A 144,179-nucleotide genomic window follows, 5' to 3' on the forward strand; every position below is an offset into this window, starting at 1 on the left:
GAGCCAAGATCGTGCCATTGCTCTCCAGCCTGGGCAATAAGAGCAAAACTCCTTCTCAAAAAAAAAAAAAATTAATTTAATAATAATAATAAAAATAAACAAAGGCAGACCAGGCTTGGTGGCTCCTGCCTAAAATCCTACCACTTCGGGAGGCCAAGGCAGGCGGATCACCTGAATTCAGGAGTTCAAGACCACTGGATAATACGGTGAAACCCCGTCTCTACTAAAAATACAAAAATTAGCTGGGCATGGTGGCACACACCTGTAATCCCAGCAACTCGGGAGGCTGAGGCAGGAGAATCGCTTGAACCCAGGAGGTGGAGGTTGCAGTGAGCTGAGATCAGGCCACTGAACTCCAGCCTTGGGCGATAGAGTGAGACTCTGCCTCAAAAAAGAAAAAAAATAATTAATTAACCAAAGGCTCCTTCTCTTATATAGAAAAAAGTCAAAATTACTTCTAATAGCATAAAGATCTGTTAAGACCAGGAGTCTCACCCACTCTGTTTTACCTTCCTATCTTTTATCCCCATCCATGTTGTAAGCTATTACTGATTGTGTCTCTCCTGTGTTCTTTCTCTCTGGATTCAACCTCTTATTGCTGTTCTCTCTTCCAAATTTTTCCATTGTATGTTATTGGAATCTTAATTTCCTGGGCCATTACGAAGGGAAGACTCAAGAGTGGAACTTTTTTGAGCCAATGATCAGCATTAATTCAGCATAAAGATCTGGTGCGGTGGCTGATGCCTGTAATCCCAGCACTTTGGGAGGCAGAAGTGGGTGGATCACTTGAGGTTGGGAGTTCAAGACCAGCCTGATCAACATGGAGAAACCCCATCTCTACTAAATATACAAAATTAGCCAGGTGTGGTGGCACATGCCTATAGTCCTAGCTACTCGGGAGGCTGAGGCAGGAGAATCATTTGAACCTGGGAGGCGGAGGTTGCAGTGAGCTGAGATCACGCCATTGTACTCCAGTCTGGGCAACAAGAGTGAAACTTTGTCTCAGATAAATAAATAAATATTCAGCATAAAGGTCTCTCAGCAGAAAAAAAAAAAAAATCTCTCAGCAGATTCCAACATTGACTCCCAGGTGACATGAAACCCTAGCCTTCCCTGAATTATTAGCATACATAAGTTATCCATCTCCAAATAAGACAACTGGAGGCAAAGGGGAAACCTCCTAAATTGACTGAGGTTAATGCTAGATAGGGCTTATTGTGAAAATTTCACTGAGTTTCATTTCTTGCCAACTTGAGTTTGTGGTTTGAGATTCATACTACGTGTCTCCATAGATACAGAAAAAAAAAAGGTGTTTTTTCTGTTTTCTCACTCAACATTGACTAAAAACTTCTGTGACCTCTGATTATCAAGAAGTGTGTGGGGATTTCTCCCTACCAACAACCAATCAGTTCTGTGGTGGAAACTTCAGGGGACACCAGCATCCTTCAATTCAATTCGGATGCTATCTACCTGGTTGTTTTATCTGTGCTTCTGACCTCCTGGCTGGCTATTAATCTGAGTCTCCATGGCTCTCTCCTTGATTAATTTGCCAGAGTGGTTCACAGAACTCAGGGAAACACTTATGTTTACTGGTTTATTATAAAGGATATTACATGGGAATCAGTAACGGGGAAGAAGCTTCAGGGTCCTCTTTGTACATACCACCCTCCAGGAGCCTCTACATGTTAAGCTGTCCAGAAGCTTTTCCAAACTTGTCCTTTTGGATAAAACAAATAAAAACAGACAAACAAACAACCAAAAAAAACCCTTGTCTTTTGGGTTTTTATGGAGGCCTCACTACACAGGCAACAATTAAATCATTGACTTTCGGGCCAGGTGCAGTGGCTCACGCCTGTAATGCCAGCACTTTGGAAGGTCGAGGCGGACAGATCATCTGAGGTTGGGAGTTCAAGACCAGTCTGACCAATGTAAAAAGTAAAGTGGAGGTTCCTCTTCAAAGTCTTTCCTCCCCATCTAATTAGGAATAAATAGTAACTTCTCTTAGAAGAAAAATTTATTCAAAGACCTGTGCTAACATTCTTAGATATGTGCTAACTGTAATAAAGAAATCAATGTACTTTATGTTCTTAGCTCCCACAATTTAGCCTAAATATTTGCCCCGGCATGCTTATACTGGTCCAAGCAAGCATTAGGTCATAGCCTATTTCTCTTCCTTATTGGAAGGTGTTTTTACCTTTCTCAGCATTCCACAAGTTACTTCCTCCTTCCTTTGTTCTCCTCTGCCTTTGCTCTTTTAAAAAGTTCTTGGTGGCGGGCGCCTGTAGTTCCAACTACTCGGGAGGCTGAGGCAGGAGAATGGCGTGAACCCGGAAGGCGGAGCTTGCAGTGAGGCAAGATCGCGCCACTGCACTCCAGCCTGGGTGACAGAGCGAGACTCCATCTCGGGAAAAAAAAAGAAAAAAAAAAAAGTTCTAAATTGCTAGCCAATCAGGACAAATACAGAATGTAAGGTCCCGTTCCAGCCAATGGAAACTGGACACAGCAGTAGGGTGAACACATCAGGTTATAAATGACTCTGTCTCCTTTGTTGGATGTACTCTTGTGGCAAAACTGCTGGAGAGTGTACCCTTTCCGCAGAAAGTGAAAAATGGCCTTGCTGAGGAAATTATATTTATGTTCAAGTGCTATTTCTTTACGGCACCAGGGAACAAGCATTTCTAACACCAACATGGAGAAACCCCATCTCTACTAAAAATACAAAATTAGCCAGGCGTGGTAGTGCACGCCTGTAATCCCAGTTACTTGGGAGGCTGAGGCAGGGGAATTGCTTGAATTCACCAGGTGGAGGTTGTGGTAAGCCGAGATCAGGCCATTGCACTCCAGCCTGGGCAACAAGAGCGAAACTCCGTCTCACTGCTTTGGTGATCAACTTGACCTCTAGCCTCCCTGGAGGTTGGTGGGTGAGGCTGGAAAATCTCAACCTGGAGGTTGGTGGGTAAGGCTGGAAAATCACAACCTTCTAATCACAAGATTGGTTCTCCAGGCAACCAACCCTATCCTAAGGCTATCCAGGAATCCCCAGCCATCAGTCAATTTACTAGCGTACAAAAAGACATTTATCAGTTTAGAGATGTCAAGGATTTTAAGAGTTGCATGCCAGGAAGCTGGGACAAGACCAAATATGTATTTCATAATATCACAAGGTCCCAACCTGAACTCATGATTTCCATCTTCCATCTAACTTGTTTTTGGGCCTCAGTTAACTCAGGGAATGCCATTAACAGCCACTCAAGTGCCTAAATTAGAAACTGGGTGTCATCGCTGACTTTGTTTTCTGCCTTGTCTTCACAAACATTGAAACATCACATTTTCTGAGTTTTATATCCTATTCTTGAATCTGTTTATGTTGCTCCACCACTCTCTGTTCATTCATTTATTCACTCATTCAATTCCCCATGAAACTTAGAGTGCAGTGGGTGAGGCAGATATTGAATAATCTTATTTTTTAATTTTTTTTTTTTTTTTTTTTTTTTGCGGCGGAGCTTCCTCTTGTTGCCCAGGCTGGAGTGTAATGGCTCAATCCGCCTCCCAGGTTCAAGCAATTCTCCTGCCTCAGTCTCCTGAGTAGCTGGGATTACAGGTACCCACAACCACACCCAGCTATATTTTGTATTTTTAGTAGAGACAGGGTTTCATCATGTTGGCCAGGCTGGTCTCTACTGGCCTCCAGTTATCTGCCCGCCTCGGCCTCCCAAAGTGCGGGGATTACAGGCGTGAGCCACTGCGCTAGGCGAAAAAAAATTTTTTTTTTTTGAAACAGGGTCTCGCTATGTTGAGCAAGCTGGTCTCTACTCCTGGCCTCGAGCAATCCTCCCGCCATGACCTCCCAAAGTGCCGGGTTACAGGCGTGAACCACCATGCCCAGCTAAATAAACTTATAAATTATTACTACCTTTAATTTATAATTATTAATACCTTTAAATTATAATTAATTTTTAATTTAATTTAAATAATTATTTATAATTAAAAATTATAATTATGCAATAAGGGAGAGTAGGGAAACTAGGTAGGTAGTCAGTGCAGCTGTCTATAAAAGTAACATTTAGGCTGAGACTTAAAAGCTTGTAAGAGCTGGTAACAGAAAGTGAGAGAGCACACGTGTTCCAGGCAGAAGAAACAGTTTGCGTAATGATTTTCATCAGGGAGAATCATGGTGTGTGGGAGAAACCGAAAGGAGGCCAGCGGAGTCCCAGCCACCATCATCTTTCTCCTATTTTACCGCAATAGGTTCATAGCTTCTTTATCTTCCTGTAGCCTCATTTCCTTATCTCTTTTTCACGGGATCACAAGAAGGCTCTTTTGAAAGCATGAATCCAATCATGCCTCTCTCCTGCTTAAAAGACTTTCCAAAGCCTCCAGGATAAACATCTAATCTTCCTAGCACAGTGCTGAGGCCCTTGTGATGCAATCTCAACCCTCTCTGGGTTCCCAGCAGCCTGGGTGGTAACAGTCATTTCTCTTTGCATCTTTGGAAATGCCTTGATGTGACTTTTTTTTTTTTTTTGACAGAGTCTCATTCTGTCGCCCAGGCTGGAGTGCAGTGGCATGATCTTGGCTCACTGTAACCTCCACCTCCTGGGTTCAAGTGATTCTCCTGACTCAGCCTCCAGAGTAGCTGGACTTACAGGAGTACGTCACCATGCCCAGCTAATTTTTGTATTTTTAGTGGAGATGGGGTTTTACCATGTTGGCCAGGTTGGTCTCCAACTCCTGACCTCAGGTGATCTGCCTGCCTCGGCCTCCCAAAGTGCTTGCATTTCAGGTGTAAGCCACCGCGCCTGGCCCCTTTATGGCTTATTTTCATCCTTGTGCTTTTCTAGTTGTGCAACAGCATCTACCTGGAAGGCCCCTGCCTCCTGGAATTCTGTCCAATTTGCCAGACTCAGCTTTTAAAGCTTTTTCTTGAAAAGCCATCCCTCAGCACCCTGTACATGCTTCTAACATAGCACCCAGCAAAACGTTTTGAAATGTTTTCACTTGACAAATATTTATTGAATGGCTACTAATTGCTAGGTACTGTAGGGTAGAGCAGTAAGTGTAGATATTACGTCAGTTTTATCCCTCAGATGGTAGGAATTTGGAGGCAGGAACTATATCCTAATCATTTCTGTATCTGCAACAGATAGCACAGCAACAGCACCTAATATGAAATAAATCTGAATTGAGCTAGGATTCAAGCCTAGGTCTGTCTAACTCCAAAGTCCATGCTCTTTCCACTGCTATGTGAAAACCAGATGAATCTAAGTCTATTAAAGTGAAAATAGTAGCATTCTTAAGACAAACGGTAGGGTAGCATGGATCATATCTAATTTATTAAGCGGTGGGTCGCTTGAGCCCAGGAGTTTGAGACCAGCCTGGGGAACACGGTGAAACCCAGTCTTTACAAAAAAATACAAAAATCACTCACAGCCTGGGCAAGAGTGAGACCCTGTCTCAAAATAATAATAATAATAATAAAGTTTAATTTTGAAGTAGAGTAGGACCTTACTTCTAACATATACTTTTGCTTGCATTTTTTTTTTTTTTTTTTGAGACAGGGTCTTGCTTTGTCACCCAAGCCGGAGTGCAGAGGCATGATTTCCACTCACTGCAGCTTCCTTGACCTCCAAAAGTTCAAGCAATCCTGCCTCTGTCCCCCAAGTAGCTGGGACTACAGGCATAGGCCACCACGCCATGTTAATTTTTGTATTTTGTGTAAAGACAGGGTTTCATCATGTTGCCCAGGCTGGTCTCGAACTCCTGAGCTGAAGCCATCCGCCAGCCTCGGCCTCCCAAAGTGCTGGGATTACAGGCCTGAGCCACCACTCCTGGACTGGAGTTTTTAAAAAGCTGATTAGTGTGAAAACAGGTCCTAATTTCACTAAAGCTGAAGTGATCTATGACTACTCTAGTTGTGAAATTTAAAAGCTCAATACTAGACACCAAAATGAGAAGTCTTTTTAAAAAAATGTTTCTTAGAATAGAGATGGTATCTTATTATGTTGCCCAGGCTGGTCTCAAACTCCTAGGCTCAAGGGATTCTCCTGCCTCAGCCTCCCAAAGTGCTGGGATTATAGGTGTGAGCCACCCAGCCCAGCCCAAATGAGAAATCTTTAGTTTTACTTCTATCTCCATTTCCTTTGATTGGCTTTTGACCATGTCATTTAGCTTATCTGCATCCCTATATGCTCATTAGACAATTAGACTCAGTGTTATGAGAAATATTAATTCATTCAAGTAGAGTGTTTGGGAGGGTTGCCACTTAGTTACACTGGGAAACTACAGATTCAATCAAGTTTCGGAAAAATGTGATGGATTTCCTTTCCTAAAATGGGTAACCAGAGTTAAAAGTGGAGGATGCTATGCAAAAATGAACTTGGAAACAAACCTAAGAGGATAAATAATAGGGAAATTCCACGACCTGTGTTTGCCCTTCTCTTCGACCATTCATTGGCCATACTTAATTCCTTTCACTCCAGAGCATATTAGACAGGAACAGGAAGTTGGGTTTGCAGCATGTTACCATATCTAGAGGACATAACAAACAGAATACTCCTAACCACGGTCCCATCTGTTCATTGTACATAGAATCAGGAAGGAGCAAAGTAGCCCAGCGCTGGACTGGGTTCTTTCTTGTGTCACCCAGTCTTTGACAAGGTTGCAGAGAGTTGTAGTTGCAGGGAGTCAACTACACCTCCAGGGTTCCCTATATTCTTTTCCATTTCTAGAGACACAGGATACAACCTATTGAAACAGATCACTCTTTTGAAACACTACAAAATACATTCTTCACCTTACCTACAAGAATTTACATGTTTACATTCTTGCTGTAGGTTTAAAATAATAAATGCCATTTATAGAGGCAGCATTTTGAAAGTCACTTATTAGAAAGAAAAATTTAAAAATTTTGCTGTTAATTGTGATCATGTTGTATGTTCTTGCATACCTCCTAGTACAGAGGGAGAGGCAGAGAGGTGGAAGTGCCAATTAGGGAAACTGGGCCACCCATAACTGGAGCAGGGAGGAATATTTGTCAACCCATGCATCTCTTTGGATTAAGAAGCATGTAGTAAGTCTGGGTGTGGTGAGTCACACTGTTAATCCTAGGATTTTGGGAGGCTGAGGCAGGAGGATTACTTGAGCTCAGGAGTTTGAGACCAGTCTGGGCAACAAGACCCTGTCTCTACAAAAATAAATAAATAAATAAATAAATAAATAAATAAATAAAATTAAAGGAAGCATGTAGTAAATTCTCCAGCAGTTAATATAAAAACTCCTAAAGGGATGGATGCAGTGGCTCACACCTATTATCCAAGCCCTTTGGGAGGCCAAGGCAGGAGGACAGCATGAGGCCAGGAGTTCCAGACCAGCCTGGCTAACAGAGAGAGACCTACATCTCTAAAAGAAAGAAAGAATTTGGCCAGACATGGGTGGCTCATGACTGTAATTCCAGCACTTTGGGAGGCTGAGGTGGGTGGATTGCTTGAGCTCAGGAGTTTGAGACCAGCATGGGAAATATGGAAAAACTCATCTCTACCAAAAATACAAAAAAAAATTTGCTGAGTGTGGTGGCATGTGCCTGTAGGCCCAGATAATCAGGAGACTGAGATAGGACGATCCCTTGAGCCTGGGAGGTGATGATTGCAGTGAGCTGAGATCACAACACTGCACTCCAGCCTGGGCAACAGAGTAAGACCCTATCTCAAAATAATAAATAAATAAAAATAAAAAGTAAGATAAAAATTTCAAAACTAAGCAGAATATGGTGACATCAACCCCTCAGTTCCCACCTGTTTTTGTTTGTTTGTTTTTTGTGTATTTTTAGACAAAGTCTCCCTCTGTAACCCAGACTGGAGTGCAGTGGCATGATCTCGGTTCCCTGAAACCTCCGCCTCCTGGGTTCGAGAGATTCTCCTGCCTCAGCCTGAGTAGCTGGGATTACAGGTGCACGCCACCATGCCCAGCTAATTTTTGTATTTTTATTAGAGACTGAGTTTCACCATGTTGGTCAGGCTGGTCTCGAATTCCTGACTTTGTGATCTGCTGACCTCAGGCTCCCAAAGTGCTGGGATTACAGGCATGAGCCACCATGCCCTGCCGTAGCTTTTTTTCTTAAAATTTTTCTTAAAATTTTTTTTAAGTCCCCTCAGAGTGGGCACAGATGTAGCTTTTTTTTTTCTTTTATAATTAGAAAAGTAGGCCGGGCACGGTGGCTCACGCCTGTAATCCCAGCACTTTGATAGGACGTGGTGGGTGGATCACCTGAGGTCAGGAGTTCAAGACCAGCCTGGCCAACACGGTGAAACCCGGTCTTTACCAAAAATACAAAAATTAGCCGGGCGTGGTGGTAGATGCCTGTAATCCCCGCTACTCAGGAGTCTGAGGCAGGAGAATCACTTGAATCCAGGAGGCAGAGGTTGCAGTGAGCTGAGATCCTGCCCCTGCACTCCAGCCTGGGTGATAGAAAGACTCCATCTCAAAGAAAAGTAATATATGCTCTTAGCAAGTATGAAGAATTAAGATCCTCTATTTGTCTGCCACATAGAAATAAACATTGTTAACATTTTGTTTCTAGTCTGTCAAAACTTTTCATTTGATTATACTTTTTTATTTGACAAAAATGGGATATTACATATATATTTTTGTAATCTGCCTCTCATTTTCCTTTTCTTTTTTCGAGACTGAGTCTCACTCTGTCACCCAGGCCGGAGTGCAGTGGCTCAATCTTGGCTCACTGCAACCTCTGCCTCCTGGGTTTAAGCTATTCTCCTCCCTCAGCCTCCTGAGTAGCTGGTATTACAGGTGCACACCACCACACCTGGTTAATTTTTGTATTTTCAGTAGAGATGGAGGTTCACTATATTGGTTAGGCTGGTCTCGAACTCCTGACCTTGTGATCCGCCTGCCTTGGCCTCCCAAAGTGCCGGGATTACAGGCATGAGCCACGGCGCCCAGCCCATTTTTCTTAACAGTATGCTGTGAGCATCTTTTCATGTGACCATCTTTTAATAAATATCATTGTTAATGGTTTCATATTCCACTCTATGATTGTAATATAATTTACTTTGTCAATTTCTTTATTGTAGACATTTAGGTTGTTTCTCTTTTTTGTGTGTGGTTTTCTTCTTTTTCTTTTTCTTTTTTTTTTTTTAAGGCTAGTCAAGTGAAGCACTGGGGGTGGAGAAAGAACAAATAAATCTGTAACCAGTTGTCATCAATTAGTTGAAAACATCACTGCATTTGGACCACCCTATTTTTTTTTTTTTTTTTTTTTTTTTTGACGGAGTCTCGCTCTGTCTCCCAGACTGGAGTGCAGTGGCATGATCTTGGCTCACTGCAACCTCCTCCTCCCAGGTTCACGCCATTCTCCTGCCTCAACCTCCCGAGTAGCTGGGACTACAAGCGCCCGCCACCATGCCCAGCTAATTTTTTATATTTTCAGTAGAGACGGGGTTTCACCGTGTTAGCCAGGATGGTCTTGATCTCCTGACCTCGTGATCCGCCCGCCTCGACCTCCCAAAGTGCTGGGATTACAGTCGTCAGTCACCATGCCCGGCCTTTTGGGCCAGCCTATTTTTTTGTGGGGGATTTTAAACAAGTTATCAATGAACAGCTTCATAAATTGTTGGATGCCTCTCCTATTATTATTATTTAAACACGCCACTGCACTCGGACCAACCTATTTTTTGTGCGGAGTTTTAAACAAGTTATCAATGAACAGCTTCATAAATTGTTGGACACCTTTCCTATTATTATTATTATCTATTTTTCTTTGAGATGGAGACTTGCTCTGTCGCCCAGGCTGGAGTGCAGTGGCGTGATATCGACTTACTGCAACCTCTGCTGCCTGGGTTCAAGCGATTTGATTCACCTGCCTCAGCCTCCCAAGTAGCTGGGATTACAAGCGCCCACCACCACGCCTGGTTAATTTTTGTAGTTTATTTTTATGTTGTTTGTTTATTTATGTTTGTTTGTTTTTTGAGACAGCGTCTTGCTCTTGTTGCCCAGGCTGGAGTGCAATGGCTTGATCTTGGCTCACTGCAACCTCCACCTCCAGGGTTCAAGCGATTCTCCTGCCTCAGCCTCCCGAGCAGCTGGGATGACAGGTGCCCACCACCACACCCGGCTAATTTTTTGTATTTTTAGTAGAGACGGGGTTTCACCATGTTGGCCAAGCTGGTCTTGAACTCCTGACCTAAGGTGATCCACCTGGCTCGGCCTCCCAAAGTGCTGGTATTACAGGCGTGAGCCACCACCCCCGCGCTAATTTTTGTGGTTTTAGTAGAGATAGGGTTTCACCATCTTGGTCAGGCTGGTCTCCAACTCCCGACCTCGTGATCCACCCATCTTGGCCTCCCAAAGTGCTGGGATCACAGGCGTGAGCCACTGCTCCTGGCCTCCTATTATTTTATTAAAATAAATTCTAAGACATAAAATAACTGCTTAAAGGGTATCTTAAAGGCTTTTACATTTTTATGAAAGCCAAACTATCTTCCAGAAAGGCTTGCACATATCAAGAGTTTCATTCTTGATATGGTTAATGCAAATAAATGCCTATTCCTTATATCCTTTTTCTTTTTCTTTTTTTTTTTTTTTTGAGTCAGCGTTTCACTCCTGTTGCCCAGGCTAGAGTGCAGCGGCCCAGTCTCGGCTCACTGCAACCTTCGCCTCCTGGGTTCAAGCGATTCTCCTGCCTCAACCTCCGGAGTAGCTAGGATTACAGGCACCCACCACCACGCCTGGCTAATTTTGTATTTTCAGTAGAGATGGGGTTTCACCATGCTGGTCAGGCTGGTCTCCAACTTCTGTCCTCAAATGATTCACTCACCTCGGCCTCCCCAAAGTGTTGGGATTACAGGTGTGAGCCACTACACCTGGCCGATTCCTTATATCCTCATCTAGGTTTTTGGTCTTTTTAAAATCTTTGTCAGTCTGCTATGTGAAACTGGTATATCACTGTTAATTTTATTTTCAGTTTTTCCGATTTCTAGTGAGGTGGGACATTTTTTCATAAAATTATTAAATCCCCCCATACGTTACGTATGTATACACACACACACGACTAGCTTGTCCATGCTCTCGACTTTTATTTATTTATTTATTTTATTTGAGACAGAGTCTTGCTCTGCTGCCCAGGCTGGAGTGCAGTGACGCGATCTCGGCTCACTGCAACCTTCACCTTTGCTTCTCAGGTTCAAGCACTTCTCCTGCCTCAGCCTCCCAAATATCTGGGATTACAGGCACCCACCTCCATGCCCAGCTAATTTTTTGTATTTCTTTTTTTTTCCTCTGTCACCCAGGCTGGAGTGCAATTCCAGGATGGAGTACAATGGCGTGATTTCAGCTCACTGCAACCTTCATCTTCTGGGTTCAAGTGATTCTCCTGCGTCAGCCTCCCAAGTAGCTGGGATTATAGGCGCTCACCACCAAGCCTGGTAAATTTTGTATTTTTAGTAGAGACAGGGTTTCGCCAATGTTATGCAGGCTGGTCTCGAACTCCTGACCTCAGGTGATCCATCTGCCTAGGCCTCTCAAAGTGCTGGGATTACAGGCATGAGCCACCGCATCTGACCTAATTTTCTGTATTTTTAGTAGAGCCGGGGTTTCACCATGTTGGCCAGGCTGGTCTCAAACTCCTGACCTCAAGTGATCCGCCCGCCTCAGTCTCCCAAAGTGCTGGGATTACAGGCGTACACCACCAAGCCCAGCTATTTTTTGTATTTTTAGTAGCAATGGGGTTTCACCATGTTGGTCAAGCTGGTTTTGAACTCCTCACTTCAGGTGATGTGCCCGCCTCGGCCTCCCAAAGTGGTGGGACTAGAGGCCTGAGCCAGAGCCACCGCACCCGGCCTTATTTATTTGAAATGGAGTTTCTGTCGCCCAGGCTGGAGTGCAGTGGCACGATCTCGGCTCACGGCAAGCTCCGCCTCCCGGGTTCACGCCTTTCTCCCACCTCAGCCTCTCCAGTAGCTGGGACCACAGACCCCGCCACCACGCCTCGCTAATTTTTTTTGGATTTTTAGTAGGGACGGGGTTTCACCGTGTTAAACAGGATGGTCTCGATCTCCTGACCTCATGATCCGCCCGCCTCGGCCTCCCAAAGTGCTGGGATTACAGGTGTGAGCCACCGCACCCCGGTGATTAATTTTTTTGAGACAGGGTCTCACGCTGTCGCCCAGGCTTGAGTGCAGTGGCGCGATCTTGGCTCGCTGCAACTTCTCCCTCCTGGGTTCAAGCGATTCTCATACCTCACCCTCCCTAGTAGCTGGTACTAGGGATGCCCGCCACCATGCCCAGCTAATATTTGTATTTTTAGTAGAGAGGGGGTTTCCGCTGTGTTCATCCGACATCAGGTGATCCTCCAGCCTCAGCCTCCTGAAGTGTTGGGATTACAAGCATGAGTCACCACAGTCGGTCCGCCCTTAACTTTTTAAAAGAGTGGGTGTTATCGTTTTCTTAATAATTTGTAAAGCTCTTTATATTTTATTATGCAAATAAAACATACGCTAAAGATAGTAACCGAATATATATAAATATCAACTTGCTTGTAATTTATTACAATTGTTTCTCTGTTTCACTACTAGTTCTTCAACTTTACAGTGTCTTCTGTCACATGAAAGGCCCACATTGTGTTTCCAAGTTATCAGTTTTATCTTTTTTTGTTTCCTTTACTTTTTCTTGGTTTGATATCATGCTTACAAATAAAAGCACGAGCACGTCCTCTCCCAATACATAAGTCGCTTATACGGAAACAACGTGGTGTAGAGAAAACAAAGTGCGTCAAGCCCCTAATAGACTTGTTTAAATGTGGTACAGCCAAGTCGTGGTGCCCAACTTCCATATTCCGTACTGTTAAACACATCAATCTCAACCTGTTTCCTTATCTGCAAAATGAGCAAAATAGTACCCACCTCAGAGGGTGATACAAGCATTAAAATGCCTGGCAAGGGCAAGGCATCCAGCAAGTGTTAATTCCCTTTCCTTTGCCCCGCAGAGGGGCATTATTAATTGCTCAAAGTGGCCAATTCCCGATAAAGATAAAAACAAAAGGTTGGCGACGGTAAATTTTGGTGAGTTTACACTCCACCCGTTTTTCAGGTATCTTTTAGAAACATTCCATTAAACTAAAAACCCAGTAATGCATATACAAGTACCATAAAGTTTCTACGTTATGAAGTCCTTGTGGCTTAGGGGAGGGCGAAAAGCTAAATATTTTTATTTTCCAGACTTTCCCTTTTTGAGACAACCTCCCCCCACCCTCCCTCTAAACAAATGTGACTTTTTCCCCTGGAATGCCAACCTCCCAGGTGTTAAAAAGTGAGGCTACGATTATAAGGCGAAAAGGTGTCACAATTAGATAAACGACTGTGAACACCATAATACTGATTTTTAAAAATCTCGAATGGGCTCTGTGGTTCTGATACTCTGACTGTTGGAATAATTCACCTACTGCAAATTTAGTAGAAAGAAAAATAATTAGCACAATTATATCTAGTAGCCATTTCTACCCTCCGAGAGTCTGGGCTTGGCTCCCAGCACGTCTGCTTTCCTCCGCCGTAGGGCTCCCGTGTGCTCCTCTCACGCCCGACACAGTCCGCGTTCGCACGCCAAGGTGGAGCATCCCCTCAGTCCACCCTATCGCTCCGGCGCCGGCTCGGCAGACATTCCGCCTGCGCAGGGCTGGGCATAGGCGCCGTGTGAGCGCCACTTCACCCAGGCCCGAGCGCGAAGCCCGAGCGGGGTACCCGGCGAAAGGCGCGCGCCGCGGCGTCTTCCGCAGCTTGAAGCTCGGAGAAGCTGCGGCGCGGCTTCGGGAGCTTAGAACTGGAGAAGACGCCGCGCCGCGCGCCACTCGAGCCTGCGCGGCCGCCTCCGGGCGCAGCACTCCTCTCTCGCCCTCCCCGCGGCCCCAACAGCCCGGACTCCGAAGCAGCCCAGGGCGGGGGGGAGTGTGGGAGGAGGGGCGCCTCACAGAGCGGCGGGGAATTCCCCCTTCCACCGAACGTTCCCGATTGTTCACCGTCCTCACGTCAGCAGCAGGGGGTAATCCCCGACTCCAGCTGCTCCTGACGTCACCGCGTGGAGCCACCGCCCCCCGCGCGCCCCTGCTCCGGGGCCTCCTCAAAGCCCCGCCCCCAGGCTTAGCCACGCCTTCTTCCCCCTCCCCCCAGGCGCCCGACGTAGAGGGCGGAGCTTTTTTGACCGCGGCGTGAGCGGTTGCTTGGGCCAGAAGGTTCTCTGGTGGAGGCGCTCTTCCTGGTGTCCCGCCCAGTAGGTTCGTTCGCACCGTTTCTACCACACCCTTTCTCCCTCCTTCTCCTCGCCCCGCCTTCCCCTCTTCTCAACCCCTCTAGTTCCTTCCCCGCCTCGCCACTGTCCACGATCTCGCGAGACTTGGCCCAGAACATTGCGGATCGGGTCGGCGCCATTTTGGGACTGAGACTGGTTGTGGGGGAGGGAAAAGCGGCAAAAGGGGATTATTCAAAGTACCGAAAACCTTCTCCCGGGATCAGGCGCGTCGACACCCCCAGGCCAGGGGCACCTCTGGTGGGGCAGAAGGTAACACCGTCCTCTAGGCTCCACGCTGGAGTCCGGGGGAGAAGGGGAGTGCCCGTGTCCGTGTTGGGGTTTGAGGGGTCGGGAGCGGCGTTGGCGGCGCGAGGTGAGAGGCTGCCCGCGGACGGAGGGGCGGCGGGGAGCAAGGAGTGAGAGGGGAGGGAGGCGCGGATAGGCCCCTGTAGCTATTGACTCGGCCCGGGTGGAGCGGAGGTGGCGGTTGTGAGGAGGGGGTGGGTGGTTTAGCCCCGGCAGCTTGGTTGGGGGGTGTTTGCCGTTTGGCGGAGGCTGGGAGCGGGTCCGACGCCTTCCGTGCTCGGCCTTCCCCCGGCCTCTCGCACACGCCCGCCTGCTTTTGCACCACTACCCCTCTCAGGGCTGAGGGAGTCGAGGCCGATTTGTGGCCTTCGGCGGTTTCTTCAGTAGCGCCTTAGCTTTCCCCGCCTCTCCCAGGTCCGTGGCACTTGCCGTGGACTGGGGCGAAGGCTACTTTGTTCCTCCGAGTCTTGTGGGGTCTGAGGGGACATGTGCTTTTTTGGGAGAGAACCATTCTTCCTGTGGTTTACGAAAAGGGCCCTGTACCTTCCACCCCCTCAGTTTTGGGAGAAAGCTGTTTTCTTAATTCGAGGAAGTGGAAACCTACACCTTCTAGCCCTCTGCTCCCTCAGAAGTGGGGAAGTCTCCTCGGGAGAATTTAAGGAGCAGGTTTGCCCTACTTCTAGTTCACCTTTCTGGCCTTACTGGGGGAATATGCCTCCTCTGGTAGACGTTCTAATTTGGAGGGAGCCTCCTTTTCTTTACATTTGTTATTCTCTGAGTTACATTTGCTAATGCTCCGTGGCAACACACCTGTCTTCGTTTTCCTTGGTACATCGAAGAGGGTTGGAGAAGATCTTTTGTAAGATTAAGTGACAGTTTCATAGTTTCAAATGTATTCAAGAAGTATAAGAAGGTTTGCTTATATAATTCCCCAATATTGGATCTGCACCCCTTCCCAGGTGAAATCTGCCCTTGCCCTCCATAATACCGTCACCTACCGTTTTTACCTCCCTCTACTCCGATGTCTTTTTCATTCAGTAGACTTTTATCGGGTGCTTGCTTGGGTAAAGCCATTTTCCAGGCTCCTGTAAGGTTATACAGAAGTGATTTTCTCTCCAGAGGTTGACTTTTTAAGTTGGGGATTGATTTTTTTAGCTCAAAATCAAAACTCAGTATATAATTTTTTTTTTTTCATAACTTTTACAGGTGAATGAATTACTCAGATACGAAGATCATCTTCTAGGTTTTGTGTAGAAGGCCCCGGATATTTTAAGTGGCCATTTTGGATTTACAATGTTTTTGGATAATTTTGCCCCAGAAGTTTATTAAAATTGGCAAGAATCGTCTATGAAGTGAATTGATAGTAGTGAACAATTCAGCAAGCTACTTAAAAAGAGACCCAGGCAGCATTTCTTCAGTATTTTGGTTCAAACGGATTATATAACTGGTTACAGTATTTCAGCTGGTGGTAATTTTTGCCTTCCCCCTCCCCCACCCCGTTGTTGGGGTTCTTCAGCCGAAACTGAGAGACGTTGATTTGTGTACTGAGTAGTTTCAGCAGTTTCAAATGACTGAGTATTGCTGAAGTTTCATGGCAGGTTATTTTTACCTTTATTGAAAGTTTTAGGAATTTTTGACTTCAGCTCTTCGTGTTACAATGGGACACTTTTTCTAAATGAAGACATTGAAAGAATACCGAATTTTTTTCCTTTTATCTTTTATTTACGTAGAAATTTAAGATGTTGCAGTTTCCCGGCAGCATGGTAGTGTTGAGATAGCTATGTGTGTCTCTGTATATGCTGATATTTAGGAATGCTCTTCAGATGTGAAATTTTCTTTTTGTTTTTGCTTTTTGGCTCGTAAATTGGATATTTCATCTGGAGTGGACAAGTACAACAGTGGCAAGTACATGGAATAATAAAGAAGACTTTGATCTTAAATCTAAAGAACTTGGCTAATTCGGGAGATAGCCATATGAAAACTTTAAAACAGAAGTATGGGTAGCTGACTTGAAGTAACTCTATGTCAAATAGTCATAGGTTAAGTATCTTCAAAGAACTTCGATATTATTTCAGAGGATACAAAATAAAAATACAAACTGGAAAACAAAGATTACAAAGAAAAAACCAACACCTTCCTGTGCAGTCCTGTTGGAATTTGTAAGTACTTTTATGGTGAGCAAATCAAATGTTCATTTGTAAACTGTAATGGGAGTCGAGTTTATCCTATGTTATTCTTGGAAGCCTTTCAGTTTCTTGCAGTAATAGTGCTTGGTTTCAGTTTCCTTGACAGTCCCAAAACAGCTATTAACCATTGTCTGAGTAAACTGAAATTCAGAAAAAACCTTTTTAAAGCTTAGGAATTTTTCAGATTCAAACAGTCCTAAGCTACAGGTTTTTGTGCTTTTTAAGTAAAAAGCTAAATTCGTCTGGTCAGTATGTATTGCTTTAGGCTTTAAGGATTCATTCATAGTGGTAGAAAGGTAGGAAAAAATGCAACAAATAATTCACCACGTGCCTTCTTAGCCAGTTTGCATTCTAAATGCATGTGCCTTGATAGCCAGTTTACTTTTCAAATGTGAGTTTAGACTGCATTCGAACTACAGTTTAGTGTTGCATTTGGGGTTACATAGTTTGGTTATATTACAGGTAGTAGTTTTTAATGTATTTCATGAACTAGCTGGTTTTAAGGCATAACTGTTCCTAACATATTAATCCGTTATAGAAATTAAGTTTTTGAAATAGTTTTGTTGAAATGGTTTTGTATTTCAGATTATTTCTTAATTAAAACTTTACTTTGAAAAAAGGAGGGTATTACCAGGACCAGCAGCTCAGAGGAACTGAGCAAGCTGAATTAAGAACCTTTAAGTAACTTAAGAAAATATGAGTATACATTTTTTTTCACTTGATGTTATGCTGGGCTAAGTTTATAAATAAAGCTTTTTTTAAAAAAAATGTTGTGAATATTAATTGCTATAATAGAAATTGTTTTGACAGATAGGAGAGTTATCTTTTAATGTTTGTATTTTTCAGGATTAAATGGTGTTTTTAGTTACTATTAGTTACTATGTTTAATTTTTCAGTGAATCACAGGCATTTAGTGTTTTTTAAAGAGATACACTAAAATTTAATTTTTTTTCTCTTTGACTACTGACAAAATTTAATTTTTAGGCAATTAATATTAGTGAACACATGAGTATAACTCAGAGGGTTATTTCAATTGTCTTTCTGAGACGAAAGACTGTAATTTTTTTTTTTTTTTTTTTTGAGACCGAGTTTTGCTCTTGTTGCCAAGGATGGAGTGCAATGGCATGGTCTTGGCTCACCGCAGCCTCCGCCTCCCGGGTTCAAGCGATTCTCCTGCCTCAGCCTCCCAAGTAGCTGGGATTATTCTGACACTACTGCTTAGGGATAACAATATCAGTAACGGCAATTTAGAAGCCCGCCACCAGGCTCGACTAATTTTTTGTTTTTGTTTTTGTTTTTGTTTTAATAGAGACGGGTTTTCACCATGTTGGTCAGGCTGGCCTCGAACCCCTGACCTCAGGTGATCCTTGTGCCTTGGCCTCCCAAAGTGCTGGGATTACAGGCCTGAGCCCATGTGCCAGGCCGAAATTGTAATTTTTGAACCCTTTACCAGAATGGCCTAACCTAATAACTTGTCAGTTGCTTATTTTGAACGAATTTTTTTTTTTTTGCTTAAACTGTTGAATCCTGCTAGTCCCCATGGAGCAAAAGTGGTAGTAAAAAATACACGGTTTTTTTTTTCCCTGAAATTGATGTTAGAGAGTTCAGTAATTCCCTTTGTCATAGTAGATTATGTTATATGTGTTGTCGGTCAGACCTGTGTGTAGTAGTTCTAATTGTCTACCTTGATTTATAAAATTGGTGAGAACATTCCACACCTTTTCACTTGGGAGAGCCTGTATTTTGTTCATTCCTCAATTCAGTGACTTCTCAAGTTACCTAAGAATATACATCTTTTTTTTTTTTTTTTTTTTTGAGACGGAGTCTCGCTCTGTTGCCCAGGCTGGAAGTGCAGTGGCCGGATCTCAGCTCACTGCAAGCTCCGCCTCCCAGGTCTACGCCATTCTCCTGCCTCAGCCTCCCCAGTAGCTGGGACTACAGGCGCCCGCCACCTCGCCCGGCTAGTTTTTTGTATTTTTTTAGTAGAGACGGGGTTTCACCGTGTTAGCCAGGCTAGTCTCGATCTCCTGACCTCGTGATCCGCCCGTCTCGGCCTCCCAAAGTGCTGGGATTACAGGCTTGAGCCACCGCGCCTGGCCAGAATATACATCTTAAATATGATTAAGAAGTTGAGCTGGAGTCAGACGATCATTATTCCTAGAAAACTGTATAATATTTATTCGGGTTTTTTTTTTTTTTTTTTTTTTTTTGAGACAGTCTTGCTCTGTCGTGTGCCCAGGCTGGAGTGCAGTGGCACAATCTCAGCTCTCTGCAACCTCCGCTCCTGGGTTCAAGCGATTCTGCCTCAGCCTCCCAAGTAGCTTGGAATACAGGCGCCCACCACCACGCCCGGCTAATTTTTTGTATTTTTAGTAGGGACAGGATTTCACCATGTTGGTCAGGCTGGCCTTGAACTCCTGCTGGAATTACAGGCATGAACCACTGCGTCCAGCCTTGTTTTCTTCTAAATTGCCGTTATTGGTATTGTTACCCCTAAGCAGTAGTGTCAGAATAAAGATTACTCCAGAGATCAGAGTTTTTAACAATTAACTTTAATCTGTGAATAGTCTAACATTTGTGAACTTAGCTTACAGCAGTTCTTCAAGGACAGATTTACTTGAACATTTTGACAGATATTTTCAGTATTTTATTTTCTGGAGATTGAAATAAGTAATTCCACCCGTTGGTAATTGGAACTATTGCTGGACTGCTGATTTTCCCCAGAAGTTACACCACTTTTCCTTTTCTTTCCTACTCTTTATATTTTCCTTTTTTCTCCCTTTGTAAACTGTAGTTCTAAGAATAATAATCATAGTGGCTAACATTTATAGATGATGATGGTGTCATATGTTTTGCTGTGTAATTTATGTGACATATTTTAGTTAATTCTTAATCCCGTAAGGAAAGTACTATTATAGTCACTGTGGTACTGATGAGAAAATTAGGATTTAAGGAGGCTGAGACTGGGAGAAAGTTACTTTGTTAGAATTGTAATCTTGACCAAATAAATGTTCAAGCAGTCTGACTCCAGAGCACATACTCAGCACTATGCCATACTTACACTGCTTTCTTGGGGATTTTACTTTGCTAATTCATTTATTTGAGCATTATCTTTGATATTTTTGTTTTTCTTTTCATGTACTGCTTCTCTGGTTGATGTCGATTACAGACTACTAATGGAGTTTGGTAATAAACTAAGAGATACTACTGTGTTGCTATTTGCTAGTAACTATTTGGGTGATATCTTTGGTTAGCTAAAATTAAATTGTGTGTGTGTGTGTGTGTGAGAGACAGGGTCTTGCTCTCTCACCCAGATTGGAGTGTAATGGCGGGATTGTAGCTCAGGCAACCTCGAACTCCTGGGGTCAAGGGTTCCTCCTGTCTTGGCCTCCCAAAGTGCTGGGATTATAGGCGTGAGCCACAAGTGCCTGACCTTGTATTTTTCTTTCACCCGTAACCTCTTTCCACAGGCATGGAGCTAAATGCATAGCTTTGTTTTACCTAGTCTCCTTTTGTTTTTGTTTTTTGGGTATTTTTGAGACAGAGTTTTGTACTTGTTGCCCAGGCTGGAGTGCGATGGCATGAACTCGGCTCACTGCAACCTCTGCCTCCCCAGTTCAAGCGATTCTCCTGCCTCAGCCTCCTGAGTAGCTGGGATAACAGGCATGTGCCACCAGGCCTGGCTGATATTGTATTTTTAGAAGACAGAATTTCACCATGTTGGTCAGACTGTTCTCGAACTCCTGACCTCAGATGTCTGCTCGCCTCCCCATCCCAAAGTGCTAGGATTATGGGTGTGAGCCACTGGGCCCAGCCCCTTGTCTTTGTTTTTGAATTAAAATAGTTACATGAATTTTTATGGTAGAAGCTGCTGATACATTAAAATTGAGTAAGGGAGAAGAGTAATGGAGAAAGAACAGGAAGAGTGAACAGAAAAAAAAATGGGGAGAGTTTCAAGAAAGGGATAATTGAGGAGGACTTCTAATCTGAAAGTAAAATAAGCAAGTGAGGATAGATCTTAAAACCAGACCAGATTATTTAACTTCTTTTTTTTTGAGAGAGAGTCTTGCTGTCACCCAGGCTGGAATGCAGTGGCACAATCTCCGCTCACTGTGACATCCGCATCCCAGGTTCAAGTGATTCTTATGCCTCAGCCTCCCGAGTAACTGGGATTACAGGTCCCCACCGCAACCTCCAGCTAATTTTTTGTATTTTTAGTAGAGATGGGGTTTTGTCATGTTGGCCAGTCTGGTCTCGAACTCCTGACCTCAGGTGATCACCTGCCTCAGCCTTGGGAAGTGCTGGGATTATAGGCGTGAGCCACTGCACCTGGTCAGATTATTTAACTTTGTTTAACCAAACCATCTTTTTTGTTTCTTTTTTCATAAAAATGTTTAGATAACAGTATTTAGATCTATCAATGTTTAGGTAACAGTTTAGATCCAGGTAAGGTGGTGATGTAGAAAAAGGGTCATGGCTGAGACTGGAAGGGAACTTGGTTTAGGTTATGGAATATCTAGAAAAATGCCTGTGTGACTGTATGTTCACCTAACTTTTTTTGGCCATAGTTTCTTCTTTAAACTGATGGAAATGTGTACGGAGGGTTTTTGTAAACTGTGAAGTGTAATACAGATGTAAAGATTTTTTTTTTTTTTTGAGACAATCTCGCTCTGTCGCTCATGCTGGAATGCAATGGTGCAGTCTCAGCTCACTGCAATCTCCGCTTCCTGGGTCCAAGCGATTCTCCTGCCTCAGCCTCTCAAGTAGCTGGGATTACAGGTGCCCACCACCATGCCCAGCTAATTTTTGTGTTTTTATTGGAGATGGGGTTTCCCCATGTTGGTTAGTGTGGTCTGCAAGGCTCCTGACCTCAGGTGATCCACCTACCTCGACAGAAATTTAAATATGGCTTTAAAGTATAATTTGAAAACTGAATTAAGAATTAAAGGGGGCAAGGCGCAGTGTCTCATGCCTGTAATCCCAACAGTTTGGGAGGCCAAGGCAGGAGGAACGTTTGAGACTAGGAGTTCGAGACTAGCCTGGGAAACGTAACAAGACTCTCTCTACAAAACATAAAAAAAATTAGCCAAGCATGGTGACATGTGCCTGTAGTCCCAGCTACTTGGGAGGCTGAGGCGGGAGGACTGCTTGAGCCCAGGAGGTCGAGACGCCAAAGAGCCGTGATTACACCACTGCACTCCAGCCTGGGTGGCAGAGTGACACCCTGTCTCTTAAATGAATAAGAATTAAAGGAAAGAGGCCAGGCACCTCGGTGTTTTTCCTCGCCACTGCACTCCAGCCCGGGGCGACAGAACAAGACTATCTCAAAAAAACAAAAACTAAAACAAAAACAAAACCTCTGACATATAAAATACTGTTTAAAAAAGGGGTGAGGGGGCAGGGCATGGTAGCTCATGCTTGTTATCCTAACACTTTGGGAGCCTGAGGCACAAGGCTCGCTGGAGCCCAGGATTTTGAAACCAGCCTAGGGAACATAAAGAAAAAAAAAAAAAAAAGTTGGGGGCTGGGGGGCCAGGGAATACATCTCTTTTCAAAATCCTGACCTCAGGTGATCCACCCACCTTGGCCTCCCAAAGTGCTGGAATTACAGATGTGAGCCACCATGCCAGGCTGAGACGGTGGTTTCTGAGAATTCTCCGAAATTGATACTTTTGTGGGCATTTCAGTGCATTTTTCTGGAAAGTAGGTCCATTACCTTCAACAGAAATGTTGAAAAACAAGATGTTCATAGTTACTGGTAAACTGTTTTGTGGTTGTGACTCTATATTTCAGTTTTACCTGCTTGCTTTTCCCATTTTGTCAGCTGTCCCACCCATCAGAATAGTTAACAGATTTGCTGTATAACCCTGCAAATAATTGCTAGTTTCTGCATCTTTCTATGTACAAGATATGTCATTTAGTTTCTTGTTCTTTAGTTATTCTTTTGTTCACAGCTTGGTGGGTGCAGTGTTTTTGGTCTTTCCATTTTCTTCCCTTTAATTATTTTATTTTTTGAAATGGAGTCTCCCTCTTGCCCAGGCTGGAGTGCAGTGGCATGATATCGGCTCACTGCAACCTCTGCCTCCCAAGTTCAAGCGCTGCTTCTGCCTCAGCCTCCCTAGTAGCTGAGATTAGAGGCAACTGCCATCAGGCCTGGCCAAGTTTTGTATTTTTGTAGAGATGGGGTTTTACCATGTTGGCCAGGCTGGTCTTGAACTCCTGACCTGAAGCTGTCTGCCTGCCTCAGCCTCCCAAAGTGCTGGGATTACAGCCATGAGCCTCTGTGTCTGGCCCTTTTTTTTTTTTTTTTTTTTTTTGGTGAGATGGAGTCTCACACGGTTGCCCAGGCTGGGGTGCAGTGGCTCGATCTCGGCTCACTGCAACCTCCAACTCCCAGGTTCGAGTGATTCTTCTGCCTCAGCCTTCCGAGTAGGTGGAATTACAGGTGCCCGGCACCATACCCAGCTGATTTTTGTATTTTTAGTAGAGATGAGGTTTTACCATGTTGGCCAGGCTGGTCTCAAACCCCTGACCTTGTGATCCACCCTCCATGGCCTCCCAAAGTGCTGGGATTACAGGCATGAGCCACCGCATCCGGCTTCTTCTTTTTAATTCTTATTTTTGATACGGGGTGTGTGGACTTAAGTTTTAATTTCTCATATGAAAATCTCTAGCAGAACTGCCCGGGTCATGTGAATTGTGTGCCTTCCCACTAGCAATGGATGTTGTTATCACCAGCACTCTTTAAAATTTGTTTTGGCAACCATCTTTGGTCTTTTTTTTTTTTTTTTTAATGACAAGAGTTTTGCTCTTGTTACGCAGGCTGGAATGCAATGGCACGATCTCGGCTCACCGCAGCCTCCACCTACCGGGTTCAAGTGATTCTTCTGTCTCAGCGTCTGAGTAGCTCAGATTACAGGCACATGCCACCATGCCTGGCTAATTTTTGTATTTTTAGTAGAAACGGAGTTTCATCATATTGGTCAGGCTGGTCTGGGACTCCTGACCTCAGGTGATCCGCCCACCTCAGCCTCCCAAAGTGTTTAAATTACAGGCATGAGCCACTACGCCCGGCTGGTTATGTCTTTTAAATTTTAACCATTGTGTATAGTTGGAATTAGTATTGTGTCTTTAATTTGCATTTCCCTAATAATGATAGCATCTTTTCGTGTGTTTTGGTGAAGTGTCTGTTCAAATATTTTGCCTGTTTAAACAAAAACTGGGGCTGAAGCGCGGTCCTCATGCCTGTAATGCCAGCACTTTGGGAGGCCAAGGTGGGTCAATCGCTTGAGCCCAGGGATTTGAGACCAGCTTGGGCAACATGGTGGCACTACAAAAAGTGTTTCCAAAATCATAGAAGTAATATACTATAAAAAGTATAAAAGTAAGCCTGGCACAGTGGCATGCCCCCTGCAGTCCCAGCTACTCTGGAGGCTTGAGCCCAGGAGGTAGAGGTTGCAGTGAGTGGAGATGAAGCCATTACACTCCAGCCTGGGCAATGAGAGTGAACCTTGTCTTAAAAAAAAAAGAAAAAAATTGGGTTGTTTTAATGAATTGTAAGAATTCTTTATGTATTTTGGATCCATGTTTTGCAAATAATTTCTCTCAGACTGTGGTTTTCATTTTCTTAATACAGTGTCTTCTGAAGAGCAAAAATTTTAAATACTGAAATAAAATGCCTGGTAGCTCATGCCTTTAGTCTCAGTACTTTAGGAGGCTGAGACTGGAGAATCCTTTTATGCTGGAAGTTCAAGACCAGCCTGGGCAACATACTAAGATGCTTATTCTCCAAACAATTTAAATCAAGTGGGCATGGTGGCATACCTCAGCTACTTGAGAGACCGAGGTGGCAGGTTTGCTTGAGCCCAGGAGTTCAAGGCTGTAGTGAGCTATGATTGCGGCATTGTACCCTGGTCTGGGTGACAGAGCGGGACCTTGCCTCTTAAAAAAAAAAAAAAAATTTTTTTTTTTTTTCTTTCATGGTTTGTGCTTTTGTGTCCTAAGAAATCATTGCCTAACCCAAGGTCATAGGGTTTTCTCCTATTTTGTAGAAGTTTTGTAATTTCATTCTTAACGTTTTAGGTCTTTCATTCATTTTGAATTTTTTGCATGTGGTGTGATAAAAAAATGTCCAATTTTTGGGGGGTGGGGTACACAGGATCTTGCTCTGTCACCCAGGCTGGAGTGCAGTGGCATAATTACAGCTCCCTGCAACCTTGACTTCCTGGACTGGAACAATCCTCCTGCCTCAACCTCCTGAGTAGTTGAGACTACAGGTGTGTGCCACCACACCTGGCTAATTTTTAAATTTTTTTGTGGAAACGGAGTCGCACTGTGTTGCCCAGACTGGTCTCAAATTCCTGGACTCATGGGATCTTCCTGCATTGGCCTCCCGAAGTATTGGGATTACAGGCGAGAGCTACGGTGACCACCCCCCATTTTTTTTCCATATAAATGTCCAGTTGTGCAAGTTTCATTTGTTGAAAAGAGTTTGTTCCCCATTGAATCACCTTGAAATTTCTATGATGAAAATAAAATTATGTGTGTCTATTTCTGGACTCATTGAGAGGGAGATGTGTGCGTGTGTGTGTGTGTGTATGTATTATGCTAATTCCATGGAATACTAGTCCATAAATAAAATAGTATTTGATTTTTCTTTCTGCTTTAACATTGGATGTCTTACATTTTTAAAAATCTTTTATAGGAAATTTAGAGTAATAAGGAAATTGTTTTTGTGGGTGTGTGAAGTAAAACCTGTTGCAAAATAATGACATCTTGAATTCGTGTATCAATCTTTTAAGTGACCTGAAATGTTAGGTATCTAATTCATACTTGAGCATACTTAGAAAATGACAACATTTCTATACTGGAAATAAGAAAGTAGGATGTAAAAGTATCAACTTACTTACTATAATATATTATCTCAACAGTGGATTTGAGACTCTTCTCTCTTGAGTGCTAATTATGTGCTGGAGATTTCCTTTGCCTCAGGAAATGTTTGAATGCCTATGGTATCATTGGTGCTGGGATTTTCTAGTGAACAAGGCAAAAATGTAAGATTCCTCTGTCCATGTAGTTTGCTGTGAAGTTCTGTGAATACAGGATAAAAAGAGTCCTTGAATTTGAATTATGGTTTCGTGCCATCTGTTACATTATATAATAGCTATGTGATATTGACCAACATAGTCTTTATGACTTAATTCTTGCTGTATAAAATAGTGCCTCACAGAGTTGTTGCTATTAAAGTCAAGTGAAAAAATGAATGCTAAATGCTTTGAAATTGTAAAATATAGACAATGGGGGTGTGGCTGGTCACAGGTGGTAGTGGTTGAAGACCGTATGATCAACCAGGAGGGAGAGATTGTGAATTGGAGGACATAGGTAAGTATTCATTGAAGGGACGGAAGAAGCAGAAATGAGATACACGTATATATACACACAACAAAGATATATATATCTATGTACATATAATGTATTTGTGTGTATGTAATACATATGTGTATATATGACATTTAAAATTATTGAGGCTGGGCTCGGTGGCTCACGCCTGTAATCTCAGCACTTTGGGAGGCTGAGGCGGCTGGATCACTTGAGGTCAGGAGTTTGAAACCAGCCTGGTCAACATAGTGAAACCCCGTCTCTACCAAAAAGTACAAAAATTAGCCGGGCATGATTGTGCATGCTTGTAGTCCCAGCTACTCAGGAGGCTAAGGTGTGAGAGTCGCATGAACTCAGGAAGTGGACGTTGCAGTGAGTTGAGATTGCACCACTGTTCCAGCCTGGGCCACAGAGCGAGACTGTGTCTCAAAAAAAAAAAAAAAAAAAAAAAAATTGTTGAAGCACATGCATTCCACTCTCGGGATAATATTTGTGTAATTTGTGATACGATATCATAGCTTTAAAAGGTATATTTATGCAAATGATCCCAAGTTTAAATTTCCAGTTCAGATCTTCTCCCCGTATTCTAGGCTTATAACTTAACTGCCACCTTGACTTCTCTACTTGTCAAGTTTAACGTTCAGAGCTACACTCAGGCTGGACATGGAGGCACATGCCTGTAATCCAAGCACTTTGGAAATCTGAGACAGGTGGATGGCTTGAGTGTTTGAGACCAGCCTGGGCAGCATGGCAAAATTCTGTCTCTACTAAAAGAAATACAGAAATTAGCCGGGCATGGTGGTAGGTGCTTGTAATCCCAGCTACTCAGGAGGCTGAGGCATGAGAATCGCTTAAACACGGCAGGCGGAGGTTGTAGTGAGCCAAGATTGTGGCACTGCACTCCAACCTGGGCAACAGAGCGAGACTCCATCTCAAAAAATAAAAGGCAAACTGCAGTCTTACTTCCTAGCCTCATACTCTTATTTCTCATTTCAGTATGGCTCCACCAGCTACCTATTTATTCAAGCTAAAATAATTTGTTATATGAGATTTTTGTCCACTAGATTCAAGACTGGCTTTGGATTTGCTATTAGCCTTTTTTTTCCCGTGAGACAAGGTCTTGCTCTGTCACCCAGGCTAGAGTGTGGTCCGTGATTACAGCTCACTGCAGCCTTGACCTCCTGGGCTCAAGCAGTCTTCCTGCTTCAGCCTTCCGAGTAGCTGGGACTACAGGTGCGTACCCCATCTCTGGCTAATTTTTGTATTTTTTTGGTAGAGACAGGGTTTTGCCATGTTGCCTAGACTGGTCTCGAACTCTGGGGTTCAAGTGATCTGCCCGCCTTGGCCTCCCCAAGTGCTGGGGTTACAGGTGTGAGCCATTGTGCCTGGCTGGTCTTAGCTGTTTTTTCTTTTTTTCTTTTCTTTTCTTTCTTTCTTTTTTTTTTTGTGGCATTCTCACTTCGTCACCCAGGCTGGAGTGCAATGGCACGACCTTGGCTTACTGCAACCACTGCCTTCTTGGTTCAAGTGATTCTTGTACCTCAACCTCCCAAGTAGCTGGAATTACAGGCACTTGCTGTCGTGACCAGCTAATTCAGCTAATTTTTGTATTTTTAGTAGAGGTGGGTTTCGCCATGTTGGCCAGGCTGGTCTCGAACTCTAGACCTCAAGTGGTCTGCCTGCTTCTGCTGTCCAAAGTGCTTAAATTACACGTGTGAGCCGCCGCGCCCAGCCTTGCTCTTAGCTTTTTGAAGGGACTGCCTCATCTCATCAAGATTTGTTTACTATGACCCTTGCCTTTAAAAATTTCCCCAATTATGAACTGTTGAGTCAGAAGGCTTGAAACCTAGGTTATTTTTGCTCTCAGGTTCAAAGAAACAAAATACATTTATCTTTAGGGGTTTATTTGTTTGAGACCGAGTGTCTCTCTGTCACCAGCCTGGAGTGCAGTAGTGTGATCTCGGCTCACTGCATCCTCCGGCTCCTGGGTTCAAGCGATTGAGCAGGCGCACACCACCACACCCAGCTAATTTTTGTATTTTTAGTAGAGATGGGGTTTCACCGTGTTGGCCAGGATGGTCTCAATCTCTTGACCTCGCGAGCCATCCGCCTCTGCCTCCCAAAGTGCTGGGATTACAGACGTGAGCCACCACACCAGCCTATCTAGGATTTAAGGAGTGGCTTTGAAATTTATCAGCAGAATTTAAGACTTCTCATTTTCAGCAATCAGGCCATGATAGTTCATTTTTAGTGTCTTTATTTGAGGAGGAAACTAATGCAGATAAATATCCACAGAACTTGAATTATTTTTGTCGTTACAAAGTTTACCTGTGTGATCTTGTCTTCGTTCTATGTAAGAAAAGCATGTTATAGATCCCTTGCAAGGACCTTGTTTACTAAAGCTTTTAGAAGGATGCTAAACTTGAGGCTGTTACAGGTGAGTATCCTCAGGAGAGTGATGAAATTGTTTCGAAACACTGGCTTGAAAACTACTTGAAAAATGCACTCACCTGAGCAGGGTTCCTTAATTTTTTTCTTTTAACTTGACTGGTGGTTTCACATTTTTTACATGAATTCTTGTGTCTCTGGTTGAAATGAGTTCCTTTTGTAAGGACAAATGGAAATGGTGAAAAGTGAATGAAAATGTTTTCACTTTGGTTCTTCCTGTTCAGTACTTCGAGTACTTAATTTGCTGAGAGGACAGTAGTCTGGGGATAGCGCTAGATTGCAGTGATAGCTCAAACTGCTCATCTTTTACTTGTCTATGTGATCGAGATCTGTATTTTGTACTTTTTGACATAGCAGTAGTAAGACAGTGCCTGAGTAAAACTTAAAATTTAGGAGTTGGCTGGGCATGGTGGCTCACGCCTGTAATCCCAGCACTTCGGGAGGTTGAGGTAGGTGGATCACCTAAGGTCGGGAGTTCAAGACCAGCTTGACCACCATGGGAAAGCTCCATCTCTGCTAAAAATACAAAATTAGCCCAGCGTGATGGTGAATGCCTGTAAGTCCAGCTACTCAGGAGGCTGAGGCAGGAGAATCGCTTGAACCCGGGAGGCAGAGGTTGCGGTGAGCTGAGATCATGCCATAGCACTCCAGTCTGGGCAACAAGAGCGAAACTCTGTCTCAAAAAAAAAAAAAAAGGAGTTACTTACATCTATTGTGAAGGCTAATGTTTTGTATTAGGTAAGATCTCTGCTTGATGTATCCTATGTTACTTATGGTATGTATGCGTATCAAGAGTGGTTAATTCAGCTACTACTGTCTAGTACTATGACCTTGGGAACTTTAAAATGGACTTCTCATCTATCTATAAACACTTATTTTTCTTATTTTGAAAAGAAGGTAACACCAGCCTTCTGGGGATGGGATGAGGACTAAATGAGATGAAATCTAAAGAAACTGCTGGCCAGGCACGGTGTCTCATGGCCTGTAATCCCAGCACTTTGGGAGGTTAAAGCGGGTGGATCACCTAAGGTCAGGAGTTCAAGACCAGCCTGGCCAACATGGTGAAACCCTGTCTCGACTAAAAATACAAAAATTAGCTGGGCTTGGTGACGGGTGCCTGTAATCCCAGATACTCAGGAGGCTGAGGCAGGAGAATTGCTTGAACTGGGAGGCTGAGGTTGCAGTGAGCTGATATCAAGCCATTGTGCTCTAGCCTGGGTGACAAGGGTGAAACTCCGCCTCAAAAAGAAACAGCCTGGGCCGAGTGCCATGGCTCACTCTGTAATCCAGCATTTTGGGAGCTCGAGGTAGGAGATCACTTGAGTTCAGGAATTTGAGACCAGCTTGGGCAACATGGTGAAACCCCATCTCCACAAAAAAATAGAAAAACTGCCTGGGCATGGTGGCTTGCACCTGTAGTTCCACCTATTTGGGGGACTGAGGTGGGAAGATCGCTTGAGCCCAGGAGGTAGAGGTTGCAGTGAGCCAAGATCATGCCACTGCACTCAAGCCTGGGCAATAAGAGTTGAGACCCTGTCTCGAAAAATATATATATATGGAAAGTATTCTTTGTTAGTGCTATCTGGTTCATAGGTTGGGCTCATTTAAAAAATTAATTTGTTGGAACTTGTTTCCTGTGCTTGGGATGATTGGTCTTCAGCCTAACTCAGTTTCAGAAAAAAAAAAAAAATGGATTAAGAGTTTAAGGATTTTTTTAAAAAAAAGTTTATTCAGGAAACAGTAAAATTGAGTCAGACTAAAAAAGATTTAAAATTGTTTTGAATTTATGCACACAAATTACAAAAGGTGTGTACCACAAGAGGTTTAGAGGAAAGTCACCCCTTTAATCCTGTTTCTCAGCAGTTCCCCTCTCGGGAAACCGCTGTTAGTTTCTTATGTATTTTAGAGATGTGTATAAAACCACATTCTTTTGCTTGCTAATACAAGGAGTAGCATCATGTCTACCCTGCTGTGCAGTCTTTTTTTACTTAATGAACTTAGAACATTATTGCATGTTAATATGTGTAAAGTTACCTCATTCTTTTTATTGGCTGCATGGTAGTATAACTAGACCTCTATTAATGTACATTAGGCTGTTTCTTGTTTTTGTTTCTTTTTTGCTATTATGAGTAGCACTAGTGAATAGTTCTCGTAAATATAAGGCAAATTGCTGTAAGTGAATTTCTGAGTGTAATTTGGGATAATGCCTAGTTGTTCTCCATATAGGTGTACCAATGTAAATTTCTAGTGTTAATGAGGTGTATCAGACTTTTTTCTTGGGCATTTTTGCCTTGTGTAAAAAAAATATATATTTCTGCTTATGGATACATAATAGTTACACTTATTTAAGGAGGTCATGATATTTTGGTACATACAGTGTGTAATGATCAAATCAGGGTAGTGGGAATATCACTTCAAGCATTTGTAATTTTTTGTCTTAGGAACATTCCAACTCCATTTTAGTTACTTTGAAATATATAATTATTGTTAACTGTGGTTGTGGTTGCCCTATTGTGCTACCAAATACTGGATTTTACTCATCCAATTTTTGTACCCACTAACTATCCGCTCTTTATCTCCCCAACCTTCCCACTCCCCAGCCTCTAGTAACCATCATTCTCCTTTATCTCTGTGAGTTCATTTTAACCTCCCACACAAGAGAATGTGGCAGTATTTATTTTTCTGTTATTTCATTTAACATACTGTCCTCCGGTTCCATCCTTGTTGCAAACGACGGGATTTTGTTCTTTTTTTATGGCTGAATAATATTCCATAGCCATGTACATACCATGTTTTCTATATCCATTCATCCATTGATTGACAGTAAGGTTGATTCCGTATCTTGGCTGTTGTGAATATTACTGCAGTAAACATACGAATACAGATATCTTTTCCATATAGTGATTTCCTTTCTTTTGGATACATCCCCAGCAGTGGGCTTGCTGAATCATATGGTAGTTCTGGTTTTAGGTTTTTGAGGATGGGGTTTTGTTTTTTGTTTTTTGTTTTTTTTTTTCAATGAGAATAAAAAATTTTGCACGTATAAGATTAGTTTCTTTGAACTTTGTTTATATCCTTTGCTGATTTTTCTATTGAGTTCTTTTTTGTTTTTGAGACAGAGTTTATTGCCCAGGCTAGAGTGCAGTGGCACAATCACAGCTCACTGCAGCTTTGACCTCCCGAGCCCAAGTGATCCTCCCATGTCAGCCTCTTAAGTAGCTGGGACTACAGGCACATGCCACCATGCCTGTATATTTTGTGGAGATGGGGCCTTCCTGTGTTGCCCAGGCTGGTCTCCAACTTGGGCGTAAATGGTCTTTCTGCCTTGACTTCCCAAAGTGTACCACGTCTGACCTAGAAATTTTATTCTTAACATTTTGTTTAATTATTTACTTTCTAATTCTAGGAAGTTGATTAGCCTGAAACATGCAAATTGTAAAGCCTATTTTGTTGTAGTTACCGAAGTTACAGTTTTGAAACTGAATTCTGTACCATAATGTAGATGAAAAAACATTGGAGTAAGATGTCTTTGCTTGTATTTGAAGCTCATTAGGAGCTAGCTGTGATGACTTAGGGACAACCTTTTTAAGCCCAAAGGTTTTTTATTTGTGAAAGGAATATTAAAATAAGTTTTTCGGTTGGCTACAGTGGCTCATGAGGACCTGTAATCCCAACACTTGGGGAGGCCGAGGCGGGCGAATCACCTGAGGTCAGGAGTTCGTGACCCTCCTGGCCAATGTGGTGAAACCCCATCTGTACTAAAAATACAAAAATTAGCTGGGTATGGTGGCGTGCACCTGTAGTCCCAGCTACTTGGGAAGCTGAGGCAGAAGAGTCTCTTGAACCGGAGAGGTGGAGGTTGTAGTGAGCTGAGATTGCGCCAGTGCACTCCAGCCTGGGTGACAGAGCGAAACTCTATCTCAAAAAAAAAAAATTTTTTTTTTTTTTGCAGTGGTTAAGATATGTAAAAGTCAGTATGATATCTGCACATAGTCTCTCAGTATTTCCTTTTCCTTCTATATGATGGTTACTTTTTGTCAGCGTTTTCTATCTCTGCCTAGTTACTTTCAGTTTTTATTTTTATTTTTATTTTTATTTATTTATTTTTTTTGAGACGGAGTCTCGCTCTGTCGCCCAGGCTGGGGTGCAGTGGCCGGATCTCAGCTCACTGCAAGCTCCGCCTCCCGGGTTTACGCCATTCTCCTGCCTCAGCCTCCCGAGTAGCTGGGACTACAGGCGCCCGCCACCTCGCCCGGCTATTTTTTTGCACTTTTTAGTAGAGACGGCGTTTCACCATGTTAGCCAGGATGGTCTTGATCTCCTGACCTCGTGATCCGCCCGTCTCGGCCTCCCAAAGTGCTGGGATTACAGGCTTGAGCCACCGCGCCCGGCCTACTTTCAGTTTTTAAAGTCAAGATTTATTTTTTTATTTTCTTAATATTTTGTAGAGCCAAGGACTAGATTCTATTTGCCCAGGCTGGTCTGGAACTCCTGGCCTCAAGTGATCCTCCCATCTTGAGTTCCCCAAAAGTGTTGAGATTACAGGTGTAAGCCACCATGTGTGGCCTCAGAGTCAAGACTTCTTCTGACTGTTCTTTACTGATGTGGAGTTTCAACACAAAGTAACCAGATATGAAATTAATTTGTTATCAAATTAATAGAGAAATTTAGTCTGGTGGATTTCACATTTGGTAATTTCAGGATAAGCATTACCTTAGTGCACCTTTGTTTTCCACCTATTTTGTGTTGTATAGCATCAGATGCTATAAATGGCAAATAACCACTGAACAAATTTGCTTTCATGGTGCTAGAAGAACTAGGATTTAAATGCAATTGTCATAATCTTTTTATTTATTTATTTTTATTTTTGGAGACAAGGTCTTGCTCTGTTGCCCAGGCTGGAGTGGTACAGTGGAACAATCAGGACTCACTGCAACCTCGACTTGCTGGGCTCAAGCCATTGTCCTGCCTCAGCCCCCGCCCCGCCCCCCCCGCCCCCCCGCCCCGCCCCGGCAAGTAGCCGGGACCATAGGCATGTGCCACCAAGCCTGGCTAATTGTTTTGAATTTTATTTTATTATTTTATATATTTTTTTGAGACGGAATCTTGCTGTGTTGCCCATGCTGGAGTGCAGTGGCACGACATTGGCTCACTGCAACCTCTGCCTCCTGGGTTCATCCAGTTCTCCTGCCTCAGCTTCCCAAGTAGCTGGGATTACAGGTGTGCGCCACCACACCTGGCTAATTTTTTTTATTTTTAGTGGAGATAGGATTTCACCACGTTGGCTAGGCTAGTCTGGAACTCCTGGCCTCAAGTGATTCACCTGCCTCAGCCTCCCACAGTGCTGGGATATAGGCGTGAACCACCACGTCTGGCCTGTTTTGAATTTCAGTAGAGACGGGGTTTCTCTATGTTACCCGGGCTGATCTTAAATTCCTGACCTCAAGTGATCCTCCTGCCTGGCCATCACGCCTAGCCGGTTTTTTTTTTTTTTTTTTTTAAAGTAATTTATATAGTAGTTTACAGTTTACAAGACTTTCTTACATATTCTCCTCCTCCATTTGAGGAGAAGAATTGTTATAGAATCTTTATTTCCATGCTCAGAGCAGGAACTCTCCTGAAGCAGTCCCTAGGCTTCCCAGAATTGTAAAAGAAAATCTTTTGCTTCTTTTTTTTTTTTGACAGAGTCTTGCTCTGTCGCTCATGCTGGAGTGCAGTGGCATGACTCAGCTCACTGCAACCTCCACCTCCTGGTTTAAGCAATTCTCCTGCCTCAGCCTCCCAAGTAACTGGGATTACAGTCGCCCACCACCATGCCCAGCTAAGTTTTTGTATTTTTAGTAGAGATGGGGTTGCCATGTTGGCCAGGCTGGTCTAGAACTCCTGACCTCAGGTGATCCACCCATGTCAGCCTCTCAAAGTGCTGGGATTACAGGCGTGAGCCATCACGCCCGGCCTGCTTCAGTTTTTTTTGCTTTAAAAATTTTTTTGCTTAATGTCTCATTTTTTTCTTCATTTGCAGGCAGGTATTGTTTTCCTTCTAGAAGTTGTTGTTTTTCCTTGGTTCTGAAAAATTCATTTATCTTGCTAGTTATTTCTTAAATTCTTTGTTTCCTTTTTGTTGATAGTTTTTTAAATGATCTCTTTCACTTTCTACTTTGCTTAAAATGTTTGATGATTATTAGTTCATATTTAAGAATGAGGCAATAAAAAGTTGTTTGAGAGTTAATGTGTATGTTAGCAGTGCTTATTGAACAGCTGTCAATGTTGTAGGACCCTGAAAAGCCAAATATCTTTTGGTGCCAGAACCCATATTAGCTCCTTATTTGCGTTTGAGAGAATCTACCTTTCCTTTTTGTTTCGGTGTCATCGTTATGTTATTGTATTTGCTTATATTCATGTAGACAATTGTGCATTCAGGTTTTTCAGCTACTTCTTTTCAGTCCCATTTCCCGCTCTGCCCTCCTTTGTATCTGCAGTTTTGTAATCCTAAATCATTTCAGCATTCTGGGGAGCAGATCAGCTTCCCACTGTATTCTACCTTCCACATGTCTTCTAGGCCTTGGCTTTCGTTGTCTTGTTTTATCAGTTATTACGTTTGCATTTATGTCATTCCAAAAATTTCATGAAGTGGCTCATGGCCTTTTCATTATCACAGTTTTATTCCTTTATTGTTCTTTAATTCCTTTGTTCTTTTTTGCCTTTTAAATAGGATCTTTGAAGTCACGATGCCATCATGAATTTGAAATCCTGTTGTATTTGTAATGGGTACTAATGAACAGAATAAACAAGTTCAGTATCTTTTGTAAATTGAGTATTTTTATATTTCTGTTATGGTAGTGATTATCATAGTTTCTTAGTTTTCTATTGTTCTTTATAAATATTTATTAGGCCGGCCGTGGTCACGCCTGTATTCTCAGCACTTTGGGAGGCTGAGACAGGCAGATTGCTTGAGGTCAGGAGTTCGAGACCAGCCTGGCCAACATGGTACAACCTTGTCTCTATTAAAAATACTAACCAGGTATGGTGGCACATGCCTGTAATCCAGCTACTCGAGAGGCTGAGGCAGGAGAATTGCTTGAACCTGGGAGGCGGAGGTTGCAGCCTGGGTGACAGAGTGAGACTATCTCTAAATAAATGTTTATTAGTAATTATTTAACTTTTTGGTACTCCAAATGTCATTTGCTTCACATTTTGTTTTTTTCCAGTTATGAATATATTGTTTGGCTTTGCAGTTGCAATAATTTTATGCTTAAAATTATTTGTTTCTTTAGGTAATAGGTATCTGTTAAACAGGAAAAATCTTACTATATCTCATGATAAAGTGGGATTTAATATGAATTAATCATGATTTGGACTCCAATAAATATTTCTCAAACAAAATCAAAGAGTACATTTACAATGGCAGGGTACGCTTAGTACAGTTCTTTTCTGTGTTCTTTCAGAATACTATATCAATTCCACAATATTTATGTTCTTTTAACATACAAAATACTTGTATGTAATCATACTCCTGTGAAGTAAAACTAGTGATATTCCTGTTTGGTAGATACAACAAAAGTCAGCAGTGTCATAGTATTTAGTTTCTGACTATTTTTTTATAGTTTTTAACTTTCAGTTTTATATTACTAATATTAGAAGTAGGGCTAGACATTGGGATATATGAACATTAGGGATGGGTGGAACCTGATGAGACTGAGGAGGAGTAGCCATAGGAATACAGGGGAAACCAGTAATGTGGTGTACTGGGTTAGCCCTGGAAAGGAAGGTGGCTGAAGGAGATAAGAATTGAAAGGTGACTCTTCCCCTTCCTTTTACACGTTGCTACGAGATTTATTTTCTGAAAGCATACTTCCAGACGTGTAATTGTCACTTTAAAACTTGCTTTTAATACTTCCCTTACCTGCTGGATTAAGTGCCGATTTCTCATACTACTGTGTGCTGTTCAAGACCTCCTACTGTCCCCATACTACTTGAATTTAGGTGTACCTGGAATATATTAAGTGGTGTTTGGTCGACTAGACCTGGTGGTTCCAGATGTATTTGTAACAATTTTTTTTTTTTTCTTTCTTTTGGAACTCTTGACTTCAAGTGATCTACCCACCGCAAAGTGCTGGGATTACAGGAGTGAGCCACTGCTCCCAGCCCTTACTTGAAATTCTTAAAGTGACTTTGTTGCCTTGCCTCCCCCTCACCCCACTTCCTTCCCTTTTCTTCCTCTCCTTCCTTTTCTTTCTTTCGTTTTAAGAGTTATGCTGCTGGCCAAGGCATGGATGCAGGCAGGGAGAAACTGATAAATTCCATGTTCTTTCTATGTTAGTGCTTGAGAAGGTAATTTCATTTTCTACGTAATTAAAATATAAAGCATTGTAGTGTTTGTGTCTTGAGTAAATAAGTTTTGTTTTGTTTTTTAAAGACAGAGTATCATACTGTCTCCCAGACTGGAGTGCAGTGGCACAATCTGTGCTCACTGCCACCTCTGCCTCCTGGGTTCAAGTGATTCTCCTGCCTCAGCCTCCCGAGTAGCTGGGATTACAGGCATGCGCCACCATGACTGGCTAATTTTTTGTATCTTTAGTAGAGACGGGGTTTCACCAAGTTGGCCAGGCTGGCCTTGAACTCCTGACCTTGTGATTCGCCCACCTCGGCCTCCCAAAGTACTGAGATTACAGGCGTGAGCCACTGCTCCTGGCCTGAAAACTTTAAATAACAAAACCTACCTTTGTATTTTAAGGTATGGTACATTAGCAGCTCCTTGATAATTATTGATTCTAGTGTATGAAGCCTGTTTTTTGTTTTGTGTTTTTGAGACAGAGTCTCACTCTTATTGCCCAACTGGAGTGCAGTGGCGTGATCTCGGCTCACTGCAGTCTCCACCCCCTGGGCTCAGGCTGTTCTCAACTTCCTGAGTAGCTGGGATTATAGGTGGCCACCACCGTTCCTGGCTAAGTTTTGTATTTTTAGTAGAGACAGGGTTTCACCATCTTGGTCAGGCTGGTCTCGAACTCCTGATCTCGGGTAATCTTCCCTCCTTGGCTTCCCAAAGTGCTGGGATTACAGGCATGAGCCACTGCGCTTGGCCATGAACCTTATTTTTTTTTTTTTTTTGAGACGGAGTCTAGCTCTGTCGCCCGGGCTGCAGTGCAGCGGCCGGATCTCAGCTCACTGCAAGCTCCGCCTCCCGGGGTTACGCCATTCTCCTGCCTCAGCCTCCTGAGTAGCTGGGACTACAGGCGCCCGCCACCTCGCCCGGCTAGCTTTTTGTATTTTTTAGTAGAGACGGGGTTTCACCGTGTTAGCCAGGATGGTCTCGATCTCCTGACCTCGTGATCCGCCCGTCTCGGCCTCCCAAAGTGCTGGGATTACAGGCTTGAGCCTCCGCGCCCGGCCGAACCTTATTTTTTAAAAAGTTAAATTCTGTATCATATGAGGTAATTGTCAGGTATTTCTCTCCTTTTTTGAGTCAGGGCCTTGTTCTGTTGCTCAGGCTCGCGATCCTTCTGCCTCAGCCCCCTGAGAAACTGGGACTACAAGTGTGTGCTACCATGTGCAGCTAATTTTTTCCCAGTAAAGAAAGACTTTAATTGATGCATTGCTGCCCATGCCACGTGGGAGATGGAGTTATTACTCAAATCGATCTCCTAATTTAAAAAAATTTTTAGTAGAGATGATGTTTCACTGTGTCACCCAGGCTGGTCTTGAACTCCTAAGTGCTGGGATTACAGGCGTGAACCACTGCATCTGGCCAGATAGTTCTTTTTGATATTACCGTAGTCATGTAGCCTTGTTTTTGTTCATGTTGGACTAAGCCATCTCTAGGATTTTACATAGTTCAGCAGTGTTTTTTAATATAAATTGCTTAAGAAACACCTAGGGTAGCCGACACCTAAGGTAGCCGCTTGCTGTAAGGTTATTTTACTTGACAGTAAACATTCTTTTTTATATTAAAACACATGGATATTGTAGTGCAATGCAGACATTTCATTAACTTGTTAAACAGGTCTTGAAGACAGGTTATTTGGTTACTTTCTAAAAAATGTCTTAGGAGAATGGGTTTGTTAACATTCAATAATTGCTGTGGGAAAGTTAGCGATACTGTAGTGAAAGAGTGGGCTTTTGAGGCAGGGGGACCTGGGTTCACATTGCTTAGTTTCTGTCATTTATTGGCTCTTGTAGCCTAGGGGCAAATTACTTAAATCTTTTATAATTCTGCCTTTTTTTTCATGTAAGATAATCTGGCCTTTTTTTTTTTTTTTGAGATGGAGTCTCACTTGGTTGCTTAGACTAGGGTGTAGTGGAGCGATCATTGCTCACTGTAGCCTTGACTTCCCAGGCTCAGGTGATCTTGCCACCTCAGCCTCCCTAGTAGCTGGGACTACTGGTGCATGCCACTACACTTGGCTAGTTTTTGTAGAGGCGAGGTTTCACCATGTTGACCAGGCTGATCTCAAACTTCTGGGCCTAAGCAGTCGATCTGCCTTGGCCTCCCAAAGGGCGTGAACCACTGGGCCTGGCTCCAGCGTTGTTTTTGTTTTTGTTTTTGTTTTTTGAGTTGGAGTTTCACTCTTGTCACCAGGCTGGAGTGCAAATGGCCTGATCTTGGCTCACTGCAACCTTCACCTCCCAGGTTGAAGTGATTCACCTGCCTCAGTGTCCTGAGTATAGCTGGGATTATAGGCGCATGCCACCACGCTTGGCTAATTTTTATATTTTTAGTAGAGATGGGGTTTCACCATGTTGGCCAGGCTGGTCTCGAACTCCTGACCTGCAGTGATCAGCCTCCTCGGCCTCCCAAAGTGCTGAGATTGCAGGCGTGAGCCACCATGCCCAGCAGCATATTTTTTTTAAAAAAGCTTATCTATCATTTGAACACTCGAAGTGATAACACTTTTTGGTAAATATTTCAGAGAAAAAATTGCTTGTGTCTACACTTCTAAGAGGATTTGAGGCAGCAGCCTTGTATTACAGTTATTTGTTAATGCTATTAGATTGTAAGCTGTTAGAGGCAGGACTGCCCTCTCTTATGCCTCATATCTTCCAGTGCTTAGGCCATATTGCTCATATTATTAATAGTTGTTCAATAAATGAGTTGATTTAAATTAAATTTTATCCCAATGAGTTCATACTGTTCGCAATATATTTATAAATTAAAACTTGCCAATCTTTAAAACAAAAAAGGATTCCATAGGCTGTTAGAATAAATTTCAGTGATTACTCAGTTGGTTTCAGTTTGTGAGGAAAGAGAAGCTCAGTAAGTAGAAATCTGTTTACCTTATGGAGAGTAAAGCTTATTTTCTTGTGGTAGTGAAGTTTATATAAAAGTTCTTTGTAAGTTTTCAAGTTCAATTATATTTTGTGTGTTGCGTCTTTAATATGTCTCAAAAATTGAGAATTAAAAGCATCTTGTTTCCAGAATATAATGCTTTTTTCACCTTATTTGTTTTTAGGAGGCTGAACGCACCATATTTATGTATATGTATGTACTTAAATACATGTATAGCAATTTTCATATGGAATAATTTAACAAATATAATTTTTATAACTTCCTGTTTTGATTTTTATGATAAAAATGCAAGTAAAGCATAGAAAGGGTCTGGCGCTGTGGCTCCCACCTGTACTCCTCGTACTTTGGGAGGCTGAGGCGGGCAGATCACTTGAGGGCAGAAGTTTGAGACCAGCCTGGGCAACATGGCAAAACCCTGTCTTTACTAAAAATACAAAAAAAAAAAAAAAAAAAATTATCCAGGCCCACGTGGTGGTACACACCTGTAATCCCAGCTACTTGGGAGGCTGAGACATGAGAACTGCTTGAACCCAGGAGGGGGATGTTGCAGTGACCCAGGATTGTACCACTGTACTCCAGCCTAGGTGACAGAGCAAGATTCTGTCTCAACAACAACAAAAAAGAAAAAGCATAGAAAGGTGCTGACAGCTTAAGAAGTAAACCGAAGAGGATGGAGTCTAACAAATTTCAGATAAGAGGAACATTAAAATGGAAGTTTTCAAATGTTGGGACTTTCTAATAACCCAGATTTCTTAAAAATTTATGAATGCAGTTTCATGTTTCAGATCATCTGATCTGATCTGTAAACAGCTTGATAACAGATAAGACATTGGATACTTCTTTCGGGACCAAACATCTAAAAAATAGGGAAGCGGCAATTTTTGCTACCTGTAGAGGCCATGTTCCTTAGGTGTTTTCTTCTTTGAGTAGTAGGGCATTTACCATCCTTATCTGATGACCCGTAACTCTTAGTATTTATTTAAAAGAGTTCTGTGCAATGCTTAAGTACCACTGAATGAGAATCAACAAGGGAAGTCTGTAGATGACTGTGCTTGCAGTAGATGTCTACTAAATATTAATAAAGTTTCGTTATGTTAAAACCGAAGCAAACAGTTCAGTGGAATAAAAATGTCATAGTTTTTTAAAGTTAAAACCATGACTCAAAAATAGAATAAACATGTTTTACACCTTTTTTTTTTTTATTATTTTTTTGGTCAGTCTGGCTCTGTCGCCCAGGCTGAAGTACAGTGGTTGAATCTTGAATCTTGGCTCACTGCAACTTCCACTTCCCAGGCCCAAACCATCCTCCCGCCTCAGCCTCCTGAGTAGCTGGGACAACAGGCCTGCACCACCACACCTGGCTAATTTTTGTATTTTTTTTGGTAGAGATTGGATTTTGCCACGTTGACCAGGCTGGTCTCACACTCCTGAGCTCAGGCGATCCCCTGACCTGGGCCTCCCAAAGTGCTGGGATTGTAGGCATGAGCCACTTTGCCTGACTTGATTGGTTTTTAAAAATTATTTTCCTTGAATTTAAACCTGACACTTTTGAAAATTTGGGGGCAGTTTTATTAGTATGTCTCTCAGGTTTGGCTTTTCTTATGTTTAGATTCAGGTTATTTGGTCTAGAATATTACAGAAGTAGGTGGCACTTGTTCAGGCACACAATATCAGTTTGTTCTGTCACTGATGTTGATGTGTCAATTAAGGGCACATTTGCCAGGCTATTTCACTGCAAAGCTGCAGTTAATTTTTTGGGGGGATGAGGTACTTAGAAATTATAGAATAACCTGTTTCTTAAATTTACATACGTTTATTTGTATTTATCTGGACTTACGATTTTTTAATTTATTCAAGAGATTATAATATAGTACTCTACTTATTTTTATTAAAGTAAAAATAACATCACATAAAGTTAATCATTTAAAGTATACAATTCATTGGCATTTAGTACATTCATAGTGTTTTCAAACCTTCACCTCTGTCAAGTTCTGGAATGTTTTCATCAACCCAAAAGAGAACTGTCTCTAAGCAGTCACCCCCATTTAACCCTCCCAACAGTCTCTGGTAACACTAATCTGCTTTTTGCCTCTATGAATTTACCTGTTATGGATACTTCTTATAACTTGAGGCATACAACGTGATCTTTTGTGTCTGGCTTCTCTTTGTTTTTGATGTTTATACTCAGCATGTATTAGTAATTCATTTTTATCGTTACGATTTCATCGTATATGCCACATTTTGTTCATTTTCTATTGATGGACGTTTGGGGTGTTTCTTCCTTTTGGCTACTGTGAATAGTGCTGTTTTGAACACTGGTGTACAAGAATTTGAGCACCCTTTTTCAGTTCTTCTGTATATATACCTAGTAATGGTATTGCTGAGTCATGTGGTAATCGTGTGTTTGACTTTTTAAGGAATTGCCAAACTTTTACAGTTGTTGAACCCTTTTACCTTTACGCCAACAATATACAGGGGTTCTAGTTTTTCCATGTCTTTGGTAACATTTATTTTCTGTTTTTTTCTTTTTTTGAGTATAGCCATTCTAGTGGGAGCAAAGTAGTATTTCATTGTGGTTTTGGTTTGCATTTCCCTAATGATACTCAGTATATTTTATGTGCTTTTTGGTCATTTGTTTATCTTGGGAAAATATTCAAGTACTTTGCCCATTTTTATTTTGTTATTTATTTTATTTATTTATTTTTGAGACAGGATCTTGTTCTGCTCCCCAGGCTATAGTGCACTGGCACTATCAAGGCTCACTGTAGTCCTCACCTCCTGGTCACAGGCGGTCCTCCCACCTCAGCCTCTTGAGTGGCTGGGAATACAGGTGTGCCCCACCACACCTGGCTAAGTTTTAAAAAATTTTTTGTAGAGATGAGGACTCTGTTGCCCAGGTTAGTCTGAAACTCCTGGGTCAAGTGATCCTCCTGCCTTGGCCTCCCAAAGTGCTGGGATTACAGGCACAAGCCACTGCATTTGGTCCTTTGTACATTTTAAAATTGAGTTGTCTTTTTGTTGTTGAGTTGGAAGAATTCTTTATATATTCTGGATACTAGACCTTATTAGATATGAGGTGCATATATTTTCTTCTATTCTGTCAGTTGTCTTTTTACTTTATAGATAATATTCTTTGCAGGTGTTTTAAATTTTCATGAAGTTTTTTTTTTTTTTTTTTTTTTTAATTGTTACTCTTGGTTTTGGTGTCATTTTTAAGAATTCATTGCTAAATCCAAGGTCAAGAAGCTTTATCTCCCTGTTCTAAGAGTTTTATAGTTTTTGCTTTTATATTTAGGTATTTGATTTATTTTGAGTTTATTTTATTTATTTTTGAGACAGAGTCTTGCTCTGTTGCCCAGGCTGGAGTGTAGTGGTGCGATCCCAGCTCATTGCAACCTCCGCCTCCTGGGTTCAAGCTATTGTCCTGCCTCAGCCTCCCAAGGAGCTGGGATTACAGGCACCTACCACCGTGCCATGTTGGATTTTGCTGTGTTGGCCAGGCTGGTCTTGAACTCCTGACCTCAAGCGATCCACTTGCTTTGGCCTCCCAAAGTGCTGAGATTACAGACGTGAGCTACTGCACCCAGCTGAGTTTATTTTTGTATGTGGTTTGGGTAGGGGGGGGTCCAGTGTCTATTTAGTTGTCCCAGTCTGTTTTTTGAAAAGACAGTTCCGTATTGAATGATCTTAGCACTCTTGTTGAAAATAACTTGGGTATAGATGTGTGGACTTATTTTTGGTTTATATGTCTGTTCTTAGGCCGTAGTACACTGCTTTGATCACTGTGGCCGAGGTGGGAGGATTGTTTGATTCCAGGAGTTGGATACCAACCTGGGCAACATAGTGAGACCCCATCTCTATGAAAAATATTTTTAAAATTAGTTGGGTGTGTTGGGGCATGCCTATATTCCGAGCCACTTGGGAGGCTGAGGTGGTAGGGTTGTTTGCACCCAGGCGGTGGAGGCTGCATTGAGTCATGGTAGTGCCACTGTACTCCAGCCTGGGTGATAGAGTGAGACTTCGTCTCAAAAAATAAATAATCAAAATGGGCAAAGGACTTGAGTATTTTTCCTAAGAAGATCTACAAATGGCCAGCTCACTATTACTTTGCAGTAAGTTTCGATATAGGGAAGTGTGAGTTCTGTAACTTTATTCTTTTTCTGCATTGGTTTTGGATGTTTAGGGCCCCTTGCACTTCCAAAGGAAGTTGAGAATGGCCTTTTCTATTTCTGCACGAAAGAGTGTGTTGGATTTTTTTCTTTTTTGAAATAGTGAAACTTATGAAAAAGTTCTCTTATCCCCCTTGCAGGGCGTGTGATGGGGGTGTGGCTTGCTTCTTTGGCACCCCGCTGCTCAAATCTCTATGCAGAGCATGCAGACAGGGCAGGCTGTGGGACTCCGACCCCACTACAGCACCTGGGGTGAATGTTTACAGTTCCTGAAGCCTCAGTGGGTATGTGTTACAGGGCGCCCTTTCAGTCTAGCCATCCGTAGGCGGCTTGTATTAGCTCAGTTAGATGCCCTGCTTTATCGCAAGGACAGAGGGCTTTCTTGCCTTGCTGTATGGGAAGAATCGAATCACACTTGGGCTTGGAGAATGAGTGCAAGGTTTTATTGAGTGGAAGTTTTCAGCAGATGGATGGGAAGCCAGGAGGGAGATGGAGTGGGAGGGTGGTTTTCCCCTGGAGTCCTGCAGCTCAGCGACCTGGGCTCTCCTCTGACCGCACCTGCCAAACTCAGTGAAACTTCGAGCCCTTCCACTGGTCGATGGCCTGCCAGCCTGCTCTCTGTCAGTGTGGTCTTCCACCGGCATGTGGTCTTCCACCGACGTGTGGTCTTCCACTGGCATGCTCCCCTCGACGTCCAGCTGTTTGTGTGTTCTTTTGCCGATATGTCTCTCTTAATGATGTCCAGCCACTTGTATGTCTGCCTACTAGTCTCGGAGGGTTTTATAGGCACACGTTGGGGGTGTGACTGGCAGAGTGGTCTTGGGAAATGCAGCATTTGGGCAGGAAAACAGAAATGCCGTGGGCACAGACCCGGGGATGGAGCCCTAGCAAGGGACCATGCCCTTCCCTTTCCAGCACTTGTCTGCCCACTTCCGTATCAATGTGGTCTTACTCTTTCTCAGGGGGGTGAAGCCCTAGCCAGGGATCTCATGGAGGTGGAGCCCTAGCCAGGGATCATGCCCTTTTCTTCCCAGCACTTCCTTTCCTCCTTCCGTACCAATAGGGTCTCACTTTGTCGCTCAGGCTGGAGTGCAGTGGTGTGATCTTGGCTCACTGCATCCTCTGCTTCCGGGCTCAAGCGATCCTTCCGCCTCATTGTCCGAAGTAGCTGGGACCACAGGTACGACCCACCATGCCTGGCTAATTTTTTTATTTTTGGTAGAGACGAGGTTCGCCATGTTGCCCAGACTGGTTCTGAGCCACTGAGCTCAAGCAGTCTCCTCCCCTCGTCCTCCCAAAGTGCTGGGATTATAGGCGTGAACCACTGTGCCTCCTGAGTGTTGGAATTTTAATAGAGATTGCGTTGAATCTGTAGATGATGATTGGGTAGTATTGCTGTCTTAACAATGTTAAGTTTCCCATTCCTCAGGGCTGTCTGTCTTGGCTTTTTCTTTTTCTTTTTTTTTTTTTTTGAGACGCAGAGTCTCGCCCTGTCTCCCAGGCTGGAGTGCAATGGCGTGATCTCGGCTCACTGCAACCGCCGCCTCCTGGGTTCTAGTGATTCTCCTACCTCAGCCTTCCAAGTAGCTGGGATTACAGGCGCCTGCATCCACACCCAGCTAATTTTTTTGTTTGTTTGTTTTTTTAGTAGAGATGGGGTTTCACCATGTTGGTCAGCCTTGTCTCAAACTCCTGATCTCACGTGACCCACCTGCCTCAGCCTCCCAAAGTGCTGGGATTACAGGCTTGAGCCACTGTGCCTGGCCAGGAATGTCTTTCTGTTTAGGTCTTTTAACATTTCTTTCAGCATTGTCTTAATAGTTCTTGGTGTACAAGTGTTACATTTTCTTCATTATGTTTATTATAGGTATTTTATGCTTTTGGATTTTACTGCAAATTGAGTTTTCTTAATTTCTTTTTTGGATTGTTAATAGTGTATATACACACAGCTGTTTTTGTGTGTTGGTCTTGTATCTTGCAGGTTTTCTGAATTTAATTAGCTCTAATACATATTTTTTTGGACTCTTTAGAATTTGTATAAGATCATGTAATGTGTGAATAGGAATAATTTTACTTCTTCCTTCCAATTTGGATGCTTTTAAAAAAATTTGCACTGTCTCACTATGTTCCCCAGGCTGCAGTGTAGTGCTTTTCACAGGTGCTGTTATAGCACTCTACAGCCTCGAACTGCGGGGCTCTAGCACTTCTCCCGTCCCAGGCTCCCACGTATCTGGGACTAAAGGTGCTTTGCACTGTGCTGGCTCAGGATGGCTTTCATTTCTCTTCTTGCCTAGTTACTATGGTTAGAACATCTACTGCAGTGTTGAATAGAGCTCGTGAAAGCAGGGCATTCTTGTCTTGTTCCTGATCTTAAGGGGAAAGCTTTCAGTCTTTCACAGTTGAGGATGCTTTGCTGTGGGTTTTTTTTTAATAGATGCTGTTTTTCAGGTTGAGCAAGTTTCCTTCTTGTTTCTAGTTTGTTGAGTATTTTTATAATTAAAGGGTGCTAGATTTTGTCAAATGCTTTTTCTGCATCAATTAAGATGATCATTTGGTATTTTTCTTTCATGTTATTAGTGTGGTGTATTTTTGATTGATTTTTGTATGTTGAGTCACTCTTGCATTCCTGGAAAAATACTACTTTGTATGGTGTTTGATCCTTTTTATATGCTGCTAGATTTGGTTTACTGGTATTTTGTTGAGGATTTTTACTCTACTCTGGTTGTAGTTAGAATTCCTTAGCTATTGGTTGATTTTGGGTGTTTTTGATGGTCTTTGTGATTTTAAAGCTTAAAGTTTTCTGAAATCATTTTGAAGACTAAGTTTGTTATTCTGACGGAATCAATTTGAGTAAGTTTTTCTTTGAAAACAGCACAAATTTGGTAGGGTCAGAAATAAAACATAACAAAAAAGAGAGAAAATTTCATCTATTTGTGTATTTTTTGCCAAAGTGTATTATTTTTCAGTCTGAAGAATAATCTTTTTTAAAAAATTAAAGTCAGGCATGTGCACTTAAAGATGTACACTTAGCTTTTATTTTTTTCAGAACCAGCTTTCTCCTGGGGAAATTTGTATTCTACATGGATGTCGTGAATAAGTTGTAAATTTGGTGACAGAAAAAAAAATTAGGGTTTTCATACTAGCAGTGTTTGTGTGTCTTTTTTTTTTTTTTTTTGAGACGAAGTCTTGCTCTATAGCCCCGCTCTGTAGCCCAGGCTGGAGTGCAGTGGCGCAATCTCGGTTCACTGCAAGCTCCGCCTCCCAGGTTCACTCCATTCTCCTGCCTTGGCCACTGGAGTAGCTGGGACTACAGGCGCTCACCACCACGCCCGGCTAATTTTTTTGTATTTTTAGTAGAGATGGGGTTTTACCATGTTAGCCAGGATGGTCTTGATCTCCTGACCTCATGATCTGCCCGTCTCGGCCTCCCAAAGTGCTGGTATTACAGGCGGGATCTACCGTGCCAGACCTGTTTGTGTATCTTAAACTCTTTATGTCCACATGGGACCTTCACATATAACAGAATCCAGTAGATTTCTTAAAAAATAGTTTTTTCTTAATCCAGTCAAATTTACCAGTGGGGGGCCAGTGGAAGATTTCTAATGAGTTGTGGAATGCTGACTCCTGGATTGTTAGTAGGACTGTTGATTTGCCTTTTTTGGGGGGGAGGGTAGTTGTCTTCTGTATGTACTTGGTTGTTGTGTATGTGTAAAGGAAATAATACATAAACATTTTAGTTGGTCTATTTCTAAAGTTGTTTGTATTAGTTTACTACGGCTGCCATTAGTTTACTAGGGCATACCGCAGACTGGGTGGCTTAAACAACAGAAAATTATTTTCTCAGTTTTGGGAGTTCTAAGTTCAGGATAGAGGCATCAGCAGAGGGTTGATTGCTTCTGAGACCTCTCTCCTTGGTTTGCAAATGACTGTCTGCTTGCTGCGTCTTCACATGGTCCTTTTATCTGTGCATGTGTCCAAATTTCTTATAGGGGCACAGTCTGGTAGGAATAGAACCCACTCTAATTGCCTCATTTGCAGTTAGTCACTTCTTTAAAGACCTTATCTTCAAATATTGCTACATTTGAGGTATTGGGGGCTATGACTTCAACATACGTCTTGTTGGTTGGGGGGGACACAGTTCAACCTATAACATACACAGGGAAAGGAAGATGAGACAAAATCAGATGGCACAATGCAGTTAAGATGAGTGGTGTGGAACTTGTGAAACTTTAATTAACCTTTATATACTTGTGTAACTGCCATAACAATACTGCTTTTTTTTTTTTTTTTTTAAACCTTTTTTCAGAACATGAGTTAACTTCTTTTTTTAAAGATAGGATCTTCTCTGTCACCTGGGCTGAAGTACAGTGGCATGATCATAGCTCACTGCAGCCTCACACTTCTGGTCTCAAGCAATCCTCTTCCCTCAGGCTCCCTAGTAGCTGAAACTACAGGCATAGACCACCACACTCAGCTATTTTTAAAATTTTTTTGTAGAGACGGGAGTCTTACCATGTTGCCCAGGCTGGCGTCAAACTCCTGGGCTCAAGGAATCCTCCCACTTCACCTCCCAGAGTGCTCGGATTACAGGCGTGAGCCTCCACACCAGGCCCATACTTTAAGAACTAGATTTAAATTAAAGTTAATATAAAGACATTGCAGAAATGAATAGGTGATTTTAGTGGTTTGCCTCTTGGGATTTTTTTTTTTTTTTTTTTTTTTTTGGTGACGGAGTTTTCTCCTTGCCCAGGCTGGAGTGGTGCAGTGGCGTAATTTCAGCTCATTGCAACCTCCACCTCCTGGGTTCAAGCAGTTCTCCTGCCTCAGCCTCTCGAGTAGCTGGGACTACAGGCATGCACCACCATGCCCGGCTAATTTTGTATTTTTAGTAGAGACGAGGTTTCTCCGTATTGGTCAGGCTGGTCTCAAACTCCCAACCTCAGGTGATCTGCCCACCTCGGCCTCCCAAAGTGCTGGGATTACAGGCGTGAGCCATCGTGCTCGGCCGTTACATAACTTTTTACCATTTTGTATGGATATGCCTTTTTGAAAAATTATCAATTTTAATTTTTTTTTTTTTTTTTGGGATAGTCTTGCTCTGTCATCCAGGCTGGAGGGCAGTGGTGCGATCTCAGCTCTCTGCAACCTCTGCCTGCCAGGTTCAAGTGATTTTCCTGCCTCTGCCTCCTGAGAAGCTGGAATTACAGGTGCCCACCACCGTGCCCTGCTAATTTTTGTTTTTTTAGTAGAGACGAGGTTTCACCATTTTGACCAGGCTAGTCTCGAACTCCTGACCTTGTGATTCATGCACCTCAGCCTCCCAAAGTGTTGGGATTGTAGGCGTGAGCCCTGCCAGTTTTTGGTTCAGTTCTCTGAAGTTTCTTACGAATTTTTATTTGGTACAAGCTTTTCATTCCCACTGAGTTACTGTAACTACAATTTTAAGAGTTTTCCCAGAGTTGTTGGAAAAGTGTGTATCACAAAGCACCATTTAGCATTTAACTTCGTGTTAAAAGATAAAAATCTTTTATAAATTTTAAAACACGTTAGTTTTCATTGTTATTCCACAAGACTTTGAAATTTAATGCAAATAGAAATAAATAGGACTCTGAATACCTGGATTTTTGTGATGTGCAGTATATTTTGGTTAGACGTAGTCTCAAAACCTGTATTTTGTTTCGTGAGTGTTTCATTGGAATTCCTCTTAAGGTTTTCAAGTTGTATCAGAGTTTTTCTCCCTCAGCCAATATGAGCATTTAAACATTTTCACTTACATTGTCAGTTTTAACTAGTTGTATTTGCTTTTTATATCTGGTTACTCTTAACCTTTCTTTTCTTTTCTTTTTTGAGACAGTTTTGCTTTTGTTGCACAGGCTGGAGTGCAGTGACTGTCTCGGCTCACTGCAATCTCTATCTCCCGTGCCAGGTTCAAGCAATTCTCTTGCCTCAGCCTCCTGAGCAGCTGGGATTACAGGCGCATGCCACCACACCTGGCTAATTTTTTTTTGTATTTTTGGTAGAGACAGGTTTCTCTATGCTGGCCAGGCTGGTCTTGAACTCCTGACCTCAAGTGATCCACCTGTCCACCTCAGCACCACAAAGTGATGGGATTATAGACGTGAGCCACTGTGCCAGGCCCATTCCCTGGTTTGAAAACAGTCCAGATGTATCATCAATTTAGTTGTAAAGATTTGAGTATATGTCTTTTTTATTTATTATTATTTTGAGAGGGAGCCTTGCTCTGTTGCCCAGGCTGGAGTGCAGTGGCGTGATCTCAGCTCACTGCAACCTCTGCCTCCCAGGTTCAAGTGATTTTCCCGCCTCAGCCTCTCAAGTAGCTGGGATTACAGGCACCCGCCATCATGCCCAGCTAATTTTTTATTTTAGTAGAGATGGGATTTCACCGTGTTGTCTAGGCTGGTTCCGAACTCCTGACTTCAGGTGATCTCCCACCTTGGCTTCCCAGTGTGCTGGGATGACAGGCATGAGCCACTGCGCCTGGCCTGTCTTCCTTCTAAAACATAACCACCATACCATTATCACATCTAAAGTGATTATTCCTTAGTGCCATTTAATAATATCCAGCTTGTGTTCAAAGTTTTGATTGTTTCATAATTTTCTTTCTTTCTTTTTTTTTAAGGTTGATTTGTTCACATAAAGGATTCTTAGTTCATCTGCCCATTAAAAGCCACTGTTTGTTGTAGAAACCAGCTCATTTATCCTTTAAATTATCCCATGATCTGGATTTGACTTATTACTTCCCCCAGATGTCCTTTAACTTGTTCTCCATCTTGAATGTCCTGCTAATTGGTAGTTAAATCAGATTTCTAATTTTATTTTAGGTGGGCACAAGACTATGTCATAGATGGTACTCCATATTTCATTTTGGGTTATGTCAGGAAACACTTGATGTCTAGTTATCTATTTGATTTTTTTAAAAAAGCTATACTGAGGTATACTTTATGAAAAAATCAGTTTTAAGTTTATAATTTGAGGTTTGACAAATGTGTACTGTAGTAATAACCACCGTAATCAAGATAATACTCAGTTACCCAGAAAATTCCCTCTTGTTTCTTGCAGTCATCCCCCTTCCAAGTTGATCTATTTTCTATCACCATAGTTTTGTCTTTTCTGGATTTTCATTGTAAATAGAATCCTATAGTAGTAAGTAGTAAGATCATTGTAATATAAAGGCGATAAATTTTGGCCAGGAGCTGCAGGTCTAATTCCTTCCATTTTTATATGACAGGGACTTGCCATGAGGTGTTGAAGCCTTGTTTCACTGAGTTGGAGAGACTGGACCTAAATGGCGCAGCATGACTTTGCTCCAGCCTGGCTTAATTTCCCTACTCCACCATCATCAACAAAGGTATTCTTTCTGCATCTCTCTTTCTGTCTGCTTCTCTTGCATTCGTTTTTTACACAAATGTAATTAAGTCATGGAGAAGTAATAATATCTTTGCAGAGAAGTACATTTGTGGCCGGGCATGGTGGCTCACCCCTTGTAATCTCAGCACTTTGGGAGGCCGAGGTGGGTGGATCACCTGAGGTCGGGAGTTCGAGACCAGCCTGACCAACATGGAGAAACCCTGTCTCTACTGAAAATACAAAATTAGCTAGGTGTGGTAGTGCATGCCTGTAATCCCATTTACTCAAGAGACTGTGGCAGGAGAATTGCTTGAACCCAGGAGGTGGAGGTTGTGGTGAGCCAAGATCGCACCATTGCATTCCAGCCTGGGCAACAAGAGCAAAACTGTCTCAAAACAAAACAAAAAACAAAAACCCAAAACATTTATATTACCATCTAAGTTATTTAATTTGTTGGCTGTATTAATTTTTTTTTTTTTTTTTTGAGATGGAGCGTTGCTCTGTCACCCAGGCTGGATTGCAGTGGCATGATCTTGGCTTATTGTAGCCTACGCTTCCTGGGTTCAAGCGATTCTTCTGCCTCAGCCTCCTGAGTATTTGGGATTACAGGGGTGGGTCACTATGCCTGACTAATTTCTATTTTTTTATTAATAGTAGAGGTGAGGTTTTTGCCATGTTGGCTAGGATGGTCTCTAATGCCTGACGTCAAGTGATCTGCCTGCCCCGGTCTCCCAAATTGCTGGGATTACAGGCATGCGCCACCATGCCCTGCCTGTTCTATTAGTTAACAAGTCAGTTTTTATTATACCATCAGCGCACTAAGCCATTTATTTCAAAGTTGTCTTTTGTAGTAATCAGTTTCAAAAATTTTAATTCTTACTAGTCAGATATGTTGAACAGAGCATCTTTTTCTATACTGTTTTTTACTGTTACATAGGTTGACTTGTTCATAATGATACCCACCAGACATGGTGTACTTCAGTTTGCAAAGTGCTTTGCTGAACATTATGTAATTTGTTCATAATTCCATGAATGTGGTGATTTAGAATTATTCTTAGTCCCTGCTGTACTCATTTTAAATATTGATCTCCTTTTTCTATGAGGGAAAGTAAAATCATTGAGGTGCAGAGAAAAGCGTTTGTGCACAGTCACTTTGGGATGAGGACGATTTATCTGAGTTCTCTGTGTCTTTCCCCATCTTTCTGTAAAACTGTTTGTCTCATTTGGTATCAAACCCATCTGTCAGGCTCCATTAATTCCCAGCTAATTGCTCTATTGTTTTCATTAATGCCTGTGGGGGCCTACATTATGATCCATGCTCTGATCCAATTTAGTTATGGCAGGTGTAGTTTTGAGGCCCAGCCTCCTGAGGTTGGTTCTGACCGTAGTAGGGCTCTCCTTAACGTATCTCTTTCTCAGATTCATTCAGAACTAACTGGCCTGTGATTCAGCTTATTGCTCTTCATGGAGAGGAGCTACCAGCCTCTTATTACTACCAGTATCTCCATTGTTTCTGAGAGGGCTGTTAGTGTTGAATAAAGTTAGTTCCTTTGAGAGATTGCTTCTTACCCTTGGCAAAATCTTTGAGTCATTACTCCTCATGCTAGGTGGAGCAATAGCCTGAATCTTCTCAATTTGTTTTTCCGGAGTGAAACTACTGCCCTGTTAGATAGCTGGAGCAAGAGCAATTAGGGCTCAGTTTTCTTGGGCTGATGAACCTGGGTTAGAGCCTTCATTCTGTGAGTGGGGGTTGGGTGGAATAAAGGAGCCTCAGATTTCTTGACTGGAGTTATCAGGAATTTAACTTTTTCAATTCGAGTTGGAGCGGGTGAGAAATGTTGGCAGTCTGCCTCTCCCAGTAAGGTGTACCCCTTGTTTAGGAGATGAGACAGGGGAAGAAACCTGTCTTCTCTTGATTATAGCTGCCCAGATTGGATGCAGGAGGGGTAGTTGGTTGTAGCTCAAGTGCTGCGGACTCTTAAATAATTGAGTTTTAGTTTGAACAAGTATAACTGGGAAAAACAATTAAAAAACAAAACACTGTGGCTGGGTGTGGTGGCTCACACCTGTAATCCCAGCACTTTGGGAGGCACAGGCGGGCAGATCACTTGAGGTCAAGAATTCAAGACCAGCCTAGCCAACATGGCCAAACCCCGTCTCTACTAAAAATACAAAAATTAGCCAGGTGTGGTGGCATGAGGTTGCAGGGAGCTGAGATCGCGCCACTGCAGTCCAGCCTGGGTGAAGGAGCGAGACTCTGTCTTAAAAACAAAACAAAACAAAACAAAACACTGAAAGTGTGAAAATTATTCTAAGGGCACATAGCAAATGAAGAAACATTTATTCAAGAAAATCTGAAAACTTTGTGTTTCTGTACTATTCTTCTGATAACCTGCTTTTTCCTTATAAACATTTTTTCAAAGCCTTTTCTTATATCTGGAACTCTTTTTTTTCCCCACATAAATACGACTTTCGAATGGCTCATGACTAAAATTTCAGGAATAATGTGAACTTTGCAATATCATTATACATTAGGACTCACTAAGGAATGTTCATTTAACTTATATAAATAAAAATAGAATAGTTTTTTACAGATACATTTACAGACATTCAAGGAGATTGCAAATTATTAAAATTGTTTTTAAGATGTGCTAAGAGTAAATTTTTGAAGCAGATGCTAGAAATGGGCTTTTTTGATAGATTATGTAAAAAAAAGATAGTGATTTAATAGTCTGCAAAGTGGAAAATAGCGGCGTATTCTGACAAAAAGTCATAATACAATTTTTTTGGTCAAGTTATTTTGTTAGGGGAGCTTTTTGATGGGCCTTTCTTCCAGCACGATCTAGTGTGTAGACATAAAACAACTACGGCCCGGGTGCAGTGGCTCACGCCTACAATCCCAGCACTTTGGGAGGCTGAGGCAGGTGGATCACCTGAGGTCAGGAGTTTGAGAGCAATCTGACCAACATGGAGAAACCCCGTCTTTACTAAAAATACAAAATTAGCAGGGTTTGGTGTTGCATGCCTTAATCCAGGCTGAGAATCGCTTGAACTGGGAGACGGAGGTTGTGCCGTTGCACTCCAGCCTGGGCAAGAAGAGTGAAATGCTGTCTCAAAACAAACACACACACACAAAAAAAACTGTAAGTGGTCAAAGATCCACCTGTAACTGTCTAAATACTTGCCTCTAAATAATGAGACAATGCAAATGCACAGAGCTGGTATAATTAAGAATATAACCATTTTCAGAAAAAGCATGTTGATTATCTTGGGCCAGACGTGGTGGCTCACACCTGTAATCCCAGCACTATGGGGGCGCTGAGGCTGGAGAATCTCTTGAGGCCAGGAGTTTGAGAGCAGCCTGGGCACCATGGTGAAACCCTGCTTCTCTACAAAAGTAAATAAATTAAATACATGAAAATTTTCACACAGATTAAGAGTTTATTTAAAAATATCTTTCTCATGAATACTAGTTAATTTCTTATCACTTATGAAATTTTTTATAGTAATGTATACTTTTGGTTCAGCCAAGTTGTGTTCATTTTGATGGAAAGTAATTCCTTTAGGTGTTATGGCTTTTCTAGACTATAAGATCTGTGTAAAAGAAAACAAAACAAAACAAAACAAAAAACTATTTTTCCTTTCTACTCTCAACACAGAACACTTCTATAACCACATATTTTGGATTCTCCCCCTCAAAGCAGTTTTCTAGCAGACACTACCTGGGTATCCTGTAATGCATTTCAGTTCTGACACTGTCTGCTTGGGATAGTGTCAGATCCCACAGGTTGAGTGTTCAGTCCCACAAGACTGCCTTCACTTCAGATGCCAATAGCCAGTCCCAGTCACCAGTACTTCTCACTGGTTACAAAGCAGGGTTTCTGCAACCACCCCCGTCGGGTCTGAACCATTTCCTAGGATGGCTCAAAGAATTCAGGGGAACACATTTGCTGATTTATTATAAAGGATACAGGTGAATAGATTGATAATGGTGAGGTATGGAGAGGTGGTGTGTGGAGCTTCGATGTCCTGTCTGGGTATACTACCCTCCCAGTAGTTTCATGTGTTCAGCAATTGTTGGTCTGTGGGTGGGGCTGAAAGTTCATACTCTCTAATCACTTGATTTTTGCTGTTGCCCTATGCTGAGACTGCTGGGGAGCCCCAGTCTAAGTGACCATTAACATAAACTTGAGTTATCACAGGGACCTGATAACTTGGTTTCACCTCAAGTGATCCGCCTGCCTCTACCTCCCAGAGTGCTGGGTAACAGGCATGAGCCACCACACTCGGCCCGGAAACAATTTTATAATTTGGAATTTTCTTCTCCCATAAGGACTTACCAGGTCTTAATAAATTTGCCATATGTGTTGAAAAAGATACATTGAAATTATAGAATTTTCCTATAGATTGTAATTTTGGGGTTTGAAGATGGATCTTAGTGATCATCTAAACCTTATACAGATTTTGGAAGGTTAGTTGAATTGCTTTCACATTGCTGATTAGTGTGAGCCTAGATTGGAATCCAGGATGCATCTGCTATTCTGCGGTCCTTCTATAGGACTCATTTTGGAATTCTGTAAAATGAGTAAAAATTTCATTGACTGTAAAAAAGGGACTTGAGGCCGGGTGTGGTGGCTCACGCCTATAATCTCAGCATTTTAGGAGGCCAAGGCTAGTGGTTCACCTGAGGTCAGGAGTTCGAGACCAGCCTGGCCAACATGGTGAAACCCCGTCTCTACTAAAAATACAAAAATTGGCCGAGTGTGGTAGCACGTACCTGTAGTCCCAGCTACTCGGGAGGCTGAGGGAGGAGAATCACTTGAACCCGGGAGGCAGAGGTTGCAGTGAGCCCAGATCCCACCACTCCAGCCTGGGTGACAGAGTGAGACTCTGTCTCAAACAAACAAACAAACAAACAAACAAGGATGACAGAGTGAGACTCTGTCTCAAACACACACACACATACATACACAAAACAAATAATTAAAATTAAAAAAAAGGTACTTGAAATTGTTGGGGAATGGAGACCTCTATTGATTAAGCCACTGAAATCACTAGTTGTTACTGACTGCCACCTTCTCATTCTTGTGTGGGTCCCTGGAATTCATCCCAGCCGAGCTGCTCTCATTTGTCTTTTAAGTCAGCATTTTCCCCAGTCCTGCCTGGATGCATATGGGTTTCCTGCTTTTGTCTTTGTTTACTTTTCCTTTTTTTGTCATTTTCTCTGAAATAAATGTAAGACTTCTTGTAATTTTTAAGTGATTTCATAGCTAACATAAAGCACAGTAATAAAAATTAGCATCTGGGCTGGGTGCGGTGGCTCATGCCTGTAATCCCAGCACTTTGGGAGGCCAAAGCAGGCGGATCACCTGAGATCAATTTGAGACCAGCCTGACCAACGTGGAAAAACCCCGTCTCTACTAAAAATACAAAATTAGCTAGGCTTGGTGGCGCATGCCTGTGATCCTAGCTACTTGGGAGGCTTCAGGCAGAAGAATCGCTTGAACCCGGAAGGTGGAGGTTGTGGTGAGCTGAGATCGTGCCATTGCACTCCAGCCTGGGCAACAAGAGTGAGACCCCGTCTCAAAAAAAAAAAAAAAAAATCTGGAATAAACAAAACATTAAAAAAAAAACTTGTAAATATTTTTTGTCTTCATTTAAATGTTAACTTGAAGTTAAGATTGGTACTTTAAAAAATTAAAAAAATACAGACAGGGTCTCACTGTCTCGCCCAGGCTGGTCTTGAACTGCTGAGCTCAGGAGATCCTTCCGTCTTAGCCTCCCAAAATGTGATTACAGATGTGAGCCATTGAGCCTGGCTGATAATTGTTATCATGCATTGAAATTCTTAATGCTTTTTGGGATGTGACTCTGGATTAATTTGTATAGGCCCTCATAATGATGATGATTTTGATTTTTAGAATTTGGAATGCCAATTCTAAATTCTGAATTCTTCTAATTGAAAATTAGCTTTAGAAAATAGTTGACAATTTAAACTTGTTTTTGTTTTTTTTGTTTTTTTTTGAGATGGAGTCTCGCTCTGTCACCCAAGCTGGAATGCAGTCGTGTGATCTCTGCTCACTGCAACCCCCGTCTCCCGGGTTCAAACGATTCTCCTGCCTCAGCCTCCTGAGTAGTTGGGATTATAGGTTCTTGCCAACACACCCACCTGATTTTTGTATTTTTAGTGGAGATGGGGTTTCACCATATTGTCCAGGCTGGCCTCAAACTCCTGACCTCAGGTGATCCACCTGACTTGGCCTCCCAAAGTGCTGGGATTACAGGCATGAGCCACTGCACCCCAACCAATTTAAACTCTCACCTAGCAGTATTTGAGATTTGTTTCTTTGCCTATAGTGGTTTTGACAAACAAAATACCTTCTAGTGATACTTTTATTATACCTTCTCTGTCTTATTCTTCCCTCTGTCAGATCCTCATTTATGAATTCTATTTGTAATTAACCTCTTGTTTTCTGCCATTGTCTTTTGTTTACCCACATCATTTTTCTAATATTCTGAGTAAGTGGAACATACATTTAGTATTGCATTCTCTATTTAAATTAAACGGCAGTATTTATTTTTTGTTTGAAAAGATGACATGAAGATTTGAATTAAGGGTAAAAATGTTTTCAGAACTGTGTGGCAGTAGTTTTGAAATGTGTAGAACTTTAGCCCCATCATGTGGTAAAAATTTAAACTGCATGTGGCTGAGTATAACTCTCTTATTTAGGGCAGTGACTTTTGGAGTGTTAGTTGTGACCTGTAGTGAGAAGGATATTTTACACACTCTTTTCATTTCCACGTAGATATAACAAATAAATTTCATATACCTATGGTACACTAATGTTTTCTTCTGTAGTTTTCTGGTTTTTTAAAAATTCCATTAAAAAATGCTAATTGTGACTGATCTCATCATTTGTTAATAGGTCCTGACCAGCAGTTTGAAAGTATTACTGAATGAATGTTGAACAGATACTGAAAAATTTAGATAACTAGCAAATTCTGTTTGTTATGCTAGGAAGGATGACAAAATAATCCCTGTAAACAGGATGCTGTATCTTCGTAATTGTTTGATGAAAGATTTCAAGGCTGTGGTATTAAAAGGGTAGATGAATGGTATGAAATAGAAACAAAGTTGGAGAATTTTTTTCTTTTTAAACAAAATAAATGTGTTATGGTGGAACTTTACTACGATGAATACATTTTCATATCTGTATTCAATAATCTGTAGTTATCTCTATAACTAGTGTATAATAGTAATATTTTTTGATTCTTTTATGGCAGTGTTAAAAAGATTAGTATTACTGTACCAAAACTTTCCTTTGACAACGTAAGCAATGTCAGCTTGCGATGAAAATGTAGGCTATTTATACTTTTAGGCTGAAAGGATCAGAAAATTCAGACTGCTAGTCGAGTTCATTGAAACTTTTATTTTGATTTTTGCTGTTTTGAAGGCACATAGGCAGAGTTCATTGAAACTTCTATGGAGAAGGTTTACTGTGTAGATTTTTTGGTTTATTGTTTATTTAGGTATTCTGGGATTTAGAGAAAATTTTAAATGAAACTTTTTAAAAAATTTTTTTATTTTTATTTTTATTTTTTTAATTTTTCTAGAGACAGGGTCTCACTATGTTGCCCAGGCTGGTCTTGAAATCAGTGCTGGGATTATAGGCTTGAGCCACTGTACCTGGCCTTAAAACTATTTTTAAAAACAGTCCAGAAAGAAAGGCAGTGTAAGAGGAAATGGATGGAGATGGGCTCTGCCTTACTTGTTGTAATAAAACACTTTATATAAAGGTAACAAAAATCTTAAGATGGTAGACACTCTTATCTCCCCCTGCCCCACCATTTACAGATGAGGGAACTCAGGTTGAGATTAATTTGCTGAGACGTACTAGAGCTGGAATAGGAAGCCATATATATCAGACTTTAAAATTCATCCGTTTAATAACTTTCTTTTCGTGATTATTAGGATAGTAGACTAGGTTTCAGAAGAGAAATACTAGGATACTTTTATGCATACACCAAAATATATTTTTATCCCAGTTTGGAGAAACATGAAATAATTGTTTTTTCCCTTTTTTTCAAGGATACCATTTCTAGTATCTTTTTATAGTTAGTCATAGGAAATTCATCTCTTTTGGCTTGTATAAACTTTTGTTGAGTGGATCTACGTGAATTATGTAATTACCTATTAATGGATTAGACTGTAGAAATACCTGGGCATTTCTTGAATATAATGGTAAGGTAAATTTCTAGCAGAATTGCTGGGTCAGAAGGTTTGTACATTTTGGTAGATAATGCCTAACTGCTCTCCAAAAAGTTCTCATCTACTTATAATCCCGTTACAGTTTTATGGGAAGGGAGGCAGCTTTTCAGTCTCGGAGATACTGGATGTTTTCATCTTTACGTTTTTGTGAAATTAGATGAAAAGATAATACTTTTTGATTTGCATCACTTACGATTGAGCATATTTTTGTGTTAGAAATTTTTTCTCAGAATTGCTTATGTAGTCTATTTCTTAGTGACTTATAGCTCCTTTCATATTGGGTTATGTTTGACTATATTTTTTTATTTAAAATTTTTTTTCGTATGGCACCCCAGAACTAAGCAGATGCCATTTATATTGCAAATGTTTTTCTACAGCTTGTTTGATATTTTAAAAATTTCCTTAAAATTTTTCCCCCTTAGAGACAGGGTCTCACTGTGTTGGCTGGTCTTGAACTCCTGGCCTCGAGTGATGCTCCTGCCTCAGCTTCCTGAGTAGCTGGGACTATAGGTGCACACTACTGTACCCAGTTGTACATAGTTCTACACTATGTAGAAGGTTTTAATGAAGTATTTAAATGTACAAAGAAGTAAGTAAACACTTACCTACCACCCTGGTAATTAAGTAGGCCAGGTGCAATGATTCGCTTCTGTAATCTCAGTACTTTGGGAGGCTGAGGTAGGAGGATCGCTTGAGGGTAGAAATTAAAGACCAGTCTTGGCAACCTGATGAGATCTCGTCTATACAAAATAATTAAAAATGATTAGCCAGGCATGGTGGCTTGCACCTGTAGTCCCAGCTACTCTGGAGGCTAAGGCAGTAGGATCACTTGAGCCCAGAAGTTGTTTGAGGCTGCATTGAGCTATGAGTGTGCTAGTAGAGCTGGACAACAGAGTAAAACGCTGTCTCAAACAAACAAACAAAAAAATTTAGGCCAGGTATGGTAGGTAGCTCATGCCTGTAATCCCAGCACTTCGGGAGGCTGAGGCAGGCGGATCAGCTGAGGTCAGGAGTTCAAGAGCAGCCTGGCCAACATGGTGAAACCCTGTCTCTACTAAAAATACAAAAATTAGCTGGGCATGATGGTACGTGCCTGTAAATCCCAGCTACTCAGGAGGCTGAGGCAGGAGAATCACTCAAACCCGGGAGGAAGAGATTGCAGTGAGCCAGAATCGTACCACTGCACTCCAGTCTGGGCAACAGAGCGAGACTCCGTCTCAAAAAAAAAAAATTTTACCACACAACATAGTTATATCTTAAACATTTCACTATATTTGCTTTATATTTCTTTTTGGAAATAAGAGTATTACATATACAGAGTCCACTATTCACAATCCTGTTTCCATTTTAATTTTTTTTCCCACGGGTATTCTCAATGCATATTCTTATTACTATATGTGTAAATGCCAATAGATAGTATTGTATGTTTTAAAATTTACATAAATGATTATTTAAATGTCTACATGTTTTATATTCATTATGTCTGAAATTTTTTTCATGTTGATATCTATAGGTTTAGTGTAGTTATCTTGAACTTTGACTAATATTCTATTTTGTGTCCACTCACCACATTTTGTTTGTCTGTTTAGCCTTAGATTGTTTATAACTTTTGGCTATGACAGAGTACTGCATTGAATGCTTTTGTAATTTCTCCTTGTCCATATGTGTAAGAATTTTTAAGGCTACTGCTTCTCAAAACTTTTTATAGGTATTAAGACAACCTGGGATTTTGTTAAAATTAAGTTTCTGATTCAGTAGGTCTTTGGTAGGGTCCCAAATTCTAATAAACCTCCAAGTGATGCTGACGCTGCCTATCTGTGGACTACGTTATGAATAGCAGTACTCTAAGCTATAGTTAGAAGTAAAATTGCTGTGACTTGATTAGATATTGCCACATTCCCTTGTGGTGGTCTAATTTTTACTCCATATGCTATCTGTAACTATTTTCTTTTTTTCTTTTTTTTTTTTTTTTTGAGACGGAGTCTCACTCTGTCGCCCAGGCTGGAGTGCAGTGGCACGATCTTGGCTCACTGCAACCTCTGCCTCCCAGGTTCAAGCGATTTTCCTGCCTCGGCTTCCTGAGTAGCCAGGACTACACTCATGTGCCACCGTGCCCAGCTAATTTTTTGTGTTTTTAGTAGAGACAGGTTTCACTGTGTTAGCCAGGATGGTCTCTGTCTCCTGACCCCCTGATCCTCCCACCTCAGCCTCCCAAAGTGCTGGGATTACAGGTGTGAGCCAACATGCCCGGCCTCTATTAACTATTTTCTTTATACTCTTGCCAGAAGTTTGTCAGATGAGCTCCAATTCTTGGTGCTATCAATGGTACCTTACTATGGTTGAAACTTTTTCAAGAATGCCTTGCAGGGTCAATATTCAGTATAATCAGTGGACATTCCATGCTCTCTACCATCCATAGACATCTGGTATTGTGAAGTACTAGAAGAACATCCTCAAAATTCAGCTCAAAACAAGTTAAAACTCTACCTTCCTTACCTCCTCACACCTCCGTGAGGCTGTTTGGTCATTGAATACAGCATAACTAAAACCTCTTCATAGTCACTTCCTGGGTATAATTGGTATAAAATAAATGAGAAATTGTGAGAATGTAGACATTTTAATTATATATATATTTTTTAAATTATATTTTTAATTAAAAATTTTTTTTTCTAGAGACAGGGTCTCAGACTATGGCCCAGGCTGGAGTACAGTGGCGTGATCATAGCTTGGTGCAACCTGAAACTCCTGTGCACAAGTGATCCTCTTTTTTTTTATTTTTGGTTTTTTTTTTGAGACTAAGTCTCTCTCTCTTGCCCAGGCTGGAGTGCAGTGGCACAATCTCGGCTCACTGCAACCTTTGCCTCCCAGGTTCAAGCATTTCTGTTCCAACCTCCCAAGTAGCTGGGACTACAGTCACATGCCACCGCGCCCCGCTAATTTTTTGTATTTTTAGTAGAGACGGGATTTCACCATATTGGTCAGGCTGATCTCGAGCTCCTGACCTCAGGCGATCCACCTGCCTCAGCCTCCCAAAGTGCTGGGATTACAGACATGAGCCACCGTGCCCGTCCTCAAGTGATCATCTCTAGTCAGCCTTCCAAGTAGCTGGGACTAAAGGTGCACACCACCATGCCCAGCTAGTTTTTTTGTAGAGATGGGGTCTTGCTATGCTGCCAAGACTGGTCTTGAACTCCTGGCCTCCCAAAGCACTGGGATTATAGGCAAGAGCCACCGTACCCAGTTTATAGTTCTAAAATTTGGGATTATGACCTGACCATCCTTGGACATGACATTGCTTTCCTCTAAGAGTAAAGTCCAGGCCATACCCCAGGGTGATAATGTGGACAAAATGGAATCTAAGTAATTCTAACTTATTAGATTCTCTTGGGTTGACATCCTAGATCATGAAGACAATGACCATTTGCTTGAGTGAACTGCTCACCTAGTCTCCCCCTACAGAATCCATTGAGGACCAAGGTAGGGGACACAGTGGATCACTACAAATTACATAAAAATGCCCCCATCTCATTAACATCTTACCCCCCCAGGTGAAAAGTCTAGGTTCAAGTAGGAGATTTTCTTTTTTTCTTAAGTGAAGTCACAGCTCTTGTACTTTAAAGACTGACATATAGCCAGCACGGTAAAATATGAGTAAGAAATACAGTAGTACTAAAAAGGAAGATAGAAAACTGGTATTATTTGGCCGGGAGCAGTGGCTTACACCTGTAATCCCAGCACTTTAGGAGGCTGAGGCAGGTGGATCACGAGGTCAGGAGATCGAGACCATCCTGGCTAACATGGTGAAACCCTGTCTCTACTAAAAATACAAAAAATTAGGCAGGCGTGGTGGCGGGCGCCTGTGCTCCCAGCTACTCAGGAGGCTGAGGCAGGAGAATGGCGTGAAGCTGGGAGGTGGAGCTTGCAGTGAGCAGAGATTGCTCCACTGCACTCCAGCCTGGGAGACAGCGAGACTCCGTCTCAAAAAAAAAAAAGAAAGAAAACTGATGTCTGTGAACAATTAACTGTCCATATTTAAAAAAAAAAAAAAACCAACAGATTCTACAAAGTAAGAATTAAGATTGCTAGACACAAGACTAACCAATTTCATGGCTGTGGAGGAGAGCAAACATACCCCAACACTTGAGGAACATGTTACCCAAGGAGGTGCAGAAAGGTGAACAATTAATGCCCTCTCTGTACGCTGAACCAGCATCACTGCCTGAGTCAAACAGTAGCTGGAGGAGTTGACACTGACACACTGCTAGATTTGCCACCTCTGTCCACATACTTTGAACTTGGAAAAATTAATGTGGACGTGGGCAGTCAACTATCCTGCTATTCCTGATGCCATCAATGGCAGCTCCTGAATCTGCATTTGAACACTCAGATCCATACAACCTTGTTTCATTATGATCGATAACAATTCATATGCTTATCCAGATACCTGAATAGTTATGACATGTGTAGCAACTGAGGCTCCAGTTACTTTGAGACATCGTTCATGTTTCTGAACTAAGCTATTAACAGTAATCCAAATCAAGTTTAACAGCAGATCTTGGAGTGACCTGTGTCCCTTGGGGTGGCTAGTTTTTATGTGAGAGAGAATGAGATACAGGAGGTCTCTATTGACAATGAGGGGGTAACTTTTGGCCCATTTGTTGTCCCTGTAATTGTTAGAGTGACACCAACAATCAGGTCAGTTTAAATTCCTGTTAATGAACTGTAATGGATAATCATGGCCATAGACCATATCCTGGCAAAATTATTTATTGGTGGTCCCCAACATGCACCAGCGTTCCTTCTTCCAGGGTTTATTCAGTTGGCTGGGTCCTGACCTCACTTGAGATGTTGATAATAGACTTCATGAAATGCTGTATAAGACCAGTTAAATTAATTTGCTTCTAGTCTCTGTCAGGAAGATTAATATGAGTTACTGACAGTGGAATAATGATGGGAAAATTCAAATTCAGCCAAGAATGTATAGGGCTGATGTGTAGATCATTGAGAGAGGCAATTCATCCTGGGCTCTGAGCATTTTTGCTTTTTTTTTTTTTTGAGACAGAGTTTTGCTCTGTCGCCCACGCTAGAGTGCGGTGGTGCAATCTCCGCTCACTGCAAGTTCCGCCTCCTGGGTTCACGCCATTGTCCTGCCTCAACCTCCCAAGTAGCTGGGACTACAGGCGCCCACCACTGCACCCGGCTAATTTTTTGTATTTTTAGTAGAGACAGGGTTTTACCGTGTCAGCCAGGATGGTCTCGATCTCCTGACCTCGTGATCCTCCCGCCTCGGCCTCCCAAAATCCCAAAGTGCTGGGATTACAGGCGTGAGCCACCGCGCCCGGCCTGTATTCCTCTGAAATTATTCTTTAACTTTTGGAGATGGAGTCTCGTTCTGTTGCCCAGACTGGAGTGCAGTGGTGCGATCTTGGCTCACCACAACCTCCACCTCCCAGGTTTAAGCAGTTCTCCTACCTCAGCCTCCCGAGTAGCTGGGATTACAGGCACCTGCCACCACACCCTGCTAATTTTTGTACTTTTAGTGAATTTAGTGTATTTAGTGAGCTATTTCACCATTTTGGCCAGGCTGGTCTCGAACTCCTGACCTCAGGTGATCTGCCCACCTCACCCTCCCAAAGTACTGGGATTACAGGCGTGAACCGCCACGCCTGGACTAATTTTTGTATTTTTTGTAGAGTCGGAGTTTCACTGTATTGACCAGGCTGGTTTCGAGCTCCTGACCTCAAGTGATCCACCTGCCTCAACCTCCCAAAGTGCTGGGATTATGGCCATGAGCCACTGCACCCAGCCCCCTGCACCTTCTTGCTTGTGTGCAAGATCTTGACTACACTTTGCATGGGCCATTTCTTGATTGGTTGTAGTAAGCAACATTGAGGGACAAAGACCAAGCTCTTTATAAATGTGGTTGATTTGCCAAACTCAGTGCAAGGGCAGCATCCACCTAGGCCCCCTCCATGTCAAGCCCCAGAGGTCTTAGGGAGCTGTACAGAACCAGTGCTAACATCATGCTTATGCTGCTTGCTGTGCCATGAGTAGTAAAGGCCTTTTGTCTCATTTCTTTTGCCAGCATACATAAAACAGTATCCAGGCTAGCTCATAACTTGCAGAGATGATAAAATCCCAGACTCTTGAAAGACTCTGACATATAGCCAGCACAGTAAAATATGAGTAAGAAATACAGGTAACAGGACTAAAGGGCAAGATAGAAAATTGGTATTATTTATGAACAGTAACTGTCCATATAAAATCCCAACAGATATGCTACAAAGTAAGAATTAAGGTTACTAGAAATAAAGTTGCTAGATAAAAGACTAAAACAAGATAGAATTGTAAGTGCAACAAAGACTTAATAAGGCTTTAAAAAATATAATTTAAAATAGTAACAAGCACTTGGCCTGTTTATTTCTTTGTATGTTTAAATACTTCATTAAAACCACCAATATAGTCTTTTTAAGAATATCAAAGCTGGTTTGGTGCAGTGGCTCACGCCTGTAATCCCAGCACTTTGAGAACCCAAGGCGGGCAGGTCACAAGGTTGGGAGTTCGAGACCAGTCTGGCCAATATGGTGAAAACCTGTTTCTACTGAAAATACAAAAATTAGCCAGGTGTGGTGGCGGGTGCCTGTAGTCCCAGCTACTCGGGAGGCTGAGGCAGGAGAATCACTTGAACCTTGGAGACAGAGGTTGCAGTGAGCTGAGATTGCACCATTGCACTCCAGCCTGGGTGACAGAGCGAGACTCTGTCTCAAAAAAAAAAAAAAAAAAACCAACTATATCTATATCTGTATCTCAAAGCTGGGCACAGCGGTGAACAGTCTCAGCTACTCAGGAGGCTGAGGCAGGAGCTTCATTTGAGGCCAGGAGTTCGAGTCTGGCCTGGGCAACATAGATCCTGTCTCTAAGGGGGAAAAAGATCCACCCATTCTTTATTTTACCCAGATTTCAGTGGGGGAAATTTTTTTTTAAGGAAATTAAAAAAAAAAAATCAAGCTGTGGAAAAATATTTGCAGTATAAATGGCATCTGCTCAGTTCTGGGGCATAATACAAAAAATGTTAAAAATACTGTAAGGTGCTGGAATAAATCTATTGAAATATATGCAAGACTAAAAAAAACTATAAAGACTTTAAAGATGACAAATATAAGTACAGATATACATGTGCATTTCTCTCCCTACTGAGATAAATAAGTAAGCATATATGTATGTGTATGTTTTCTAACCCAGTAATAAATAATTGTCTGGGCCAGGTGCAGTGGTTCACGCCTATAATCTCAGCACTTTGGGAGCCAAGGCAGGTGGATCACTTGAAGTCCGGAATTGAAGACCAGCCTAGCCAATATGGCCAAACCCTGTTTCTACTAAATTTATAAAAATTAACCGGGCATGGTGGTGGGTGCCTGTAATCCCAGCTGCTCACGAGGCTGAGGCAGGGTAATCACTGGAACCCAGGAGGTGAGGGTTGCAGTGAGCCAGAATTGTGCCACTGCACTCCAGCCTGAGCAACAGAACGAGACTCCATCTCAAAAGAAAAAAGAAAAAAAGAGTTGTCTGTCTTCTCAACCCTTACTGTCATCATAGTTTGGCCAATGGGCAAGAAGTGTCAACTTCATTCTAATCTTCCATTTTGATTACAAGAGAACCTGGCTGTGTTTTCATGTGATTTGTGGCTCTTCATGTTTTTGAGAACTGGCTTTTTGCTCATTTTTCCCCCATTGGGTTGTCCTTATTTATATTGATTTACAGAGCTCTATTTCTTTTTCTTTTTTCTTTTTTTTTTTTTTTTGAGACACAGTCTCACCCTGTCTCGTCCAGGCTGGAGTACAGTTGTGTGATCTCAGCTCACTGCAACTGCAACCTCTGCCTCCCGAGTTCAAACAATTATCCTGACTCAGTCTCCCAAGTAGCTGGGACTACAGGCGTGTGCCACCACACACGGCTAATTTTGTATTTTTTGTAGAGATGGGGTTTCACTATATTGGCCAGGCTGGTCTCGAACTCCTGACCTCAGGTGATCTGCTCACCTCGATACCCCAAAGTGCTGGGATTACAGGTGTGAACCACCATGCCTGGCCTTTTTCACCAAACATTTTTTGATAATTTTTCCATTCCGTTTTCTTTGAATTCTTCCACCCTGTTCAAGATTCCCTCCCTCCTCCTCCTCCTCCTCCTCCTCCTCATCACATCATCATCATCATCACATCACATCATCATCATCATCATGAGTCCTCATCATCATCATCATCATCAGGCCATCATTGCATGGTCGTTCGCCCCTCCTCTCTCCTCTCCTCTCTCCCCCCTCCCCTCTCCCCTCCCTCTCCCTCTCCTCTCCCCTCTCCCTCTCTCATAGCCTTCACCTCCTGGGTTCAAAGCGATTCTCTTACCTCAGCCTCCCGGTAGCTGGGATTACAAGCATCGCCACCACCATTTTGACTAATTTTTGTATTTTAGTAGAGGCGGGGTTTCTCCATGTTAGGTCAGGCCTGGTCTCCCGAACTCCCAACCTCAGATGATCCGCTTGCCTCAGCCTCCGAAAGTGCTGGAGATTACAGGTGTGAGCCACCACGCCTGGCTCAAAATTAAATTCTTTTAAAAAAACTGTTGGAAGTTTTGATTGTGGTTTTATCCGATTAGTAGATTAATATATTTGGGGCTAGTGACTTTTATACATTGTTAGAACTTTTCTGTGTTTCTAATTTTTTGGAATAGTTATTATACATTCTTTTATTTTGATCTTTTTAAAAAACACTTGGTTTGGGGAAGAGGAATATGGAAATAAATTTAAGGGACTTAAAACTGAAGATTCATTTGACAGTTTTTCTCTGATGTAGAAGGAAACTTTGAGCTGTAGTGAAAACGTTTAGATCAGGTAATGTATGATACAGACTTAATGTTTCATTATACAAGAAACATATATTTTAACTTGTTTTCCATACAATAGCACTTTACCTTTTATATTTTTTGGAAAAAAAGATGTTGAACTCTAAGAACGTGTGCTTGTTTCCATTAGATAGAAGAAAATGGACCATTGGTGAATCCATTATACATAGAGTTACCCAATTATCAAATACCTTGAAAAACCTTGAAAATAACTGCAATATGTGTTTCTTAACCATTTAAAATTATTGGGAATAAGTTGGAGTATTACTAGTTTTTAAGTTATATTTAGGTTTCATAAATATTTACCTGTATTTTTATAATTTGTTTCAGTCGTCATTGAATTTTGAGAAGCATTCTGAAAACTTTGCATGGACAGAGAATCGTTATGATGTGAATCGTCGACGACACAACTCTTCAGATGGCTTTGATTCTGCTATTGGACGTCCTAATGGAGGTAAAATTTGCTAAGGAATGATGTTATGACTAATTTTCTTTATGATTTTTAAAGAATGTTTTGATGTGATTCGATTTTTAAGCCTAATTCTCTTCTTTTAATTTATATTACTTTACTATTATCAAATAAAGGTAACTTTGGAAGGAAAGAAAAAAATGGATGGCGTACACATGGAAGAAATGGTACAGAAAACATAAATCATCGAGGTGGATACCATGGTGGAAGTTCCCGTTCTCGTAGCAGTATTTTCCATTCTGGAAAAAGCCAAGGACTACATGAAAACAACATACCTGACAATGAAACCGGGAGGAAAGAGGACAAGAGAGAACGTAAACAGTTTGAAGCTGAGGATTTTGTAAGTTTTTTCTAACTTTTATACAAATGAAGCTTCTATAAGTACTATTTTAAGTGATTCTCCTGCCTCAGCCTTCCCAGTAGCTGGGATTACAGGCACCCACCACCCGGCCCGGCTAATTTTTATATTTTTGTAGAGACTGGGTTTCACCATGTTGGCCAGGCTGGTTTGAACTCTTGACCTCAGGTAATCCGCCTGCCTCAGCCTCCCAAAGTGCTGGGATTACAAGTGTGAGCCACTGTGCCCGGCCAAAATACTGTATTTCTTAAATTACAGAAAAACTGACCTAGTGTACAGTCACATTTATCTAGTTCTTGTGATTCATTCTTGATAATTTAAAAGCTAGGTAGAATTTGTACTTTACTTTTTTATATATTCATTGTCAATTCTTATTCAGTATATATGAGTCACTGAGTCAGCTGGTGTTCTTGGCACACACAATACGTACTGGATTGAGATAGGCAAAGCCCTTACTCTTACCAAGTTTGTGTGCTCTAAGCAAGTAATATTTTGTAGTGAATTTAGATAGGAAGTGACATTTAATTTGGGACATACTTGATAAGGAGCAAACTTTTGTTAAGACTGAAAGGAAGAGAGGGAGAGCTCATGCCAAGATGCGATCATCCTTGGTTTATCTTATTTTTTTCATGTTCATGTGTATCAGGCTGGGGGTTGGTGGTGGTATTGAGACAGGGCCTCACTCTTTTGCCTAGACTGGAGTGCAGTTGCCCAATCATATCTCACAGCATCTTCAAACTTCTGGGCTCAGGCAGTCCTCTTTTGTCTCAGCCTCTTGAGTAGCTAGCTCTAGGACTACAGATGCACACCACCACACCCAGCTCACTATGTTGGCCTGGTTGGTCTTGAACTTCTGGCCTCAAGTAATCCTCCGACCTCAGCCTCCCGAAGGGCTGGGATTATAGGTGTAAAAAGTAAAGTAGAGGTTCTTCAAAGAGACTTTCTTCCTTGTCTAATTAAGAATAATTAGTAACTTCTCTTAGAAGCAGAATTTATTCAAACACTTGTGCTAACATTCTTAATTTATCTGCTAGCCGTAATAAATCAATGTACTTTATGTTCTTGGCTCCTACAATTTAGCCTAAATATTTGCCTTGGCATGCTTATACTAGTCCAAGCAGGCGTTAAGTCATAGCCTGTTCTTCCTTATTTGGAGGTGTTTTTACCTTTCTCAGCATTCCAGAAGTTACTTCCTCCTTCCTTTGTTCTCCTCTGCCTTTGCCTCTTTTAAAAAGTTTAAAAAGTTTTAAAAAGTTTTAAGTTGCTAGCCAATCAGGACAAATACAGAATATGAAGTCCTGTTTTAGCCAGTAGAAACTGGACACAGCAGTAAAGTAGATGTGTCAAGTTATAAATGACTCTGTCTCCTTTGTTCAGTGTACTCTCGTGGCAAAACTGCTGGCGAGTGTACCCTTTCTGCAGAAAGTAAAAATTTCCTTGCTGAGGAAATTAAATTTATGTTCAAGTGCTATTTCTTTATGGCACCAAAGAACAAGCATTTCTAACATAGGCATGAGTCATCATACCCAGCCAATCTTGTTATGTTTAAGGGATAAAAGTTAGGCTAGTATGGGTAAAGAGTAGTTAGTATTAGACAAGGTTAGAGAGAGAGGAAAGGATTTAAATCAAATGGAATTTTTGCAGGTCAAGTACAGAATTTTGGTTTAATTACAAGGTTAATGAGAAGCTTGTTTAGAGAGGAGTCATGTGATGCGATGTTAGTTTTTACACTTCTTAGGTCTTGAACGGATTATAGCAAAAGAGAATAGTTCAGGAGAAAATGATGGCTTGAACTGGGTAGTTGAGATAAATGAAAATAGTTCTTGGATATCATATGGAAGTATTTTGGATGGAAGGTTTCAGTAAGAGGAAAACTTTGATAGATTGAATTTAGGGCAGGGAGTGGTGAGGGAAATAGAAAAATAAAAGATTACTCTTAGGTCCTGTTACCAAGTAACTTTGTAATTACTCTGTATTCTCATGTTGGTGATCTGTTTTTTCCACTTAATAATCATAACATTGAAATTTTACAGTATAGTTGACCCTTGAATAACACAGAGGTTAGTAGTACTGATCCCCCCTTGATGTCAAATTTGCTTATAACTTTTGACTCCCCAAAAACTTAACTACTAGTAGCCTACTGCTGACCAAACTCTTGATGATAATATAAACAGTTAACACATATTTTGTATATGTATTGTATACTGTATTCTTACAATAAGCTAGAGAAAAACTACTAAAGTCATAAGGAAGACGAAATATATTTACTATTGATTAAGTGGAAGTGGGTCGTCATAAAGATCTTGACTCTTGTCTTCATGTTGAGTTGGCTGAAGAGGAAGAGAAGGGGTTGGTCTTGCTGTCTCAGGTGGCACAGATGGAAGAAAATCTAGATATAAGTGGATTTGCGTAGTTGAAACCTGTGTTGTTCAAGGATCAACTGTATAAACAAACTCTGGGAATGGTAATAGTACTCTCATATCCCACCCCCATTCTCAGGATGTGGTTGTCATTGACTATGATAATCCTAGATTTGGCAGAGTATTATTTCTAATAGTATACTTTAAAGATGCTATGCACACGTAATCACCGCCAAAATCTTAATTCTGCTTAGTTTGTATCTCTGAAGGAATCATAGTGATATGCATGCATATTTGCTTTACAGTAATCTCAGTACAATGTTAGTAATGATTCATTTTTTTAGGTGATTAAAATATTTACATTAAAATTCATTTTATTTAATATATATTAAGTACCTTCTTTAAATAAGGCAGTTTGTGTGCTAGGAATATGAAAAATACCTGAAAGAATACTGGAAATTTAGGATTTTAGAGGATAAATGCATCTACCAACATTAGCTTTAGAGTACTCATTCAATGCTTATCTCACTTTTGTTTTTAATAATCCTGAACATCACTTGTTGAAATACAGATTTGAACTTGGCTTTGATAGTGAGTGTGTTAACTGGTGATGACAACTTTAAGAATTGGAGGCTGGGTTCAGTGGCTTATGCCTGTTTTCCCAGCACTTTGGGAGGCTGAAGTGGGAGGTTCAAGTGAGGCCACGAATTTTGAGACCAACCTGGGCAACATAGCAAGACCCATTATTTACAGAGTTTTTATTAAAAAGTTAAAATTATTATTAGTCCAGATGTGATGTCTCACTCCTGTAATCCCAGCACTTTGGGAGGCTGAGGCAAGTGGATCACTTGAGGCCAAGAGTTCGAGATCAGCCTGGCCAACATGGTGAAACTCCATCTCTACTAAAAATACAAAAATTAGCTGGTCATAGTGCTGCTCACCTGGAATCCCAGCTACTTGGGAGACGGAGACAGGAGAATCACTTGAACCCTGGAGACGGAGGTTCCAGTGAGCTGATATCATACCACTTCACTCCAGCCTGGGTGATAGAGCAACACTGTATCTCAAAAAACAAAACAACAACAACAAAAAAGATTAAATTATTTTTTAAAAAATTAGTCTGATTTTCCTCTTCTCTGATCTCAACCTTATGCTAAGGAGGGATTATTTCTTAGATTGATGCAAAGACATTCTCGAGTTTTTCTTTGTTTTGTTTTAAATGAAAGCAAGTTTATTAAGAAAGTAAAGGAATAAGAGAATGACTACTCCATAGGCAGAGTAGCCTGTTTTTTAATCCTGATTTTTTTCTTAGTTATGGATAATGAAACTTAAACACACTCTTGTTTTCTCTGACCAGCAATTAGTATAGATAGTAACTATTTTAATGGCTAGCAGAGTAAGCTGAGAGTAAGGTTTATGAGTAATTCATCTTTAATACAGGCTCAATGTCCTTTATCTGAAATGCTTGGGACCAGAAGTGTTTTGGATTTTGGATTTTTTCGGATTTTACATTTAGTAGTTCAGCATCCTTTTTCTGAAAATCCAAAATCCAAGTGCTTCAATGAGTAGACAGAGCGTTACACTGGCACTCAAAAAGTTTCAGATTTTATAGCTTTTCAGATTAGGGTTATTCAACCTGTAGCTAAGAGTTGGTCATATTTGATTCATCAGTTACAACATGTATGATTCTGAGATTGCTTTCAAAGGATTTATTTTTAAAATGTGAAATGTTTATTCCAACTTTCTTCCAGCCATCTTTAAATCCTGAATATGAGAGAGAACCAAACCACAATAAATCTTTAGCTGCAGGTGTGTGGGGTAAGTAATTTTTTATCTATATTTGAGGGGCACAAAAATGTTGATATTTATAGGTTTCACTTTTTGCGTTTTTTAAAATAGAGAGCAGGCTAGAATAAAACTTTCTTTTTAAAATATTTGTATTTGATGTACTTAGCTACAAAAAAGGTAACATTCATCTTTAAAAAGGAGTTTTGTAATAGAGTTTGATTTGAAGTAGTTGATTTGCACATGCTAGTATCATTAAACATACTCAACTTGAATATGACTTAAATGATAATAGTGTAATGAATTGAAACAACTTCGAGAGCAGCTGGATAATGTAAAGAAACAAAAACTGAGTTTAAATTAATTTTTAGTTGTTCAAAGTTAACTGTGAAAGTACTTCTGATCATAGTGTGACATGAAGTTAATATTTTTACCTATGAAAATGGTTATATATATATATACACACATATATGTGTAGACTGTCACAGATAATTGTATAAATTTGCTTGTGGAGCTAGTCTATATTTGAAATTACTTGTTTCTGATTTCTGATTTTCAAAGCTTAATGAGAGTTCTTCTAGTAATAACCCAGCCCCCATTTTTTTTTTAAAAGACTGCTGACAGTTCAATTTGATAGCATTTTACAGAAGATTAAACTGAACTCATATAGTACAATTTAGACAGCTTTTTAAAGATTCAAGTGAAGTTTAAAATAATGGAAAATTTTATACTACTAAGATTTGACATCTGAAAAATAAATTTAATTATTTGATACTAAATTCAGAGGTGCTCAATCCATGTTGGAACTTAAACACATGTTCATTTGTATTTTTCTATTGAAAATCAACTCACTAAAACAAAAGGATTGTGGCTTATGACAGCATACTAGTCCTAACAGTAAAGGCATTATTTTAAACTTTGCCACTTCCTGTGCTGTATTGTATGTATGAGGTGAAATTCGGGAATTATTTTGTTTTCTTTTGATCTCCCTCTTTATTTAAGGGCTTTTTGAGGGTGGGGGTGGGGGTGGTCAGACACTTTTGTTAGAACCATGTGAATGGCATTGTTTTTTCTGTATTGCAAATTAGTATTTCTACCACTCTCCCCAGGCCTACACGCCCAGACACACACATACCCAACCAAAAAAATCTCCCAAGCTCCTCTCTTAGGTATGTTTCCTTATTATTCAGTTTTTCTGGGAACAACTGATTGCATAAGAATATAGAACCACCTGGAAGGTGTTAAATAGAATCTCTAAGAAGTTAGGAATAATTTGGATTTGATTAGAATGAAAGTAAATTTAAAAAGTCAAGAATGCCAGTGAGCGTTTGTCATATAAAACTATAGATACTATTGGTACTGATCCTGGGTTGATTTAATAATCTTAGAAATGATTTAGAGACAAAGACATATTTGAAAATAATGAGAGTAAAATGTATTAATATAAAGATTTTGGTTCTACTGTTTCAGGGTTGGTCTAAGGATTTTGAGTACTAGTTGAAAAGATGTTCAAAAGGAAGATGTACTCTTTACTGTGTTTAGGTAAACTAAGAAAATGTGTCTGCATAAACAAAAAAAGAAAATGGTTAATTGTGGAATGGTTAATTGTTAAATTCCCAGTACTTCCCATAGGAATACAATGAAACTCTCATTGTATCACACTTTACTATTCCTCTCTCACTTTCCCCCCTGGGTTCCCAAGTATTGTTTTCCCTATTGCAACACTTAAAATAGCTATGTTCCTGAGGAAGACAAGAGAATTTTAGGAAAGACTTCAATAGAACTTTTCTAGTGCTACTTCCTTCCAGGTAAGTAAAAATTTACTAACAAAAATATAATATTTATAAAAAGAAAAAGCAATTTGTCCCTGAAACTATAATTTTGTAGATCAAAAACTGGCAGACTTAAACATGATGCCCCAATTTGAGGGATACCCTGCGGGGAAGGTAATTAAGCCATTTGTAATATAACTACATAAATTGAATTCTGCTTAGAACCTAGTTGGCTTTACTGGAAACACCTTCTTGCAGCTTATATCTGTGACTTCAGTAGTGTTTTTATCTTAACCAGGATCATAGCGGTTTGTTACATGAAATTAATGGTTATTAAATAGTCCATCTCCATGCTCTTAATAATTTAAAAGTAAAACAGGAATTCAAGCTGCCTGTGAGAATTTAAAAATAATACAATTGTTTGATTTCTTTGGTGAGTGAGGAAGAAAGAGTGGTATATGTTCAAGTGTTAGTGTGCAATTGAGTTGAGTTGCATTAATAATTAGTGGCGACCAGGCACAATGGCTCATTCCTGTAATCCTAGCACTTTGGGAGGCCAGGGCGGGCGTATCACCTGAGGTTGGTAGTTCGAGACCAACCTGACCAACATGGAGAAACCCTGTCTCTACTAAATATAAAGAATTAGCCGGGTGTGGTGGCGCATGGCTGTAATCCAGCTACTCGGGAGGCTGAGGCAGGAGAATTGCTTGAACCTGGGAGGCAGAAGTTGCAGTGAGCCGAGGTCACGCCATTGCACTCTAGCCTGAGCAACAAAGAGTGAAACTCCGTCTCAAAAAATAAAAATAATAAAAAAGTTAGTGGCTACTGATCGTGTGTTTTCAGAAGTTCTATGGAGGACTGTTTTTGTGTCAATGACTATGTCAGCAACATATTATTGGCAGAGCTTAACATTTACTTAAGATATTAAATAATGAGAAATTTCAGTGACTAGTAATTAGCTTAAGCATGGTCTTCTTCCAACTCAGCATTTATATATTTTTTTCAGCTCCTTGGTAGTTTGATGAGCTTTCTTGATTTTAGCTCATATTTGATATGCTACTTAAGAACATAAAGGTTCATTGCTCAGAGTTCTTTTGGTTCGTTGAGCATTCTAAATCAAAGCAAATTAGTGACCAGTTAATATAAATGGGTTGTTTTCTAGATAATTCCAATATTTGCCACAAGCATACAGATTGACATCATTGCATTCAGTGAGGTAAATTATGATGAAAGCCAACGGGATTGATTTTATTAATAGGAACTTTGATAAACAGAATTAAGGGAAGGGAAAATTCTTCATTGAATTTTTTTGACAGTATTCTGTTGATGAATTGCTTTGTATGTTGAAATGACTTTTGAGTATCTCTTACATGAAAACAGTTGTTAAAATTATAGTGTTTTAAGAAAAAAGTAGTGCAACATGTGTTCAAGGTTGAAAAGGGAAAATTAATAGGATTCGAGTAGACAGCTTGATACAGCTTGACCCAAGTACATTTTATTTGGTCTGAATTACTTGTTCACCATGGAAATTGTTGATATTTGTGAAGTGCGTATCTTTAAGCATGTTCTTTATATGAACAATGTTGAGAGCCCCCATTAAAGGGAAATACCATATCGATTGGTGTTGATGTAAGTTATCACAGTTAGTGAAACTCATTTGACTAAAACTCATAGTATTATAAACCGAAATAGATTTGTTAATAAAGATGTTAATCAGCTGGGTGTGGTTGCTCGTGCCTGTAATCCCAGCACTTTGGGAGGCCAAGGTGGGCTGATCATCAGAAGTCAGGAGTTCAAGACCAGCCTGGCCAACATGGTAAAACCTGTTTCTACTAAAAATACAAAAATTAGCTGGGTGTGGTGCTGTGTGCCTGTAATCCCAGCTACTTGGGAGGCTGAGGCACGAGAATTTGCTTGAACCGGGGAGGCAGAGGTTGCAGTGAGCCAAGATCGCGCCACTGCACTCCAGCCTGGGCGACAAAGAGACACTGCATCTCCAAACAAACAAACATTAAAAACCAACAAAATTCAAAAGCACCAATGGTTATAAAAATGATCTTTAACATATTTTTTTGGTATTGAAATTAGTGTTCATAATAGGAATTTGTTGAAATTGCTGTGTTATAGAGTCTTTGCATTTGGTCTGTGTATATACTATTGTCTTAGTGATCAAAACTTAGTGTCAAGTTTTCTCTTCAAATTAATTGGAAAGCTTACTGGGTGCAGTGGCTCATGCCTGTAATCCCAGCATTTTTGGAGCATAGGATGCGGGGGTCACTTGATGCCGGGAGCTCGCACAGAAGAGACCCTTGTCTCTACAAAAAAGTAAAAAATAAATAAACTGGACGTGGTTTTGTGCGCCTGTAGTCTTAGCTACTTGGGAGGCTGAAGTGGGAGGATTGCTTGAGCCCATGATTTCCAGGTTGCAGTGAGCTATGATTGTGCCACTGCACTTCAGCCTGGGCAGCAGAGCAAGACCCTTTCTCCAAAGAAAGAAACAAAAAGAAAACTTGATTAATTCAGATACTAATTACCCTTCACTTGGCTACATGCTTTTGTTTATACATTAAATTTGCTTCTTCTGTCAAAATAATAGGAAACTAAATTATTAACTGGCATCAATGTGATGATGACTCTTGACGTCACTTGGTATAGTGCAGACTTGCAAGCCTCTTATCCCAACCATTCAGTGTAGGTTTACTGTTGGAGTTGGATTGGTAAGCATTTTGAAAACCTGCCACAGGAACAATTTCCATTTTCTTCATTAAGATAATAGTGGGAGAGTATTGAGTTCAGAATCAGATGTGGCTCTAACATTAGATCTTTTGCTTATTGATTATTTAGATTTTGGGCAGATTTCTTAATCTGATTGAATTTATTCATTTGTGAGGTGAGGATGACCACAAAAATTATAATGAGAAAAGCACTGTTGGGCCGGGCACGGTGGCTCACACCTGTAATCCCAGCACTTTGGGAGGCTGAGGCAGGTGGATCACCTGAGGTGGGGAGTTCAAGACCAGCCTGACCAACATGGAGAAACCCTGTCTCTACTAAAAATACAAATTTAGCTGGGTGTGGTGGCGCATGCCTATAATTCCTGCTACTCAGGAGGCTGAGGCAGGCGGAGGGTGTGGTGAGCTAAAATCGCGCCATTGCACTCCAGCCTGGGCAACAAGAGCGAAACTCTGTCTACCCCGCAAAAAAACAAAGAAAAGCACTGTTAAGGTTAAATTGTCTACTGTGTAAAAATCTTTGGTCATGTCACAGGTGTTTAATAAATGTCAGCTAATTATGTTGTTCAAATCCAATAAATGAAGGAGATTCTCGTTGTAGATTTGTTAGAAGGCAAAAATGAATTTCTAGGTAGTGGGCCAAAGAATGAAGTAGTTAAATGTAGTCATTGAGTCAGAAACTTCATGTATGTAGAAGGTAGCTATATGGAGATTGTAGTGAAAGAAAAGAGGTGAGGAATTGAAACGTCAGCTTTGAATTATCTGTGTGGCCAATTTACTTTGTATTATATGTGGCTGTATTTTGGTTCTAATTTGTCTTCCTGAGAATTGGGCCAGTTCCCCGTCATCACTGCATTTATAGAAGACTAGTTCTTACATTCATAGGTATGGGGAGAGCATGAATAACAAGACAGTAAAAATGATAAAGTCAATTATAGGGCCAGGATTCGTGGCTCAGGTCTGTAATCCTAGCACTTTGGGAGGCTAAGGTGGCAAGATCTCTTGAAGCCAAGGGATTGAGACCAGCCTGGACAGCATAGTGAGACCTTGTCTCTACAAAAATAAAAATAAAAAGGTCATTTATTGTCAGGCTACAGTTATTTGCGAGGATAGAGGGAAATAATGTTAAGAAAATCCAAAGGTCATATTTGCCTTCAGTTGTTCTGAACTTAAATTTGAACGTGAGAATACCTGTGTAGGTGAGGTTGAGGTAATAAGCACATGAAACTTACAGAAGGTAGTCACTTACTTTCTCATTCTTTTACATAGGTGTTAAGGTCTTTCATCAATATATGTTTTCTCTTTTAAAAGGTAAATATTTGGGGTCTTCTTCATATAGTTAACCAAGTCACAAAGCAAACATTGGATAATGTTTGACTCTAAGAGCTTAACTACTTGGCAAGGTTTTCCTAGGAGAATTTGTGGATAAAATCTATGAATAGATGAGCCAATTTTTAAATAATATAAAATGGGGATACATGATGCAAATTAATTCTTGCCTTTTAGTGCCACTTCACTTCTTCCATTACTTACAGGTTATAGTTACCATTAAGAACACTTCTTTTTCTTAAATGAGCAGGTTTATGTCGATTATTCAGAGTTGCTACACAGGACATAGATTGGTTTTATCATGTCTATCTTAAGTTTTTCTTTTTCTTACTCTTATGTGTCAACCTAAAATTCTTTTTTCCCCCCTGCTATCTAATTCCAGGTTAAGTAACCTGAAATTCTTGCAAAAGGGCACCTTTAATTTGAATTGTAATTGGAATCCTATGCTAGTGACAGTGTATAGCTTTTCTGTATTTTTTTCTAGTAGTTATTTGAATATGAAACATTTCACAGTAAATCCCAGACGAGCTATTGTTTTTCATTTTATAGGTGACAGATTAAGTAACTTATATAAGATGATACAACTGGTAAGATTGAAACTAGTATTCAAATTCTGATAAATCTGGTACAAAAGTACATATTCTTGTGTAATATTTAAATGTGAATTCTTTTTGTGGTTTTCGAGTCAGGGTCTTGCTCTGTCCCCCAGGCGTGAGTGCAGTGGTGCGATCATGGCTCATTGCAGCCGCAACCTCCTATGCTCAAGCGATCTTCCTGCCTCATTTTAAAATGTTTTCGTGGAGATGATGTCTCATTATGTTGCCCCGCCTGGTCTTGAACTCCTGTGCTCAAGTGATCCATCCCACCTTGGCCTCTGAAAGTGCGGGGATTACAGGTTTGAGCCACCATGCCTGGCCTAAATATGAATTATTACTATTTTTTTAAAATGGAGCCTCACACTGTCACCTGGACTGGAGTGCAATGGCGTGATCTCATCTCACTGCAACCTCTGCCTCCCGGGTTCAAGTGATTCTCCTGCCTTGGCCTCCCGAGTAGCTGGGATTACAGGGGCCTGCCACCACACCTGCTAATTTTTTGTATTTTTAGTAAAGACAAGGTTTCACCATGTTGGCCAGGCTGGCCTTGAACTCCTGACCTCGTGATCCACCCACCTCGGCTTCTCAAAAATGCTGGGATTATAGGCATGAGTCACTGCGCCTGGCCTAATACGAATTCTTAGCACAATAACGGTATATCCCTCCCCTTCCCTCTCAGTCTCTATCGTCTTTCTTCAAGGACTTTTGTCGTCTCTTACTCTGTCACCTACTCTTTTGTGAGTGATTTCTTAGCTTTCACTTTTCTTCTTTTTAGGATATTTCATCATTCTTTGCACTGAAGACCTCATTGAGGAACTAGCCAGAATATTTCTTACTCCTAGGTGTCTAGGAATCCAGTTTTGAGAAAGGTGAAATTTGTACTCAGGAACTATATTGAGGCTTAAAGACAGTATATCTACTTGCCTATCTAGTTGTTATCTCTTCTGCTTCTTTGTTTTTGTTTTGAGACAGGGTCCTACTCTGTGGCCCAGACTGGAGTACAGTGGTGCCATCACAGCTCACTGCAGCCTCAACCTCCTGAGCTCAAGGGATCCTCCTATGTTAGCCCCCCAAGTAGCTGAGACTACAGGTGCTCATCACTATGTCTGACTAATTTAAAAAATTTTTTTTGTAGAGATGTAGTTTCACTCATTGTATTGCCCAGGCTGGTCTTGGACTCCTGGACTCAAGCAGTCCTCCCACCCTGGTCTTCCAAAGTGCTGGGATTACAGGCGTGAGCCACCATACCCAGCCTACTTCCTGGATCTGATACATTCATATTTATAAAAATTTTTATTTCTTCTAATGTCTTCAGCCTTCCACATCGGATCATTTTCCGTCTGCCTAAAGTATATTCTTTAGAATTAGTAAGGATCTTTTCTTGAATTATTTTATTTTTATTTGTCAAAGTTGCATTTCTGCCCTCTGCCATATCTGGCATTTTCAAGTCCCGATCTCTTTGAGGCTTTACTTGGTAGATTAGGTCCTCCTCAGCTGTTAGGTTCTTTTGTGTACACTCTAAATTGAAACTTTTTATTTACTTCTCTAGAAATGTGTGTTGAAATCATTTTCTTGCTGATGACTCTACTCCTATTTTATATAGTTGTGTTTGATTTCCTCCCTTATAGTAATTTTAATGTAAGAATCTAGAAGAAGATAATAAACTTATGTGCTTAGTCAACCACATTGAACTAGAAGTCTCTGTTAGCCATGTTTAAACTTAGTTGTGGTATAGTGGTAGAACTGCCCTCTGCTTTAACACCTGGATTCCTTTCAGATGAGATTACCTTTTACATTTTGTAGCACTGATCATTCCTCAGATTCCTGGGCTTTACTTAACTTATATTTCGAGTTATATGCTAAGATTTTCTCTGACATTTTATTAATAGCAAGAATCTTTTTTTTATCCTTTATCCATGCCATTATCATCTGCTTACCAAAAATAATTGGAAATCTTACATTATTAGTACACTCCTATTATTATTTACTCTTCTTTGTTTGAGATCTTTTTTTTTTTTTCTTTGAGATGGAGTCTTGCTTTGTCGCCCAGGCTGGAGTGCAGTGGCGTGATCTCGGCTTACAGCAACCTCTGCCTCCCGGGTTCAAGAGATTCTCCTGCCTCAGCCTCCTGAGTAGCTGGGATTATAGGCACGTGCCAACATGCCCGGCTAAGTTTTTTTGTATTTTTAGTAGAGACTGGGTTTCGCCATGCTGGCCAGGCTGGTCTTGAACTCCTGACCTCATGGTCTCCCCGCCTTGGCCTCCCAAAGTGCAGGGATTACAGGCTTAAGCCACCACGCCTGGCCTGTTTGAGATCTTTATTTGTTTTTGTTCTGTTACCTTTATTGTGTATCCTTTGGTGATAATACTTTGTGTGTTTTTGTGCACCAGAAGGAAAAAAACCCATCATATTGGGCTTTTTTTTAGACTGTCAGGATGTTCGAATATTTACCCTACTTAAGTCAACGTGTTTAATTTTTGGAAAGATGAACCTTTTCTCAGATTATTGTAAGCCCTTGTTCTTTTTATCCTGTAGCATTTCAATAGGTGAAGCACCATACCGGCTTTATCTTTTGGAGAGCTTGAACCCTCCCATGAACTGAAGAGTCCCTCCGGGTTTCCCTAGGAGTCCATATTTAGTTTTGGGTTTTGAGATGATCCTTGAGGAAGCTTGATTTAGTTTTTGAGGAGGGAATCATTACAAATATCTACCCAACTCACTAATTCACATGATCTTATTTAATGTGCAGAACTCATTTTTATTTATTCTAAACTTTGCAGCTATGAAACTGATGTTTTCAAAGTTTTTGTAAGGATAGAAAGACTTCATTGCAATGTCTGTTTGATTATACATACACATTGATTAAATTATAGAAATAATACTTATTTTTAGCAGCTGTAGTAGTCTTGAGAAAAGTCTGCCCTTAGCAATTATTCGTAGTACTTATTTTCAGAAATCAGGATTGAGTTGGTTGTTCTGCATTCATATAATGCATTGAATGTAGATAAATGGTCAATAAATACGTGAATTGATATTGTGAAATAGAATTCTTAGTCATAACTGAAGTATTTAGAAATAAAAGGAATGTAATTTCTTATTGGTAATAATTTTGTAAGTGGAGTAAAATGAAAAAATTGAAATTTTAATTCTCTTTTCAAACGGATAAGGGAAAATAGAAGTGTATTTTATATTCTATATCTTAAGAGTCATTAGGTTGAAATTTGCAATTTTTTATAGTTAATGCAAGACATGTTAGAATATAATTTGTCTTGGTTTTAACATTCTGAGCCACTGTCTAGCAAAATTTATCTGTGTTACTTGACATTGCCCAGTTCTTTCTATATTCTGTGGGGTAATGTTTTAGCTTTACTTCTTAAGTTGGGATATAGTTTATACTTACTTAGTTTAGTTATTTTACCCAGGAGGTAGCTGTTAGTTTAAAAAAAAAAAAAGTTTGGAATATACTGTTCTTTTGGTGGTTTTATTCTATACTAAAATTTGAAATTGTGAGTGACTGTTGTTCGTGCTTTATTTATGCAGAATATCCTCCGAATCCTAAATCTAGAGCCCCAAGGATGCTGGTCATTAAGAAAGGTAATACAAAAGACTTACAGCTATCTGGATTCCCAGTAGTAGGAAATCTTCCGTCGCAGCCAGTTAAGAATGGAACTGGTCCAAGTGTTTATAAAGGTTTAGTCCCTAAACCTGCTGCTCCACCTACAAAAGTAAGTTCTAAATTACCACAAATGTAAATTTTGAGTTGATAACCAATTTATATACTATGGGGGAAAATGTTAAAGAATTTAAAATGTGTATGAAGGTACTTCGTGGGGTGCTGAGTTCTAGGTGGCAAGAATTGACCCATATGTGCTCTTAATTATCTTTGATGTGGTGTGTGCGTTTGTGTGGTTTTATTGTTTTAGCAGTAGTAAGTGAAACCTACAAATTTTTTTTTTTTTTTTTTGCTAGATGTATTTGTGATATATTTGCTTAATGATAATATATAATGCTGTTTTACCTGGTGCTCAGTTTTGGGTTTTGGAAACTTACATGTTTTCTTATTCTCAAGTGAAAGAAACCCAACTTTATGTAACTTTGGAAAAATAGCAAATTAGTTAGATACCTAAATGCTCAGTTTTGATTTTATTTGTAGAAAAAGGAACAGAGAACTGTGTAGGAATAATGCAGTGTGATATAAAAATAGTTGTTTTTATGAGCCTAGTGTAGTCTTTTTTGTTTTATAATATTCATGGTTTTTGTCTTTCTCCTATAACCGGTTTTTGATAGCCATTAATGTTTGTGTGTTTTTCTTTAGCCTACACAATGGAAAAGCCAAACAAAAGAAAATAAAGTTGGAACTTCTTTCCCTCATGAGTCCACATATGGTGTTGGCAACTTTAATGCTTTTAAATCAACTGCCAAGAATTTTAGTCCATCAACAAATTCAGTGAAAGAGGTATGACATTAAAAATTACTCTTCAGAAATGTAACATTTTAATTTTGATAATTTAACTGAATAAAAGGTAGACATTCATTAAATGAATACATTAAAATGAGTTTCATTCCTTCAGAAAACTGGATTCATATACTTCATTTGTTAACCAGTTTTGCACTTTGGGAAAGTAGGAATCATTTAAAATACTTTAAATGAAAATTCCCAGCTGGGTGTGGTAGCTCATGCCTATAATCCCAGTACTTTGGGAAGTGGGACAGGAGGATCACTTGAGCCCAGGAATTTCAGACCAGCCTGGGCAATATGGTGAAACCCTGTCTCTACTTTAAAAAATATATATATATATATAGCTAGGCATGGTGGTATGTGCCTGTGATCCAAGATCTTGGTAGGCTAAGGTGGGAGGAACGCCTGGGAATGTCAAGGCTGCAGCAAGCTGTGATTGTGCCACTGCACTCAAGCCTGGGCAATAGAGTGAGACCCTGTCTCAAAAGTGGTGGTGGCAGGTTGGAGATGTCGGGGGCGGGGAATTCCAAACATCCTAAAAAACAAAGAATAATTTTTTGGGGGGTGGTGGGAGGGACAGGGTCTCTGTTGCTCAGGCTGGAGTACAGTGGCTCATTTGTGGCTCACTGCAGCCTTGACCTCCTGGGCTCAAGCAATCCTCCCATCTTAGTCTCCTGATTGTCTAGGACTACAGCTACAGGTGCTTGCCACTGGGCCAGCTAATTTTTTATTTTTTGTAGAGATGAGGATCTCGTTATGTTGTCCAGGCTGGTCTCAAACTCCTGGCATCAAGTGATCCTCTCTCCTCAGCTTCCCACAGTTCCTGGGATTACAGGCATGAGCCACCACACCTGGACCAAGAGTAATTTTTAAGAAAATAATTATGAAAATTGCAGTGTTATTTGATACTTGTGATAGTTATGTTGTAGTATTGAACTTAACTAATAATAAGGATTTGTATTGTATAATGTCTTCTTTTGGGGATGGTGGACATTTTATTACTGTTAATACTGAGTGGGGCGAAAGGAGGAACAAGAGAGAAAGGTATGTATTGTTACTGTACTGACTATGAGTACCTGGTAGTTCGGGTATTTCTTTTTTTTTTTTTTTTTTTTTTGAGATGGAGTCTCGCTGTCGCCCGGGCTGGATTGCAGTGGCCGGATGTTGGCTCACTGCAAGCTCCGCTTCCCGGGTTCACGCCATTCTCCTGCCTCAGCCTCCGAGTAGCTGGGACTACAGGCGCCCGCCACCTTGCCCAGCTAGTTTTTTGTATTTTTTAGTAGAGACGGGGTTTCACCGTGTTAGCCAGGATGGTAGTTCAGGTATTTCTTTCTCATTTGATCGAGATTTTGAAACTCCCAGAACAGGGAGTTCTCTGACCAGTCTAGTGTCAAAGGACACCCATAACACTTATATTATTATACCTGAAACTGCTTTGTGTACTGTATTGGAACCCCTCATATACTATTATTTATGATCTCAGACACAGAATTTTTGAACTTTGAGGGAAGGACTAGCATTCCTAGCTGGTTAATTCTGCTAAGATTAGCTATACAAACATTAATGCCAACAAGTAAGCATTATTATGGTTTGTTTCCATGACTGATAATCCATATGACACAGAGTTTTAACATTCTGTTTTATGTTCCACTGTCAAAATACCAAAGAACCAAAAACAAAAGGATTCTTTGTCCTCTCCTCCCTGCTGTCTCTCAAACATTTTCCCGGGTGAAATTCACTCAGATAAACCTTACGTATGTGTATAAATAATTATAAAATAGATGTTACTGGAGCTGTTACTGAACTGTAGAGCTCTGTGTAACACAGTTTGAAAAGCTGCTCTTCTGTGTATTATAGAAAAGTTTAAACAATCCTAGGATGCATTTATAAAATAATATTTAGACGCCTAATTTAGAATCGTAGTTCTGAGTATTATTAGACCTTCATTGTTTGTGGGACAAGAAAAATCTTTTGTTGACTCATTGAGTAGGGGAAAATACAGGGATAGAGAGAACTAGACTTTAACATAGACATTATAATCAATTTTGTTTTCTGTAAATAAAGGTAAAATAGGAAGCTGTGGTAGTAATGAATTTTATGTTGACATTGATTCCTTGGCTATATATTTATCAGTATTTCTGAATTTCCTCTTAGTGTAATCGCTCAAATTCCTCTTCTCCTGTTGACAAACTTAATCAGCAGCCTCGTCTAACCAAACTGACACGAATGCGCACTGATAAGAAGAGTGAATTTTTGAAAGCATTGAAAAGAGACAGAGTAGAAGAGGAACATGAAGATGAAAGCCGTGCTGGCTCAGAGAAGGTAATTGAATAGCAATACTTAATTTGACATTGGTGTGTCATTGAAATATTTGAGCATGTATTAGGACCTTGGAATACATTTGAATCATCTCCTTGGAAAGTAACTTGGAAAGCCATGTGCATAAATAATAACTTCTCTGTTCTCCCCTCCCCTTCCTCCTCCTCTTCCCCCTCCTCTTCTCTCCTCCTCTTCCCCCTCCTCTTCTCTCCTCCTCTTCCCCCTTCTCTTCTCTCCTCCTCTTCCCCTCTCCTCTTCCCCCCCCTCTTCCCCCTCTTCCTCTTCCTCCTCTTCCCCCCTCTTCCTTCCCCCCTCTTCCTTCTCCTTCCCCCCTCTTTCTCCTTCCTCTTCTCCTTCTCTTCTCTCCTTCCCCATCCCTCCCTCCTTCCATTTGGTCTCTGTCCACTCAAGCTGGGTGCCATATCCAGGCTTCTTTCCAGTTCCATTCCTTGTTCCTCAGCCTTCCTATTGCTTCAGACTATTGGTGTGTCACCACCACACCTGGCTAATTATTGTATTTTTCAGCTAATTTTTTCATTTTTTTGTGGGGGCAGGTTTCACCATGTTGGCCAGACTGGTCTTGAACTCCTGACTTCAGGTGATCTGCCTGCCTTGGCCTCCCAAAGTGTTGGGATTACAGGCGTGAGCTACTGTGCCCAGCCATGACTTCATTTCTAAAGTAGACTTACTTCATTCTGTAGTTCCTGTGGAAAAATACATTTAAAAAGCGTTATTGTTTATATCTGCTTTCTTGTGCTTCTCCCATCTTGCCTGACTTCATGCTTTAGTTTTACCTTTGTTGTATAGATAGGAATACTTAGGGTAAGAAAGCTTTGGATATCCATCCAAAATTAGGAATGAAAAATTAATTTTTCATTCCTAATTTAATAAGTATTACATTTATGGTTGTTGGTTTTTTTTGAGATAGAGTTTTGCTCTTGTCTGGAGTACAACGGCATGATCTCGGCTCACTGCAACCTTCGCCTCCTAGGTTCAAGCGATCCTCCTGCCACAGCCTCCCAAGCAGCTGGGACTACAGGCGTGTATCACCACGCCCAGCTAATTTTTTTGTATTTTTAGTAGAGACAGGGTTTCACCAATTTGGCCAGGTGGGTCTGGAACTCCTGACCTTAGATGATCCGCCTGCCTTGGCCTTCCAAAGTGCTGGGATTACAGGGGTGAGCCACTGCGCCCGGCCACATTGATGTATTTTCAGTGGAAGCTTAGTTAGGATCTATTAAAAGTTTTTAATAACTGTATTCTTTAGAACTCAATCTTTTTTTTTTTAACTCTCTGAAAATCAGGATGACGACTCATTTAATTTACATAACAGCAATAGTACTCACCAAGAAAGGGATATAAACCGAAACTTCGATGAAAATGAAATTCCTCAAGAGAATGGCAATGCCTCGGTGATTTCCCAGCAGATCATTCGGTCTTCAACCTTCCCACAAACTGATGTTCTTTCAAGTTCACTTGAGGCAGAACACAGGCTAGTATTTGTTTTTACTTTTTCCTCAGCATTTTCTGTATTCAAGATTTCAATACTATAGAGTTTTTGTGTGATTTAACAGGTTTGAGATACAACTAATGCCATAAATTTCACCCATTATGATATACAGATGATTTTTAATATATTCAAAGTAGCCCTTTGTTCATTTGCATTTACTTTTCATTTGCACTCTGTCCTAGGCAGCTACTATTCTTTCTATAGATTTGCCTTGTGTAGGTATTTTATATAAGTGGAATAATACAGTATGTGATTTTTGATGTCTAACTTCTTTCACTAAGTATAATATTTTCAAGGTTTATTTGCATTGTAAGCACATGTCACTACTTTATTCCTTTTTTAGTGCTGAATAGTACACTATATGACTATACTGCTTTTTTGTTCATCAGTTGATGAATATTAGTTGTTTGTACCTCTTTTTTTTTTTTTTTTTTGTTAAACAGTAGGCTCTAGTCCAGTCTTACTTTTTGACTGTTTTGGATAATGCTGCTGTGAACATTCATATATAAGTTATTGTGTGGATATGTTTTTATTTCTTTTGGGTAGATACCTAGGAGTTGAATTGCTGGGACATATGATAGCTCTGTGTGTCACATTTTTAGAAACTGTCAAACTATTTTCCAAAATGACTATGTCATTTTACTTCCTCATCAGCAATATAGAAGGTTCTAGTTTCTCCATATTCTTACCAACACTTGGTGCCATCTATCTTTGATTACAGTCATTCTAGTGTGTTTGAAGTATGATTTCTTTTTGTGGTATGATTTACCAACACTTGGTACCATCTCTCTTTGATTAAGTCATTCTAGTGGGTGTGAAGTATGATTTCCCTAATGACTAATAGTGTTGAGTGTCTTTTTATGTGCTTATTGGCCATTTATCCTCTTTGGAGAGAAATAACTGTATAAATACTTTACTCTTTTAAAATTACATTTTCTTACTAAGTTGTAACAGTTCTTTATATATTTGTGTATAAGTCTGTTGTATATGATTGGCAGATAATTTCTCCTGTGAGTTTTTTCATTCTCTCAGTAGTACAGCCACCTCCCACCCACCTCTGCCCTGCCCCCACCCCGACCCCACAGGCACCTTTTGAGATGAGGTCTTTCTGTGTTGCCCAGACTGGTCTCAAGTGATCCTACTGAGTAGCTGGGATTACAGGCTTGCACCACCACGCACGGCGTCAGTGGTACCTATTGAAGGGCAGAAAGTTTTAATTTTGATGAAGTCTAGTTCATCTAGTTCATTTTTTTCCTCTCGTGGTTTATGCAGGTTTTCTGGATGATGTGAGATAGGAGTCCAAATTCATCCTTTCCCACATGGATAGCGGATTGTCCCCATATGTGATTTATTTTTTGAGACAGTATCTCACACTGTCACCCAGGCTAGAGTGCAGTGGTGCGATACTAGCTCACTGTAACCTCTGTCTCCCAGGCTCAAGTGATCCCCCCACTTCAGCCTACCAAGTAGCTGGGACCACAGGTGTGCACCACCATACCCAGCTAATTTTTGTATTTTTTGTAGAGATGAAGGTTTACTATGTTGCATACGCTAGTCTCAAATTCCTGAGCTGAAGTGATTCTCCTGCCTCGCCCTCCCAAAGTGCTAGGAGTACAGGCATGAGCCACAGTGCCTAGCCTGTAATTTAGTTTTTATTGTAAAATTTTTTTTTTGGACAGGTCTCGCTTTGTCGCCCAGGCTGGAGTGCAGTGGTGCAATCTTGGCTCACTGCCACCTCACCTCCTGGGTTCCAGAGATTCGTGTGCTTCAGCCTTCTCAGTAGTTGAGAATACAGGCACATGCCACCACACCTGGCTAATTTTTGTCTTTTAGTGGAAATGGGGTTTCACCATGTTGGCCAGGCTGGTCTCGAATTCCTAACCTCAAGTGATCCACCTGCCTCAGCCTCCCAAAGTGTTAGGATTAACAGGTGTGAGCCACTGCTCCGAGCCTGTTGTAAACTTTTAACAGCACTTTTTGCTTCCGTCAGTATAGTCTTAAGCATTTTAAAAAATAGTAACCTCTTAAGTGGTTTAGTCTTAGAATTGAAGAGTCTTTATATCTAGAATTTACTTTTGTTTTTTGTAGTTAAAAGCAGGTGTTTTTGCAGAAATGACACACCCTTACTGTATTCCTTAAATAACCACATGGTTCGGCATAACTAAAGGATTTAAAAACTACGAAAGCAAAGAAAGTTAATAGTTTATACTCTTAGATTATCATATTATTATTCTGTAATTGCTTTGTATAAACTGAATTTTTTTTTTTTAACTTAAAAATACCTTCTAAGATAAGCTTAGGGCTAAGTTACATTTATTAACAGCCCAGTTGATTGACTTTACTTTTTCCCAGTTTCTTCTAGAACCTCATTTAATTCTAAGACAGTGGAAAACTGGGTTATATCTCCTCTTGAATAACTTTTGTAGAATTTATTTATAATTTCAACTTCTATTTCAATTAAGAACATAAGCTACATGAGGCCAAACGTTTTGTCCATTTTGTTCACTATTGTATCTAGCACCTAGAATGGTGCTTGGCACATTACTTTGCTTGAATTTGTCAAATGAGTGAGTGAAGTAAATATTGCAGTATTTTTCTGTTTTGTAAATCTGTAGTTATTTTGAGGAATACTTTAATTTTTTTATTTCTAATTTTTTCAGATGTTTAATAGTTTAGTTTATATTTCTCCTGCCAAATGTTATACCCGCCCCCTTAAAACAAGAAAAACGTAGAGATGAGCTCTCACTATGTCAGTGTGTTTCCCAGGCTTTTCTTAAACTCCTGGACTCAAGTGATACTCCTGCCTTGGCCTCCCAGAGTGCTGGAATAGAGGCGTGAGCCACCACACCTGGCTGGATTGTCTTTTGTTCTTTTCTTTCTTTTTTTGAGGCAGGGTCTTATTCCATTGTCCAGCCTGGAGTGTAGTGGCACAGTGACGGTTCACTGATAGCACTCCGGTGATGCTCCTGCCTCAGCCACGGGTGCATACCACCGTGCCTGGCTAACTTTTGTATTTTTTTGTAGAGATGGGGTTTTGCCGTGTTGCCCAGGCTGGTCTCAAACTCTTGGGCTCAAGCGATCCTCCTGTCTCGGCCTCCCGAAGTGCTGGGATTACAGCCACCATGCCCAGCCTTGCCCGATGCCCCCCGCTTTTTTTCCCTTAGATTGCTCCTTCAGAATAAATCTTTATCTTTCTGTCTTTAATCATACATTATTATTTTATCTTCGTGATTATTTTTGTTTCCCTTCTCCAAATCATGTCCTGTGTTGCTTCTTAAATGTGGCTATAACTATTGTATGTGAATGTGTAGGCATTTAATTTTGTAGGCTGGGCGTGGTGGCTCATGCCTGTAATCCCAGCACCTTGGAAGGCCAAGGTGAGTGGGTCACTTGAGGTCAGGAATGGAAGACCAGCTTGGCCAACATGGTGAAACCCTGTCTCTACTGAAAATACAAAAATTAGCCGGGCATGGTGGTGCCTGCCTGTAATCCCAGCTATTCGGATGGCTGAGGCGTGAGAATCACTTGAGTCCAGGAGGCAGAGGTTGCAGTGAGCCAAGATCGTGCCACTGCACTCCAGCCTGGGCGACAGAGCGAGACTGTCAAAAAAAAAAAAAAACAAAAAACAACAACAACAACAAAAAAAACACACACCAAAAAACCCAGTAATTTTTGTATTTGTACCTAACTTTCTTCTAAAATAATTTATTGGGCTGATAATTGCATTTGAGAATTTAGCTAGATTAATTTATAACTAATTTAGCCGGATAATATCTTTAAATTCACTTGTTTAGACAAAATATAATTTATTGTACATTTAATGTGAATGGATGAATAAGTCACCACACTCTTTTTATTGCCTCCCAGATTGTGGAATTTCACGCTATACGGTTTATAACTTGTGACTGATAGGCTTGAGTGATGGCTGAAATGGCAAATATAGAAAAAATTTAGCAAACATGAATTCTTTTTAAAAAAGATAAACATAAATAGATATTTCAGGATTTTTTCCCATCATTCTAATGAATCACCTTGTTTCTCCCCTGCTGCCATTTGAAGCCACTATTCTATAGTATGGATATAAATTGTGAAACTATTTTCCTGTGATCCAGATTTATGTGTGTTCACATCCCCTCTCTCTTTTGTCTCCCCTTCTCTTTCCCTTTCTCTACCCTTTCCTCTACTCCCTTCTTCCTCTCCTTTCCTTTTCCCCCCCTTATTCCAAATAATGCTGTTATCAGCATCCTTGTATTTATATTCTTAAATATTTGTATAAATGTGTAGGTAACAGATTACCAGGAGTGAATTTGATTGGTCAGATGCCATACATATTTAAAATAATCAGCTACTGCCATGTTATCCCAAAACATTGTGGTAATTTACACTCTCACCAATAATGATTGAAATATTTCTAGTCACACAATTGGTAGAAAAGGAAAAGGCCTGTGTGTAGAAAGGAGAATAATGACGCAAACATATCAGATATTCTAATGATTGTAAAAGATGAGTTACCTCTTAAAGAGATAGAGCATAGGCAGTAAAAGAATACAGATAAAAGATTTTTTAACTCACAGAATCTATTCATTAAGGCCATAGTGAGAAATGGCCACAGTGAGAAAGTTGTCACCTAATATCTTGTCTTCCGATTTCCCTTCAGTACTTTAGTAGCAAAAAAAAAAAAAAAAAAAGTTGGCCCATACCTTTAGAAAGTATTTCTTATAACCCCTAACAGACATATTGAATGTTTTAACTATTTTATTTTTTAATCTGCAGAGCAGATATTTAGTGCAGGAAGCATTTTGGTGGCTTCTTGTTCCATTTAGGAAGACTTACGAAAGAGAGACTTTCATTTCATAACTTGACAGAATTTGGTTCTCTGTGACTACTAACAGGAGAAAATGGAGAGGATGAGATTTAGAAACTAAGGCAAATCAAGATGAAAACATTCGGCTGGGGACAGGGACTCACGCCTGTAATCCCAGCACTTTGGGAGGCTGAGGCAGGTGGGTCACTTGAGGCCAGGAGTTTGAGACCAGCCTGGCCAACATGGCGAAACCCCATCTCTACTAAAAATACAAAAATTAGGCAGGCATGGTGGCATGTGCCTGTATTCTCAACTGCTGCGGAGGCTGAAGCACAAGAATCTCTGGAACCCAGGAGGTGAGGTGGCAGTGAGCTGAGATCGCACCACTGCACTCTAGCCTGGATGACAGAGCAAGACTCCATCTCAAAAAATACAAAATACAAAATACAAAAACATCCTAAATTGGAGTAAGCTGTAGAGGGAGGGAAAGAAAAAACCCCATACTGCATGAAGAGATCGTATCAGTGAATGATTGATGATTACTACTTGAATGATTAGTATATATGTTTTAATTTTTTTTGAGACTTTATAGATTACATTGTGTTTTTCTTTTTAAAACAATGGATACTTTTCTTTTATATTTAGGTTACTGTAAAAGTTTTAACCAATTTTTTTCCCCTAAACCATATAGTTTAAACTATAAAAAGAATTAGTTTTGCATAGGAATACCATTTTCTAGTGTGGACATGAAGGTGAAGGGGGCAAACAATAAGAACATTTTGTTATTTGCAAAGAATATGATAAAATTGTGGATTCAAGATATCAGATTTGGTAGCAGCTAGTTGGAGGGATAGTTTTATAGAAATGTTGCACAAGGCAAAAAAGATTCTAAGAAAAGGGAAGAAGAGTAAAGGTGCTATTTGATATGGAACTTTTTAATTTAAATTTCTTAGCTTCAGTTTTCTTGACTGTTTAAGTAGAATATGTGTTTGTAAATTTTTCAAAGACATATATCAATACCCTTTTCCCCATTCTAAGCTAAGAGAGTTAATGGCTTCTTTCAGATTTTAGGGTTATTTTTTCCTGTCAAAGTGGAATGATACTTCTTTTCCATTGCTTCGTATTTTCTGTAAACTTTGTGACTTCTTAAGTTTTATACATATAAATACTCATATTAGTTGAATTTAATAATCACGGGGCAGTGATAGTTTTGTATGTGGTTTTTTTTTTTTTTTTTGAGATGGAGTTTCACTCTTGTCACACAGGCTGGAGTACAGTGGTGCGACCTCTGCTCACTGGAACTTCCACCTCCCGGATTCAAGTGATTCTCCTGCCTTGGCCTCCCAGAATAGCTGGGATTACAGGCACCCGCCACAACGCCGGGCTAATTTTTTGTATTTTTAGTAGAGACGGGGTTTCACCATTTTGGCCAGGCTGGTCTCGAACTCCTGACTCAGGTGATCCACTGCCTCGGCCTCCCAAAGTGCTGGGATTACAGGTGTGAGCCACTGCGCCTGGCCAGTGATAGGTTTTTTAATAATACTTTTCAAATATTAAAATAAGAAATATTAAATACTCAGGCACGTAAATCATTCTTAGTTGTCAAGTTTTAGCAACTTTATCAGAGTATTGAGGGTAGCCTCAACATCAAAGGGATACAGTTGTCAACTTACTTAAGCAAGCACCAAATGAATTAGTGGAAGTAAATGCCAAAGAAATTCAGAGGGTTTGGGGATGGAGATCATTGTGACTTGGGTACCAGTCAAAGGTTTCTTTTTCTTTTCCTTTCCTTTTCCTTTTCCTTTCCTTTCCTTTCCTTTTTAAAATAGTTATTTGTATAAAAATTTATTTTTTAGAGACATGGTCTCACTATATCCCAGGCTGGTCTTGAACTCCTAGCTGGCCTATTGAATTGGTGAGATTACAGGCATGAACCATCACTCCTGGCCCTAGTCACGAAGTTTTAATTGGACCTAAATTAAATCTTGAAAGGGTTAGACGTAAATAGGGGCAAGTGTGCTAGATAGTGGTTTGGAAAAAGAAGGGATGTAAAGACATGGTTAGAATGGTGTATATACCTAGTTTGTTTTAAGGGTGTTCAGTGGAATATTTTGACAAGAATGGGAAATTTACTCCCTGAAGTTAACGATCATATTGAAAAGGCAGGACTTTAGAGATGTCTTATACTTGGTTTGTGATAAAGTAGGAACTGTGACCCAGGTCTTCTAACTTCTAATCCTAGTTCCTCTACTGAGGAATTTGAATTTGTGACTATGGCACAAACACAGTTAAGGAGTTTGTTCTTTAGAAAGTGAGAAACCACCGAAAATATTTATCAGAGATGGTAATTGTGAAACTGGTATCAGGATGATGTGGCAATAGTTTGAAGGAGAGTGGGAAGGAATAATTTAAATGAAAAAGCAAAGTACAGGTGAGGGTTACGGTAATACAGTCAGTCATGCTTTGCTTAATGACAGGGATATATTCTGAGAAATGTGTCGTTAGGTGATTTTGTCATGGCGTGAAACTCATAGAGTGTACTTACACAAACTAGATGGTATAACCTGCTACCTACCTAGGCTGTATGGTATAGACTCTTATTTTTAGGCTAGAAACCTATATAGCATATTACTGTACTGAATATTGTACAGTATTTGTAATTATAATACAGTGGTATGTATTTGTATATCTAAGCATATCTAAACATATACAAAGGTATAGTAAGAAAATGGTATTACAGTCTCATGGGATTATGCATCAGTTATCTGACCAAAATATAGTTATGTGGCACATGTTTGTATGTTTATGGGGGAAAGGGAAACACAGATTGTTTTTATTTTTCTTATTATTTTTTGTAGAAATGGGGTCTCACTTTGTTGCCCAGCCTGGCCTTACTCCTGGGCTCAAGTGATCCTCCCACCTCGGTCTCTCAAAGTGCTGGAATTACAGGCATGAGCTACCACGCCCGACTAGATTATTTTGAAAGCTATTTCAAGAACAGTTAAAAGCTACAGCCTCTGGAGAAGTAGAAATACTTGCCTTCTGTTATATTCTCTTTCATAATAGTTGATAGTTTTTTCCACCTGCATTGCTTAGTTACGATTCAGTTTTTAAAAGTAAAACAGGTAAAAGTTTAGATCCAGCAAAAGAGCAGTCAGATTGTTTTGCTGGTCTAGATTTAATAGCCTCTATATTAGGTGACATTGAATGGTAAAAGTGAGTGGAAATGCTATTTCAAAAGGAGGCCATCCAAATTAAAGAGTAAAGACAGTGCATTGGAAGAAGTCGTGGCTAAAAGGAATGAAAGAAGAAATGATTAATGCTGACTGTGACGTTTTTGTTCAATAGCAGCAAGGTGCTCTGCAATACATACTGATTTGGGAGACAGAAAACCAAAATTCTATTTGTTTTTGCCGTCAAGTAAGCAAGTTACTTTACTTATGTGATCTTTATTGTTCATCTGCAAAATGTGGGTATCATATTAATGTTTTATTCAAGGTCTCAGATATTCTGTGAGACTCTTTGAAAAAGTCTAAAAGTCTATAAGCAGCTAATGTGTAGCAGGCGCAAGTTAAAGATGAGTAGGTGTAAATGAGAGAGGACTTAAAAGTTTGTGGAACAATGTAATAAAATGATAAAAACTGGTAACTCTGCTTTTCAACATAACTACATCAAGTTCAAGACCCTTTTGTAAGCAGTGATACCAGTCATTTTAGACCATCCCTGAAGAACTGAGGGCCCTGGCAGTTTAACCGTGTCAGTGCTGTCTTTTTTACAATAACTGAAGAAAAATGGGCCCACTCTAAAATTTAAGGTTAGGAAATGAGGAAGTCGGAAGGAGCCAAATCAGGACTGAAAGGTGGATGTCTAATGATTTCCCATTGAAACTTTGCAAAAGTGCCCTTGTTTGATGAGAGGAATGAGCAGGAATGTTGTTGTGTTTTAAGGACTCTCTGGTGAAGCTTTCCCAGGCATTTTTCCGCTAAAGCTTTAGGTTGCCTTCTCAAAACACTCATTATAAGCAGTTGTTACTGTTCTTTATCCCTTCCAAACAACTGTTGCCGTGACCTTTGCTCTTGACTGGTCCTCTTTTGCTTTGAGCGGATCACTTCCACTTATTGGTAGCTAGTGCTTTGATTGTGATTTGTCTTCTGGATCATACTGGTAAAGCCATGTGCAGTTCTTTGAAGAAATGCTTCAGAATCTTGATCCCACTTGTTTAAACTTTCCATTGAAAGCTCTGTTTTTGTCTGCAGATGATCTGGGCACACATTGAGTGGAAAGTTTATTCAGCTTTATTTTTCATACAGAATTAAGTAAGCTGAACCAAGTGTGATGTCTGTGATGTTGGCTGTTTCTGTTGTTAATCGTCAGTCCTCTTCAGTTAGGGCACTAACAGGATTAATTTTTTCCTTGTCAATTGATGGGGATGGTCTGCTGCTGCTTCTGTGAGGGCTTCATCTTCAGAATCACCTCATCTCTTCTTAAAATGAGTTATCTATTTGAAATTGTTGGTTTCCATTGGGTATTGTCCCCATAAACTTTTCGTAAAGCATCAGTGATTTCATTATTCTTCCACCCAAGTTTCACTATAAATTTGGTATTTGTTCTTGCTCCAATTTTAGCAGAATTCATGTTGATCTGATAGGAGCTTTTCCCAAATCTTACCCTTTGTGGTGCCTTACACAAGATTCTGTTGAAACATGTTATCACAAGTTAGCACAAGTTTTATTTTGGTGCAGAGTTTTTTTTCTTGAAATTCTTGCATAGTTTTTCCATGATACACATTTTTTTATGAACTTTTTGAAGACTCCTTGTAGGAGTAACAGAGGTACTTAGGGGTTTCATTTTGTAAAAACCCTTTCATATCAATACAAGATATGTGGCCATATAAGAAACAAGCTTGGAGATTTCCCAATCAAATTCTGTAGCTATTGCTACAGTGTTTATGATTGCCCAAGTAGAAAACCTAATGAGTAGTCAGAAATATGGTGGTACTGAAGAAAAAGAGGAGTGATATTGCTGTTACTTTTAGTATAAGAATTTAGCAGATTTGCTTCACATCTGTTAAAAGTTTCCAGCCTGAAGAGCCTTTGACACCAAAGATTAAGCAGTCAAGGAGTTCATTCTAATTTTAATATCAGTTTGTTAATCTTAACCTGTTTATTCATTTTCAGAAAGATATTCAAAGCCTGAGCTCAAAAATCCTTTTGATGTGTCTTGGGGTCTTTGTATAATGGATCCTAGATCATGTTTTCTTATACATAATAAAAATGAAACTGTCCTGCACAGGGTAAGCTTTAAATTAAACCTCCTTTCCTCTCCTTTTCAGATTGTTAAAGGAAATGGGCTGGCAGGAAGACAGTGAAAATGATGAAACATGTGCTCCCTTAACTGAGGATGAAATGAGAGAATTCCAAGTTATTAGTGAACAGGTGAGAAAACCTGAATCACACAACTTCACTTTTAAATTGCCCTTATTTAGAACAATATAATTATATGCAAGCATGGAATGGGGGAGATTTTAAAAGTTTTATTTAGGAATTTATCACGATAGGTCAGAATTGCTTTTAAAACAAACAAAAAAAGGAGAGAGAGGGAGACAGGCTTTTGCTGTGTTGTCCAGCTGGCCTCTAGAACTCTTGGGTTCCAAGTGGTCCTCCAACCTTCGCCTCTGGAGTAACTGGGACTACAGGCAGGAACCACTGCACCTGGTTGAATTGACTTTGTAGAAATCTGCAATAGTGGCTTCTTTAAACTATTGGGTGTGCAATAGTTAGGAATTAGTGTAAGTGATGTCTATGATTAGTCATTTTCTGGACCTTTTTTGTTTTGTTTTTTTGACTTTTTTGGGGGAGGAGCAAGAGTGATAAGAAGTAGAGAGTGTTAGTAGATTCATAAGTAACTTCACCTTTTATCCTTTTCTTGCACAAGAGTATTTCATATTCTAAAACATCTTGCTTAATGTCTCCCTAGTTACCTTTCTGAAAGAGTATTAGGGAATTTTTGTTAGAGCATCGGAAAGTTGAGATGCTTTTTTCAAATCCATTATTTGTTTATTTAAAGAGTTGGGGTCTCACTCTGTCATCCAGACTGGAGTGCAGTGGCCACTTACAATTCACTGCATCCCCAAATCTCTGGGCTCAAGCAATACTCTTGTCTCAGCTTCCTGAGCAGCTGGGACTACTGGCTTGTGCCACTACACTGGGCTTATTTTCTGTCTTTACATTGTTTCTAATTTGGGCCAACTATCTTTTTTCTTCTTTAATGATCTTTTGACCCAATTCTTATTTATTACCAACTAACCTTTTAGTTATGATTTCTCATTTTCAGAAATAGACAACTATATTTTTTCTAGTATCTTCATCTCTGGTTAAGCAAGAGATTTGTAACTTTATATACCTCATTCTACTTTACAAACTATGAACAAAGCAGACTGTGGGGGAGTGTATTAATTTAGGTTAGAATAATAAAAATAACAGATATAGGTTAATAGTTTCTGATTATATTCTGGGAAGTCCCTGAAGGTATTTATCACAGTTGTCACTTGAGGCAGTAAAAATGTGGAAAAGTTTTGTACCTTAATCAATGTGACAATTATTACTCACATCTACTTTGTCCGGATCCAAGATTTTTTCAGACATATCATTACTTGTGGAGTTTTGGGGATAAGATACAATTTTATTATATTCATGCTTATATTTATTACAGTAGGTTTGTAACTCTTGAGGGATAATTTATTTATTTTGCCTTTAACATTTTAGTTACAGAAGAATGGCCTGAGAAAAAATGGTATTTTGAAAAACGGCCTGATCTGTGACTTCAAGTTTGGACCTTGGAAGAACAGCACTTTCAAACCCACAACTGAGAATGATGACACAGAGACAAGTAGCAGTGACACATCAGATGATGACGATGTGTGAAGGATTTCCTAACAGCTTTAGAAATCTTAGTGTGATACATCTCTCATACAGTTTGGGGTGAATTGTAAAAATGAAGAACTATAATTTATGTAGTGAAATACCCCATTTAGAAGAGGATTTTTTGGGGGACTTCAATACGAAGAAAACCAAGAATGTTTTGTTGGGCTGTGTTGAACATTATTTCTTTGTAAATGAATGTTGTAGGAATGAGGACTTGGGTTGGTCCAACATTGACTTTCTTCATCACTGCAACATTTCTCTGACTAGCAATGTGACGATGTAACAAATGAGATTTTCTCATTTAATAATAAAAAATTGTGTAATGTTTTGCAAAGCTTCTGTCTTAAAATGTCCAGGTCTTAAGAAAAAAGGCAGCTTACACTGTTTTGCTTGCAGAGTCATATCTTTTTCGTACAATGGAAATCCTTAAGTCCACTTTGTGCGGTCCCCCTCTCCTCCCCCCAAAAAACAAACAAAAAAACCAAAAAGGAAAATGTAGCATGTTGGCTAAAACTGGAGCAAAGTGCACTAAAACAATTTCCTGGACTCAGCTGTTGTACTATTCACCTTTTAAAACATAAATTGCTCTTTAGCCATTTGTAGTGCAGTAAATGTTACAGGAAAAGACTTGCCACATTTTCTTCCAAATTTTAAGAGGTGATTTTCAAAAGCTTTATTGGGGTATGTTGTCAGACCAGGGTTTTCAGAGTTGATGGAAAAGAGTCTTGTGGGAAAACTTATTTTGATAAATTATTACACACGCAGAAAAACTGATCACACTGACTGGATCTGTCCACAACATGGAAAATAAACTGGATTTTCAGAATATTGTTGTTTTCTGTAGTGTTCAAGGTATTGTTTCTAAACATAAACATACTCTAAACATGATTTATTCACTTGTTAAAGTCATACTTTTAAAAGTAATACCTTACTAAAGATGATGATTACTTTCCGAGGTGAGAAAAGGATAGCTAAGCCTTTTCATTATCAAATACACAAGCTTATTAAATGAATGACTGTTAACTACTTTATTTTTATTTGCACATTAACTTTGGAATTGTTTCTGTTTTGCTGCTGACTGAAAGTATTTTGGCTCTGTGTATATTTGTATTTTGATTTTTCTGGTTTTGTTTACCTCCATTTCCTTTTAGCTCCCCCTCATGTTTAAATATATTCTAATTGTAAAGAGCATAATCTTAGAGCAAAAATATTTGGGGTTTTATGTCAGATCTATTCCTAAGTGTTTGTTGTTTTTTAAAACGGTATTTTCTCAGATGGCTGCAGTATTTTGCTATTTCTACATAAATACCCTACCCGGACTCCCTAGCTTTCACTGGAAACTGTATTTTTTTTGTTCCCACTGAGACTGGTGGTGATGGGGAAATTAAAAACAACACACTAGCACACTCCCACAAAACTTGAGGAAGTTAGAATGGTAATAAAATATTAAATAGACCTTATACTTAAAATGAGGTTTTACTATATGATTTGTCACAATTCAATCTAATCAGCTAAAGTTAAATGTAGTTAGAATTAGCCACAGGAGAATGTAAAGCATGCTTTGACAAAGCTATCGGTATCACATATTGATGTCTTTGAGACTCTTAGATTGTACTATTTGCTTAATAGATTAATGAAACCTGTCAGATGCAACCTGTATTTTCAAAAACAAGCTAGAAGGAACCTGAGGAACGTGGTTTACATTTGAGATCTACCTTACTGTGTTTTCTACTTTCAAAAAAGATTCTGTAATTTTGGTTTGTTGGCATCTGTCTTATACTCAGACAATTTTTTCTGCCTTAATTCCCATTTACCAGCAGTTAACTCATGTTTATTGTGCTTTAATGCATTGTGATATGGAATGTGTTTAGTAATTTACTCTTTATAAAAATGGTAAAGTACAGTGGTATGGTTATTGTATGCATTAAGTTAATGACATTAATAAGCTTGGTTATGAGGGGTTGGAGCCATACACATAATTTAAGAGAACAGTTATAAAGTTTAACATAGTTTTAGCTTGCTGTCTAAATAATGGGCAGCTGGTAAACAGCTTGGACCATATTGTTGTAAAGACAGCCTACAAACACAGAAACTAGTTACAGATCTAAGGTGGAATTGCTGAACTCAGAAGTAGGCTATGGAAGTCTGAAAAGCAAATTTGGCCATTTCAAACTCATTTTTTCTGCAGCTTTTTTATTTTTGTTTTTTAACACTTTATCGAGGTATAAATTGACTTGAACACACAGGTAAAGCATACAGTTTACAGTGTCTTGACCTACAACTAAGTGAAAATAATCTATTCCCCCGAATTGGTTCCTTTTAAGTCCCTGTCACTACTAATTCTCTACCTTCCCTTATTTTATTTTGTTATAAAATGTAATTCATGAGCAAAATTCTTAAGGTGGTGATTTAAAATAGCATTTCAAAAACTATTTGCTTGATTTTAGTATAAGGATTAGAATATTAATTTCTGCAGATAATTTCTATTAAAATTGAAATAGTGTGTTAATCTAAAAACCAGATTGACAATAAAATCAGATTTATATAGACAAAATTCAGTATGTTAAAGGATCTGGTTCCCCCCAAAATACTTTGTCCTTTTTTGCTAGTGTTTATGTATACTGTTAAAATGTGGTTATATAAACCTTTTAGGAATCTGTTAAATAACTTGTTCTAACACCCCATCCGTCATCATCCCTAATCTGATATTAGATTCTACATACATGCTCCATAATCACGCAAACTAAGTTGAATCTAGATGATGAGGGTAGGCCGGGTGCGGTAGCTCCTACCTGTAATCCCAGGACTTTGGGAGGCCAAGGCCAGCGGATCACCTGAGGTCAGGAGACCAGCCTGGCCAACGTGGTGAAACCCTGTCTGTACTTAAAAAAAAAAAAAAAAAAAAAAAAAAAGTACAAACATAAGCCAGGTGTGGTGGCGTACGCATGTAATCCCAGCTACTCTCAGGATACTGAGGCAGGAGAATCGCTTGAACCCAGGAGTCGGAGGTTGCAGTACGTTGAGATCGTGCCACTGTGCTCCAGCCTGGGCAACAGAGTGAGACTACGTCTCAAACACAAAAAAAAAAAAAAAAAAAAAAAAAGGAATAGATAACTGGGGTAGAAAGGAAAAAAGGATACACACTTGTGAAATATTTCTATAAAGTGAGATTTTTGTTTTGGCTTACACAATAAGGGATGTGTTACTAGAGCTTTTAAATGATTATCACTAAGAGTTGGATATTTTAACTTCCAGATATGTTTCCTGAGGTTATAAAAGTGATTTGGCTGTTAGGGGAATGACAGGACATTTCAAGCAATAGAAAAATCGCTGAAAGCCTCCAGATGCTGCAGAGATGCTTCAGATGCTGGTGTTTGTTTTTTATTTCCTTTCTTTAGGCAGGGCTGAATGCTTGAACTTAATATTTAACTGGGGGGCCGGGCATGGTGGCTCACGCCTGTAATCCCAGCACTTTGGGAGGCTGAGGCGGGAGGATCACCTAAGGTCAGGAGTTCAAGACCACCCTGACCAACATGGTGAAACCCCATCTGACCCACTCTGTACTAAAAATACAAAAATTAGCTGGGTGTGGTGGTGTATGCCTCTGATCCCAGCTACTCGGGAGGCTGAGACAGGAGAATTGCTTGAACCTGAGAGGCAGAGGCCGTGAGCCAAGATTGTATCACTGCAGTCCAGCCTGGGCGACAGAGCGAGAGTCTTGTCTCTCAAAAAAATATATATGTATATGTGTATACATATGCACACATATATACATATTTATACATATATACTTTATATATATAATTATGGGACACGTGGACCTGAAAAACTTGTAGTTCAGGACTTGAGAATGTCTTGTAATTATCTAGTTTAAGAGGTTTTGTAATTGTGAATTTTTGTTCACTTGTACAGTTAACTTACATTTAAATTCATTCTGCCTACCCTTCTGGAATATTTGTTTTGTAGAACTATGGCACAATGATTGGAGGTACAGTGTATTACATCATTAGGTCTGGTTGAAGGATACTGCTGAAGCATGTTCAATGCAGCAGTGTCCTAACTTGCAATATATAAGAGCATGTGTAGTGGTGGGGTCCAAACTTACCTACACCATTGGTATCATTGGGGAGCTTCCCCAATGTGTCAACCATCCCCCGCCCCCACCAACACCCCAGATTGTGGTTTAATTGGACTGGGGCATGGCCTGGGCTTTAGAATATTTTAAAAATCCTGCCCCCCAAAACCCTTTTTCTTTTTTTTGGGAGATGGAGCCTTACTCTGTCACCCAGGCTGGAGTATAAATGGTGTGATCTTGGCTCACTGCAACCTCTGCCTCCTGGGTTCCAGTGATTCTCATGCCTCAGCCTCCCAAGTAGCTGGGGTTACAGGTGCACACCACCATGCCCGGCTAAATTTCATATTTTTAGAGATGGAGTTTCGCCACGTTGGACAGGTTGGTCTCGAACTCCTGACCTCAAGTGATCCGCCCGCCTAGGCCTCCCATAGTGCTAGGACTTACAGGCATGAGACACCGCGCCCAGCAACCAGTTATAATGTATTAACATACAGTATGGTGGAAGTAGTCACACCTTGGTTTGAAAGTACACTTTGCCCCTTTTCAGTTGTGCCTTTTTAAATTTTATTTTTATTTTTTAAAGACACGGGTTTGCTCTGTCACCCAGGCTAGAGTGCAGTGGCGCGATCTCTGCTCACTGCAACCTCTGCTTCGTAGGTTCAAGCGATTCTCATGCTTCAGCCTTTCAAGTAGCTGGGATTATAGGAGCGACCACCACGCCGAGGTAAGTTTTGTATTTTTAGTAGAGATGGGGTTTCGCCATGTTGGCCTGGTTGGTTTCAAACTTGGCCTCACATGATCCGCCCTCCTTGGCCTCTCAAAGTGCTGGGATTAGTCATGAGCTGCCATGCACAGCGTTAGCTGTGACTTTAATCCAGGTAGGCAACTTAATAGGTATTGGATAGTGTTATCGTGAGGATGAAAACAATAATGAAAACCACCTGGTGTAAATCCTGGTTCACAGTAGGTGTTCCATAAATTTAGCTGTTAATTCACTACTAGTGACAATTCAAGTGGACCTTTCCCAGTAGCAGGCAGTACCTATTTTTAAAAAATTAACTATTGTTAAATAGGCAGGTACTATTCTAAGTGGTTGTAAATAGTGTGAAACATCTGAGTTCTCACAGCAAATTACAACTGTTTTATCTCTGCTTTATTTGGTGTTATGTTCAGTCATGACCTAAGCTTGATTTTATTCAGCCGTTAAAATGAGTTTTATCAGAGATCTGAAATGTAATCATTGAACTTTAATGGTAAGTCATAGTCCTGTGAACTACTTGCAAGAATGGGTTTCCATGCTTTCAAATCTTTCAAAATAGAATTGCCTTTGTTAGTCATACCACTTTATGCTTTTTGTGGAAATAAGGTAGGTAAGCACATAATTAAGCAAGAGTTTAACTTGATACTTGCACTCCATTTCTCTCAAGGTTTTCCCTCATTTTCTGGAATGCTAAAGGTGAACGATAATGGACTGGAGAATTTTGACAACAGTATATAACTGTTTCCTCTCACTTTTTAATTTTATTAAAGAGATGGGGTCTTGCTATGTTGCCCAGGCTGGTCTCAGACTCTCCTGGGCTCAAGCGATCCTCCTGTCTCAGCATCCCTCCTGTCTCAGCATCCCAAAATGCTGGGATTACAGGCGTGAGCCACCATATCTGGCAAGAATATATAACTCTTTTGCCTTACTTCGGTTACTTAACCTTTTTAAAATTGGGCACTTGATATCCTAAAACTAGTTGTCTGGTAGACATTGATATCTTGAGAAAATGAAATTGTATGTTTGTGTCAGCTTTTGTGTAAGAGGTTTATAATTATGTATGTAATTTTTACTTAAATGCCAGGATGTACCTTTCCTAAGTAGGGAATATAATTTTGTTGTAGTCTTAATGCAATTTGAATTTTTTTTTTTTTTTTTTTTTTGAGATAGTTTTACTCTGTTGCTCAGGCTGGAGTACACTGGCATGAATGTGGCTCACTGCAACCTCCACCTTCCGGGTTCAAGCGATTCTTATTCCTCAGCCTCCTGAGTAGCTGGGATTACAGGCATGTGCCACCACACCTGGCTAACTTTTGTATTTTTAATAGAGATGAGGGTATTGCCATGTTGGCCAGGCTGGTCTCGAACTCCTGGCCTCAAGTGATCCATCACCTCAGCCTCCCAAAGTGCTAAGATTACAGACGTGAGCCACCGTGCTTGACCCTAATGTGGTTTTCTTTAATGGCTGGAGAGACACAGAAACTAGCGGAAGGGAAAACAATGAAATGTCAGTTAATCTGGATACTGTCATAAGCAGGTACAGTTGCGTTATGCAAAGTTGGTGAGGTGAAGAGATACTTATTTTCCCCCTCAAATCTGGACTTAATGTCCTGACATTGTTTAGCTTTTAAAAGCTATTTTGGTTTATTGAATATTAGAGTGAGTCATTTTACAGAATGAGAAGAACCTGGCTACTGAGAAGTGAGTCTAGGAAATTCTGTATCCCCAGATAGAGACATAGAGGCTCATGCCATCTATTAAGACATCTGCAAATTTCTTTTTTGAAGATTATTTTCTAAATTGAGTGTTGGCAAACTTTTTCTGTAAAGGGCTATAGGGTAAATATTTTAGACCATGTGATTTTTGTTCCAGTTACTCAACTAATAGTACCAGTGCAGCCACAGACAGTAAACAGCTAGGTGTGTCTTTTCCAATAAAACCAGCTGGGTAGGGACAGTAGTTTGCTGGTCCTCGTTATAAATATTAAAAACTAGGCCTTTGGAAACTTAAGGAAAGTGAAAGTTGGGTTGTCATTTGATCTTTACACCATTACCTGTGTGATTTTTCAGTCTTGCAAAATGCTTCCCCCTGTCCTGCCCAGTTCTGGGGCAATATTTGAAAGCCTAACCTTTTTTTTTCTTTTAACACAGACATTCTGAATGTACAGAGCTTAACTTTTAAGACAATTATTTCCCGCTTGTAAAACATGATTGTAATGTGTCCACACAGGATAAAATATAGTATGTCCTAAATCACAAGGAAAGAAGTGCAAATTTATCAATGCAATATAGAGACTTTTACAAAGAGTGGGAAAACTTGTGAAACATGGAGATAATTTTCAAAGGACAGACCTGCTTCCCTTTCTCCTCCAAAAGTGAGGTAATTTCTTCTGTCACTCTGCCAGCATTCTCTGCTTTGAGTATCTTTGAGTATGAAGATAAAAACTCTTTTTTCCTTGATTGAATTGTGCCAACAATAATAAGGACCGTTTATTTTAACAGAAGACCCTTGCCTTCCTTTGGTGGAAATTATAGCTTATTTTTCTCCAAAGTGGAGACATTATTGGTGAAGAATATTTCATCACTTTGTTATGAACATGAATTGAGAACTAGAGGCATCACTTTACCAGCAACAGGAAATCATAAAATAGGATAAGAGCTTTGAAACAAGAGGCCAAGGTTTGGTATTGAAGTTGCTGTGATAAGGCATCAGGTTGCCATAATTTTGGGGTTTGTACTAAAGTTGAGTAGATGCTGGTGAGACATAATAGCTCAGCAGAAAGCTATAGGTGATGAAGTTAGTATCTTATCAGTAACACATGCTTCAGACTAACAACTAGGCACAGAGGGCAATACTCAAATTCTTTCTAGGGTGGAGATGAGGGAAAGATTTCTGTGATGGGGCAAAGATGTGAAGTCAGTGTACTGGACCTGAAATCTAGGAATCAGGAAACACTGTCCTCAGCCAGTGAAACCACCCCAGAGGTACCACGTGATATCTAAATCCATAGAAAAGAATAAAGAACGAGTTGCTGCAGGAAGCACTGAGAACCCTCCTAGACCTAGCTAGAGGCAGGGCTAAAGGAAGTTCAAATAGCCCAGTCTATCTAACCTCCACGAGAAGGGACCTGATCCATGATGATGAGTAAGTAGAGAAGGACTTCACTAGTTACATTAAAATGTGATCAGTGATTTCTTTGGTAGTAAGTATTTCTTGTCACTGCAACTTTCCAGATTAAAACGATATTCTGCTTTCTCTTTAGATTGTATAATTCTTTCTCCTTTTACCAAATTAAAGCAATAAAGTCAGTAAATAGGGGCCTGCTAAGCTAGGCCTTGTACTGAGGGTACAAAGAATAAAGATAACCCTTGTGCTGAAATTGATCACAACCTTGTAGGACAGACTACTGCAAATGAGTTTTTCAGTATGTGCTGTGTGCAGAGCACAGAGCATAGTAGGAGAGCTCAGGGAAAGCTTTCCAGAGGATGTCATCGTTTGGTTTTAACAATTGATTAACAATAGGCACACTATAGCCTGTTGGGTTCAGGAAACCTTTCGGAGTTCAGTATAGGTGTAAGGGGAGGAAAGGGAAATGAGTCTGGTGACACAGCAGGAGCCAGGTCATGAATGACCCTCTACCATTTTGACCAAATTTTGATTTTATCCTGCAAGCAGTGGGGAGCCATCAAAGATGTTAAAACTGGAATACCAGACTTAATGTTTCTTCTGTTTAAAGACCCTTAAGTAACACTAAGATCCATACATATGATTGCTTAAAACTGCAGGGTAAAGGAGGAGGGAAAACTTGTAAATACTTCATTCAGGTGTCACTTTAAGTGAGGAGTCATCTAGAGGAGGACATGTTAGTAATGAAAGAGGCAAACTTCCTGGCATGTTGGGATGGGGGAAAGGTTGACCAAGGATCTGACCTGAATTAGAGAAATGGCCTAAGGCAGTCCCTCAATAATAGTCTATCACATAATTTTAGATCTCACAAATAAAGATGAGTTTCTAATAAGTAATTTCTATCTCTTTTAATAAGCCTATTCTCTATTCCCTGTCCAAAATAATTTTTACTGAAAATTAATTGAGTAATTATTGAGCAATTACTATAAACAAAATGTAGTGCTAGTGGTGGAAGAGACCCAAAAATGTAAAAAATGTGGTCCTACCTCAAGAAACGTTCTCTATTTTATCTATATCTGTTTCCATATATAACTAAATCCAGGGAAGACAAGCCTTGGATTTTTCTGTATAGCTAGGCACATTCTCAGTACCTGAAAATTTGTGTCCAGAAAAACAAAATACTTCTTTTTGAATAGGTGCTTTTGGCATTTCTAAAAATGTAATCAATTTATATGTTTAATGTAGTTTTCTGTGGTTTGTTTCACAACGGGAGAAAATTAATTTTACAATTTGCTAAGCTATGTCCTCTAAGGCCAAGAACTGCTACTATTAAAGATATTTAAGATATAACAAAAGAAAAAAATAATAAACTAAAAACCCAAAAAACAAACAAGATGCTTAAAATATGTTTTGACTTCAGAAGACACATCAGAAGAATAATTCCAAAAATGCTGTAAGCAATGGCAGCATTACCAGAACAATTCCTACATTGACTGAATGCCTTCTGTGTGCCTGGTACTATGATGGGTGTTATTAAATAAGTGCAGAGTCACCAAAGTGACTACTATGAAGGTAGTCATCCAATAGTCATTTGGATGATCCAGTTTTTGTGTGTGAAAAAATAAAAATCACATTTGTTTATTATGACATGACATTAGTGAGAAATAAACACTCTAACACTGAGGCTGGGTACAGCAGCTCATGCCTGTAATCCCAGGAATTTGGGAGGCTGAGGCGGGAGGATCACCTGAGGTCAGGAGTTTGAGACCAGCCTGGCCAATAGAGTGAAACCCTGCCTCTACTAAAAATACAAAAATTAGCTGGGCGTGGTGGCAGGTGCCTGTAGTCCCAGCTACTTGGGAGGCTGAGGCAGGAGAATCACTTGAACCTGGGAGGCGGAGGTTGCAGTGAGCCGAGATTGTGCCACTGCATTCCAGCCTGGGCGACAGAGTGAGACTCCAAAAAAAAAAAAAAAAAAAAAAAAAAAGTAACACTGGTTGTTAGCCTTGGGATTTAGCTATTTGGTGTACAAGTGTTCTGCTGAAATTGCAGTTGCTAACTTTGACAAATTTTCAAGCCGTTCTTTTTGACTTGGAGTTAGTTATGAAGAGAGGTTAGATTCTCCTAGCGTATTTCTCAATGCAGGCTGGGTTGCATTTACTTCACAGATGTTTGTCTTGCTGAACCTGATTAGCATAGGCATCCTTGGGTCTCAAAAGGTCCAGTGACCAATTGACTCCAGGATTCTGAGCCAGGCCTCTGGCCAGGCTCTTCTGAGCAAAAGACAAATGTGTATGCAGGGATCCCCAGAGATAAAGCAAGTAGACAGTAGGTAGGAAAGCTGTCTTCCAGTATTTGAAGGGCTGTTAGGAAAAGAGGAACTAACTAGGTTGTTTTTGTGACTTGGGTTAAGTTACCTGGCTTGTATGTGCCTCAATTTCCTTAGGTATAAAATGGTATACTATTTTGAGCTATGCCATTAACTTGTTTGAAAGAATTTTTTATAAAAGGAGTGAAACCATGAATGAGACATTGGCACATAGTCAATGTTCAGCAATAGTAGCTTCTTATTTATTTATTTATGTTTTATTTTTTTGAGACTGAGTCTCGCTCTGTCGCCCAAGCTGGAGTGCAGTGGTGCGATCTTGGCTCGCTGCAACCTCCGCCTCCTGGGTTCAAGCGATTCTCCTGTCTCGCCTTCCTGAGTAGCTGGGACTACAGGTGCCTGCCACCACACCCGGCTGATTTTTTTTAGTTTTAGTAGAGACGGGGTATCACCATGTTAGCCAGGATGGTCTCAATCTACTGACCTCATGATCCGCCCACCTCGGCCTCCCAAAGTGCTGGGATTACAGGCATGAGCCACTGCGCCCAGCAATAGTAGCTCTTTAAAATTCTGTATGGCTCCATGGAAAGAAATCTAGCAAGGTGTGTTTCTAAATAAATGTATGTTGCATGGATGAACACTATTTTTATGTTTACCTAGAAGTTTTAAACATATTCTCCAGTGATATTTGCACCAACTGCTGAGGGGTGGTTGAAAGAATTATTCTTCTCTATTTTCATAAACTGAAACTCAAGGAAGTTAGTAATTTGCTCAAAGTTACCTTGCAGGTGTGAGTGCACTGGAACTTGAATGAGGTCTAATTTCTCAATTCAGTGTTTGTCTTAGTCCATTCAGTCTGCTATAACAAAAATTTTGTAACGTCTGTGTCTTATAAACAACAGAACTTTATTTCTCACAGTTCTGGAGGCTGGGAAGTCTAATATCAAGATGCCAGCAGATTTAGCATCTGAAGAAGACTCACTTGCTAGACTCCAAAGTCTCCTTTATTAAAAAGGCACTAATCCCTCTCAAAGTGATTAGTCACCTAATCACCTCTCAAAGGCTCTGCTTCCAAATATAGCAATGTTCTATAGCAATGTTCTTTCCACTGTATCAAATCAAGAAGTTCTGACTTGGAGGTTGTTATAGGGAGAAGTTACATTCTCTGCATATCTCTCAAAGCAGGGTGGGTTGCATTGAAGAGGAATGCAATGAGGGCTGATCCAAGCATGTTGAAAGGATGCAGATTCTACTTCACTGAGGGAAAAATAATCTTCCTACCAGAATTCTTAAAAAAAATGATTTTCTTAAAAGGGAATGAGTAGTGGTGGGGTTTGAGCAGGAGATGTGTGACCAATCTTACTAGATATGGTGGAGGATCTTGCACTTGGGAAAATTTTGACCAAGATAACTGTAATGGCCTTTTAAATTTTGGTTTTATAGTTTTAAGTACATGAAATTTGTTGACTCATACTTTTTTTTTTTTTTTTTTTTTTTTTGAGACAGGGTCTTGCTCTGTCACCCAGGCTGGAGTGCAGTGGCATGATCTCAGCTCACTGCAACCTCCACCTCCTGGGTTCAAGCAATCCTTGTGCCTCAGCCTCCTGAGTAGCTGGGATTACAGGTGTGTGCCACCACACCCAGCTAATTTTTATGTATTTTTAGTAGGGATGGGGTCTCACCACATTGGCCAGGCTGGTCTCCAACTCCTGGCCTCAGGTGATCCGCCTGCCTTGGCCTCCCAAAGTGCTGGGATTATGGGTGTGAGAGACTGTGCCTGGTTATGTTGACTCATACTTTTAAGATTGTCATAAAATGTCACAAGTCATGTAAACTACTTCTCCCTTAGATGTTCTAGTGTAATTTATTTGCTTCATGCTTTCTAAATAGCAAAATATGAGTAATATGACCTGGAATATTTAGCTTTAGGTGTATGTCCCATTGTATCACACAGAATATGAAAAAGATGTTCTCAAGGTTTGAAACTTAATAAAATTAATAATTTTTACTGTTTTATACAGAACATCTGTAAGTGAAGCTGGCATTTTTTCCCCTTTACTATTAAATACCTGGTCACTAAGAAATACAATGACAACTAATATTCTTTGGTGCCATCATGAATATTCTTGATTCATGTTAAGACACCAGCAGTTTTATCCATTTCTTGTGCACATCAGTGCAAATGTTTGACACAATTGTTTCAGTAAAACACCGTGTGATTCAAAAAAGGTTATTTAGTGCTTTGACTATTTAAGCATCACTTATGTATGTTGGCAAGTATTCACATAAAAGAAGATATTCTTTGATAATTGGTTGGTGCTGACATCACATGAATACAAGTAAAACAGCAAGTTCAGCCACATATGTAGATTTGCCCATTTGTAAAGCAAGTACAATTCTGCAGATGAGCTATTGAGTCTTCATGTGTGCAACTAAATTTTTAATTTGACAAGTTATCTAAAATTGACCATCACAATAACTTTCCTCACACTTTTTGTTTATTTATAGTTTTGCCCAGTTTATTTGAAGTAAATTCCCTTTTTCCATGAGTTAGAAAACACTTTGGTGTCAATTTCATTCTTTGAACATTTTTAGATATTGATGGTGCAGCTATTGATTGAGAAAACAAGTCGTCTTCTTCTTTTTTTGACATGGAGTTTCGGTCCTGTTGCCCAGGCTGGAGTGCAATGGTGTGATCTCAGCTTACCGCGAACTCCGCCTCCTGAGTTCAAGCAATTCTCCTGCCTTAGCCTCCCGAGTAGCTGGGATTACAGGCCTGCACCACCATGCCTGGACACTTTTGTATTTTCTGTAGAGATGGGGTTTCTCCATGTTGGTCAGGGTGGTCTTGAACTCCCAACCTCAGGTGATCCACCCACCTCGGCCTCTCAAAGTGCTGGGATTACAGGCGTGAGCCACTGTGTCCGGCCTCTTCTTCTAATCTTTATTTTTAGCTAACTTATCTTCTTAACTATAATAAAAATAAAAATCTATTTTTGCTAATTAACTTTTTATTTATTTATTTTTTTTTGAGATGGAGTCTTGTTCTGTCACCCAGGCTGGAGGGCAGTGGCACAATCTTGGCTCACTGCAACCTCCACCTTCCAGGTTCAAGTGATTCTTCTGCCTCAGCCTCCCGAGTACCTGGAACTACAGGTACATGCCACCATGCCCAGCTAAGTTTTGTATTTTTAACAGAGATGGGTTTCATCATGTGGGCCAGGCTGGTCCTGAACTCCTGACCTCAAGTGATCCACCTGCCTTGGCCTCTCAAAGTGCTGGGATTACAGGTATGAGCCACTGCGCCTGGCTGCTAATTTTAGTATAAAATATTAAACTGAAATATTTTAGGTAAAAATTAAAAATTTAGAAAAGTTCTAAAGAATTTTAAAATTTTGCAAAATAAGACATCAAAGTATATTAAATAGTGTTATTTCTACAGAAACTCAGAAAAATTTCTGAGTTTCAAAATAACAATTTGTTGGACAAAAAGGTTATAGAGATCATGGTGATATTACTAAAGATAGTTTGTAAGAGCCCTATGGAAGTACAGAAAGCAAACTGAGTTAATCTCTGAAAGTGCACAAATTTATATGCTAAACTTACTCTCTTGGAGATTTCTTTAAAAACACAATTTAGAAGCATACATTCCATTAGTCAGCTGTATTAGTCTGTTCTCAGGCTGCTGTGAAGAAATACCAAAGACTGGGTAATTTATAAACAAAAGAGGTTGAATTGACTCAGTTCCGCATGGCTGGGGAAGCCTCAGGAAACTTACAATCATGGCAGAAGGCACCTTTTCACAGGGCGGCAACAGAATCAGTGCCCAGCAAAGGGGGAAGCCCCTTATAAAATCATCAGATCTCATGAGAATTCACTCACTATCACAAGAACAGCATGGGGGGAAACTGCCCCCATGATTCAATTACCTCCCACCAGATCCCTCCCATGACACGTGGGGATTACAAGATTACAATTCAAGATGAGATTTGGGTGGGGACACAAAGCCAAACCATATCATCAGCATAGCAACGACATTGTCACATGTCATATAGCCTTTGGAAAATACCACTCTACATGCATTAAAAAAATGAAAGCAAAAACATTTTACTATTATAATGAATTATTTTTTTTTGACCTTAACCCCAAGAGGATCTCAGAGACTCCTAGGAGTCTGGGCCCTACTTAGAGAACCACTGTCAATGACGTTGGATGCGCTTATACCTGACGACAATAAGTAACTCAAACCATGACATTCTCCTCTGTAGCACTAAGCCACTCCCTTCACATGTTGAGCTCACTGACCAAGGCCAGTGATCATGTTTCATTTATCTCTGTGTCCTTATTACAGATCCTTGTCCATGAAGCATATAACAGTGGCTGGGTGCAATGTCTCATGCCTTTAATCCCAGCTTTTTGGGAAGCTAAGGCAGGAGGATTACTTGAGGTCAGGAGTTCATGACCAGTCTGGGCAACATAGCGAGACCTTGTTTCTACAAAACCAAAAAAACTTATAACTGCTTTAAAAATGTTCATTGAAAGAATTTGAACTTTTCATTTCAGCAGAAAATATGGTAAAAATATCTTTAATGCTTTGGTGCCCTCAGGTGGCATTATATTGCAAAGCAACTTAGAAAAAACACTGCATGTGTTAGTTAAAAATCTTGAGCCCAGTTTGGATTTTGGTTGCCATTCTGTATTAAAAACACTTTTCTTCTGATTCAAATTATCTTGCACATGTCAAACAAATTATTTGGATTAATTCCATCTCCATCTCCTATTTTATTTTGATACAGGTTGAAATTGTTCTATTCATTATATAATTTTTCACTAGATTCATTGAGGTGACCAATCTATCATAGGCTTTCATTTCTTTCCCATTGCCATAAAATGTTGAGTGCTTCTCATTATTAGTTAGTTTTTAGATAAGAGAAATGAGTTATATACCTGGCAGGGTTCTTGAGCTAGCTCCAGCCTTTAACTCAAGTCTTTACATACTTTACTTCCTTATGGATCTGCATTTCTTTTGAGAGCAGATACTTATTTCGTATTAGGAATGTCAAGCATATTTTTATATTTTCTATTTTCATTTAGTTTTACTTTTTCTTGTTATGCCTCTTCCAAAATAGATGAATATTTTTTTTCTTACTTTGTGAATTTGTAGGTGCATGTACTTTGTAATCAAAAGAGTGAGGGTGGCCATATTCAAAGGGAACTCTGAGATATATGAAAAATGTGGGTGCTCTTCCAAATTATGATTAGGAATTTCGCAAATTGGATGACATACTGCAGATGTATTGAGTTCCTTTTACTCTCCAAACTGTTAAAAGTCTTTCAGGCCGGGCATGGTGGCTCACGTCTGTAATTCCAGCACTTTGGGAAGCTGAGAACGGCAGACCACTTGAAGTCAGGAGTTTAAGACCAGCCTGGCCATCATGGTGAAACCCTGTTTCTACTAAAAATACAAAAATTAGCTGGGTATGGTGGTGGGCACCTGTAATACCAGGTACTTGGGAAGCTGAGGCAGGATAATCATTTGAACCTGGTAGGTGAAGGTTGCAGTGAGTCAAGATTGTCACACTGCAGTTCAGCCTAGGTGACAGAGTAAGACTGTCTCAAAAAAAAAAAAAAAAAGTCTTTCAGATCAATCAATGGCCACTATATTGGAATGAACCATGAGTGAGACACTTGCTTTAGGGATGTTTGATTCAGGTTCAAGGATATGTGAAGAACCTGGATATGTATATGTGTGTATATATATGTGTGTATATATATGTGTGTATATATACACACACACATATATATGTATTTTAGAGGTTCATTAAACTGAAGGTTGGGAGAACTAAAATTCTGTAACCAAGGAAAAGTCCGGGGTAGAGACATCCACCAAGGAAGTACATTTACAATATGGCCACCTTCCATTATTTAAACGTTTGTTTTATTCATTTGCTCAACCAATAGTTACAGACTCTAATACGTAATTTCAACTGTTGTGTATCTGGGAATATTTTTGTATTTGGAAATACAGATATTGAAAAAGGAGGCCTATCCTTCACGAAGCTCTTCCTCTAGTAAGGAGACAGCGAAGTTAACTAGGCAGCATCATGAGCGCTATGACAAGCATAAAAGCAAGTTAATAAAAGAATCTGATTCAAGCTGGTACAGTGGCATGCACTTGTCATCCCAGCTACGTAGGAGGCTGAGAGGATTGCTTGAGTTAAAGGCTACAGTAAGCTATTGTGTCTGGAATTGGTTCCTTCCAGTGGGTTCTTGGTCTCACTGACTTCAAGTATGAAGCCGCGGACTCCCATGGTGAGTGATACAGTTCTTAAAGATGGTGTGTCTGGAGTTCGTTCCTTCAGATATTCAGATGTGTCTGGAGTTTCTTCTTTCTGGTGGGTTCATGGCCTCGCTGACTTCAGGAGTGAAGCCACAGACTTTTCGCAGTGAGTATTACAGTCCTTAAAGGAGGCGCATCCAGAATTGTTTGTTCCCCGGGTCTCGCTGACTTCAGCCCCCAAGCCTCAGACCTTCATAGTGAGTGTTATAGTTCATAAAGCTAGTGCAGACCCAAAGACTAAGCAGCAATAAAATTTATTGCCAGGAGCAAAAGAACAAAACTCCCACAGCACGAAGGGGACCCGAGTGAGTTGTCGCTGGTTGCTGTGGTGGCCAGCTTTTATTCCCTTATTTGGCCCCACCCACATCCTCCTGATTGGTTCGTTTTACAGAGTGCTGATTGGTCCATTTTACAGAGTGTTTACAGAGTGCTGATTGGTCCGTTTTTACAGCATGCTGATTGGTGTGTTTACAAACCTTTAGCGAGACACAGAGCGCTGATTGGTGTGCTTTTACAGAGTGCTGGTTGGTATGTTTACAAACGTTTAGCTAGACACAGAGCCCTGATTGGTGCATTTACAATCCTTTAGTTAGAAAACTTCTCCAAGTCCCCACCTGACCCAGAAGCCCAGCTGGCTTCACCTCTCACTATGATTGCACCACTGCACTCCAACCTGGGTAATAGAGTGAGACCCTGTCTTAAAAACAAAAAAGGAAAGGTAAGGAAAATAATCCGATCTTTGTTTTGAAGAACAATTAGGTGTTAACTGTATGGTGGAAAAAAAGGTGTTTCAATAGAGGGGCTAGTGTGTGAACAACATTGGAGGAGTGCATGTGGAGGAGAAGATGAAGGCTAGAAAGGCTGGTTGCGTTGGCTCACACCTGTAATCCTAACACTTTGGGAGGCCAAGGTGAGAGAATCACTTGAGGCCAGCAGTTCAAGACCAGCCTGGCCAACATGGCGAAATCATGTCTCTACTGAAAATGCAATTATTAGCTAGGCATGGTGGCACAGGCCTGTAGCCCCAGCTACTCAGGAGGCTGAGGCATAAGAATTGAACCCTGGGAGCAGAGGTTGCAGTGAGCTGAGATTGCACCCCTGCACTCTAGCCTGGGTGACAGAGCGAAACTCTGTCTCAAAAAACAAAACAAAACAAAAAATATAGAATTAAAAAAAGGCTAGAAAGGCAGGTAGAAATCTTGAGACTCTAACTAAACATCTGGAATGCTTTCCTGGAGGCCAAGGAAATACTGCAGGTTACACTTTGGCCACAGTATAAAGAAAAGGTTGGGCCGGGCACAGTGGCTAACACATGTATTTCTAGCACTTTGGGAGGTCAAAGTGGGGGGACTGCTTGAGGCCAAGAGTTCAAGACCAACCTGGCCAACATAGCAAGACCCTATCTCTATTATTTTTAAAAATTAAAAAATTAAAAAAGGAAAAGATTGGAAGGGGTAAACTAAGAAATATGGAGGCAGTTAAAATGTTGCAATGCTACTAGAAAGGAATGAAAAAGAAGTAAGGTCATTGTAGTGGGAGTAAATTGAGATGTTAAGGAGATAGATCAATAGGGTTTGGTTGGTAAGGGAGTGAAGATGATAAGGATGCCTGCGCTGTACTTGGCTTATATGGTTGTGCCATCCATTATGATGAGATATTCAAAAAGAAGAGTGTATTTTTGAGGGGCAGGGGAAAAGAGTTCAGCTTTGAATGTTGAATTTAAGACATTCAAATTGCAGTTTGTCATACAGTTTGAGAAGTCACAAGTGGTGTACTGGAGGGAGACCACCCAGCAAAATCAGGCAGGGAGTTAGCCCTGGAAGAAATGAATGGCATTGGCTGAGTTTCCTCTTTTCATGGCCTTTAAGTCAAGCCTTAATCAGGAACAGCTAAAACTCCAACAGAAAACCTGCAATCTTTTTGGCTTAAAGAAGCACAGAACAGACCTTGAGGCAACCACAGTTGCTGGAACTTTACTGGAAGACTTCTAGAAATAAGAAACCTACATATGAGGAGGTTCATTTTCAATGTCCTTCCTTGATATCCATGGGAGATTGGTTCCAGGACCCCCACGGATACCAAGATCCAAAGATGCTCAAGTAACTAATGTAAAATGGCGTAGGATTTGCATATAACATATATAATCCTCCCGTATACTTTATATCACCTCTGGATTACTTGTAATACTTAATACAATATAAATGCTATGTAAATAGTTATGTTATATTTTTAACTTATATTATTTTAAATTGTTTCTTCATTGGTTTTTAAATAATATTTTTGATCCATGGTTGGCTGAGTTAGCAGATGCAGAACCCAAGGATATAGAGGGCCAACTGTATAAACTCTGCCAACATCCATTGGGAAGACTTAGGTTTGAGCCTTAGTAGATGACCTGGGGCAAGGTACTTCACCCTTTAGTTTCCTCATTTTTAAAATGCAAAAATAATATTTTTCAGAGTAGTTATGAGCAGTAAAAACAAGTACTTGTAAGATATTTAACACAGTCTTGCCACATAGCTGACTCTCAATAAATGACTGCTGTATTAATCAGGACCCCGCTCGTGGCAAGTGACAGGAACTGAACTCGAGCTTGCTTAAGTGGCAAAGGAAGTTGATCAATGGCAAGGTAGAACAGGAGGCAGAGTCAGGGTCTCAGTGTCATCAGGTCTCTCTCTCACCCAGTCACACCTTGCCTTATCTCCTGAAGTTTATCTTTCACTTCTGTGGATGGCCTCCTCCTTTGGGAATGGGTGTGGGTACAAGTGTGGGTGTGGGTGTGGAGATGCCTGATCCAGGATTACACCCTCAATGATAGGCAGAAGAAAAGCCCCCAAATAAGCTAATTTCTTAATCTCAGAAACCTGTAAGTATGTTTCCTTCATAGCAAAAGGGAATTAAGACTGCAGATGAAATTAAAATGGTTAACCAACTGATTTTAAAATAGAGAATTTATCCTGGATTAGCTAGGTTGGCTAAATGTTATCACTAGGGTCCTTAGAAGCAGAAGAGGGAGGCAGGAGAGAGTCAGAGGGAAGTATGACCACAGAAGGCCAGAGTGATATGATGTGAGGACTCGACTGCTGTGGCTGGCTTTGAAGATGGAGAAAGGGGCCATGAGCCAAGGAATGGGGGAAACCTCTAGAATCTGGAAAAAGCAAGGAAACCAATTTTCCTCTAGAGCCTCCGGAAGGAATGCAGCCCTGCCACTAATTTTAGCCTAGTGAGACCCATGTCGGACTTTTGATCTACACAACTATGAGACAATACATACATATTGTTTAAGCCTCTAAGTTGTGGTAGTTTGTTAAAGCAACTATATAAAACGAATATGCCATCCCAGTTTTCTTGGGGTGATATGTGTTTTGTGGAGCCTAAAATGTATGCATTTTGGGGGTCTCTCTTTAAGGAAAATTCAAAATCACAAAATAAAGAGAATATTTAGAATGAGAAAGATCACAAAAAATTGCAAAATTTAAAAAGATGACAGGCAAGAACGCAGAATAGATGGCTCCACCTATCATTCCCCCAACAAGGGCAACAGTTTAACAACTGTCTATGTAAAAAAACGCCTTCATAAGAACAAAAAATTAGGTGAGCACTCACAATACCTGGTTTTAACTTATCACTGAAAGAAGCACTGAAGACATAGAAAAAACCGTCTTGAATCATTAATGCCACTGATATTAGTGGCATCTGTGTGCCCACCCAAATCTCATGTTGAATTGTAATCCCCAGTGTTGGAGGTGGGGCCTGGTGAAAGGTGATTGGATTATGAGGGTGGTTTCTAATGATTTAGCATCATTCCACTAGTGCTGTTTCGGATAGAGTTCTCATGGTATTTGGTTGTTTAAAAGTGTGTAGCAGGCCAGGCGCGGTGGCTCAAGCCTATAATCCCAGCACTTTGGGAGGCTGAGGTGGGCAAATCATCTGAGGTTGGGAGTTTGAGATCAGCCTGACCAACATAGAGAAACCCTGTCTCTACTAAAAATACAAAATTAGCCGGGCATAGAGGCGCATGCCTGTAATCCCAGCTACTCAGGAGGCTGAGGCAGGAGAATCACTTGAACCTGGGAGGCCGAGGTTGTGGTGAGCCGAGATTGTGCCATTGCACGCCAGCCTGGGCAAGAAGAGCGAAACTCCATCTCAAAAAAAAAAAAAAAAAAAAAAAAAGTGTGTAGCACCTCCCCCTTCACTCTCTTCCTCCTCTTTTGGCATGTAAAATGTGTCTGCTTCTCCTTTTCCTTCCACCATGATTGTAAGTTTCCTGAGGCCTCCCCAGTCATACTTCCTGTACAGCCTGCAGAACCTTTTAAGTCAATTAAACATTTTTTCTTATAAATTACCCAGTCTCAGGTAGTTCTTCATAGCAATGCAAGTACAGCCACTCCTCCCCCAACCCCTGGAAGTGGTGGCATGGTGTGGCAAGTGTTTTGATGTTCTTGGGAGAGAGAGATTGCAGCATTGGTGAGGCATTGAACTCAGTGCTGCCCTATTATAACAGAAAACAAAACTGGACCAAACTCAGCTGATGTCCACCACAGAGGCAGAATTTAAATCAGCCATAACCAGAGGGGAATTGCTGATCCCAGTGATCTGAACTTGAGTTCCTGCAAGCCTCGCCACTGTGGGCTAAAGTGTTCTGGGGCCCTAAATAAACTTGAAAGGCAGTCTAGGCCACAAGGACTGAAACTCCTAGGTGAGTTCTAGTGCTGAACTGGGCTGAGACAGTGGACTAAGGGGGCATGTGACCTACTGAGACCCCAACCTGGGCAGCCAAGGGAGTGTTGGTCTCACCCCTACCCTAACCCCAGACTGCACAGTCTGCAGTTCCAAAAGCGACCACTTCCCTCCACTTGAGGAAAGGAGAGGGAAGAATGGGGAGGACTTTGTCTTGCATCGTGGATACCAGCTCAGCCACAGGAGGATAGGGCACCAGTCAGAACTGTGAGGTCTCCTTTCCAGACCTTAGTTCCTGGATGACATTTCTAGACACATCCTGGGCTAGAAGGGAACCTGTTGCCTTGAAGAGGACGACCTAGTCCTGGAAGGATTTATCACCTGCTAACTGAAGAGCTGTTGGGCCCTGAATCACCAGCAGCAATACCCAGATACTACGTCAAGGGCCTTGGGTGAGCCTCTGAGACTTGCTGACTTCAGGCAAGACTGAGCAACACGCCCAGCTATGGTTGCTGCAGGGCAAGATTCTTTCCACTTGAGAAAAGTGTAGGGAAAAGCAAAGGGGAGGTTGTCTTGCAGCTTACATACCAGCTCAGCCATGGGAGAGTAGAACACAAATGAGCTCTTGGAGGCCTCTGATTCCAGGACTTGACCCTTGGATGGCATTTCTGGAACTGCCCTTGACCAGAGAGGAGCCACTGCCGTGAAGGTGAGTCCCAGGCCAGGCAGCATTCACCACGAGCTGACTGAATGGCACTTGGACCTTAAGGGGACATTGGTGGTGGCCTGGCAGTATTCCCTGTGGGCCAGTGTTGGTGGTAATCACTGGGGGAGGTTCCCTTACCTTTGGAAAGGGGAGGGAAGGGAAGAAATAACTGCATCTTGTGGTTTGAGTGCCAGCTCAGCCACAGGACAGTAAAATACCAGGTAGACACCTGAAGTTTTTGACTCTAGTCCCTGGCTCCCAGATGGGACCTCTGGACCTACTTGGGGCCTGAAGGAATTTGCTGCCTTGAAGAGAGCATAGCCCTGTCTGGCTTTGCCATCTGCTGATTGTAGAGCCCTAGGGCCTTGAGCTCCAGGGCTCTGAACATGGGCCATAGCCAGGGAGTGGTTACAGCAGGCCTTGGGTGAGACCTAGCTGTCTTTAGGTCTGACCCAGGGCAGTACCTGTGGTGGTGAACACAGGGGTGTTGTGTCACATCACCCCCAGCTGCAGGTGGCTCAGAGCAAAAGGAGAGATATTCTATTCATTTGGAAGAAAGCAAGACAACAGAATAAGAGTCTCTGTTTGGTAATCCAGATAATTATTCTGGATCTTTTCCAAGACCATCAAGGCGGTACCTCTATGAATCTGCAAGAACCACAGTGTTACTGGGCTTGGGGTGCCCCCTAAAGCAGATACAGCTTAGATCACAACACTCAAGTCCTTTAGAATACCTGGAGAGCCTTGCTAAGAAGGACAGGTACAAACAAGCCCAGACTACAAAGACTACAATAAATACCTAACTCTTCAATGCCAAGACACTGAAGAACATCTACCAGCATCAACACCATCCAGGAAAATATGATCCCCTCACCAAGTGAACTAAATAAGGCACCAGGGACCAATCCTGGAGAAACAGAGATATGTGATCTTTCAGGCAGATAATTCAAAATAGCTGTGTTGAGGAAACTCAAACAAATTCAAGATAACACAGAGAAGTAATTAATTCAGAATGTTATCAGGTACATTTAATAAAGAGATTGAAATAATTAAAAATAATTGGCTGGGCACGGTGGCTCATGCCTCAGCACTTTGGGAGGCCGAGGCAGGTGGATCACCTGAGGTCGGCAGTTTGAGACCAGCGTGACCAACATGGAGAAACCCCATCTCTACTAAAAATACAAAATTAGCTGGGCATGGTGGTACATGCCTGTAATCCCAGCTACTCAGGAGGCTGAGGCAGGAGAATTGCTTGAACCTGAGAGGCAGAGGTTGCGGTGAGCTGAGATTGTGCCATTGCATTATAACCTGGGCAACAAGAGCGAAACTCTGTCTAAAAAAAAAAAAAAAAAAAAAATTAATAATAATCAAACAAAAATTCTGTAGCTGAAAAATGCAATTGGCATACTGAAGAATGCATCAGAATATCTTAACAGCAGAATTGATCAAGCAGAAGAAGGAGTTAGCTTGAAGACAGGCTATTTAAAAAAACACAGTCAGAGAAGATGAAAGAAAAAAGAATAAAAAAAAAAAAGCATGCCTACAGGATCTAAAAAATAGCCTTGAAAGGGCAAATCTAAGAGTTATTGACTTTAAAGAGGAGGTAGAGAAAGAGATAGGGGTAGAAAGTTTATTTAAAAATATAGTAACAGAGAACCTTCCAAACATAGAGAAAAATATCAATATCCGAGTACAAGAAGGTTATAGAACACCAAACAGATTTAACACAAGGAAGACTACCTTCATTTAAAAATGAAACTCCCAAAGGTCAAGGATAAAGAAAGGATTCTAAAAGCAAGAAGGGAAAAGAAACAAATAACATAAAATCAAACTCCAATATGTCTGATGGCAGACTTTTCAGTGGAAACCTTACAGGCCAGGAGAGAGTGGCATGACATATTCAAAGTGCTGAAGGAAAAAAAGCCTTTTATCCTAGAATAGTATATCTGGGCAAAATATCCTTCAAACATGAAGGAGAAATAAAGACTTTCCCAGATAAACAAAAGCTGAGAGATTGGATCAACACCAGACCTGTCCTACAAGAAATGCTAAAGGGAGTACTTCAATCAGAAAGAAAGACATACTAATGATCAATAAGAAATCCTCTGAAGGTACTAAACTCAGAGGTAATTGTGACTACACAGAAAAACACATAATATTATAATACTGTAATTGTGGTGTATAAACTACACTTAGGTAGAAAGACTGAACAATGAACCAACCAAAAATAACTACAGCAATTGTTCAATATAGGCAGTACAATAAGATGTAAATACAAACAACAAAAAAAGGTGGGATGATGAAGTGAAGGCATCAGTCTTTATTAGTTTTCTTTTTGCTTGCTTGTTTGTTTATGCAAACAGTGTTAAGTTGTTAGCTTAAAAATAATTGTTTATAAGATAGTATTTGCAAGCCTCTTGGTAACCTTAAGCCAAAAAACATACAACGGAGACACAAAAAATAAAAAGCAGGAAACTAAATCATATCACCAGAGAAAATCACCTTCACTAAAAGGAAGACAGAAAGGAAAGAAAAAAGGAAGAGAAGACTGCAAAACAACCACAAGACAAATAACAAAATGGCAGGAGTAAGTCCTTACTTATCAATAATAACATTGCATGTTATTAGACTTAGATTAAAAGACTTAGAATAGCTGAATTGATATAAAAAAAAGACCCAGTGATCTCTTGCCTACAAGAAACACACTTTACCTATAAAGACACAAATAGCCTGAAATAAAGGAATGTAAAAAGATATTCCATGCCAATGGAAATCAAAAAAGAGAAAGAGCAGCTATACATACTTCAGATAAAAAAGATTTTAAGGCAAAATTAGAAGAAGAGACAAAGAAGGTCACTATATAATGATAAAGAGGTGAATTTAGCAAGAGGATGTAACAATTTTAAATCTATATGCACTGAACGCTGGGCACCCAGATATATAAAGCAAGTATTATTAGAGCTAAAGACAGAGATAGGCCCCATTACAATAATAGCTGGAGACTTCAACTCCCCACTTTCAGCATTGGATACATCTTCCAGACAGAAAATCAACAAACATTGGACTTAATCTGCACTATGGACCAAATGGATCTAATAGTTACTTACAAAATATTTCATCCAATCGCTGCAGAATACACTTTCTTTTCCTAAGCACATGGATCATTCCCAAGGATAGACCATATATTAGGCCACAAAACGATTTTTTTTTTTTTTTTCCGAGACGGAGTCTCACCCTGTCACCCAGGCTGGAGTGCAGTGGTGCAAACTTGGCTCACTGCAACCTCCACCTCCTGGGTTCAAGCGATTCTCCTGCCTCAGCCTCCCAAGTGGCTGGGACTACAGGCATATGCCACCATGCTTGGCTAATTTTTGTACTTTTAGTAGAGATGGGTTTCACCATGTTGGCCAGGCTGGTCTCAAACTCCTGACCTCAAGTCATCCGCCTGCGTCAGCCTCCCACAGTGTTAGGATTACAGGCAGTAGCCACTGTGCCTGGCACAAAACAAGTCTTAAAACATCCAAGGAAATTCAACTAATTTTTTTTTTTTTTTTTGAGACGGAGTCTTCTCTGTTGTCCAGGCTGGAGTGCAATGGCACGATCTCAGCTTACTGCAACCTCTACCTCTCAGGTTCAAGTGATTCTCCCTGCGTCAGCCTCCCAAGTAACTGGGATTATAGGTGCCTGCCACCACACCCAGCTAATTTTTTGTATTTTTGGTTGAGGCAGGGTTTCATCACGTTGGCCAGACTGGTCTTGAACTCCTGACCTCAGGCAATCCGCCCACCTTGACCTCCCAAAGTGCTGGGATTACAGGCGTGAGCCGCTGTGCCCAGCCAAAATTAAACTAATTTTAAGCATTTTCTCTCTGACCACAATGGAATAAAACTAGAAATTAATGACAAGAGGAATTTTGAGAACTATACAAACACATGGAAATTAAACAATATGCTCCTAATGACCAGTGGGTCAAGTAACAAATTAAGAAGGAAATTGGAAAATTTCTTGAAACAAATGATAATGGAAACACAACATGCCAATATCCATAGGATATATAGCACGGCAGAAGCAGTGCTAAGAAGTTACTAAGGGGGCCATTTATAGCTATTTAAATACCTACATCAAAAAAGAAGAAAAACTTCAAATAAACGATCTAACAATGCATCTTAAAGAACTAAAAAGCAAGAACAAAGAAAACTCCAAATTAGTAGAAGAAAAGAAGTAATAAAGAATAGAGCAGAGATAAATGACATTGAAATGAAGAAAATACAAAAGATCAATGAAACAAACAGTTGGTTTTTTGAAAGTTAAACAAAATTGACAAACTTTTAGCCCAACTAACTAAAAAAAAGAGAGAAGATCCAAATAAATAAAGTCAGAGATGAAAAAGAAGACATTACAACCAATAGTGCAGAAATTCAAAGGATCGTTATTGTCTACCATGTGCAACTATATGCCAATTGGAAAATTGGAAAATCTAGAAGAAATGGACAAATTTCTAGACACATACGACCTACCAAGATTGAACCATGAAGAAATCCAAAAGCTGAACAGACCAATAACAAGTAACAAGATGGAAGCTGTAAAAAAAAGTCTCCCAGTAAAGAAAAGCCTGTGACCTGATGGCTTCACTGCTGAGTTTCACCAAACATTTAAATAAAAAATAATACTAATCCTACTCAAACTATTCTGAAAAACAGAGGAGGAAGGAACACTTCCAAACTCATTCTACAAGGCCAGGGTTACCCTGATACCAAACCCAGACAAAGACATAACAACAACAACAACGACAACAAAACTACAGGCTGATATCTTTGATGAATATTGATACAAAAATCCTCAACAAAGTACTAGAAAACTGAATTTAATAATACACTTAAAGATCATTTATTATGACCAAGTGGGGTTTATCTCTGGGATACGAGGATGGTTAAACATACACACATCAATCAGTGCAATACATCATATCAACAGAATGAAGGACAAAAACCATATGATCATTTCGATAGATGCTAAAAGAACCATTTGATAAAATTCAACATCCTTTTAAATCCTCAAAATTTAAATCCTCAAAAAACTGAGTATAGACTAAGAATATCTTAACATAATAAAAGCCATATATGACAGACCCACAGTTAGTATCATACTGAATGGGGGAAAACTGAAAGCCTTTCCTTTAAGATCTGGAACATGACAAGGATGCCCATTTTTACTACTGTTATTCAACAGTACTGGAAGTCCTAGCTAGAGAAATCAGAAAGGGGAAAGAAATAAAGTATATCCAAATTAGAAAAGAAGAAGTAAAATTATCCTTGTTTGCAGATGATATGATCTTATATTTGGGGAAACCTAAACACTCTGCTAAAAAACTAATTCAGTAAAGTTGCAGGATACAAAATCAACATATGAAAATCAGTAGCATTAAAAAAGAAGTAGTCCCATTTACAGTAGCCATAAATAAAATTCGATACCTAGAAATTAACCAAAGTAAAAGAGTACTATAATGAAAACTATAAAACACTACTACTAATACAAGAAATTGAAGAATACATGAAGAAAGGAAAAGCTATTCCACGTTCATGGATTGGAAGAATCAACATTGTTAAAATGTTCATACTACCCATAGCCGTCTCCAGATTCAGTGCAATTCTTATAAAAATACTGATGACATTCTTCACAGAATTAAAAAAAAATCCTAAAATTTATATGGATCAACAAAAGTCCCAGAGTAGCCAAAGCTATCCTAAGCAAAAAGAACAAAACTGGAGGAATCACATTACCTAACATCAAATTATATTACAGAGCTATAGTCACCAAAACAGCATGGTACTGGCATAAAAACAGACACATAGACCAATGGAACAGAATAGGGAACCCAGAAACAAATACACACAGCTACAGTGAACTCATTTTCAACAAAGGTGCTAATAACACATGCTGGGGAAAAGACAGTCTCTTCAATACATAGTGTTGGGAAAACTGGATATCCGTATTTAAAAGAATGAAACTAGTCCCCTAACTATCACCATATACAAAAATCAAATCAAAATGGGCTAAAGACCTAAATCTAAGACCTCATACTGTGAAACTATTACAGAAAAACATTGTGGAAACTCTCCAAAAACTTTTTGAGCTAGTACCTCACAAGCACAGGCAATCAAACCAAAAATGGATAAATGGGATCACATCAAATTAAAAGGCTTCTGCACACTAAAGGAAGCAATCAACAAAGTGAAGAAACAACCCAGAGAATGGAAGAAAATGTTTGCAAACTACCCATCTGACAAGGGATTAATAACCAGAATATATAAGGAGTTCAAACAATTCTATAGGAAAAATTCTAATAACCTGATTAAAAAATGGGCAAAAGGTCTGAATTTCTCAAAAGAAGATATACAAACGGCAAACAGGCATATGAAAAGGTTCTCAACATCACTGATCATCAGAGAAATGCAAATCAAAACTATAATGAGATATCATCTCATCCCAATTAAAATGGCTCATATCCAAAAGACAGGCAATAATAAATGCCAGCAAGGATGTGGAGAAAAGGGAACCCTTGTAAATGGCTGGTGAGAATGTAAATTAGTACAACCACTATGGAGAACAGTTCAGAGGTTCCTCAAAAAACTAAAAAGAGGGCCAGGTGCGGTGGCTCATGCCTGTAATCCCAGCACTTGGGAGGCTGAGGTGGGTGGATCACCTAAGGTCAGGAGTTCGAGACCAGTCTGGTCAACATGCTAAAACCCTGTCTCAACTAGTAATACAACAGTTAACTGGTGGTGGTGGTGCATGCCTATAATCCCAGCTACTCGGGAGGCTGAGGCAGGAGAATCGCTTGAATCCAGGAGGCAGAGGTTGCAATGAGCCAAGATCACGCCATTGGACTCCAGCCTGGGCAACAAGAGCAAAACTCCATCTCAAACAACCAAACAAAACCCCTGAAAATAGAACTATCATGTGATCCAGCAATTCTACTGCTGGGTATATACTCCAAAGAAAAGAAATCAGCGTATTGAAGAGACATCAACATTCCCATGATTGTTGCAGCACAATAGCCAAGATTTGGAAGCAACCTAAGTGTCTATCATCATATGAATAAAGAAAATGTGGTAGTACTTATATACAATGAAGTACTATTCAGCCACAAAAAAGAATGAGATTCTGTCATTTGCAACAACATGGATGGGACTGGGGGTCATTATGCTAAGTGAAATAAGCCAGGCGCAGAAAGACAAACATCACATATTCTCACTTATTTGTGGCATCTGAAAATCAAAACAATTGAACTCATGGGGCTAGAGAGCAGAAGGATGGTTACCAGGGCTGGGAAGGGTAGTGGGATGGGGGAGAGGAGTGGGATGGTTAATGCATATAAAAAAATACTTAGAATGAATAAAACCTAGTGTTTTTTAAATAGAGAGAATAAAAAGATAATCCACTCTTCCCTCTTTAATTATTGATAGTTAAGAAAAGTTTCTTTTGGTTTAATGACTTGTAAACTTTTGGAACTGTTAACTTTGAGATGCCCTCTATCAAGTGTGTTTCACATATAAGTGAGCTGTTAGGCATTTAAAGTTTTCTTGTTCGGTTACTAATGTTAAATAATCTTTGAAATGATGACACTTATTAACCAGTTTATTGCCAATGTTCTTGTAGGAATATGTTCTAAATTATGTATTTTCTTTAAGTAGGTATTTCATTTTTAAAAATCAGCAATAAATTAACAAGAAATGTATAGATGGGATCGGGCAGAGGAGGAGCCTGTGCAGAGGGGTGGGCTGGCAAAACAGGGGCTACAGGGGGCCTGAGAAGAGTGAACCTGCAGGGCAGCAGGTGGGTAATGAGACCAAAAAAGTACATTGGAGCCAGGTGCTGTTTGTGCTGAAGAGAGATCATGTTTTAAGTTAAACAACCCAAAGCCCAAGATGGACTCCTAACCAGTTGAAGAACATCATGGAAATATTAAGGTCATTAACAGCAGAGTTGGAAAAACTCTGCTCTGAATCCTGACCCTGTCACTTACTAACCTATGGCAGCAGGAATAACTTGCTAGCAGTAACTTTCCTATATACATAACTGGCAGTGAATAACATAAATATGTCCCTTAAACCCAAACTAACATAACTATGTCCCACTACAACCTAAACCCAAACTAAATGTGTCCCTGATTCAACTTCTCCTTCACCAGGTTTCAAAAGTGCCTGTGGCTGTTTCACATGCCAAGCACGCATTGTTTCATTTAAAAGGAGAGCTCCCCAGTCCTTTATGTTGTGCTGTGTTTGTTCATCTCTCTCATGAGAGCTCCCCAGTCCTTTATGTTGTGCTGTGTTTGTTGATCTCTCTCATGAGAGCTCCCCAGTCCTTTATGTTATGTTGTGCTGTGTTTGTTGATCTCTCTCCCAAGAGACAGAGAGCTCACAGAAGTCAAGGACTGGAAGCTCTTCATCTTTACACTTCCCAGCACTTGGCATAGTGCCTGCACATAGGGGGTGCTCATGCTCTATTTGTATATTGAGGGAGTCCACTCCACGCAAGCATTATGGCGTGTTTGGTTTGATGTGAGGATATCTGTATGGGCCTCAACGCTGGCCTAACTATACTTCTGATAAAGTCGGTATTCTCTAGCCTGACCCAGAATAAGGAAACCCTTTAGAGCAAGGGTTGCCAAACGTTTTCTGTAAAGGACCAAATACTAAATATTTCTGGCTTTGTGGGCCATTTGATCTCTGTTGCAGTGAGTTGACTTTACCTTTGTAGTGAGAAAGCAGCCATAGGCAATATATAAACAAGTAGGTATGGACATGCTTGAATAAAACTTTATTTACAAAAACAAGTGGTCACCCTTGCTGTGGATCACCAGGCTGATAACTGGTTCATGTTATGAACCAGCCATTTGGCTCAGCCTCCCAGGTAGCTGGGATTATAGACATACCACAATGCCTGGCTAATTTTGTATTTTAGTAGAGATGGGGTTTTACCATGTTGGCCAAGCTGGTCTCGAACTCCTGACCTCAAGGTGATCCTCGGCCTCCCAAAGTGCTAGGATTACAGGCATGAGCCACCGCGCCCAGCCATAATATGAACTTTCTTTCCAGGGTCAGAACAAAGAGCCAGAGGTACTATTCATCCTGGTATTTATTTATCTCTAAATGACCTGCATAATCTTGAAAATTTCTACAGAACATTGTACTTTTAGAATATACTTATATCTTACCAACTATGCATTCAATTTTTTTTTTTTTTTGTATTTTTTAGTAGAGACGGGGTTTCACCGTGTTAGCCAGGATGGTCTCGATCTCCTGACCTCATGATCCACCCGTCTCGGCCTCCCAAAGTGCTGGGATTACAGGCTTGAGCCACCGCGCCCGGCCCATTCAATTTTTTTTTTTTCCTGTCAAACTTAAATTCATTCTGCTTTTAACTTAAACATGATCCTTCTTATTCTACTCAAGGAAAGGAGTCCACCAGCCTGGGAACCTGGGTATTACTTTATCAAATAGTTACTTCTCTTATGCTTTCAGGTAGTTCTTTGTTTTGTATAGTTTTCTAGCATATCAATGTATTTAAAAACAACTGGCCAGGTGTGGGGACTCATGCCTGTAATCCCAGTGCTTTGGGAGGCCAAAGTGAGGTGATTGTTTGAGCCTAGGAATTCAAAAAACAAAAACAGCCTGGGCAATACAGGAGACCTCGTCCCTACAAAAAAAAAAAAATAAATAAATAAATAAATAAATTAGCCAGGTGTGGTGGTATGTACATATCATGCCAGCTACTTGGGAGGCTGAGGTGGGAGGACCACTTAAACTGGGAGGTTGAGGCTGCAGTGAGCCGTGATCACACCATTGCCCTCCAGCCTGAGCAACAGAGTGAGAGATTGCTTCAAAAAAACATAGTAAGGCTGGGCGCAGTGGCTCACGTGTGTAATCCCAGTACTTTGGGATGCTGAGATGGGCGGATCACCTGAGGTCAGGAGTTCGAGACCAGCCTGGCCAACACAGCGAAGCCCTGTCTCTACTAAAATACAAAAATTAGCTGGGTGTGGTGGTGAGTGCCTGTAATCCCAGCTACTCAGGAGGCTGAGGCAAGAGAATCACTTGAACCCGGGAGGCGGAGGTTTCAGTGAGCTGAGGTGGCGCCACTGCACTCCAACCTGGGCGACAGAGCAAGACTCCATCTCAAAATGGAATAAAACTTAAAATGATCTTCAGAAAGAATCATAACGACGAAAGCACATGACTGGGAATTTGTTGAATTAAAAATTTTTTAGGCTACAAATGATAAAAAACAAGCTGAAATTGTCTTCACATTCAGATGGATCGAATTCTAAAATAACATGTAGGGGAGGGGCCTGTTTCTGCCTTCTCTCAGCTCTGTCCATTTCTGTATCACTCTGTTCTCAGACAGGTTGTCCACCCATGGTGGCCCCAGGCAGCCCCAAGCTTACATTTTTGCCAGTAAAGCCCAGTGAAAAATAGAAATTCCGTTTTCCAGTTAGTTCCAATACAAGTTCTGAGTCTGACTTTCATGGGTCATTACTGAAGATCTTCCAATCACAGAGGCCTGAGATGGTGTATATATGCTGATCACCAGAGCCTGGGCCATTTGCCCTAGGCTGACTCTTCTGTAGTCCTCATCCAAGCTACAGAGATGGGAGTGGGCAGCGGTGTTCCCTCCCATGTTAGTTTCTTATTGCTCCTGTAACTATTTACCACCAACTGAGTGGCTTAAAACAACACAGATTGGTTAATCTTACAGTTCTGGAGGTCGGAAATCTGAAATGGCTTCTACCGGACAAAAATCAAGGTGTTGGCAGGGCTGTGCTCTTTCAGGAGGCTCTCAGGACAGTCTGTTTCTTTGCCTTCTGTGGCTTCTAGAGGCCACTTGCATTTCTTGGCTCATGGCTTTCTTCTCCCTGGGAAGCCAGCAGTCGCTTTGCTCCAATCTTTGCTTCTGCCCTCACCTCTCCTCCCCCTGACTCCTCCTCCTCTTTCACTTATTAGGATCCTTGTGATTACATTGAGCTCACCTGGATAATCTCCCTGTTCCAAGACCCTTAATCACATCTGAAAAGTCCTTTTGTCATGTAAGGTGGCATATTCAGATTCCAGCCATTTGGAAGTGGGCATCTTTAGGGGGTCATGATTCTGCCTTCCACATCCCTTAAATCAGGTAGCTGTTACTAGGTGAAAGGGGGATCAGATTCTTAGGCAGGTGAACCTGCAGGCTAGTTTCCAATTCAATTATTTTGGTAGCTGCATGATTTAGGTAGATAACTTAATCTTTTTAGGTCTTAGCTTTCCCACTTGTAAAACAAGGAAGTTGTAATGGGAAATCTTGCTTAGACTCCCTTCCACATCTCACATTTGGTAATAGATGGGTAGCATCCAAAGCTGGTGAGTGTGTGGTGGAATGAGGACTTCATGCACTGTTGGTGGGAACATGCATCTGTTGGGAATATAGCCTCGTTATCTAATCAAATCATAAATTTGTACACCTTTGATCCAGCACCCCCAGAAAAAACTGCCAGAATATAAAGATAATTAGTTCTATTTTTTCTTTTTGCTATTTCATATAAGTATATATTTCTATATATACATCTGAATCTTTGCAGCCATGTTATGTATATATGACACATGTATGTCACAGTAGCTCACATCTGTAATTCCAGCACTTTGGGAGGCTGAGTAAGGAGGATCATTTAAGCCCAGGAATTCAACCTGGGCAACAGAGTGAGACTCTGTCTTTAAAAAAAAAATTAGCTTGGCATGGTGGCATGCGCTTGTGGTCCCAGTTAGTTGGTAGGCTGAGGTGGGCAGATCATTTGAGCCAGGGAGCTCAAGGCTGCAGTGAGCCATGCCATGGCACTCTAGCCTGGGTGACAAAGTGAGACCCTGTCTCAACCAAAAAAAAAAAAAAAAAAAAGACACGTATATGTATCATATACATGTATCATGGTAGCAAAAAAATCACTTGTTTCTTCAGTTGTTTCTACAATGGAAAGGTTCAAAAATAAGGAAATTTAGAATAAATTATGATATATCTGGCTGGGCGCAGTGGCTCACACCTGTAATCCCAGTACTTTGGGAGGCTGTGGTGGGCAGATCACTTGAGGTCAGGAGTTTGAGACCACCCTGGCCAATGTGGTGAAACCCTGTCTCTACTAAAAATACAATTAGCTGGGTGTGGTGGCTTGTGCTCGTAGTCCCAGCTACTTGGGAGGCTGAGGCAGGAGAATCACTTGAACCTGGGAGGCAGAGGATGCAGTGAGCTGAGATCACGTCATTGCACTCCAGCCTGGGCGATAGAGGGAGACTCCATCTGAAAAGCAAAAATCAAAAAACAAAAGAATCCAATATGTCTATATATTAGTTCAAATTACTTTGAAATTTTACTAGGTAAAAAAAGAAAATTGTAGAATATTATGTATAGTCTGATCCTATTTTAGAAAATTAAAAAACAGAAGAGAAAAAAGTATATGTGCATATGTTAGGGTAGGTAGCTAGGCAGACATGAGCAGGGCAAGAGAGCCTCCCAAAAGGAATGTCAGGTGACCATCACATGATTACCAGGTGGTTGTTAAACTGTCTTTCTGCAATAATTGATCACAGCGGTGCCAGGGGAAGGCAATCTCCAACAGATAGAAAATACCTGAAGCTAGTGATCAGCAGCTTCCTAAAAGATCTTGGGAGTTGGAAGAGTGGGCTCAAGCATGTGCACTAAGAAGCAAAATGGCAGAGTTTAACTGGTATATGACCTTCCCCTAGGAACAACTCACTGGTAAGGGAAAAATGCCTCAAATGAGCATGTGTACAACTTCAGTAAGTGCACTGCACATGCAGCCCCTCCCAAGTGCTGGCAGGCCATTGCACATACAGACAGCCCAGCCCAAGGAAAAATTAGAGGAGACACACAAAACCCCAGCAGCATGACAATATATAAAACCCCATGTCAAAGGTCAAACAGGGCACTTGGATCTTTCAAGTTGCCCATTTGGCCCTCTTCCAAGTGTATTTTACTTCCTTTCATTCCTGCTCTAAAACTTTCATAATAGACTCTCACTCCTGCTCAAAAAACTTGCCTTATGCCCCTTGGATATATTCTTTGCTCTGAGGAGGCAAGAATTGAGTTGCTGCAGACCCCTATGGGTTCGCTGCTGCTAACACATCTATATTTGTGTATCTTTGTATGAGCATAGAGAAAGTTATGAAAGCCTCTTAAAAGTGATTACTTTTGGGAAGGTGCGATTGGATGGGGGTGGAGAGGTCATTACCTTTTTAAATTACTCAAGTAATTAACAAAGCCATTATGTTTGAAAACAAAACTTTAGAGCCAAGGCTGGCCCTATTAAATACACTCCCGGTCCTCTTTCCTCCCTTGTTATATGTGGGTTTCCTGAGATTTTCTGTGTATTTGCATGGGTATATATGTACATGGGGAGAATTTAGAATTTTTAAAAATACATGATACCACGTTGTATGGATCTTTCTATAATACACGTTTTCACTCCACAGTGGTTTTTTTGTTGTTGTTGTTATGTGTCCATGTTAGTACATGTAAACTCTCTAATCCCTTTTTAATTGCTGCATAGGATGCCTTAGCAAATAACCATCTATTTAGCTATTCCTCTACTGATGGGCAGTTAGACTGTTGCCATTTTTTAGCTATTAGAAACAGTGCTACAGGGGCCACTCGTGTACAAGCCTCCTTGAACGCATGTTTATGTTTCTCTAGGAGAGACACCAGTAGTAAAATTGCTGGGTAATAGTGTATGACATTTGAAAAAGAGTTTTAAAGTAGATTCAGGCCCAGTGTGGTGTCTCTCGCCTGTAATCCCAGCACTTTAGGAGGGCGAGGTAGGAGGATTGCTAAGGCCAGGAGTTTGTGACCAGCCTGGGAAACACAGTGAGAATTCATTTCTACAAAAACTTAAAAGAAAAGAGACTACAGCATATTCTGTAGAATTGCCTTTAAAAGACGCCATGACAATTTATATTTTATAATCTGAAGGATATTTTAAACATTATCGTCTAATTTAAAGCAGGCATGTCTTACGTAATAAAAAACAAAGAAAATCCATAAAATTGTTCTTGAATTCCCTTTGTTCTCCAAATGTGTAGAAGAGATACGTGGATTTTCACCTTTCCTGGCTTCCTCCAGGGAGTCCTCCCAGGTGAGCAGGAGATGGAGAAGGTAGCTTCAGACAGCAAAGATTAATGAGAGTCTTTAGAGAGCTCGTTTCTGTCCCCTGGAACTTACCTGACAAGCAAGAAAAAGTCACAAATTTACTACATATTGAGTATGCCTAGTCTCAAAATCTGAAGTCCCAAAGGCCCCAAATCTAAAACGTTTTGAATGCTGACCAGCATAAAATAAATGCTCCTTGGGGCATTTCAGATTTTCCCACTGGGGATGCTTTGCCAGTGTAAAGTAAGAATTCCAAAACCCAAAAGGTTTTGAAATGCCAAATACTTCTGGTCCCAAGCAGTCCCAAGAATTTCGACAAAAGGATGCTCAACCTGGGCCGGGCGCAGTGGCTCAAGCCTGTAATCCCAGCACTTTGGGAGGCCGAGACGGGCTGATCACGAGGTCAGGAGATCGAGACCATCCTGGCTAACATGGTGAAACCCCGTCTCTACTAAAAAATACAAAAAAGCTAGCCGGGTGAGGTGGCGGGCGCCTGTAGTCCCAGCTACTCGGGAGGCTGAGGCAGGAGAATGGCGTAAACCCGGGAGGCGGAGCTTGCAGTGAGCTGAGATCCGGCCAGGGCAAAAAAAGCTGGCCCACCCAGCAAAAAAAAAAAAAAAAAAAAAAAAAAAGGATGCTCAACCTGCATTTGGTGTTTTATTTATAGTTCCAGCATGAGAGAAAGGCATCTCTGAGTTTCAGAAAAGATTTTGATTGAGCATATGAAAATATTAGCTGAAGAAAGAAAAGGCCTTTGGAATTTACAGAAACATGAAATGGAAGTGGCTCTTCCTCTGACTTAGGCAGTGAATGTAGAACACACCCGGAGAGCTCAATGGGATCTTTCCTAGAAATGAAACTCCTCAACAAATGTTCGTCAGCTTAGATGAGGTTCTTAGCTAAGGCACCTGTAGTGGACTTCGATATTCTTTTACAAGTGTATCACTCACCAGCAGAGGGGGCCAAAGAGCTTTCCACGGTTTGGAAACTTCCTGGCGTCAGAGAAAGCATCAGTATCACCTTTGCCTAACAGTGCAGCACATATAAAAATGTTTAAATTAGGTGTCCAACAAGAAATGCCATAGCGGTCATTTTCTTAAAGAAGTAATTTTAACTTATATATAGAATGACATACGCACATTGTCAAACTGCAAATACAAAGAATTAATGCAAGAAGGCTTTTTGTATATAAAAACATAAAATGTTTTAAAAGGCAGCGCTGGGGCTAAGGTTCAGAACTCTGTATTTTAGACACAGCTTCCCCAATAACCAGTTTGGAAACCTCCGGAGCAGCTAATAGCTTCCCTTAGGTAGGGAGTTGTCCTCTCCTTAAAAAGTCCCTGCTGGAGGGACAGAAAAGGTGACTTTTGTGGTTCTGGCTTTGTCCTATGGCCCTTTGGATTCCTTCCCACCTTAGTGGTCATGGCAGTGGAGTGGGTGGTGGCTGGAGGAGAGGCAGAAAGAGCATGTTTCTGTTCTAAACAACTGTCATGTAGTGGCTCTGTGTTGATAAAAACACCCATGCTTTTAATTTAACATAATTTGTGGTTTAATTTGGCTATTGCAGTGACAGTCAAGAGATGATTTTCTTTGGAGAGGCTGAGAAGAAAAGGAGAGACTCCTATCAAGGTGTATTAAACTGTTTAAATAAACGAACACTAGGGGGCAGCAAACCACTGTTCGGAGGAGCGTTTGCACAAAATTTAGAAAGGCCGAAAGATTGTTTTCCTGAACACGTGATGTGTTTGTTAAACATCATCTAAAAAGAGATGTCTGCTGTCAGGCTGCTTTTACGCTGTCTTTACTTTTCATTTTCCTCCACACGTTATCTGCCATCTTCTCATGGAGCACATTCACATGCCACACTCAGTGTTGCCGCACACTGGGCTTCTTACAGGGAGCCCCCCTAGGGCCTCCCACAAAGACGGCTACCACTGATCCTCCAAAACCACGCACCTCGTGGGGAAACAGGCGGCTTGAACAGCTCACTTCCTGCATCTTGAGGGATGAGGAGCTGGAGGCCTCCACCCGCTGGGTCTCTGTATTAGTCTGTTTTCACACTGCTGATAAAGACATATCAGAGACTGGGTAATTTATAAAGAAAAAGAGGTTTAATGGACTCACAGTTCCACATGGCTGGGGAGGCCTCACAATCATGGCGGAAGGTGAAAGGCACACAAGAGACAAAAGAGAACCAAGTAAAAGGGATTTCCCCTTTTAAAACCAATAGATCTCCCCAGACTTATTCGCTACCGCAAGAACAGTATGGGGGAAACTGCCCCCACGATCCAATTATCTCCCACCGGGTCCCTCCCACAACATGTGGGAATTACGGAAGCTATAATTCAAGATGAGATTTGGGTGGGGACACTGCCAAACCGTGTCAGTCTCTAAGTTAATACAGATTCTGCCAAGACCTCCTCCTGCCCCCCAGGTGATAGGAGAACTCTAGGGGTCCTATTCAAGTAAGCATGTTCACAGGGGTGACCTTGCACTGTCCCGAGGGACGTTCCATATAGGCAAAAGCTTCATTGTGTTTTCCTAGATATTTTATTCTAAATCACCTAAGCCTATTTCCTCTGTGGACTCTGGGAATTAGTCCCAGGATATATATATATATGTATTATATAATATATGTTAATTTTAGTTAATTATTCATTTTTAATTTCAATTTTTACTTTAGATTCAGAGGGTACCTCTGTAGGTTTCTACATGGGTATATTGCACCCCTGTAGTGAATATAGTACCCAGTAGATAGTTTTTCAACCCATGCCCCTCTTCTTCCCTCCCCCCTCTAATAGTCTGTTTTTCTCGTATTATGTGCATGTGTGCTCAGTGTTTAGCTCCCACTTATAAGTGAGACTATGCAGCATTTGGTTTTCTGTTCCTGTGTTAATTCCCTTAGGATTATGGCCTCCAGCTTCATCCATGTTGCTGCAAAGGATATGATCTACTTCTCTTATATGGCTGTGTAGTATTCCGTGGTGTATATGTACCACATTTTCTTTACAGGATACTTTTGCATAATTAAATTATTATTATTATTTTTTTCAAATTAAAACTTTGCACAGTTTGTCCAAGTTGGTGGGGGGCGGGGGAAGAAGGCACGTTGCCTTTTGCTTGTATGAAGTGGTCAAATATAGCTGTTATTGGCAAGAGGAAGGCGCTTTTCAGCTAGGACTCATATGGGCCTTGGTACCATGTGATGTTTTCTGGTAAGTGCTGCTGAGGTGCCATCAGAGTCCAGAGTATTGGGTTATGGTGTCATTTATCCGTGAGCTGTGTGGCCTTGAACAGACCATGGAACCTCTGTTTCCTCATTTGTAAAATGAAGAAGTGAGCCTGGAAGTGAGCCTAGAAGGGCACCTCTGAATCTGATTTGAAGCAAGTAGATCCCCATGCCCCATATTCTTTTACAGGATCACATTTGTAACTGCCTATGATGGTTAATATTGAGTGTCAACCTGACTGGATTAAAGGATGCAAAGTATTGTTCCTGTCTGTGTCTGTGCCAAAGGAGATGCACATTTGATTCAGTGGACCGGGAGAGGCAGGCCCACTCTCAATGTGAGTGGGCACAATCTAACCAGCTGCCAGCGTGGCTAGATTAAAGCAGGCGGAAGAATGTGGAAGGACTACACTGGCAGAGTCTTCCATTCTTCGTCTTTCTCCAGTGCTGGAGGCTGCCTGCCCTCGAACATCGGACTCCACGTTCTTCAACTTTTGGACTGTTTGACTTACATCAGTGGTTTGCCAGGGGCTCTTGGACCTTGGGTCACACACTGAAGGCTACACTGTCAGCTTCCCTAGTTTTGAGGTTTTGGGACTTGGACTGGCTTCCTTGCTCCCCAGCTTGCAGACAGCCTATTGTGGGACTTCATCTTGTGATTGTGTGAGTCAATATTCCTTAAAAAACTCTCTTTCATATATACATCTATCCTATTAGTCCTATCTCTCCAGAGAGCCCTGACTAATTACACTGCTCACTGGGTTCTTCTTGCTCACTGCCCAGATGAATTGATTTACTAAGACAGGATAATTATGATAGAGAGAGAGTTTAATACACATAGAACCAGCTAAACGGGAGATCAGAATCAGCCTTCCTGAAAATGTGGAGGCTAGGGTTTTTCAAGGATAGTTTGGTGAGTAGGGTGAACTCACCCTACTGATTGGTTGGGGATGCGATCAGGGGAGTGGGTAAATCAGTTCTCATGCGCTGAGTCCACTTCTGGGTGGGGACCACAGAGGAGGTGCTGGTCTAGGTGGAGTCATCCAGTTGTCAGAAATGCAAAAGGCTGAAAAGACATCTTAAAAGGCCAATCTTAGGTTCTAATAATTGGGGAAACTGCAATTCTTGTGACCTTTGGAACAATGACTGGTAATCATTTATGCCTACATTTAACAGAATTTAGGCCCCTCTCATAATCCTCAACTCATGGCCTTTTATTAGTTTAACAAAGGTAGCATAATTTTGGGAAGCACTATTATCATTTAAACTATAAACTAAATTTCTCCCAAAGTTAGTTCAGCCCATGCTCAGGAATGACCAAGGGCTGTTTGGAGGTTAAAGGCAAGATGGAGTTTGTTAGTTCAGGTCTCTTGCACTGTCATGATTTTCTCAATGTTGTAACTTTTGCAAAGGTAGTTTCACAGTCTCCAGTGGTGGGCCCCTGGTGTGCATTTGCATGTGGTGGTGGTGGTAGTAGTGGGGGGACCCCCAGGTAATTCTGGTTTGCTCCCCAGGATGTGAACATCTAGGCTAGATCATTGCTAGTGTTCCTTCTGACATTCATTCATTCATTCATTCATTCATTCATTCATTCATCAGATATTCATCAAAAATATGTTGATATAAAGGTCTTTATGAGTCAATTTTGAATTCTGATCCAGTAAAAAGTTGCCAGATAGATTATACAGACTATGCCAAGCACACCTACACACACACACACGCACATGCACACATACACAATTTTTGGTGTGTTCCAATTAATATGGTAATAAGTACTTGGTTAGGTTACATTAATATCATTATTTATTTTCCAAGTCAGAGTGACTTCACCGTAGTTGACAAAATGAGACCTCCTAGGACACATAAACCAAGAAATGAGTAAAATTGAATTAAGTAGTTGTACTAGTCCATTCTCACGCTGCTAATAAAGACATGCTTGAAACTAGGTAATTTATAAAGGAAAGAGATTTAATTGACTCACAGTTCAGCATAGCTGTGAATCATAAAGAGCTATAACCCTTAATATTAATCTTGCCTTATTGCTATCACTACTCTATCAAGCAGGGGCAGTGGTATTTTCCTTTCAGGTTATGACTCTTAAAAGTAGCAATAGATGATCTTGGTTTTAGTTTTTAAGTGGTGAATAATCTCTCTGGGTTTTCTGTCACTTTCCATGAAGTGTAACAACCCATGTCTTCATATTATTGGCCTTAGCTGACACCTCTCCAAAGCTTCCTCCAGCCTCATCCACTAAAAAATGCACCTTGTGGTCCCCAGTGCCTCAGCTGAAGCCTTTTCCACTATGGTTCTGTAAACGTAAGGCTTTGTGGTGAGCTGTGGCCGTAGAGATACAAAATCTGCATCGTGGTTTATTTGGGACTGGCTTTCTAGGAAAACAAAGCAGAGTGGGAGAGATGCTGGCTTCAGTGTGTTTGTGCATTGTCCTCCTTATCCCTTCCCTGAGGCGTGGGGGACTTTTGCAGCCCCATTTTGGGCCTCAAATTAAGCCTTTCCTGCTTCATATGTTGAGGGTCCTCATCATGCTCCCTCTTCCTTTCTGGATTGAGAAGAAGGGTTGGTGCGTTTGTGTCCTGCCTTACAAGAGGGATGAACACAAACAGCATATTTACTGAGAGACACATTTTGATGTCAGATAGACTAATGGAATGGGTCTGGAGGTGCACACAGCAGGATGCTATGGTTCCTGGGGAATGTGGTGCCTTGTCTCCTCATGTTTCTCCTCCCCAAGGGAAAGGGGAGGCGTTAGATGACCTTATCAGGGTCACTCTTAATATTCATGCTCTAATGAAGGCTCTTCGAGCAGCTGAACCACAATTTATTTGTAACTCTACACACACACTAGTGGCGGAAATTTTGGGATCACCAAAGATGACTTAGGAGATGGCCAACCTCATACCCTGCACCACTAACTCCTGTAGCCCCTATACCTTCTCTGTGGGGCAGTGGCTCTGTCCCGGGACACATGCTCTGCCATTAGCAGTGGTTCCTACTGAAGACAGGTGGGATGTCGGGTCCTTCTCGTCAGCACTGAACTTGGGCAGTCTCTGAGATTTGGGATCAGGGCTCCTCACACTCTCCGTGGTGGAGGAACAGCTTTAACAAAATTTCCAATCCATCACAGACTGATATTTGTGTAAAAAGAAATTTTTGCCTTTGTAAAAAATGAAATGAAAAAACCCAATACAAGCCCCATTTAAAGATTATTTGATTTTTAACAGATATAATAGTCTGTCAAATTGCTGTCAAAGCTTTAGAAGACTTTCCATTACTGGCACACTTAGTTTCTCAAGCTGCCCACTTGGCCCTCTTCCAAGTTGTACTTTTCTTCTTCTTTTTCTTTCCTTACTGTTCTAAAGCTTTTAAATAAACTTTGACACCTGCTTTGAAAAAAAGAGACTTTACATTACTACAGGAAACAATTCAGGAACAAATGTTTCTCCCCCCTGGGGCAGGTGCATTGACCACACTTTGGGAAGCCCTGCTCTCCCGTCTGGGGCCCACCACCATGTGACAGGCAGAGGGCACGCTCCTGGTGCCTCGGCTTCTTTACCTGTAGAACAGGGGTCATGACAGTGCCTCCCTCATAGAGTTGCTGTTGTGAAGATAAAATGGGTTAGTACGTGTGCGTCTTAGAATAGAACATGGCTACTGTGCTCACGTGTGAGCCAAATGTGATCAGTCTTCATTTACAATCAGCTCCTTAGGCTGGAGGCTGTTTGTATCACTGGGATAGGAGCTGAGCCACCTGAATTTTTGAGCCACCTGACTTGTGCTCTTCTTGTTGGATAGCAAGACTTTGCTTTTCTTACAAATACTCATTTAGGCACATTGCAACTGTTGGAACTGCAAACATTTTAGGCTTTTGCTTTTTCTCCTTTTTTTTTTTAATTTTTTTTTTAACAGTTTGCCTGTATTTTTGCTTGGAAAAGGAGACTTTATTGAGCGAATCTGTTTATCTTCTTTATTTCTGGTTAGTTTCTCTTTCTAGTTAAAATATACAAAAATTTTTAGACTCATAGTATGGCAGGGGGATGTTTAGATCTAAAATAAACTGTTTTGTCAAAACCAAAAAACAACAAGAACTCGTTTAATCCATGTACCTTTTCCTTTAGGAATCACAAATTTTCTTTTAGACTAAGAGCAGTATTCCTTTTAATTAGTATAGAACATCTTAATTCTGGTGATGTTTTAGGTTTTTACATGCCCTAAAGGCAGAACACATTAGTGCGATGTTTTAAACAACTAAATCATTCTTATCAAGTCATTGATCTAAAACTGAAATCTATAGCATAAACATGCTAAAATGACTGTTTTACTGTATTTCACCAGAACTTAGCCTCATGTTTGCATTAGACTTTTTCTAAAACACAACCAAAAAAACCGAGTGAGAAATTTCTACTTACATTGTGAATCCTATTTCTCCACAGGCTTCTGTTTTGTTTAGGAGTTGCCTTTCACAGTGTTTTGATTTGAGCACAAAATAAAGGCTGTGCAGTATTTCTATGTTCTAATGTCGCATTCAATTCTGGAGGGAAAAGTTGGTCATATGAACAATTGATCTTTGTGTCTCTATGCAGAGTAAATACACTACAGTAACATCATTCCCAGGGATCTCAGTTTTCTATGGTGATTCCTAAATACTTCACCTGTGTGTTACTAGGACTCACCTGCTCATGAGTTATGAAGAAGCTAAATGGACAATAATAATTCACTACTC

General features: G+C 40.6%; 2 protein-coding genes across 9 annotated transcripts; one reads left to right on the plus strand and one right to left on the minus strand.

Moving 5' to 3' along the window:
* Positions 1-12,526: 12,526 nt before the first annotated feature.
* On the minus strand, positions 12,527-15,669 carry LOC103885117. The gene is made up of 3 exons (XM_017959357.1): positions 15,594-15,669; positions 13,509-14,256; positions 12,527-12,884 (listed from the first exon to the last, which is right to left on the minus strand). The coding sequence occupies exons 1-3, from the start codon at positions 15,667-15,669 to the stop codon at positions 12,881-12,883; spliced, it is 828 nt and encodes a 275-aa protein (XP_017814846.1). The 3' UTR covers positions 12,527-12,880.
* GPBP1 (GC-rich promoter binding protein 1) lies at positions 14,170-100,838 on the plus strand. Of its 8 annotated transcripts, none has more exons than XM_031666174.1 (13): positions 14,170-14,275; positions 15,802-16,754; positions 51,310-51,429; positions 68,926-69,049; positions 69,181-69,404; positions 73,534-73,600; positions 74,677-74,736; positions 83,538-83,722; positions 84,313-84,453; positions 86,611-86,778; positions 88,080-88,267; positions 98,422-98,524; positions 99,854-100,838. In XM_031666174.1, the coding sequence occupies exons 3-13, from the start codon at positions 51,367-51,369 to the stop codon at positions 100,010-100,012; spliced, it is 1,482 nt and encodes a 493-aa protein (XP_031522034.1). In that variant the 5' UTR covers positions 14,170-14,275; positions 15,802-16,754; positions 51,310-51,366; the 3' UTR covers positions 100,013-100,838. The 8 variants fall into 8 exon arrangements, with proteins under 8 accessions (XP_031522034.1, XP_031522035.1, XP_021795067.1 ...); XM_031666175.1 differs by having other exon boundaries at positions 14,197-14,271; XM_021939375.2 differs by lacking the exon at positions 14,170-14,275 and adding an exon at positions 14,302-14,559 and having other exon boundaries at positions 15,802-16,769.
* The last annotated feature ends 43,341 nt before the right edge of the window (positions 100,839-144,179 follow it).

Source organism: Papio anubis, chromosome 5 (assembly GCF_008728515.1).
Source record: "Papio anubis isolate 15944 chromosome 5, Panubis1.0, whole genome shotgun sequence".
NCBI classification, from domain to species: Eukaryota; Metazoa; Chordata; class Mammalia; order Primates; family Cercopithecidae; genus Papio; species Papio anubis.

What these genes read in the sequence shown, in the direction of transcription:
- LOC103885117 (XM_017959357.1), bottom strand. Translation starts at nt 15,669, where the DNA reads ATGGCTTTACCCAAGCAAGCACCCGATAAAAGTCTACTGAATGAAAAA. An exon ending in AGTAGAGGGAGGTAAAAACG is followed by an intron (nt 14,257 to 15,593) that starts GTAGGTGACGGT and finishes GCGGGACACCAG; the next exon opens with GAAGAGCGCCTCCACCAGAG.
- GPBP1 (XM_031666174.1), top strand. Translation starts at nt 51,367, where the DNA reads ATGGCGCAGCATGACTTTGCTCCAGCCTGGCTTAATTTCCCTACTCCA. An exon ending in CTCCCAAGCTCCTCTCTTAG is followed by an intron (nt 74,737 to 83,537) that starts GTATGTTTCCTT and finishes TTATTTATGCAG; the next exon opens with AATATCCTCCGAATCCTAAA. An exon ending in GCCGTGCTGGCTCAGAGAAG is followed by an intron (nt 86,779 to 88,079) that starts GTAATTGAATAG and finishes TCTGAAAATCAG; the next exon opens with GATGACGACTCATTTAATTT.